The sequence below is a fragment of the Camellia sinensis genome, chromosome 2 (genome assembly GCF_055761805.1).
Source record: "Camellia sinensis isolate YWXY chromosome 2, ASM5576180v1, whole genome shotgun sequence".
In the NCBI taxonomy this organism is placed as follows: domain Eukaryota; kingdom Viridiplantae; phylum Streptophyta; class Magnoliopsida; order Ericales; family Theaceae; genus Camellia; species Camellia sinensis.
This window is the reverse complement of record NC_138962.1, coordinates 115071523-115215701: the sequence shown is the minus strand read 5'-3', so window position 1 is coordinate 115215701 and position 144179 is coordinate 115071523. Positions and strand designations below refer to the sequence as shown.

At 36.4% G+C, this 144179-nt stretch overlaps 2 protein-coding genes across 5 annotated transcripts; one reads left to right on the top strand and one right to left on the bottom strand.

Annotated features, from left to right (window-relative positions):
* The first annotated feature begins 30385 nt into the window (after positions 1 to 30385).
* On the top strand, positions 30386 to 34197 carry LOC114298247 (uncharacterized). Its single transcript, XM_028242779.2, has 4 exons — positions 30386 to 30844; positions 30973 to 31064; positions 31181 to 31296; positions 31540 to 34197. Exon 4 carries the CDS (start codon positions 31636 to 31638, stop codon positions 33886 to 33888), a length of 2253 nt encoding a protein of 750 aa, XP_028098580.2. The 5' UTR covers positions 30386 to 30844; positions 30973 to 31064; positions 31181 to 31296; positions 31540 to 31635; the 3' UTR covers positions 33889 to 34197.
* A 21925-nt stretch (positions 34198 to 56122) lies between these two features.
* On the bottom strand, positions 56123 to 92146 carry LOC114298258 (fanconi anemia group D2 protein). Of its 4 annotated transcripts, none has more exons than XM_028242785.2 (31): positions 91579 to 92146; positions 91089 to 91509; positions 90288 to 90542; positions 89983 to 90195; positions 89734 to 89865; positions 89497 to 89626; positions 89357 to 89403; positions 89173 to 89274; positions 88905 to 89009; positions 86458 to 86600; positions 86300 to 86394; positions 86125 to 86203; positions 85192 to 85243; positions 84529 to 84609; positions 82499 to 82594; positions 82311 to 82414; positions 67728 to 68208; positions 60559 to 60600; positions 60223 to 60427; positions 60006 to 60139; positions 59720 to 59900; positions 59395 to 59627; positions 59181 to 59273; positions 57927 to 58016; positions 57812 to 57844; positions 57585 to 57719; positions 57436 to 57496; positions 57302 to 57357; positions 57159 to 57215; positions 56940 to 57060; positions 56123 to 56567 (listed from the first exon to the last, which is right to left on the bottom strand). In XM_028242785.2, exons 1-31 carry the CDS (start codon positions 91920 to 91922, stop codon positions 56410 to 56412), a joined length of 4479 nt encoding a protein of 1492 aa, XP_028098586.2. In that variant the 5' UTR covers positions 91923 to 92146; the 3' UTR covers positions 56123 to 56409. The 4 variants fall into 4 exon arrangements, with proteins under 4 accessions (XP_028098586.2, XP_028098591.2, XP_028098597.2 ...); XM_028242790.2 differs by having other exon boundaries at positions 60559 to 60594; XM_028242796.2 differs by lacking the exon at positions 67728 to 68208 and having other exon boundaries at positions 60223 to 60314.
* Between the last annotated feature and the right edge of the window lie 52033 nt (positions 92147 to 144179).

Genomic DNA, 144179 nt, shown 5'->3' with positions numbered 1-144179 from the left:
CATCAAAGACCTAAAGACCTACTAACAAAACCCCCCATAGGGGGGCTCCAAGGAACTAATAAGTCCAATCAATGGCATTGAAAAGTTCTACCAAAGGAACTAAAGATTCAACTGAATAAATTAGAATCTCCACCAATTTATAGCCAAAGAATCCTTCTTGAAGAAAAATAGGTTTCCTTCCAATCCAATCCAAAACTAAGTAGGAAACACTAAATCCAAAATTGTAGAAAGTCCAAACCAAGTCAAATAAGTCTCTCATAAATCCAAACCAATATGGGAGTCAAAACCAAGTCAATATTTAACTACCCAAAAATCCTATTCCAATTAGGAAATAGATTACCAAATCTAAATCATTGGGAATGGACATAGCCAATAATCCAATAACTTGTTCATCTTCTAGCTTGCCTTGTGCTTCCTTTAGATTCGTTGACTCTTATGTTCCTATTCATTGTTATGTGTCACCTTCAAACTAGTTAGAATATGGCGCCAACATTGCCCTCACATGAATGTGACCAAGAATTGGTTACACTAGTGGATTCAATTCATGTTGTTTCTTCTTCTTGCACATTCTCTGTTGCTTGCTGTCTTTGATTCATCCACTAACTCCACTATTATGGCCATGACCATCCATCTTCCAAAGAATTGTTGTCCCTTTAAATGCATCTACTTTAGTATTCTAGATTAATTATCTTCAACCTTACTATCTTTAATAACCTTTTTCTTACTTCATTTCAATGGTTGGCCAACCCTCTTCCTTTACCACACATTCATATTGCTTTCTGAAAGAAATAAAACTTTGAATGAAATTATTTTGATTTAACCATGTGACAACTTGCTTGAGGTGACTGCTCGAATGGTGGAAAGACTGCTCGAGTGGAGATGAGATGCTCCCTGTAGTTTGTTTTGCAGGTCGAGGGACTACTCAAGCAAACAAGTGGTCATTCGAGTGAAAATAAGGGGTTCCCAATATCTCATTTTGCAGGTAGAGATACTGAGAGGTCTCGTACACCGTTCAAGCGATCTATACGAACTCAGCAACTTAAAAGTCACTTTTTAGATCATTTCCTTCACTTTTCCTTTTCACTCTCCTTTTCTATCCCTCAAATTCTGAAAACCCTTGATTTCTCTCTCTAGATATCTCTCATTTCACTAAGATTCAACCCTAAATCCCTTGCAAGAAGTGGAGGCTACATAAATATCTTACTTCCTACCTATTTGATTTCGATTCTACGAAGGATTCTTCCGAAAGCCTAGCTTTCTTACTCTTTTCTTGAGTTTCTAGTCATGCCTTTCAAGTTGACCAATGCGCCTGCTACATTTGTGGACTTGATGAAATGAATCTTCTGAGAGTTTCTAGATAAATTTGCAGTCGTCTTTGTAGACGACATTCTTATCTACTTGCCTTCCAAGGAGGAGCACGAGGGACACCTAAGCATTGTCCTACAACTACTTAAAGAACATCATTTGTATGCGAAGTTTGAAAAGTGTGAGCTTTGGCTCTCAGAAGTGAAGTTTAGTTTTTGGGCCATATAGTTTTCAGGGATGGGGTTACAATGGATTCTTCAAAAATTAAAGTTGTATCGAATTGGGATCAACCTAAAAATACTTTTGAAATTCGTAGTTTGCTGGGCTTAACTGGTTACTACTGCTGCTTTGTAAGGAATTTCTATTCTATAGCATCATCTTTGACTAAATTGACTCGTAAGGGAGTGAAATTCATTTGAAGTGAAATCTGTTCCTATTCTCATTATACCAGAATGTGGCTTGGGGTATACGGTGTATTGTGATGCTTCTAAAGAAGGATTGGGGTGTGTTTTGATGCAAGAGGGTAGGGTAGTAGCATAAGGTTCTCAAAAACTAAAAACTCGTGAGAGAAATTACCCGATCCATGACCCAAAGCTTGCCGCTGTTATTTTTGCCCTGAAACTTTGGAGACATTATTTATATGGTGAGAAATTTGAAGTATTTTTTGATCATAGAGTCTTAAGTACCTATTTTCTCAGAAAGATTTGAATTTGTGGCAACGGAGATGAATGGAATTTACAGATGATTACAACTTTGAATTACACTATTATCCTGGAAAGGCCAACGTTGTGGCTAATGCCTTGAGTAGAAAATCTGTAAGTGCCATAGCTAGTCTCGTAGTGACAAAATGGAAGATGATGGAGGGATATTAGTGAGCTTGACTTGCAACTTCGCGAGTCCACTGAGTAGGCTACCCTGTTCCCCGCTATCGCACAACCTACACTTGTCACACGAGTAGTCAAAGCACAACAAGGTGACCCAGAAGTGGAGATTATTCAGGAGAGAATCTCCAAGGGAAATAAAGAGAAGGGTTTTAATGTTTGTACCGATGCGAGTAACCTACTCTCTCCTTGTGGTGTATCCGGTAGGCACAAAAATGTACCATTACCTTAGTCGTCAGTTTTGGTGGAGAGGTATAAAGAATGATGTAGCCTCGTTTGTGTCTAAGTGCCTAACCTGTCAGCGGTTCAAGGCCGAACATCAAAAACCTGCAGGATTATTGTAACATTTACCAATTGCTGAGTAAAAGTGGGAACATGTCAACATGGACTTCGTTACAGGTCTTGCAAGAATGCAAAGGAGTAATAATGCGATATGGGTGATTGTAGATCGACTCAACAAGTCAGCCCATTTTCTTGCCATGAGCATGGGTGATTCTGTTGAATATTTAGCCGAACTTTATATCTGTGAAATTATTCGACTCCATGGAGTTCTAGTGAGCATAGTGTCTAATAGAGATCCTCATTTACAGCGATTCCAGTTTTGACATGACTCGTGTGGTATCCCAGACTCGGGTTTAATGCTTTCATACTGTTGTCTACCTCTTGTTCCCCTTGTATTTCTTTAGAATTGGTTTTCGGATTGTGGTTGTGCGTTTGGAACAGGTTGGTTGCTTGTTATTCCAAACTTGTGATGCCTAGATTTTGGTTCTTCCTCTCGAGCAGGCATTCTTGCGCTCTAGCGGGATTCACAAATTTGGCTCCTCCGCTCGAGCGGCCATTCTTGCACTCGAGTGGGATTTGTCAACTCTCAGTACTTTTTAGACCTACAAATACTAGAAGAGTGCATTGGACGCTCGAGTGTCCAATCTCACACTTAAGCAGGGCCCTTCGTCTGCAAAACTTCTGGAAATGTGTATTCCACGCTCGAGCGAAACTTTTCACGCTCGAGCCGAACTTTGTGTCTGACGCTCGAGCGTCACTTTCCACGCTCAAGCGGACTACGCGTATAACAATCCGTGAAGATGAAGTTTTGAATCACTTTTTCATTCCTCTCTCTCTCTCTCTAAAACTCCCCAAAACCCTAGATCTTGAGTTTCTCTCTCTAAAACTCACATTCTCTCTTAGATTTCATCTAGATCTGTTGATCTCTTCACCCTAGTGCCTTTGAGAAAAAGGTAGATTGTGTCAAGATCTTCATTTTGATCTGATTAGAAGTGGGTTTTGGTGTTCTCAGAGTTTCACTCTTACTTGGCTCGTCTTCTCTCTTTGAGGTAGGGATTCTTGAGCTTCTCTCCAATACCTCTCTATAGATAGACTTGTGGTATTTTCATTACATTTGAAACCATAGTTGGTGGTTGATTTTGTTAAAAGCATATGGGTGGATTTGGGTTTAAAATTGTGAGATGGGGGGTTCATGTATGATTGGTTGTGAGTTACAAATCATGTTCAGCATATAAATTGGGAAAGTTTTGATATATCATTTATTAAATTGGGATATCAAAGAGGAGTTTAATGTTGAATAGAAATGGGAATGTGATGTGGTTTATGAACAATTGGGGTTTTGAACTAACCTTGGTGGATGAGGCCATTGTGGCGTAAATTGGGTTTTGGGAGGAGTGAGACTCTGTTTTCAAAACAAGTTGAACTAAATACCCTTTTTATAAAATGTGTGGGTTTGCGTTACGCGGGAATGTAGAATTACCTAGAATGTGTTTATATTTCGGACTTTATGGCCGACGTCTAGAGTTTTGTCCTTGGCTATTGGTAAAGGATGGTATTGCTTGTTGCTAGAGATGGTTTATGAATATTATTGTAGGATGGGTTATGTGATGTAACACATTGTGTTGTTATTGATAAATGAACATTGTAAATAGACAATTCCATTATTGAGTTGTGGATTATGTTGTTAAAAAAGAAATTGGAATGTTGTAAAGGTTGTTACCATTGAGAAACGGTTGATGAATAGTTATGTCTTGATATTTAGTACCCATTGATGTGTTTTGGGATTGTTTGAAATAAAGGAAAACTCGTGTGGAACTGTGGTTCGCTGAGTATTTTTTAAAAGAGATGGGTTAATGTATTTAACTGTTAATAACCAGGATTGTGATGATTGGATTAGGTGTATGTATTACACCCGTGTATAATTGATGTTGGTTAGTTTGTATGCATTTAATGTGATGTTTGGGGGTCCGTTACCCGCCGTGTTGAGCCGGCAAAGCGTGGCGCCTTGACAGAGGTTTCCTTGTCCCTTCCGGTTTGCGCCTGGTAAAGTATGAAAAGGGGGTCCGTTTCCTGCCGTATCTTAGCTGGCAAAGCGTAGCGCATTATGATAGGTTCTTCGTTCTCTTCCGGTTCGCGCCCGGTAAAATATGACTTAAGGAGCACCTCTTTCCGGCTGAGGTCGGTAAAGTGTTATGTGTTATTGGTATTGTTGAATCTGCCAACCATGCTATAGGCCGATAGAGATGGAATTGATGGTATGTATTACTTTAGTTATCTTGTTTTGGATATATATATATATATATGTATGTATATGAGTGTTGTTGGTTTTCCTATTATGGGGTTGAGATTAGTAATATGTATTACTTAGTTATCTCGATTGAATGTATTCACGTGTTAACAGTTTCATACCAGTCACCTTTTAAAATCATTGGACCTATGGCCAGGGAAAGTTGTGCATGTATATATATGTTGGGTCATGAATGTTTATGGTGCATAAAGAGGTTGGATGGGGATTATGATTTGCATGCGGAGTTGCATGTCGAGAATGGTTGTTTAAGTGAGATTATTTATGTTGAAATGAGAAGTTTTATCAGAAAAAAGATAAGGTTTTTAAAACATTTTCTTTTGGAAGTAATGATGGGAATGAGAAAAAAATAAATCATTTTATATTGACTTGTGTCAAGAGGAACGTTTCAAGAAAAACGCAGTTATATGAGTATATTTTGTATAGTGAATGTCACACTACTTATATAGTATGTCCTGATGCATTCATGATCATTTTTATCTATATGCTGCGATTGGTTAAGATCTTCGGATCTCTACTGGGCTTATTGCTCATCCCACGTATTGATGACCTTTTTCAGGTACAAGGCTGGAGGAATCATGTATGACTCGAAGTCTCTTAATTGTTGGCCACGAGGCCCCTTTATTTGTAGGCCGAGTGCCATGTATTGTATAAGGATAAATCCCTTTGTTTTATTTGTTGTTATTCAATGTAAGCCTAAGGGCATTGTATCATGTCTTATTTATATCATCAGTGTTATCATGAAAGAACGTTATTATTTATTCTTGTTTATTCTCAACTAAATGAAATTGTTATAATGGATTTGGTAATGGGCTCGGATAATAAAAGTCGGGGCGTGACATCGTTTCACTGCTAGGTTGTAGCAGAGTCTTCAGAGTGCCTTGGGTACTCAAACTAAATTTTAGTACTGTCTGCCATCCTCAGACCGATGGACAATCTGAGCGTGCCATACAAATCTTATAAGACATGTTAGGAGCGTGCATGTTATGCTTCGAAGGGTCTTGGGAGAAACACCTACCTTTAGTTGAGTTCGCCTACAACAATAGTTACTAGACTAGCATTGAGATGGCACCTTTCGAAGCTCTTTATGGCCGTCCTTGCAAATCACTTATTTATTGGACCGAGGTAGGAGTTTCGCCTATGCTTGGGCCCTAGTTGGTTTGCAAGACCACCGAGAAGGTAGCTCTCATTCGAAAGAGGTTAGTCATGGCTCAAAGCCGTCAGAAAAGTTATGCAAATCGGAGGTAGAGACTGTTGTCCTTTGAAGTAAGAGACCATGTATTTTTAAAGATCTCACCTAGGAGGGGATTGATGAGGTATAGTAGAAGCAAAAAATTATCTCCCCAATTTATTGGCCCTTTTGACGTCATAGAGCAGATAGGAGAAGTTGCGTATCGTCTTGCTTTACCACCACAACTCTCCAGAGTGCACAACGTATTCCATGTGTCAATGCTTCGCAAATATGAGCTGAGGTTGATGAGGATGCGTCTTATGAGGAAAGATTGATTCAAGTTCTAGATACCTGGGAGCAAGTATTGAGAGGTAAGACTATTCCATTAGTCAAAGTGTTGTGGCATCATCACATCTTCGAGAAAGCGACTTAGGAGTGTAAAGCCAAGGTTCGCGAGAAATACCCAGACTTATTCCAAAATATGTGATGTATCCACTTGGATTGTTTTTCCTTTAATATGTGGTAAACCCAATGTAACCTATACCTTCTTCTTTTTTTCCTTTTTTTGCTACTAGAAATTGTTCGTTCACTATTTGGGGACTGTTAAGAATTGATGATTATTATTTCATTATTATATTGTTGATGTTGTGTTGAGGATTGAAGTTATTTCGGGGAAGAAATTCCTTAAGGGGGTGAGATTGTGACAACTCGCTTCAGGTGACCGCTCGAGCAGTGGAAAGACAGCTCGAGTGGAGATGAGGTGCTCCTTGTAATTTTTTTTGTAGGTCAAGGCTCAAGAGAAGATAAGGGGTTCCTAGTATCTCGTTTTGTAGGCAGAAATACAAAGAAGTCTCATCCACCGCTTAAGTGGTGAAAAGACCGCTCGAGCGGTCTGCGCGAATTTAGCAACTTAAAAGTCACTTTTTAGATCATTTCCTTTACTTTTTCTTTTCTCTCTTCTTTCAACTCTCAAATTCTTGAAACCCTAGATTTATCTCATTTCACTAAGATTTGAAATATTCGACAGATTTGAAATCCACTACTCAAACTTTTTAGAATAACTACGCATTTACCAATATGTACTACATTTCAAAGAAATTATTGAATTGATAAAATGGCCTTCACTCACGTAATGAATTTAAAAAATAAATAAATAAATAAAGGTATATCACCTAACAAAATGTGGCAACTCATTGAATATTGCATGCAATTATAATTGGTGATTATTAATACATTTCACATTATTGTCATAGGAGATAAGGTTGACATGGTACCTATGTGTTTAAAGTTATTCTGAACGCATTGTCACGTCAACCTTTATGACATGAAAAAACGTGCTTTCACTTTATAGGAATTCTCACTTCGACATGAAAGAAGTACGAAGGTTTGAAGAGGGTTTTAAGCGTATTTCAAATACACTACTCAAACTTTTTACAAGAACTCAGCATTTACCAATATGTAATAAATTTTAGACAAATGATTGAATTGACAACATAGGCTTCCCTTACCTAATTAATTTTTTAAAAACAAAACAATAGTTTACCGCCTAACAAAATGTGTCAAAGCATTGAATATTACATGCATTTATATTGGTGCTTATTAATTCATTTCACAATATTTGCATTTTTGTAATATCAAATCAAGTTATCAAATTGAAGTGGTAAATTAATTGACATACCTTAATTGAAGTGGTAAATACATTATCAAATTACTGAATACTACTTCATTGAATATTACATTAACTCCAATTCAAAGAATTAAGAAAGTAGTGTGGAACTAATATGTAAACAATACAAGAAACTACGGTGTCAAATTGATTGGATTCTCGCTGGACATTTTCTCTTGTCATGCCCTCTCTGCAAACACAAACTGCAATGGTGCATTCCACTTTGTCTAGAGGCATCCATTTCGTTGTGGATGCGGCTATGTTGAGGATGACCCAGTTTGACCTGACGTTGTCGGTCTGGAATAGCGAGCAAAGTTGGGTAATCATTGTTAGGCCAATATTGCTCATGTGGCATGGGCCTAAACTTCTGCGCGAAGATACGCTTGTGGACTTTTAACCTATACTTCGATGCAACCAAAGGAACATGGCAAGTGAGATAATGTGTACTTCCCACATGAACAACACGGTGCTCAGAGACTAACTATTTGACAAGCACCACCCCCCATTCCATGCAGTGTTGTCCTCACCTCATATCCCCTATTCCCCTGCAGATAAAGTGTATGTACATGGATTAATATGAAGGGTACATTTAAATATAGACTAACATCAATGACCGACGAGTGCGAAATGATAATGTGTTGTGAATTTGGTGCATCCAATCAAAATTTCCTATTAATCGGTACCAAAATATGGACATTCGCTTTAGCTTGGTGCTCGTCAATCCGCCGTTGAACATTAGTCGTGTACAAGTGACCCTGATTACTCATATTTTCAGCAATGGTCCTACCCTCATCAAAATATTTGACGAGCTGATAAAAATTTATCTCAACTGATGTTGCAATCGGGACACTACGTACACCTTTCAGTACACCATTGAAGCCCTCTATATGGTTTGTCGTCAATATGCCTCAACGACAACCACCATCATGGCACAATGTCCAACGAATAGGGTTCATCCTGCTAAACCACCGTTCAGCATTCTTCTCTAGCTTGTAGATACCCTCCATAATTTTGTTAAACTTTCGCACTTGCCGTTCAGAACCAGCTCTCCACACAAGATCCTTGGCTACTGTATTGCCGAATCTTTCATTGAAATTGCTACATACGTGTTACAAGCAATACCTATGGTAGCCACTTGGTTGCATTGTTGGATTGTCCCAAATTCTGGATACGACACTAAGCAAAGCCATGTATCGATTGGATATCAATGTCACCCCTCTCAGTCATGGTACACATGTCACCTAAGGAGAGTAATGAACCAACCCCAACTCTTGATCATCTCCTTATCAACAAAGGCAAAGGCAAGAGGTCTAATCTTGTCGGCAGCCGTCACTGCAGTGGCCGCAACAATCTTGCCTTCGTATTTCCCGTACAAATGTGTGCCATCAATGCATATCACTGAACGACAGTACTTGAAGCCTTCTAATGCTGGTTTAAATGCCCAGAACACATAGTTCATGTGCATTTTAGTTCCAATTGAGGTAGACTGCAATTTCGGAATCATGTCCCATATGACAACTGTGCCTAGATTGAATGCCTATAATGCAGCCATATATCTAGGCAACCTTTCGTATGACTCATCCCAGTCCCCAAACATCATTGCAATAGCTTTCGTCCTTGCCAGCCGTGCTTTCTTATATGATATCGTGAACTGAAACTTCCCCTTCACGACCTCAATTATGGTAGCAAAAGGCAATTCTGGTCATATCTGCAAATAGAAATTATATTTCAATATATTAAACTCATAATTAAATCCTTAAAAATTTATATAACATGTTACTTACCGCAATTTATGCCTTGATGAAATGAGCAATGAGGTCGGACTTGAGGTTGCAATTGTCCCTATTCATTCTTGGGTACACACACTAATGCGGCGCTTCAAACGTTCTAATTTGAAAGAAATCTTTATCTTTCAACTTCGTTGCCCAAACCCTCCTGTTGCAACCGTGCTTGTACTCGACCACCCAACTGCTTCCTTTGGATTCTACGACCTTGCATTCTCGATTATGCTTCAGGTTATACAACTGAACAACGTGCACTAAGCTTTTCTTATCACTAAAGATCATTCCTTTCTCTAAATTAGCAGTTTCGGAGTCCCACAATGGCCAACGTTCGACAACATCGCGGCTAGTGATGGAACCATCATTGTCGAATTGCACATTATGATATAAAGGGATATTTGGGTGTACATCCTGCATGTCATCATGCCCTCCAACTTCGTCATCACCGGAGTCATTGTCTTCACCTTCCCTTGCGCCATCGAAATCTTCCATAAAATCTTCATCACTTGCTCCAACGTCGTCATGAAATGGCACTGTATCATCGGAGGATACATAAATTTTGATAGCCGTCTCCATTGTACGTTGAACATTAAAAACCAGTGGACATTCTTCAGTCCACTAGGGAGATGGAGTTATACGAACCATCAGATTATACATTGTCAAGCACTTGGACCTGCTCCGCCACTATAATAACCATCTAGGTTCTCTGATGCATTGAATTGAATGTAACTCTGAGAATAATTGAATGGAGGGTAATCTCGAGGGAACATGTGTGTAGACTGTATAAGTGTATTGTCAGGGGATTACGTTTATGTCAACATTTGAGTGAATGTCCCTCCCACCAGAATTGGCATCTGTGTGCCACCAAAATTGCTCTCATTCTCCACATAAATTTCCAAAAAAGAAAATCAAGACCTAATTTTTACGGGAGATCTAAGACATTAGTTAAGGTCTCATTATTGTTGATGGGCAACAACCTATACTTCTCCTGACATGGGAGTCTACATTTAAACTTTATTTGCATTATTTCCTCATACGTACCAACCTTGGGGACCATCATAGCCTCTAACTTGCCCAATGTTATCCCCTTGTACACATTATACAACCCCTATGCTTCGGTGTCGTACGACACACCTTCCTTGGGATTTCACAAAATGTTCCCCCCTAATAGAACATAATGCTCACAACTTCCATACCTAAACTTTGCATTCAAACCAACTCAATTATTTGAAAATAATAAAGTAAGCACATTTGGGAAACTGATTTTCATGGTTGAACTGTTAGTATATGACATTTGATTATAATGCCTGATAGAAATCAGAAATTATAAAACTCTATATAATCTTCAACATACATATTCAAACCTATACATATGCAAACTCTATATAATAAATGCTCACAAGTTCGTTTTACAATTCCCTTGTAAAAATGTAAAAACATGTCATACGTTAAGAAAACCATACATATTGAGGAGATGAATCAATTTATGGATGAAACATACAATATGAAGACATCTATTTTTGGACTATTACTCTTAAAATGATTCAATATCACCTATTTGAGGTCCCTATGGACTGTGTTGGATCTTCTTACAATGTAACTTCAGAGCATGCTACAAGTATCTAACACTTGATAGGGTTAGCTAATCCTTGTCTGTGAATGTGTCACATATTCCAACAATTTAGTGATTCCATGCCTAGTTTGTTATTTCATATTTTAATCAGATTTCATATCATGATGTAACATGGATCCCACACCACTTAGAGGGTTAGCTAATCCTTGTCTCTATAGCCTTTTATCTTCGTAGAATTTTTTTACCATTACTACTTGCATGAGCAAGCTTACACCACACAACAAATTTTTTAACCACCCCATACATAAGAAATCTTACCACACATAACATTAGGCGTAACAGTACATACTATACTATGCACGCCATAATTCTTCATTTCATGTTCATGTATACAACCACCAATGGGTCCTAAAGCTTGTTCATATAACCTAATTCCATCTGTATATGACATTATAAGCAATAGGACTTTGATACAGTAAAATCTAATAACATAATTTGTCACACTATAAGAACTTAATTTTTACAAGCCCTAATTTCTCATACTATAAGAACCTAAGAACTCCCAACAGCAAAATCCTAAATTGTTCACAAGTTCAAATTCTAGACTAGCATGGCCACAATTGTTCAATTTGAAACAATAGTATCAAATATTCAAATTCCAACACCAATAAGTTTTTCCATGAACAATAAAAATTATTTTGCCTTCTGAAAACATAAACACAACAAATTTAATTTCACTTTTTACCTTGATTAGAATGAAAATGGAAATACAATCATTTGCAAACAAAATAAATTAATGCCCACATTGGAAATAAATTCATTTTGACAGAAAATAAGATAATGACAACCATTTAAAATAAAATACAAAATATGAACAAATAATTTGTAAAAAAAATTTGACAGAAAATTTTGTTGAACATTGATCAAACTAGATCTTACCTGCAAAACATATCTTATGAATAACAAAATTTGTACCTTTTCAAAACCCTAGTTTCAGCAATTCCTAATTTCGAAATTGAAAATCCCAAATCTGAAATGAAAACCCTCATTTATACAATACAAACCTAAATGTGGATGTCTGCTGAAGGTCTTCCTCGTTTTTCTGGTGGTCTCGCGTTGCCCGTTCTTCATTTGCTTGTTCTTCGTCGTCGGTCATCCTTGTGACTTCTGCTGAGTAAGAATGTGAACTATGTTGGAGTGTATAATAAAAACGGCTTTTCTAAAGACAAATGAAAAATGAAGTGAAAAATGTTTATTAGAAAAAGGCTTTTGTAAAGCCGTATTATAAAACGGATTTTGTAACACCATTTTATTTATTAAAAATATTTTTGGCAAACAATATTTATGTTCAAAATATAAATTAAAAAAAAAATTACTAAAAAATGGTTTTATGAAAACCGTTTTTAATTAAGTCAAATTTAATTACACGTTAAGTAAAAACGACTTTTGAAATGCTGGTTTTTTTGAGCTATTTTTTTTTATTTTTTTATCCACAAAAAACCGCTTTGGTAAAGTCATTTTACCCTATTATGGGAATAAAGAAAAAAACACACCCTAAAATGAGAATAAATTTGTGAGAATGGCATAGTCAGGGCGCTCTCACAACCCCAAAGGCGTCATGAACGCCCCAATCATTGGTATGAAAAGTATATTTATATATAAGTATTGGTTGTTGGAAAACAAAAAGTTTAATTTTGTGTTTGTTGTAAATTGTTGATGCTTTTGTATTTGGGTTGTGTTTGTGAAGATCCATTGCAGAGGGATTTTCCGGAAGTGATAGAGGAGTATTTGGAACATGGTGTCATGAAATGCATCGCTTTTAATCGCAGAGGAACCCTCCTTGCTTGTAATTTACTCCTCTTCAGTGATCAACTTGGTTTACCAAATTACATTTTCTCAGTTGGTTACTTCACTCCAAATTTTAACAAAATTTCTGTTTGGTTAGCTAACTTTCAAAATTAGATTTTGAGTTTTTGATTCGTACTTTTTTTAGTGAATTTTTTTAATATTTTAGTCATTTTTTTATTTTATTTTATTTTATGTTATTTTTTTGATGCATCTAATCTAGTTGTACTAAAAAAATAAAATATCTGTAAAAAAATCTACAAAAAAATTCGATAAATACAAAAAAGTATGAAAATGTAGTGAATATATATATATATTGTATTTTGTAGTATTTATTGAATTTTTTTAAAGATTCCTTCACAAATATTTTATTTTTTGAGTACATATAAATTAGATGCATCTAAAAAAATCAAAATATTAAAAAAATTCACTAAAAATAAAAAATATATATTTATAAATTGAAAACTTAAAATTTGATTTTGAAAACTAGATAACCAAACATATATTAGGCAAAGTTGAGCCAAGCAATAGATTGTTCAAATTTTGATTGAAAAACTTAATCAAATCAAACCAAATCAAAATAAGTGTTATGTTTCAATAAAATGGGTTTGGTTATGTGAATCTTTTTTCACCATTGTGCTTCTAATGGGCAGAAACTACTTTGTTATCTTACGATCCTTATTCGCCTTGGAGACAGACAAGCTTGATCATGGACTACATGCTTAGTTAAATAAAATAAATTCATATTCTTTTTAATTTTTGTATCTCATGCTCTATTATTAGAATATTACGATTCGCGATTCAATTCATAATTTTTGTAAAATCGATACGAATCTATGGGTGAATCTATTTTGGAAGTGAATCTCTAGTGAATCGCACAATTTACAATCAATTCATGATTCGATTCACTTTTTTAGATTCATGTAATTTTTGAAATTATTATGTCCGACATATTTTCAACTCTTTTTTCTCAATCATTTTAGTAAAGATGACATAATACAACTTCTAATAGCGTTTAATACCAAAATAACCAACATATATACATGATTTATTGTTGTTTTAGTGATCATAGAGTTTTTAATAGGATCTAATCAGATTCAGTCAGACCCAACATATTTTTTTAACCTTTATTCTCATTTTTTTTTCTCTTTGAAAAATCATAATATATTTTCTAAAGATATTTAAGATTAAAAGTTATGGGTAAACTACCAATAGGTCCTAATTGTTGGATTTAATTCCTATCAAGTCCTACTGAAAATAAGTCTTGATAAAATTGTCACTAAAAATAATTTTTTATATATGTCGCTAAAAATTGACAATTAGTGCCTTTTTTGTCATAATTTTTATAAAGTGTCGCTAAAACTTATAATTAGTGACCTTTTTATGACAAATTTTTCCCATTGAACTTATTAGATAATAAGTCCACTGATTAGGATCTACACGTAAATACCCCTAAAGTTATACTGTGAATTATCTATTACTATTTTATTAAATTGAATATATTGAATATTACATGTGTGAGATCAGTTATATCTTTTAAAATGCTTGAGGTTTTAAAATAAAATATTCTAAATAATTATTTCTTATTATTTGCTCATGGTTACTGTCACACCCCAAATCCGGGCATGACCGGCCGTGGCCCACAGGGACTCAGCCCAAGGCACACGTAAGCCTAAACATGAACCCAAAATCACAAAGAATAAATGTGATGATAGCCCATAAATAAATAAATCAAAACCCAATCCAATGACATGCCATAATTGAAAAACAAGTCATAACCAACTTCCTAAAAATATATATATACTAAATGGGACACAAACCGCCCACGACATAAAATAATTCTACATAAAACTCAACCACAATGTATGCACAAAACTCGACAAGCAACCTAAAACAAATTAAATAAATGCCCTAGAGGTCCATGAAATTGATTCCCTGCTACACCATGAGTCCTCTCTAAGTCCTTCTAACACCTGGAAATGGTAAACAACTAAGTCAGCTGATAGCTCAGTGAGTAGCAACATGGATAGTAAATACAGTTTTGAAAACAGGGTTCAATTCCAAAATAAGATATATATCACAGAAACTAGATTGGCATACAGTTTGGTAACACAATCTGTTTCAAAAAGAAGGTTCCACAATTCAACACTTAAAATACTCATGTCTCGCAAAAACATGATAAACGACATTTTCCACTTAAACATGAACACCAATAATTTTTTGGGTACCAATAAAAACAAATAATATGCCACACAGTTCTCAAGGCTATAAGCCCCGTTGGATCCAATACCGAACTAAGAGTCATCCTCAGGGTGGCACCTACGCCTTTTCTCAAAGACAATCCGATTGAAGGTCACCTAGTTATTTTTAAAGGTCTTTTCCTTACAATCGTTGAGCACTAGAGTCATCACGGCCCAACCCGGATCTGTTCCCTAGAGGCCAGAGTCACCACACACAGTGGAATAATTTCCCTGGACTAAATACACACATGGTATAGCGATCCCGGTTGTCCCTTTACTGTTCTGTTGTATTCCGAACTCGGTTCCGTGAAGTTGGTAGTTGAATCTATCTTGTTATCGTCCTTTAATTCCGCTTGATTGAGTTTTAAGATGTTTTGGGCAGGGTTGTTACAGGTTGGTTAGGCCTTGGTTTCAATTCCTTGTTGCCTAGTTTTTAGGCGGTCCGCTCGAGCAGGTATTATTGCGCTCGAGCGGGGATTACACACTCCCAGTATTTCGTGTCCCTGCAAAACTTCTGCAGGTGTGATTTCTACGCTCGAGCAGGTTTCTTTACACTCGAGCGGTGGCGCTCGAGCGGGTTTATTGGCGCTCAAGCGGGTAGTACCATTTTGGTGTAAGTCCTGGGAGGGGGAAATCTACGCTCGAGCGGACTGGTTTTCGCGCTCGAGCGGATGTGCTTTATTCTTGTGTCTTGGCGCTCGAGCGGGTCTTCTTGCGCTCGAGCGGACCTAGTTTTTGTTCTTGACGCTCGAGCGTTATGTTTTCCGCTCAAGCGGGAATGTCGTATATCAGTTGACTGTGGGGCAGTTTTAAATCACTTTTTCACTTTTCTTCTCTCTCTTACTTTCCCCAAAAACCCCATTGTTGAGCTTCTTACTCTAGAACTCTACCTTCTCTCTAGGTATTGATCTAGCTAGGGTGTTTTCCTCACCTTTGGCTTTTACAAAAAAGTTGTTGATCGTCGAGGGCTATCTTTTGATCCGAGAAACTCGTGGTTTGGAGCAAGTTCGTTTTCATCATCTTCTTCGTTGGTTGTCATCTTTTGAGGTAGGGATTCCTACTCACTCTTATGGTCTTTGACCTAGATTTTTAGTTGTTTTGATAGAGTGTTGGACTCGGGAAATTTTGGGACTTAGGGTTTCAAAATGTGTAAAAAGGGTTTTGTGATTTTGGGCTCATAACTTGTATTTTGGGTTTCAAAGTGATGATATAGTTGTTGGTTATTGATATTAGACCATTGGGTCAATATTGGGAAAGGGGGTAGAAAACCCTAATGTGTGGTATAAATTAATTGGCATAATTAATTTGGGAAAATTGTGAACTTATGAAATTGTGTTGGAAATAATGAAATTGGTTCATTATGTTGTGAAATGATGGAATTGGATTTACAAATCGCTCACTTTTGAAAGCATTGATATTTTATCTGTTGGAGTTTTTATTATCTGTTTAGAAATAATTGCTTAAGCTACCGGTGGAGAGTAGTTTTGATTGTTGTAGACAATGCATGATGATTAGGTAAACTAAAACTAATCAATTGGATATGTCATAGAGCATGACTGTTGATAGAATACATTAACGTTATGTATTGATTGATTGTGTATATGACCTATGTGTATATACATTGTGTGTGTAGGAGGAGATAGGGGATGTACTCCACGGTTTAGGGGAAGATAGGGGATGGACCTCTAAACCGGATGTTGTGTGGGAGGAGATAGGGGATAGACTCCACTGATACAGCTCATATGCTTGTCAGAAAATGTGTTGATACAGCTCATATTCTTGTCATTGGAAGTGTTGATATAGCTAATATGCATATCTGTTGAAATGTGAATACAACTTGTATGCTGATCTGTTGAGATATTGATATAACCGGTGTGTTTATCTATTGTAAAAATGAAAAAAATGTTTAATATGAGTCTTTGTCTCATATAAGTGGTTGGCCAGATTCTGAGCCATTGATGGAAATTGTGAAATTGATAAGAAATGGAAATGGATTATGAATTGGTTTATGAAAATTGAACATTTATCAATTGCTAATGTCTTAGTCATTGCTCATACTGTGTTTAGCATATCTCTACTGGGCTGTGGCTCACCCTATATGGGAATATCATTTTCAGGTACAGGTAGCATGCCACCTCCAAGGACGTAGCTTGGGAGGCTAGAGGCAGGCAGACTTTTGTTGTTTAGTTTCTTGATGTATTACATGTATATTCAAGCCAAGGGCTTAATGTGTAAATGAGATAGTACTCTTTTGTTGTAACCAAGTGTTAACTTGGAAAGCTGTAAGCCTTTAGGGCATTTGCTTTTGTCGTTAACATGTAATACTTTTGGTAATGGAACTCTGATGAATAGAAGAATGTGGAACTTTTATATATATCCATGCATGTCTATATTGATGGGTTTAATATTATTATTTTGAGGGCGTTACACATGGTCCCAATAATCAATACACATCAGTTTCGCAAAACATGGTAGTTCACCATTATAAACATGAGACCAAAACAAATAGTTTACAGTATGCCAAGTTCACACATATTTCAGAAATAATTTGATTCCATTGATAATATAATAATTTATCAAAACAGTTTAGTCTTGAAACAACAATTTAATTTTCCAATAGTTTAGGGTAGGGGAACATTTATAAAAATACGTAGCATGAAACTACTCACCTGGAAACGAAATAATATAATCCTCGAATAGAGTGTAAAAGTCCAACTAGTGCCCTGAACCAAGTATAAAAAACTACACGTCACAACTAATTTAAAAATACTAAAAAATAGGAACTAAGTAACCTCAACTAAAGCGCACTAACACGGCTCAACCCAACTCACCGTTACTCTTAAATATTACCTAAGTTCATGTTCTTCAAGGTGTAAAATCACCCAAGACATAGGTTCCGATCAAAACTTAACTAAAAATAACTTTAAGATAAAACAGTATTTTAAACAAGTTTTCGCAATCTATTCGCTAACTTTGAAAATTACAAAACCCATTCCACGCTATTCGAAAAATTCCAAAAGCCACCAGATATCAACTAATATATCATAAGTTTCAAACCCAATTGGTTTCACTTGATTTTCTTATCAAAATAATTATCTACAATTTATTATATCCAGCAGGTTGTTTTCTGTAGCACTTTAAAGAAATTGACGGTTCTCTTAATATACACAAGCAATCAATGCAAGGCCAAAAATGTACGAAACTAGACTCGTAACCGGTTCTAATGACACTAATTTGATAATTTTTGGATTTATACCCAAAGAGAACAACACTCCCGAATTTACTGTTTCGGACTGGTTTCCTGGACAGATTTGAATACCTCAATTTATATGGATTTTGACTCCCAAAAATTATGAAAAAATTCAGATATGCAATTCAATATGTAATTGATCTACTGTAAAACTTTCAGGTTAAAATTCATCCGTTTGATATGATTTCTTGATTTTTAAAGTTTGCGATTCTGTGCAGAATTTTTGAACTAAGAATTACACCAATTCTTTACACATAAATTTAGCTCCTCAGATTTCTTAACAGTGTATACATATATATACAAAATACATAAACCTACAACCTCTCCATTAATGAATAAAATAATTATAGAATAAGGATGAAGAACAAAGAAAGAAGAGAAGAAAACCTAGGAGGGCTAACCTTTCATGATCACACACAACACAACACACCCAAAAGTTCTTTGATTGCAACATCTTCTTCTTTTTTTCCTTCTCTCAAACCCTCTGCCGTGGCTGCTGTGTTGTTGCCCTATGTGGTGAACAAATAATAGAGTAGGGTTTGTGTTTATTTTATTTTATACTAGTGGTGGGCACACATAGATCAAATAAATAGATAAATATACAAAACATATATGTAAGTTATATGCAACTCAAATGGTAAGAGTCTTATATAGTCTAGAGTTCAAGTCACACCCTCCTCTCTCTATATATATTTTTTTATAATAAATCTTGCCTCTAAATTAAATACTTTCACCACAAATTTATTTTAGGTTTAAAAATTAATTAAAAGACCTTCCAAATATTTAATTTGCACTTTAGGATTCACCACCAAAATATTTGAGATTGTAATATTATTATTATTTAATTATTTATTTAATAAATCTTGCCTCTAAATTAAATGCTTTCACCACAAATTTATTTTAGGTTTAAAAATTAATTAAAAGACCTTCCAAATATTTAATTTGTACTTTAGAATTCACCACCAAAATATTTGAGATTGTAATATTATTATTATTTAATTATTTATTTTATTTGTATATTCGGGTTCTCATAGTTACTTAGAAAAGTATGTATGCTTATTATCCAAATATCAATATCGTTGTTAATTATTGTTATTTTGAAAATTGATAGTTTGTCTATTTGGTTGTTATTTTTTATTAAGAATGGTTGATAAGAAATATCTAAGAAAAAAGGTAAGATGGTAATCCTACATAGGAACATTTGTTAACTTCTGCCTATTAAACTACGTGATTATCATTCAAAATAATATTTTCGTTGATTTAAGTTTAAATATTTCATATTTATAAGATATATTTCATATCTAAATGTGCAGACATATTTTTTTAAGTAATTTAGAAAAAAGTGATCAAATCTTTACGATTTACGATTCGATTCACGATTCGGTACAAAACTATTTCGATTCACGATACGAATCTCGATTTGACAATTGTGATCTCGTGTTAGACTTAGCTCTTTTCCTCTCCCTAGCATTTCTATTTCTAATGATTATATATCTCTTTTTTTATTTTTATTTTCATCTACTTGTCTTTGTTGTATATGACTAAAAGCATCATAGCTTATTCTCTCTCAACTTATTTTCAATTGGTGCTACTACTCAGTGGTGGCTCTATAAATTTTGTTGGGAATTAACATTTGAACTTCTCCACCTTCAACTAAAATAATCTTTTAATAAAATACTATCGTCTTAACAAAAAGTAAATAAATAAATAAATAACTTTTTTCGCCGAGATGTCAATTTTTTTTTAAAAAAAATATTACATGATAACTTCATTGTCAATAATAGGGGTGTTCAAGGGTCGGTTTGGTTCGATTTTACACTAAATTTAAAATCAACTCAATCATAATCGGTTCTAAATTTTTGGAACCAGAACCAAACCAATTCTGTAGTAGAACCAAACCAACCCAACTCAACCCAAATGCAGCTTGGGTTGGTTCGGGTTGGAACCACCATTCCACTACATAAAAAATAAATGAATGAATCAATAATAAATAATTAAAATAAACATGTCTTTAATATTTAAACATAACACAAACAAAGAGCAAAATATTATTTAATGCACGCCAATATGAATTAAATCTAACGTAAACTTAAACACAACCAATACAAATTAAATCCATTAATACAACCAATATAAATTAAATCAACTGCAAAAACTCAAGTTTCTAGTACTTTGTTCATCCAATAATTCTTGTATGTGAAAAATTATTAGTCCATTGTAATAAACTAATTAGGTAAAAGACATGTCAATATAAATAAATATTAAAAAAAATATATATATATATAGGTTCGGGGCTCAGGTTGGTTCGGTTTAGGCTAAACCAAGAACCGATCCAATCATATCAATTATCAATTTGATGATTTGAAGACCCAATCAAACCAATGCACTCAAAAACCAAACCAATCCACCCAAGAGGTCAGTTTGGTTGGGTTCGTCGGTTCACTAGGTAATTTGAACACCCCTAGTCAATAGTGTCAAACACATCCTTTTTCATATACATGATCAAACAACCATTCAACCATTGATCTCTTATTTGGTTTGGTTTGAGTGTTGAGAAGAGAAATGTAATAGACGACTAGGTTCCTAATTGATTTTGGTTTCTAATGGATGATGTCCCTTACAAATGTTTATTATTGTTTACAAGCAACTTTTTTAATAGGCTTTTTTATTGTCTTTGTTGAATTTTTTTATTTTTCTGCAATTTTTTATGAAGCATAATTGAAAAGGTTAACTGAAGGTGTCAAAGCATGGTTTCGTTGACAATAGCTTTTTAAGATGTCTTTTTAGTTTTTAGTAGGCAATTTTTTCATTTTGTTTATTTTTTTAGTTCAAAAATTCCAAAAAATTAAAAAATGAGGAAAATTTAAAACATAATTACTATATACAGACAACAAATCGATCAGAAAACTACTTTTTTGAAGTAAAGCTTAAAATTTTAAATTTTACTAGTAATATAAAATAACTCTTATTAATATATAAATACTTTTTCTCCACTGGTCAAGCACTTTCCTAGCCATTAGAGTCTTGAAAGGATTTTGTTAACCAAGATACTCCATTTTTACCTAAGCATTTTCAAGCCTCAACAACAAGACTTTTCTAAGGCTAGAAACTTGATTATACATGATTCTGATTGGCCTCGAGTGAGCTCGGCTAGAAGCCATCCAATCTTTGATTTTTTTTTCCAATCCTTTTAAATTTATTTATTCGTGAACTCTATATGGTGGGTTTGCATCATCAGTTTTAACTCATATTTTGTTAGATGTTGCTTTTGTACTCACTCTACAAGTTAAAAGCTGTCTCTTTTGTTTTTGGTAGGCAGACCCTCCATAGGCCTATGAGGGGCAGCTGCTTAACCTATATTTATGAAATAATTTTCCAATTTGCCCCCTCTAAAAATTTTATATATGCTCTTATTCTTCGTTCTTTCTTTCAAAAAGTCCTTGTAATTTGCCTCCTTTAAATGTTTATTTTGACATGAGATTTACTTTATAAATTTATTTTTTATTATTATTATTGTGTTATTAGTGTCGGTCGAATACGCAACATATTTAGCAAAAATGTGCACTTGGTAAATTGGGAGATTTTCTCATGACCTAGAGATAGAGGGGGTTTAGCAATTGGTAATTGGTAACATTGTGGTTCGGAACATTGCCTTTCTTGATAAGTGGTTATGGAGATTTCCAATGCAGCGTGATTTATTATAGCATTCTATTATTAAAAGCAAGTATGGGATTCAAGAAAATGATAGGGATGCTCGAGTGGTCATTAGGAGGGGTAATAGTCAATCTCCTTGGATATCAATCTCTCATATTTTCCCTTTTTTTTATAGGTTTCTTTCTTTGAGGATGGAAAATGGGGGGAAAAAATCAATTTTGGGAGGATATTTGGGGTGGGGGATTCTTCTTTTGCCATGGACTTCCCGCATTTATATAGGGTGGAAAACTCTCATAATTCTTCCATTGCTACTTTGGCATGTTCTAGTTTGGCACCAATTGCTTGGAACTTTAGTTTACTGAGAAATCTCAATGATAGGGAGACCGGCAAACTAGTTTCCTTGTTGTCTCATATTGATCATTTTTCTTTCGATCCATATATTCTGATGTCTTTCATAAATTTTGATGTCTTTAACAATATAATCTTATCTTCAACAAGATAAGCAGATTTGCTTCGTTCATTCTTCAAGTGCCTTTTCTTGTAAATTTTTTTTGATAAGATAGTTGGAAATCCGAGTGTTCCACTATTTCCTTTTTACAAAAGAATCTGGAAATCATTCATGCCTCTCAAAGTAAAGCTTTTTATGTGGTCTTTGGTTCATGGAAGCATTTTGACCATTTTTTTAATTTTATTTTTAAAAGAAGGCCCGATTGCTCTTTTTGTCCTCAATGGCGCATCATGTATAAGGGCAACAGGGAGTCTTTGAATAATTTATTTTTACACTGTCCAGTGGCGAAGAGTCTGTGGCTAAGGTGTTGTGGCTTTGTGCAATGTTCGCAATTTTCTGAGTCATTTATGCTGTGTTTGGTTGGGGGATTTGGGGAGGAATTTGGAAAGGGAAAGGGAAAAGGTGTGTGAAACTATGTGAAATGTAGGTATATTTTTTTCACATTTCACCTACCTTTTCCATTTCCCTTTCCAAATCCCTCCTCAAATCCCTCAACCAAACACAGCATTAGTTGGAAAGAAATGGAAGAATCGTCAAAGATAAATTTGTGGATTTGAATACTTGTGGGATGAAGTTCATTTTCTGGCATCTTTTTGTGCTTAAGTGCCTCCCCTATTTAAAGGGATTCCGTTTTTCTTGATCTCTAGTGATTGGAAGTCAGTGTGTGACTCTTAGAAGGTCTGAGTTTTCGCTTCTTGTTTTCTGTTTTGAGGACTCCTTGTCCTCCTTGTATCTCCCTTTTTCTTTTTTAATAAAATTTCATTTTGTTGTTGATCAAAAAATATATATATTCTTCAGAACTCCTTTCTGCTTACATCATTCTAACCAATGTGTGTTGCTTCCCCCCCAATTCCATTTCTTCGATAATTCTTGAATTTAATTATTTCTACTAAAGAAATTTATGTGTATATCAAAGCAAGGCACCTTAGAATCCAGGTTGCTCACTGTTTGAAATTTCTTTTGTTGTCTGTCAGCCGGGCGCTCTGATGAAGTTGCATTATTTTGAAATTTATGTGTATATCAAAGCAAGGCACCTTAAAATCCAATTGCGTATTTACAGATAATGTTAGTGAAGAATATAAGGGCAACTGGCGAGACAATTGGGAGTCCTTCCTTTTCTGCCAAGAAATGTAAGATCAAAGCGCACAGCCCCAAAGTAGAGATGAGTGTAGCCTTTTTGTTTCCAATGCCGAGAAAGATCATTTGGAATTTATGAAGGGAAAAAGATTGAGAGAGCTCTAATGGAGAGCTCTGGGGCTTACTGTAATGTGATATTTTATATTAGAAGAAATGTTAGAGAGTTCTAAATTAGAACTTTAATTTGAACTCTAAGTGATGTGGCAAAGCAAAAAAAACACAAACACAAACATTACTTCATGGACGGGGGACAGCTCATTAGAGCTCCCAATCTTTTTTCTTGTGCTAGCCTTTTTTTTTTTTTTTTGGCATTGTTACATCACTAAAACTCAAATTAGAATTCTAAATTTAGAACTCTCAATCATTTTCCCTGTGTAAAATAATTAACTGCTCAGCCTCAATAGCTGGAATGAGACATTGATCAAATAAAATTCTCCTTGATTTAATTTGTACTTTGAAAATTTTTGATGTCCAGCTGGATAAGATAAGTTTTTGCCCAGTAGAAACATCTCTCTCCAGTTGTTCTTAAAAAAAGAAAAAAGAAAAAAAGAAAAAAAACAGCAACATACAACTTGTTTGATTTGAATTTTCAAAATTCACTTTTTAAAAAATTAAAATTTTTTATTTTCCAATTTTTTTTGTTTTTATTGAATTTTTTAATACTTTAAGTAATTTTTTTAATTTTTAGATACATCTAATATAAATATACTTAAAAAGTATAATATTTATGAAAAAATCTTTTAAAAATTTAGTAAATAAAAAAAATATAAAAAATATTAGAATTCAATATATTTTTTGTATTTTAGTGTATTTATTGATTTTTTATATATATTTTACTTTTCAGATACATCCAAATAAGATGCATATAAAAAAGTAAAATAAAAAAATTATTTAAAATTTAAAAAATATTCACTAAAAACGAAAAAATTAAAAAAATAAAAAAATTAATTTTTAAAAAATTAAATTTAAAAAATTGAAATCAAATACACTGATAATTATTTTTTGAAATACTTCTCTTGACACTGATATAGAGAATTACATAACAATGGGAACATATTTAAACAGTGTAGAGGTCTGCATTTGCAATTTGATTGGAGGGTTTTGAATTGTTGAATACAAGGTTCTTGCAACAAAAATACACAGGTGGCGCTCGCACACATACAAACAAGGCAAATTTTATAGTACACACATATCATATTATTATGTGTTTTTATGATATATGTTATGAATTTTTGTAATGAATGTTACTTATTTTTCTTGATATAGTTACGACAATCTATGACTCAAAAATGAAATTACGTATTTTGTAGTAATGTTACGCATTTTTAGGGCTGAGCAAGAAATCCGTAAAATCCGTAATCCGATTTGGTCCAGTCCAATCCAATAGGTTTGGATTGATTTTTTGAATCTGTGATTCGGTTTCGGGTTAAAAAATTAAAAATCCGTAGTCCACGGATTGGTTTCGGATTGGAACCGATCCGAACAGTATACAAATAGCCTATATTTATATTATATATCCTCCCGCATAATATCTTTTCTTATTCCATATAAAACCCAAACTCAAACCTAAACCAGCATAGTATATTTTTTTATTATTTTTGCTCGTTGGTTTTAGTTTTAATTTGTAAGGGTCTAAATACTTATGGTGGAACTAGTTTTCTTATGGTCGTTTAAATTTTAGAACAATATATCGCTATTGTAGAAAAACATATTGCTATTGTAAAACTAATATGATGCTATATTTATATTTTTATGAAATTAAAATGTTCTATATATATATATATATATTTTGTTATTTAATTATGTGAATCCGTAGTCCTAAACCGATCCAATCCGTGTTTAAATGGATTGGTTCGGATTGGTTCCATGATTTAAACGGATTGGATTGATTTCAATTTTTCAAGAACCGTCGATAACAGATTGATCCTGGTTTTACCCCAATCCGGACCATACTCACCCTTAATTTTTTTATCCAAACTTTTGTTAACCAAATGTGTAACATTACCAAAAAATACGTAATATTACCATAAAATGCGCAATTTCATTGTTAAGTCACAAATTATCGTAATCATACCAAGAAAATCTGTAACATTTGTCATAAAAATGCATAACATGTAATTTGAAGGTGTAAATGGTGCATATGATACATACCTTTTTTTTTCTTTTTTTTTGATAACTCAGGTATCCCCAACCCGTTGATTTTAAGGGAAGCCATGACTAATCCTGAAGGCCCTGAAGTTAACGACCGGGCAAACTTCCAGTGGCCCCAAGGAGGGCCCTCAGCCAGGACTAATCCTGAGGGCCCTGAAGTTAACGACCGGACAAACTTCCAGTGGCCCCAAGGAGGACTAATCCTGAGGGCCCTGAACTTCCAGTGGCCCCAAGGAGGGCCCTCAGCCAGGACTAATCCTGAGGGCCCTGAAGTTAACGACCGGACAAACTTCCAGTGGCCCCAAGGAGGACTAATCCTGAGGGCCCTGAAGTTAACGACCGGACAAACTTCCAGTGGCCCCAAGAGGTGACTCGAACTCGAGACCTGTAGATTTTATCCTCCAGACTTTACCATTCGGCCACTTGCCTTCGGGTTGATACATACCTTTTAACATTATCCAACAAACAAACACTTAAATAAATATAAATGTAAATAATAAATAGACTGATCTTAATGGAAGTAGCCAAAGTGCTTAAATAAATTATAAGTAATCAACGGATAGCTCGATAATTTATTAGTTCAAGCTATTATTTATAACCGGAGTTATCAAAGGCGGTTATTGGCATATCTGATTAAAATTACCTAAATATGCATATGTCAATGCAGCAGGCAGAATGAATGCGACAAAGCTTATATATAAATAGAAGATGTTGAGGACATTGCAGTCCAATGCATTGCATTGTGTTCTAAAAAGTTTGTTGTGAAGAGAAACAAACAAGAACATGTGTAAAATAAAAGATATCAAACTGTTAGTAGTAGTTTTCAGAATTGCTGTTGTTCAGTTGGGAGTGTATGGAAAAGAGTATGTAGTTGGAGATGAAGGGGGATGGAGTTATGATGTTGATTATTACGCATGGCTTTCTAATAAAACTTTCTACGTTGGAGATGTATTAGGTAGGTGTTTATATTTACACTATTTTTGTTGCAGTATTCACCTATACTGTATTTGATTGGGAGATTTGAAAAATGATTTGGAAATAGAAAGGAAAAACGTAGGTAAAATATAAATAAAATATACTTACATTTCATTTAATTTCACATACTTTTTCTTTTCTCTTTCTAAATACGTTCCCAAATCCCTCAACCAAATATAGTATTAGTTTCTTTGTTCTGTTTCATTTGCATTCTAATTAATTTTTATTTATTTTTTTAATTATCTAGTGCTCACTCTTACTTACCATACGGAGATTTCATGTGAGATAGGAAGGGTTGTGGTTTTGCAAATATCACTTTTTAGGTTAAAAGTCAAAGTCGTTAAAAGAGTCAGAAAGTAATAAATTATACAAAAAAATTAAATATTCTTTTTTTTATCTATTTTTTTCACATCTTTTCATAAAAAATCAAAAAGCCCTCTCAAATTTTTTTACTTCATAATTTAGTCAAAAAATAAAAAGATTTCTAAAGTAGCATGTGTCCAAACGAGTTAGTGCAGTTTATTAAAACGTTATAGCTTTTCTTTATTTTTAAATTTTTGCTAGAGTGTTTGATAATCACTTTTATGTTTATAACTTATAAAGTAGAAATAATTTAAATAATTTTTTTAAAAAAATGATTAATAAGATTTGTTTGGAGAAAAAAATAGTAATAATAATCCTTCAAGCCTTTGGGAGAAAATAAAATAAAATAACCAAAACAACAAAACAAAAAATACAAATAAAGCAAATGTACACTTCTGAACGTTCTGTATGATATAATATATGCATAAATAATGACGCACTTTTGGTATACAAATGCTTTAACAAAGACTATTATAACAGAAAAAACATATTTGGTTTGGGTAGAAAATATTTAGGACAGAGAAAACATCAAACTAACACATCTAATAATAGGATCAAAATTTTATTCTCCACAAACAAATAAATAAATAAAGGAAAATAACTCTGCTATTTAGCAGAACATTTTTGTTTTTTTGTTTTTTTTCCATATATATACAGGGAAATTCTATTAGACACATCTCATACTCTATGCACTCTTAAGTTTTGTCATTTTCTTCTTTAGCTATGATAAATTTTTTTCTTTGGCTGTGACCTTATTTTAATTATGACTCATAAGATCTTTGGTTATGTCTCATGTGTTATTCGGTTATGACCTTCTTCTTTTTTTATTTTAGTTATCATTCAAAAAGTATAAAATTATGTCATTTTCTTCTTTAGTTATAAAATGCATACCGTACACACCCTTTGAAGAGTGTGCACCTTAGTGTTTCCCATATATATATATATAATATTTTGTGTGTGTTTTTCCAGTATTTAATTACAGCAAGGATGAGCACAATGTGATCAAAGTGAACAGCACAGGATATGATCAGTGCATTGCATCACCGAATTTAGGGGAGCTACATAGCGGACACGACAGGGTGACTTTAGAAAGTCCTCCTGGTAACAAATACTACATATGCCAATGGCATTGCGATTATTCCGATCAAAAGCTCAATGTCACTGTCTTTCCATCGCCATTGCCTACCAAGAACATGATGAAGAAGAAGAAGAAGACGAAAATGTTAGGGGTGCTGCCTTTTTCCAATTAATTTTCTTGTGGTGGCATTGTTCCCTTTAATTGTTTCTACTTCGTATAATAAGATTTATAATTTTTTTTTTCTTTTTTTGTCGTGTAAGTTATTAATTCAATCACTTTGGATATGTGTGATCTAATATAAGCTTTCTTTCTCTATGCTTATATCTTTGTTATCCTCCACCAACTAACTAATTAACCAACTATGAATGTGATTGCAATTAACTAATTGTGTGATCATCAGTATACACACCAATTGAACCTTAAAAACCATAAGGCCGAAAAACCCAAAAAAGACCAAAAACAAAAAACAATGTCACAAAACAATCGTTGAGAAATGAAATGTAAATTGATATGAGAACATCACAAGATCAAGAGGAATGTAGTGCACCTCAGTGGTGTGAAGGTCTACAAAATCAAAGCCCCATAATTGCCTTACATGCCATACAAAAAGCTTGTGCACAAGGCTGAAGATATCATTCTCAGCTCCCGCTATAACAAACCCGTATGCAACTCATGCTTACATCAACTTCGATATAATTCTAGAACATTCCTTCTTTGTATATGATTTATGAATAAATAGAGTTATGTAATGCCTTGTGATAATTGAATAAAATTTATTCGACAAAGTTTTTATGGTACCAGAGCAACAGAGCCCATGCTCATTGACTGATCCTTTCTCTTCTTCTTCTTCTATTATTTGGTTTGTTTCCTATGCAACAATGACCACCACCACAACTCTAGGTCTTTCCTCTTCTAGCCTTTATTCAATCTTCTCTTCCCATCTTACCCACAATCCTCTCTCTTGCCTATATCAAATTTGAACTCATTGGTCACTTAAAGTTTAATTCATCTAATTTCATCATTTGGAGGATCCAAATCTAGAACATTCTGAGAGCAACAAAGTTATTGTAGTATATTGATGGCACATACCTTTGTCCAAGTCCAACTATAATCCAACAGTGTTTCAAGATTTTCGGAATGCCTATAATTGAATGCAATGTTAGTCAATTTGTGGACCAAATCAAACTGTTATTTCCGACCTACATATTTTCTCTTTTCTCTTTTATCTTCTCTCTCGCTCTATCTCTTTTCATCCCCAACCCAACCTTCACTACCCACTGGAGCCATCACACAGTTCTCCTCTCTACAAATCACATTTGACCCTACAGACTTCGTCACATTTCTCTATCTACAGTAGACCACAACCATTCATTCTCTTAAAACATCAACAACAAACCCAACATCAAACTCCTTCACACCCAACAATCTCAACCCACTTTATGGATGAATCAATAGTTGATCTAACTAGTTCTGGTGTATATCACTTCAATTAAATTGCTATTTCAGTAACTTAATTTTTGTTGCTTCGATTATGTGCATCACTCTCTGATTCATTGATTGATAACATGGTTATTGAGAGGGTTTTTACTATCCGAGGTGGAGAGTATAAAAATACATGATTGAGTTTTGTAGTGAAAAAATTGAAGAATTCCTTACGTGGCACTTGATAATTAGTCATCCGGAAACCCACCAAATTATGAAAAAGTCATAAAAAAGATAATCTCATAGAAAAATCTGTAATTAGAAGAGGCACGAAACGGATTAGATATTTATTATGTACTTCTAGGTGTCTAAAAAAGAAATTACTTTAACTTTCACGTGATATGTTATAATTAGAAGTTGAAAGACATTTAAAGAAACCTAAAACATGTTTGTGTCGCTTTGTATTGTTATTCATGCAAACAAGTGAAAGTGTGAGAAAACTAGGCAGATAACAATAAGGAAAAATGGCCTTTCTTATTATAATACGATCATATTGATTTCGAATACCAAATCTCCTGAGACTTTGTTAATCCGTTGGGACTATCACTCCGGTAACCATATTTTGTAAACAAACATGATATTTATAGATAACAAAGAGGGACCTGTGTATGGAACTTAACAAGCAAAAAAAGAGAAAAATGGGAATGAGGGTTAGAAAAGAAATTCCATTAGAAGCAAATGAGAAGAGTATAGGGGTGTTTTTATAAATATAATAATAATTATGAAAATCCCCAAAGTGGAGGGAGGGGGCCAGGGTCAATTTAGTACTCCAAGCACGAGGGGAAGAGGAGTGGCATAATTTTGACCTAAATACCCATCTTTATCTGAATACCAATCTCCCTGTATTTCCCATCTCAACCCTCCCAACACCCTCTCCTGCCCCTCTTTTTCTCAATCTCCCCTCTCTTACCCTTCCGTCATCCCCCCCAACCCCCTCTCTCTCTCTCCTAACAAACTTACCCGCCAATTCTCTGTCTTCTTGTTCTTTTTTTTCTTTTTTGGGTTTTTTTCAAATTCTCGTTTACTTCAATTCAATCCCCCACAACACCAGTACAAACCCTAATCCTCACCTTGGTTTGATTCTGCACCAGATCGTCCTCTGTTTTCCGACTTCTTCAACTTTTGCTCCAAATCCAACTCGTTGCCTCCACTTGAATGTGAAACAAAGAATTCACTTTTCGGTTTCATCCATTTCAGGTAATCGTTTTTGACGGGTTGTGATTATTTTTTGCATTTGCCGATTGGTTTAGCTAAATGGGTTTTTAGTGATCCTTTATGGATTTGGTTTTTTTTTTTTTTTCTTCTTCTTGAATATGTTGGTGTAGTTCCAAATAATCTATGTATGGATGTGGAATTTGGAGTGGTTTTGGCTTCGATGTCCTGATAACAGAAGCTGAAGTTGGTTTCGTTTGGCTTGGTATGTGCTTCACTGTGTGCTCAGTAACAGTTTATGATGTGTTAAGTTAACTACCTTTCGTATTAATTTGGTTTTGATTTTTCTTGAATTTTGTTGTCTTCTATTTGTTGTTGTAGTTTGGAAAATTCCATGTATGGGTGCCAAATCTTGTTGGATTTTGGTTTCATCACGGATTTATGAAATCAAGAAGCCATGATGAAGTAATAGGAGCAGCTAAATCTGGTTTTGTTTGGTATGCTCGTCACCAAGTCTCCTGTAATAGTTTCAAATTATTATGTTCAGTAATGGGTATTTTTCAAACTTTTCATTATTACCAAAAAAACCATCGAAAATGAAACAGATACAAACCATTCCTGAAAATAATTGGATGGTTCAATTTGATATTTTTTGACTTTGAATGCTTCTTCTTAATTATTATGTTGATAAATGGTAGTTTTAAGGCTTTTCAATTGAAGGTACCTATTTTTTGAGACAGGTGTGTACCGGTACTGTTAGAAAGGTGGAATTTTGATCTGTCAATTGTTGGGGCTGAGGAACAATTGCAGTTTGTATTTGTTGTTTCATTTCTTCAATGGCTAACCGTGATTTGATACTTGAGCAAAATCACAATTTAGCGCTTGGGAAAAGCCAGCAGTTAGTGCTAGGCCATAACCACAATCTGGTTCATGGCCAGAACCATGACTTGGAATTGGGGCAGACCCGGGAGCATGATTTGGGTTTGGGAGAGACCCATGACCATGAGTTGGGTTTGGGACATGATCATGCTCGTGAAATGGGTTTAGGAGAGACCCATGACCACGAAGGTGATGATGATCATAGCTATGATCATGAAAATGGATTAACTACAGATGAGAAGCCTGAACATGAAGGCCATGAATTGGCTCTTCCAGCACAGAACAATGAGTTAGCTATAGCTGAGAACGATGAATTGGATGTTTCTGAGAGCCAAGAACTTGATGACAATTTGGAATTAGTTGTGGATCAGAACCAAGAAATGGGGATTGAACCTGCCGACGACAACATGAATGTTCAGGAATCCCAGCTTGTAGTCACCCCCATGCCTTTTCTTCAGCAACGTATCCTTGATACAAACCCTAGTTATGAACTGCATGTTGGCCAAGAATTCCCTGATGCCAAGAGTTGCCGAAGGGCACTGAGGGACACGGCCATTGCCCTTCACTTCGAAATGCAGACCATAAAATCTGATAAAACTCGTTTTACTGCAAAATGTGCCAGTGAGGGATGCCCCTGGCGCATACACGCTGCGAAGCTTCCTGGTGTTCCAACTTTTACAATCAGGACCGTCCATGAAGCTCATACATGTGGAGGAATTGCCCATCTTGGCCATCAACAAGCCTCGGTTCAGTGGGTTGCAAACTCTGTAGAGCAACGCCTTAGAGAAAACCCCAATTGCAAGCCAAAGGAGATACTGGAAGAGATTCACCGTGTTCATGGCATCACTTTGTCATACAAGCAAGCATGGCGGGGTAAGGAGCGGATTATGGCTGCCATGCGTGGATCCTTTGAAGAAGGGTATCGGCTCCTTCCACAGTACTGTGAACAAGTTAAAAGGACAAACCCAGGAAGCATTGCATCTGTTTATGAGAATCCGACAGATAATTGCTTCCAGCGTCTCTTTATTTCGTTTCAGGCTTCGATTTATGGGTTTCTGAATGGTTGTCGGCCGCTCCTTGGGCTTGATAGGACATTTTTGAAAAGCAAGTACCTTGGTACTTTACTTCTAGCTACTGGATTTGATGGGGATGGTGCTCTGTTTCCTTTGGCATTTGGTGTAGTTGATGAGGAAAATGATGATAATTGGATGTGGTTTCTCTCCGAACTTCGTAACCTGCTTGAGGTCAACACAGAGAACATGCCAAGGCTTACAATTTTGTCAGATAGGCAGAAGGGTATTGTAGACGGAGTGGAAACAAATTTTCCAACTGCATTTCATGGATTTTGCATGCGACACTTGAGTGATAACTTTCGTAAAGAGTTCAATAATACAATTCTTGTTAACCTTTTATGGGAAGCCGCTCAAGCTCTCACAGTAATTGAATTTGAAGCTAAAATTCTAGAGATTGAAGAGATATCACAAGATGCTGCCTATTGGATTAGACGAATTCCGCCTCGTCTGTGGGCAACTGCATATTTTGAAGGAACTCGGTTTGGTCATTTGACAGCGAACATAGTTGAATCATTAAATACTTGGCTTTTGGAAGCCTCTGGGCTACCAATCGTACAGATGATGGAATGTATTAGAAGGCAGCTTATGACTTGGTTCAATGAACGCCGAGAGACAAGTATGCAGTGGTCATCAATTCTTGTGCCTTGTGCCGAGAGGCTTGTAGCAGAGGCCCTTGAGCGTGCACGCACTTACCAAGTTCTTCGTGCGAACGAAGCTGAATTTGAAGTCATATCTCATGAAGGTACCAATATTGTTGATATTCGGAATCGTTGCTGTCTCTGTCGGGGTTGGCAGCTGTTTGGTCTGCCTTGTTCACATGCTGTAGCTGCACTTCTTTCTTGCAGACAGAATGTGCATAGATTTACTGAGAGCTGTTTCACTGTTGCAACTTATCGAAAGACGTATTCGCAAACTATACATCCAATTCCTGATAAAACTTTGTGGAAGGAGTTATCTGAGGGCGATCCAAATGCAATCGAAGTTATTATTAATCCACCTAAATCGCTTAGGCCACCTGGCCGACCAAGGAAGAAGCGAACACGGACAGACGATCGTGGCCGCGCAAAGCGGGTTGTGCATTGTAGCCGGTGCAACCAGACAGGTCATTTTAGGACTACTTGTGCAGCACCCATTTAGGTAATTTGAGTTTTAAACCCTTTTGCTGTCCATGGATTTGTATTAGTTGTGTCTATATTATATTATTATTTATGGAGGGAGTTCCATTACGTTATTAGGTTAGATTTGCCACGCAGCGATGTATGTCATTTGGCATTAGTTAAGTTCACTATTAGCTATTTCTATGTGAAGATGACCTCAATAATGCATTGTTAGGGAGGTTTGAACTCAATTGTTTTATATTTGAGATTCTTGGAACAGTGGTTTGCTGTAGTTCTACAGATTTTTGATTTTTTTTTTTTTTTAATAAATAGAATTTCTTTCTTTGCATGTTGAAGGATTTGGGGACTAGAATCTTGAATGTGTTGGTTTACTGAAACATGACAAAATAAAACATAAAAAATTTTTGTAACTAATGTGAGTTGTGTTACACCCAAGCAAATGCTTTGTCTTGCTGAGTGATTTGGTTGAAGGTATGATTGTTATTCTTAACCCCTTTAACATGTGTCAAAAAATAAATAAATATATTAATTAAGGTAGATTCTTCTCTCTTCATATGAAATTATAGAAGGATTGGTCTTAACATGAATTCTTTAATCCCTAAGGTTCCATGCTAAAAATTGTTTTGGATTTTATGTCTTTTTTTAAAGGGAAATTCTATTTGCACTCCATTAGTCCCAATACACACCATCAACTAATTGTTTGCTCAATTCACACAACTCAAAAATTAAACCTTTGGATTTTGTTTCAATACACACCACTAATTTTCAAATAATACCAAATTACCCTCATTTTCTTCAACAAAGCCTAACCCTAGCCCCTTTGGTCAGCACCCCTCAACCCGATGCCGCACTACCATCGTAGCCTTTACCACTGCTGCCCCACCATCATCGCATCCTTCCATTGCCACGACGCACAACAGTCGCAACCCTTAGTCGTTGCAATCCTGTCGTTCCCTCCCAACGCCACTGCAATCCCCTTCTTCAAACACACATCTCTATGTCTCTTCAAACATAGATCTATCTCTCTCTACAAACTGCACATGGTAGGTCGCCAACCAGAGGTGTGTTGCGATGGTTGTGGTCTTCCAGTGATGAGAGGCATGATGGTGATGGAGTTGTTGGGGGTTTGGAAGCACGATGGCAGTGGTCGCGAGTTAATGGGTTGTTGGGATGGTCGCTGTAATGATGATGGTTGCAGGGTGGTGAAGGCAGTGATGGGGTTGAGAAGGTGGTGGCAGCGGCGACGGGGTTGAGGAGGAGGATAGAGGTTCACGGTGGCTGGTGTTGATAGTGGTGGTGGCGTATTGAGGGATTTAGGATTTTGGCCTAAAAGGTTTGAGAGGCATAATGGTAATAAAAAAAAATATGTAAGGAAATGGTGTGAACGAGAGCTTTTATTGTTACACACCATTTTCACTATGTGCACACTTAATAAAAAAATATTTTTATTATAATTTTAACCTTAAATAAAATTACTAATATAGACATTAGTGTACATATTCTGCTTGAACATCTTCTAAAAAATATCTCAATTCACATCCATTTTGAGAAAAATACTAAACCCTACTTCTATTGTTACCTTATAAAATATTTTTTCTTACTCAACCCATTATCATCTTTCAAAGGTTCTCATCTTTCTCAATCATCACCCTATTTTAGTTTACATTGACACCTTTCAAAGGTACTCATCTTTTCCAATCCATTATCAAATTCTCTTGATACTTTAGATTGAGTTCTTCCTCATCATTTAAACCCCACCATCATTATTTAGTTGTTATGGAAGATTTGTATGATGAAATTTCTGATTTTGATAAGGATATCGTCGTTTATGATAAAGATATCAATGAAAATGTAAGTTCGAATATTAAAATCGCCTTTTTTTTTTTAGCATCATTCTATAAACCAGGGTAAGAAATTACTAATTTTTTAAGCAACCAAGTTCCAAATATATATATAATTTTTTTTTTTTGGGCAAACAAAAGCTACAAACAATTTTTTTTTTTTTTTTTTGACTACCAAGTTTCAAATAGGAACAAAACTTTTTGTCAGCTATGAATAGGGATGGTCATTTTCTTCCGCCTCAATCTGTACGGATTTTTTCCGTCCTGATTAAGTAGGGCAAGGACGGGTTTTGCTTCCCCCGCCCTAATTATATTTATTAAATATATTTATATGTATATAATATATATGTATAATTTATTTATTTTTCATTATAAAAAAGATAAAACACTAAAATATTATACTTAATTTTTATTCATTTATTTTCTATCTTATATAATATAATTCTCATTAAATATAAATTATTATTCATAATATACTAAATTATCTATAATTTTTATTAATATTTTCATTTTTCAAATTACAAAATTAATCCGCCTCCCACCCCGCGCCCCTTCCTCACCCGCCCTGTTTCCGCCATCTTCCGATTTGTCCCGCCTCTGATATGATATGGCGTGAGAGTGGATTTCTATAAACCCGCACCCAAATCCGACCCGTAACCATCCCTAGCTATGAAGTTCCAAACAATTTTGGGTACTGTAGTTTTGAATTCTTCCTATAATTTTGACTACGAATTTTCTAGCCCATCTGTTGTTGTTTTGGGCATTTGTCACCATGTTTTAACATTAATTCAATTAAATTATAATTAATTTTTAATTTTTAATAATTTATTATAATTCTTAATTTTTTATTTTAATTATAATTTAGATCACAATTAATTCTAAATATTTAATTATTTATTAGTACAATTATAAACACCGTTAGCTATAGATGTGAAATGACTATAATACTCTCAAATTATATACTTTTTTGTATTTTCTTTCTCTTTCCTCTCTCATACACATAATTTATAGTGTCTTAACATTAATTTAATTAAATCACAATTAATTTTAAATTCTTAATTATTTATTATAATTCTTAATTTTTTATTCTAATTACAATTAATTTTAATTTAAATCACAATTAATTGGGATATTTACCAATAAATTTCATCTCACAAACAATACTCCAATTAGTCCCAAATTTTTTCTATGGATCTATTAAGTCGTATTAGTGAAGGATTTCATTCCATGTGATCTTATTTTCAATTTTGGTAGTGTTTTGATGGATAATTATACCCTTTTATTAATGTAACAGATATGATGTGACACTCAAATATGGCAGATATGATGTGACACTCCAAAAAAATAAAAACTCCATTATCAATTTTTTCTAGTTTTAAAACTCAAAACATTATCAATTTTTTCATTTTTAAAGTTTTTTTTTTTCAATTTTGCACATCAATGTTATATCATCATAATCTTTTATAAACAAAAAATTTTCAGTTTTACAAAAAAAAATAATTCAGTTTTTTCAATTTTTTCAAAAAAAAAAAAAAAAAATTTCACATAATTTTTTTTAGTTTTTTCAATTTGAAAGTTGATATTTTAAAGTTTTAAAAATCAAAATAAATGTCAAATTATCATGTTCCTTTATAGATAATCATAAATGATGAACAATCATTATTTGAAGAACAATTCCGACTATAAAAAATTTAATAGAACTTGAAAGTCCAAAAAATCTTAGTTAAGACTTAATGGAATATAAGTTCATAAATTAAAACTTAGGTGTAAATACCCCAAAATATAATAATAAAATATAATTTTTATCAATTAAGAAAACAAAATCAAGTTGAAATCAAATATTTATATAAATAATTTCATTTAATAGAGATTAGTTTCATTAAATATAACTTGTGAACAATTTTTTAAATTTTTTTCATACATTTGATATTTTTAGTTAATAGTGATTTTTTTTTACATGACACGTTAATACGACACGAACCAGACATGGACCTAAGATAACACGAAATAATAAACGGGTCAAGTTAGTGTTGACATAATTCCTGACATGAACCCGAAATGACACGACACAAACACTGTCACGACCCAAACCCGCCCTATAGGTTTAGCGTCGTAACCTGTCAGTGATCACCTTCTTAATAGTAAATAGTAATAGGGCTAGCGGCAAGCCAATACTAATAAAATAAAATTATCCAATGAGTTGTGGGACTTACAAGGGACAAAATAACTTTATATACTATATACAGATATTCACATGGTCCACCTCAAACATATGACCAAAACATTTACATAACTTTGAGAATTGAGCCCATTAGCAAAATTAAACAAAACAAAAGATTTTATACCAAGACTTCATAACATTAGATCACAAATGCAAAAGCGCAAATTCGAAACCACCCAAAAAGCATGAACGCATGACAGTTTGGAACTTCAAATTTAGGCACAGAAGTTGGCTTGACAAAACAAAGTTCGGGTTAACACTGTTAAGTCCTGTCTTGTGCTTGATCACCTACATGCATACATAACTGTGAGCCAGAACCCAGTGAATAATCTCAATATAAAGAAGTTAAATAATATAGAACCAAAACAGTGTCCGAATACTAGTGATAATAAATACAGTTCCTCAAACCTTCGGAGAACCTTACATAGTTTAACTCATAGCTCATAGCGCAGTACATTTTCAAAAGCATCATTACAACTTTGACAGAAGATCATATAGAAAAGCATCATTACAACTTTGACAGAAGATCATATAGAACGTCTACGATGAAACGAATCATTTATCATATCTATGGACATATGTAGAATTCATAGGGTTCATCAAAGCATTCCGAGTTACGTACGTTGCGTGGTATACCGCAATAGTACTAAACAGAATATTAGCAAAACGACCACAATGGATCGAGGATATAAGCATAACGACCACTACGGGTCGACATATACATACATAATGATCGCAATGGATCAACATTTACATAACGATCGCAATGGATCGACATATACATAACGATTCCAATGAATCAACGTTTACATAACAATCGCAATAGATTGACATGACCATAACGGGGATTTCCAAATATGCAAGCATGTGTTCATGGGTGTCACATTCGATAATCAAAAAGGGAATCTCATTTAGTCTTATCAAAATCTCACCATTTTCGAAACATATCGTATTGTACACAATTCAGAGTTTCAAAGCGTAACTTGACAAAGATCTTAAGCAATAATTATCAGCAATGACTTATCGTATCAAAGATTTCATAATAGAACATAGGTTTCACAAATTGTTGGATAACATAGTCATTTTCAAAAGTAATTCACAGATGAAACCATCTTTATAAAGACATTGCTCACAGTGCTTGGCCGAATGATACTCCTCGTGCAAGCGACCTTAGATGAGTAATATGGTGAAGATTTGCTTAATTTCCTTTCTTTCTCTCTTCTTCCTCTTGCTTTCCTTGAGTCTCTAGAACTCTCTCTTGTTCTTTCTTCCTCTCTCTCTCTCTCTCTCTCTCTCTCTCCAGATTTTTTTCTTTTACTTGTTGAGTCTAAGGCTCATCCATATATATATACAATATAGAATTAATTCCAATTAAGTCATTCTGAATCAGATTTTTATAAAACTTCATATTAGGCTCCAAAAATCATGTTGAACACAAATATGTCTTCAGCTTGGGTTTTTGGCTTCTCTAAGACCTTCAATTTTCAGTTTAAAGTTGTAATTTCAACACGTTTTTCTAAAATCAACAAATAGACTTCAAATCTTTCTAATTCACACCATTAGACATGCAATTTCACAATAAATACATAATCAAGTAGCACATAACAATGCAATCCGATAACTAATTAATCAGATGCATGCCTGAGTCATTACAAACACAACCTAACACGACACAACGCCCACCCTTAATGTACTAGCTTTAACACCATGATTTCCATGTCACTAATCCCAATAAAATATGACTTTTGCGTTATTTCATTTTATTTCAAGAAATAAAGTCACTAAAGTTAAATTGGTGGGCTAGTGGGTATCAATATGAAGAAAATAATACGTGTCTAGCTATACATTTGGATTTCATAATGATTAGTATACTAATTTCTATAAAAGTTTGCTTATTAGTTTAATATCAATGATTGGAGATTATCTTCATTGAATTTGAATGAGTTTTGGTATTTTGTTAATTTAGATGATGGGTAACTTATTTATTATGATTATTAGTTATATGTTCTTGAATATTTTATATATGTTATATCATGGGTTTTGGATATGCATGCATGATAAATGATAATAATAGATGAGTATTTGACCAAAGTAATTAATTTTTGAAAACTTTGTAATTTGACAATGAAACTTTTCAATTAAAAGCAAAAACAAAACTTATATTAAAGTTAAAATCGTATTTTACATACTTTTTAATAAAATGGATATAATTACATAAGAGATTAAAAAATGTCATGATACTATTTAGTGGAAATAATATTAAAATGTGTAATTAATTTTTCATTATATGGGTCATCTATGTCAATTTCATATTATACAGATTTAACACTAACCTGACCTGTTTAATATTTATGTTATCACTTCGTGTCATATACATTTTCATGTTAGGAAATAGTCAATCCTAATCCTCTAATTTTTTATATAGTTGGAGTCATATTATTGTATCGTGTCACAAATTCCCACTCTACATAGATGAATATCTTCAAGGACACCAAATCAAGTATAATGTACTCATAAATAACAAACTAACACAATGGATCATAACAAAAATATGAATTTAGTATACTAATCAATTAAATAATATAATAATAGTAATTCTAACATATTTTCTATACATTTCAAATAAAAGAGATGAAATCCCTACCCTATTTTGCCAATGAGAACAAGAGAGCTGATTTAGAGAGTATTGTCACCAACAAGAAGCTTTAAACCCAAATTTCCAATCTTTCAAGAGGGCTATGAGCACCAAAAACTTTGGAAAAAGTCTTCAAAATGCACAAGGAAGCTAGATGGGTTGGTGGGTATTTGTGTGAGGAACATTTACAACATTTTCCATGGAAGAAATAAAAATCAAAAAGTGAGGGAGAAAAGCTCACAGCAGACAAGGGACGAGAATGGGCAAAGGATTTGTGTTTTGTTTTCTCTACAAATATACAGTGCCCGTTTGGGAAGTTAGTTATTTTAGTTTTTGATTGTTTTAGTAAGTTTAAATAGTTATATTTGATAAGAGGGTTGAATTTTTTTGTAATTAAATATGATATTTGTAAGAAAGAAAGTGAAATTATTATGAATTTAGGCTTGGTTTGGGATGTTAAGAAAAATTCAAAAAGTTCACAAGTTGCAAAAAAAACAAAAAAGTCATCACTATTTACAAATTAAAAATATAAAAAAATTTAATATACATAATATTTTAATACAAACCAACTTGTAAGTCAAAGGTACTAAATTGATGCTAATTTGTACCATGAAAGGAAAAAAAAAAATTACATATATATATTTACTAAGTTGAACGATAATATTGGGCCCGTGGAGGCCCACCACAGGTCCCTTTTTTATAATTCGAACCATTCAATGTGTAGAACTCGTCGAGTACTATATGCTTATAACAAATCACGTTGATCGGATATCGCTAACTATATGATCAAATCAGTTTTGTATAAAAAATAGATGGTGTTATAGTTAACGGTTGACAAAAAAATTAATCCGATCAGATAGCTATAGATATCTGATCAACGTGATTTTTTACAAGTATATAATACTCAACGAGTTGTACACATTAAATGGTTCCGATTAGCAAAACGGGACCCGTTGTGAGCCCCCACTGGCCAAAAAGCACCGTCCAAATGATTGTCCGAAAAAGAGGCAACCATTTCCTATTAAACCAATCTGGAAACTTGCTTCTACCGTACAGCCTACACTATCAAAACTTTTTCTACAAAGTAATTTATACAATTTTTTAATATTTATTTTTTTGTAAAAAATTGAAAAATTAACCTAAACATCCATCTTTTTTTTCTTAATTTTTTAGTCTAAAAAAACAAAATATATTTATTTAAAATATCTCAAACAATCCTTTAATGTAAAATTTCATCTTATTTATTATTTTAACATATTTTACTTTTTAATACTATTTTAGTCGAAAAATCCAAAAACACTTCTTCCCAAATGTGTCAAAAGTCTAGACAAGCTGTCACTTACCATTCAATTCTCTTTCTAATATATTTAATCAAGTAATACATACAAAACAAAGACAAAAGGAATGGGCGGGGTGATGTGTCGGCAGCCAAGGGGGAAATGGGGGAAACTCCCTTCAAAAGTTAAAATGGAATTGACTAGTTAAAGACCCAATTTCATTTGGATAGATCATGAGTATTGAATTAAATATTTATTTATAAACTTGCAGACAGTCTAAATAAATTTTATAAGCACTAATGAATTTAAATAAGAGTAATTTTACTTACACAATTAGTTTATTTTTTTACATCTTCCATATAAGATTTTTTTTTTTTTTTCAATTTTACCCATATGTGAAATTACTTTTAAAGACAAAAGACTAAAAATTAAATATATTTTATTATATCTTTACACCCATTGCTCTTCAATCCCCTACTGCTCTTCTTGCCTTCTCAATTTTTCTTCTCTACTACATATTTCTTTTCAAAAAGTGAGAATAATGTTTTGATCATAGAATAAGAAAGTAATAGATGAAGAGACAATGGTGAAGAACTATCAAAAAAGTAAAATTGTGAGTTTTTTTTAATTTGATTGGTAAGTTTTCATTTCATTTTTTTAGAGAGTTATTTGACTTTTGTTCGGTGTGTCAAAATCAAACAAAATAAAATAGTCCGGAATCATATTGCCGAACAAAAAATATATCTCCAGTAACCCACTGCCGAATAGAAGATACATTTCCCGTAACCCAAGGCCGAATGTTTTTAATTTGTTCAGTTACTCAGTACCGTGCATTTTCAATTTCATTTTTTAATATATTTTTTGTTTTTTTACTTGGAAGGATTATGCTTCTATTTATCACAACAATGCAAGTACAATCATTCGGCTGCTGAACATCTTGAATGGCACTCATTTGCTAGTAGATTATCTGAGGAAGAAACATCCTTGTTAGTTGACATGTCAAAGAGTATGTTGGAATCAAAAGAGATATTGATCACATTGAAACAACGGGATGTCTTTAATGCGACAACAATGAAAACAATTTACAACGCACCTAAAGCGACAGGTGATTGAACAAATTTATCTTAGTTCGGCAACATGACACTGGAGTAATCTAATTTGTGTAGCGATGTATCACCGAACAGGCACCTCACAAATTGGCTCCAACTAATTTCTTATTAAAGTAAAATCATCTAATCGAACAACAACAAATGGCTACACATTAATTTGTCTGGTAACACGGCATTGGAATAATTTAAATTCTTTAGCATTGTATTACCTACAGCTATTGGTATAAAGAGACAAAACTAAAAGGGTTTTGAAGAGTTTTTATTTTAGGGTTAGTTTTGATAGTATAATAGGTGTAATGAAAATCACATTTTTTTGAAATAGTATAATGAGATGAAGGGTGTAAAGAGGTAAACTAGTAATGTAAATAGAATTACTCTTTAAATAAATATTTTTTAGTGATGGGTTTGACACTCCAAGCCCAAAGAAATAAAGCATGCACAAATTTGAAGTGGACCCATCAAACTGAATTAATTGATTCATGCAATTAGGTTCAATTTGATTTAAAATAAACATGAGCAAAACCATACTAAATTAATTGAGTCAAGTACTATTGCTAATTAATTTTAAGGGAGAACTACATGAAGGTAGGAGAAGAGAAGAAAATAAGATAAATTATCAATAGGTACTAATAATTGGACTTATTCCCATGAAGTCCTATTAAAAATAAATCCTAATAAAATCATCGTCAAAAATATTTTTTTGTGACGATTTTTTGGATATGTCGCTAAAAATTAATAATTAGTGACTTTTTTGTCATAATTTTTATAAATTGTTGCTAAAATTTACAATTAGTGACGCTTTGTTGTGATGAATTTTTCAAACTGTCACTGAAAGTTAAAAATTAAGGACTTTTTTTGTGATGATTTTTTTTAAACTGTCGCTAAAACTTATAATTAGCGACGTTTTTATGACAATTTTCAAACTAATCGAAAATTAACAATTAGTGACTTTTTTAATAGTGTTGATGAAAAACACCATTAATTATCATAGGACCTATTGGACAATAAGTCCACCTATTAGGGTCTACACGTAACTCCTCAAAAAAATAATCAACACACGTAACAAGTGGCACTTGCACCCCTCATTGTGTTGGTAATTTTTTTTTTTTCCCTTCTTTCACCTGCATGTAGTTGTCCCTAATTTTAATTGGTGGGATACAATGACAATTAATAAAAATTAATCACTTAATTAAGAAAATAAATTCACTGGACATTACACCTTGTTTCCCTGTGGATTTAGCCGAGCATAATCCAGTGTTGGAGAGGATAGCCAAGCTAGAAAAGATCTTCAAGAAGTCCTAGAGGATAAACTCAATCCTAAACACGGATGGCGGGTATACTAAGACAACAGTGAGGCTGCCAGAGTGATTCAACAGTGAGGCTGCCAGAGCGATTCAACAGTGAGGTTGCCAAAGCGATTCAAGATGACATACGTTGATCGATTTGACGAATGCAGAAAATAGATGCAGAAATTATGTAAAGGGGGCTAAAGTAAAATTATTTAGATTTTTGAGAAACTGAAGTAAGATTACATAGATTTTGAAAACAAAGCTATAAATTTATCTTACAAAAACTTAAAATGACATGAAAGTAATGACATTTTTCAAAGATTTGGGGTGACTAAAATGCTCATTTATTTTGTAATAACTAAAAATTGCATGAAAATAATGAAAATTTTCAAAATTTAGGATAGCAAAAGTAAAATTCTTTAGATTTTAGAGGAGTGGGAGTAAAATTATATATATTTTGAAGGGGCCAAAATGCAAACTTGTTTTTGTAAATATTTAAAATTACACGGTAAAAGTGCAAATTTTTCAAAAGTTTGGGGGGCATTTGTGTCTGCCACTGGCTTTGATGGAACTGAGGATCCGATAGTCCACATCTAGCTCTACTCCAACATTCTGAAACCTATGGGCCTTACTTGGGCCCAAAAGCTCTCTCTGTTTGACTACCACCTAGTATGCCAAGTTGGAAGATTTTGGGAAGAAAAATTGAGAAGAGTTGGCCGAGGCTTTTGTGGCTCAATACTCCTACTACACCCATATCAAAGTTACTACTTAGGAATTACAATCCACTAAACAAGAGCCCAAAGAGAGTTTCAACACCTTTATCACAAAGCAAAGCAACTAGGATGACTACCAGACCATAAGAGAGACTAAGTTCGGATAGTAGTGCGTGCAACCCAAACTCTTGCAATATATGATAGTCTTACCTAGGGATGGTCATTTTCTCCCGCCTTGCTCCGCACCTGCATTTCCCGCCCTGCTCTGCACCTACATTCCCCGTCCTACCCCACACGAATTTTCCATGCCCCGATTAAGAAATGGAGGCGAAGAAGGGTTTTGCGTCCCCCACTCCGATTATATTTGTTAAATATATTTATATGTATATAATATATAAGTTATTTATTTTTTCATTATAATAAAGTTAAAACACTAAAATATTATACTTAATATTAATTTTTATTCATTTATTTTCCATCTTATATAATATAATTTTCATTAAGTATATATTATTCATAATACACTATATTATCTATAATTTTTATTAATATTTTTATTTTTTAACTTAAAAAATTAACCTAACTCCCGCCTCGCATCCACCCCGCTTTCGTCACCCCCCGATTTGCCCTACCCCTAGATGATACGAGGTGGGGCAGATTTCTATAAACCCGCCCCAAACCCGACCCGTGACCATTCCTAGTCTTCCCCATGTTCAATTTCAAGGACTTGTATGATACCGGGATCCAAATCAAAAGCCCAAGGCCTGATTGGGAGCATTGAGCCAACCAAGAGATCCTTTGTCAAGAATGTCAATGCCACCAGCATCGTCACCAATGCCATGACAGTCGAAGTCAACTCAGTCACAACCCACAGTAGCCCAACTGATCCCTTTGCTGATGTCAACCCTCAAATAACTAATATCCCTTATCCCGCAAATAGAACCGTCCACCCTCTACATATGAGCCCAACCTAAAAATCCTAATTAACAAGGGGTACCTAAAACCTCTTCATTCTTGACCTCTTTCCAACCCACTCCCAGCAAAACATTACTCCACCAAGTATTGTGCTTTTTATCACCAACACGGCCATGACACCGACCATTGTTACTGCTACCTTCATGAGATTCAGGACCTCATTGATAATAAAACCATCACCCTTCCCAAAGAGCCAAATGTCACCAACCCTCTCTCTAGCCATGCTTAAATCTCTCCACCCCAAAACATCAACCTAATCCAAACATCACTTACCTGTTCAACCTTAGCCTATACATCATCTCATCCAACCTACCCAAACCTGCAGTCCTATCCCAGAAAACACCAAACTTTGCATCTTGGAAAGGCCTGAACCACAGATGAACGATCCAAACTCGATTGTGGCATTGGCAGCACAAATCAGAGTCTTAGCTAGTTACAAGGCAACATTAGACCAATTAGCAAAGGAAGAATGGTAAATCGATGAAGAAAATTAGAAAAATGGGGAGAAAGAAGTTGAAGACCAGATAAAAGAGCCAGTAGTACCTATAGTTGAGAAGGAGAAACTGCAGGAAAAGGAGTTTGACACAAGAAAATATATAGTACCAACCAGTCAGTCGAGACCAGAGGTTCTGTTGCCAAAATCCATGAGCACCAATTTGATTAGGATAGCTGAGAACGGAGAAATTTTGGGCCACCTAGAGGGTCTAGCAGCTATGTTCCACCAAGACATGCAGGATTTACTTCTTCAAGCATGATCTTGGAGATGTTCAATTCCACTGATGGGATCCTAATGCATTCATGGATGACGATGGTTGGAATACCGACCCAAAAGAATAATAGAACAATGAGGAAAAATATACCAATAACAATGAAAAAGACAGTAAAAAAAGGAAAGACAATAAAAAAAACAAGAGAAAAGACAAGAAAGACCGAGATAGTGAAGGAAACAATGAAAGTTGAAAATTTCTTCCCTTTCGATGATACTTATGATGTTCCTTTGGCGCTCTCCCAAGGTGCTCCTCAAAATAAATATTCCAAGCTTTTGTGGAATGCTGTTCCACACCCTAACCAAAAGCCAAAATATCAACCCCCTCCATCAATTAACCAGACTGGCTAGGATGGCCATATCTCTTTTGGTAGTGGTTATGACACATTTGCAACGGGCTGGGAAAAATGGCCAAAGTTCTTTCCAATCCATCATTTGCCATTGCATCTTGAAGCATGAAATCCCAAATCCTACTCCCGTCCAAAGCCAAGTAACTTATCTATATCTCCTATTCAACCAATCTTGCAGCATTAGCCAAAAAACATTTCCTGGCACACATCTTTTCCTCTCAAATTCATTTGACCCAATGTAGACACCCCATTTTTGACCGTCCTCAAGACTTGGACGTCACCGTTTGAACACTCGGTGATTATCCATGTTTGTGTTCGTTTGGAGTTCCCGGAGGTCTCGGCTCGCGCGCCCCGCCTCAGGATCTCCGAACTTGACCGTTTAGTGTCCGGTTTTGCACCGAACACTTGTGTTTTGCCTTGGAAGGGCAGGGTAGGGCTTGTAGACCATCCCCACCCATCACCGGCAGTGGCTAGAGGCCACCGGCTGGTTTTTGCTGCCACCGGCAAAATAGTTTGCCGGTCGGCACTATTTGTTGCCGGTCAGCACTTTTTTGTGCCGGTCGGCACTTTGTTTGGCCAAGATGGCATTTTTTGCCGGCCGATTGCTGTTCATCTGCTTTTGCAGATATTTTAGGACAGCTGTATAACTTTTTCTCCCCTCCATACACGTGTATGGAGGGATCTCCCTCTTGCAAAGCTTGTTGAATAAGCTTTACAAGAGGCTTATAGAGAGAGCTCTCTCTAAGGGCTTAAAAGGGGGGCTTAGACATTTTTGAGAGAGAAAAGACAGAGGAGAGCTCTGGTTTTTTAGGGTTAGGGTTAGACATACACAATCTATCTCTCTTTCCCTCCCATTTTGCACACTAGGTGTTTTGTGCCTTACTATTGCACACAAACACCTAGTGTTTCACCTTCCTCTTGGAGCTGAGGTTCTAAGTAGTGTGTTTTGAAGTTTTGGTGTTGGTTTGGAGCTCAAGGAGGCCATTGGAGCATCCTTGTTGAAGAGGACTACAAGGGTAAGAAACTTACACCTTTGTTCCCCATTCTTGCATCAATTTTATACCTATCTTAGAGCTGTTTTTGTGATTATTGTATAACATAAAAAAGTTCTATTTTTAAGCCCTCTTTATTGTTTATTAAGAGTGTTTTGTTGTTTGAGGGGTGTTGACCACCCTTAGGCCTCAAAAGGCCTCATTTTGAGCCATTTTGTGCTAGCTCCGGGATTTTGGTTTTGAGGTCTCTTCACCACTGAAATCTTGAGGGATTTCAGTGGTGAAGATGATGCTTTGAAGTCCCAAGAAGGAGAGGGCCACCCCCTCTCCTTGTTGTCCTTGAAAAGGGCACATTTTGGCCTTCCTAAGGAAGCCTATGCTTGAGTGTGTGTTGAGCATGTTTGGTTTGTTTTTCATGCTTATATATCCATGATATAACATGATTTAAAGTTGGTTTTGGAACCTTATGCATGTTTAGCATAGTTGCCTTGTAATGCCATGTTTGTGCCTTAACATGATCTAGGTTGTTAGCCTTTGTTGGAGCATGTTTTAGGTTCGCATTTGTGAAGATTATATGCTTATTTTGCCATGTTTTAGATCTGTCCATAGTCGTTTGGGTCGATTTTAGCATGCATTATATGGCTCCTTTGCATTTAGGCTTGTTGGCCTTGAGTATGTGCATGTGTAGCATGCAATCTTTGCATTGTTTTGGTGATTTGGGATCATTCTACATGTCATTTCAGTCCCATTTCCATGCTTGTTTGATTGCCTCGCATGCCTCTTTAATGCTTTGAAAGCATGTTTTGCAATGTTCCATGTTTTGGTGCCTTAGCATGCCTTTGAATTTGGGCCACTTAGATGCCATCTGAGGAGTCCTTTGGCCTTGTTTTAACATGCTAAAAATCTATTTTTAGTTGTTTAATGCATGCCATGTTTGGTCATGATAAGTGTAGTTCAATGCCTTATCAACTTGCCTTGAACACTTGGACTTTTTGTTGCATGCTTGACTTGATTTATAATTTGATTTGGCATCATTTTATAACATGATTTTAAGGCTCATGTTGCATGCTAATTTGTCCATGTTTCCTTCTTTCAAGTGTGCTTGAATGTTGTTTGATTCATGCTTAAGTGTTGGTCCTTATGAGCATGTGTGTGTGCATGTCATTTAGCTCTCACTCTTTAGCACTTTTGGCTACTGTTTTAGGCCTATTTTAGAGTCGCCTAATTCATGTTTAAGTCCATCTTTGCATCCATTTGCATTGCCATATGCATGCTTGTATGCTTGCATAAGTGTTTTGCCATGCCATGTTGCATTCCTAGCTTGTGTGCCTAGGTTGCATTGCATTTTGCATGCATGCCTTGTTCCTTGAATTGGTGATAGGAATTGGGCCTAATTTGTTTGATTGGTGTGCATTGCATTTGAAACCAAAGTTGCATACTTGGTTCTTTGGGCCATCATGCATGGAAATGCGTGATTGGTGGTCCGAGAACCGAGGCACATGTCCCTTTGAGTCATCACAATGATAAGAGACATGGTTGATGCATACATGCCTTGAAATATGCTACCATGCCTTGTTTTGCCCTTTGTTGCTGTGAGTTGCAGGTTCTGCAGGAATACTCTGCCGACCGGCAGTGTAGTGTGCCGACCGGCACATTCTTCTCTGCCGACAGACCCTATTTTGTGCCGATGGCCATACCACACTGCCGGTGGAAGTTTCACTCAGCCGGTGATGATCCCCTCTGTCCAAGGATGTAGTCCTGAGGCTTTGACAGCCTCCAGAGGAGGAAAGGAAGGAAAACAGAGGCAGCTTGCGCATGGTGGCGCGTCTCCCGAGACGCTTTCCTGCTTTAATTAATTTAATTCAATTTGTTAATTAAATTAGTTAATTTGTAATATTAATTAGCTTGCGTAGTTAGTTAATTTTGTAATATTTATTCGGTCCCTCCGAGCGAGGGCAAATCTGTAATAAGTGTGTGTGGGTGTGTGAATGTCTTCCAATCCCCACTTCTTTCTTCCCTTTTACTTACCTGCTTTGATGGTTAGTATTAGGGCACGTCTAATTTAGCATACCTTATGCTACGCATGTGTGCATCCATGCATTTGTATTGCATGCATTAGGCTCGGTACATCACGCTAATTGCATCAATACTTCAATTCCCAAACTGAATACGTGATAATTGTGCATTTTCACATGACATGTTTAGGATAGCCGAGCCTATTCTAGCAACATTTTGTATGCGATGCATTAGGCACTTCACATGGACTTGGATCATGCATGATTGCTAACAAGTTCTTTGTTTTGGCATGGCGTACTATGTAAGTATTTCCGCTTTAGCATATCGCACGAGTGTGAATGTTGCCATGACAGCATGCTTGACATGTGGCTAGATGCTTATGTGTTAAACTGTTTTGAATGCCTGTGGGTGAAGGCCGGATTGTTTGAGTTGGAAAAACTCGTTGAAATCCGTATTTTAGCCTACTTGCGAGTAGCAAATTCCAAAGCATTTTTCAAACCAAACGGATATGCAATGTTTATTTCCAAATTAGGCAATCTAGTCTATACTTGTTTGCCGTGCGCATAACATAGTAATTCTAGGCTAATAAATGGAATAAGAACACGTAACGTTTTCAAAAACGGATATCACGGTTAGTAGAGGCCGGTCTTCGGACCGGGCGAAAGGGGGTGCTCATAGCTGACCTTCCCCGATCGTACCCAAGCTCCCGAGCCGAGACAACTCCGGTGATGACGGACATGTGGCCTTCGGCACCGAGTCAGGGTTTCCTAAATTCCCCCATTTTAAAATATTTAGGTGGCGACTCTGTATCTGGCAAAGCAGTCCATGTTTGGCACTACTTTTCAAAAAATCTGTTTTCTCAAACGATTTGCCAGATTTGGACTCTTTGGTTCAGATTAAGAACCGTGACACAAATCGAGTCCGAACTGTAGCACGAGGCCCCTCCCACGCGGGCGCTGTTACACCCAATCTTCAACAATATGAAGAGTCTTTTGGGTTGGAGACCAATGTTTTCTAGTACAAGACCAAATTCAATACATCTAACTAGCTAGAAATATGTAAATGAAATATACTTTCAACTAACTTTCAAGAAGATGTTCCACTACTTCCTCTTTCTTCCAATTTGGATTGGATCTTTGAACTAAGATTTGCAATTCAAAAGGACTGTTTTTATCCCCCTTATTAGCAAATGTCCATCCCCTCTGCTTATTAAAAACAATGGGGTCAAACTATTCTTTGTGCCATTTCCTATCTCCCATTCGAGACACTCCATGAAGCCATCCCTTACAAAAAATTCCTATGGGCATGTGACAAGAGGCCATGAATTTAACGACATAGCTCAAGCCAAGGTTCATGTGTTTTTGGACCAACTTCCATTGGTACCATATCCACAAACAAGACTACAAGGCCTTGGATGATGCTTTGGCTGATTTTGAAGGTGTCAAATATGAGGCTTCTAACCTTATAGATGACTTTGATGATCTTAAAGGCAGTTCCCTGAGAGCACCCCAAGGTCAAAAATCTGGGCGTGACCACTATTAAGATAAAAACTAACTAAATTATGCAAATACAATGTGTGAATTTTTACTTTTCAAATAAAGTCTATTTGCCTAGAGTCTTCATCTTCAATCTTCAAGTATAGGTTTAACTAAGCTAAACAAATATATACTCAATCTTTCAAATGAAATTTCTAGCACAGAAAAGATATGGAAGTACATTTTGTTGGGGTCCACTAACATCGCTTGGTCAAAAAGGCAATGGAAGATGTTAAATTAAAGTCACTTTTATTGACAGTTTTTTTTTTTTTTTTTTTGTCCTTCACATGGAAAATAAGAAGAAATATCTAGTCAAGAAAATGCATGAAGGATGGTTATGGCAATGCAATTTTTTTTCCTCTTCCATCAATTGCTTTGAGTGCCTATAAATATGCCACTGGAAAGAGCCTTAAGAAATGTGAAGTGAGTGAGAGAAAGAACATATAAAGAGCTTCTAAGGGATGTGATTGAAAGATGTAAGCGGTGTGAGATGTAAAATTACCAATGAACAAGAAGCTTGTGGGGCTTGGGGATCATGGACAATTGTGGTTACTAGAAAATTGTGTACAACATCATAGCTTAGTTACTCTTGATCAAGGAACTCAAGTATTAGTATCGGATTTCTAGTTGTTTTACTTCCATCTTTGTGTTTTCTATTATTTGTAGTGGATTTACCTATCTCATTCATGGATGTAGGGCAATATGGACCGAATCACATGAAATATTGATGCTTCTTATTTGTGTGTACATGTCTATTTTCTTTTGACATGCTCACTAGTACATTTTGGGCAAATAATTTCTTTTGCAAGCATCACGGTCGGGGGTGGGTGGCAAGCTTTGGTAGCTTAAGCTCACTAGTACATGGGAAACTTTTTCCCAATAAATGGTATCAAAGCTAATGGTTGGCGATCTTGAGACAGGTTGGTAGACTCGAGCTAGGTCAACAATCTCAAGGGTGGTGATTCAAAGCCATGGTGATTCAAAGCCATGGTAGCAAATCAAAGTCATGATAGGTGGTTCCACTACAAAGACATACGAGAAAACAGAAAAAGTTAGTGTTGTGATTTCATTGATGGGAGTGGATTTTGGAGGTTCCACACGATTTGGTAAGATTAGACATATAGATAGATGATTGGAAACATGTACAAGATCATGGACCTATGGTGACAAGTATAGTGGTTGTCAAACATGAGTCAACTAGTTGGGTCAAAGGTGAACAAGGAAAGCACATGCAAAAGCAAAAGCATAGTGTATGGCAAGCACATCCAAGGTACACAGGAGTGTTGCACAAAGGTTTAGGCATACAAAAATATAAGTGCATATGCGAGAGTGTCATATGGGGGCATTGGTATAGTGTGCAGGATACTAGGAAGGAGGGACGACAATTGGTTGTTAGAAGTTCACAAAGGATACTTCAAACAACGAAATTGAGATAGGTAAAGACATGACAGTGCACACTAATGAAAAAGCAAGTCCATTTTTCTATGGTTGTGAACCTAGTTTGTGTCAATAGAGACATCTAATGATAAAGGTGTATATCTCTCAATACAATCTCTAGCAAGAAAAGAGATGGAGCCACGATGGGCACACAGAGAGTGTAGTGCAAACAACTTGGCGTGGATATGTGAATGGTGGAGCATCCCATGCAAGGGGGTGCAATTACACCTCATGGTAAAGGTGCAACCTAAAAAAGGCAATCCAAGTAGGTGTACGACACTCGATGGAGAAGGTGTAAGCATCTCGATTAAGGGGTGCGAGAATGGGCCATGCAGGTTGTGGTAGCAAAATTTTGGTTGTCAATATGGCAAAACAACCCATATGGCCAGAGGAGGTGATTATTGGGGCCCGCAAATGTGCTTTAGTAGAAAAAAGGGTGCAAGATGTTAAATTAGAAGGCCACTTTTGTTGACCTTGTTTTTCTTGCACATGAAGTCTAACAAGAATGCAAATAAAAAACTAAAAAATAAAAATAAATGGGGGATAGTCATGGCAATGGATGGTTTTTTCCACTTCCATCAATCCCGTTGAGAGAGAGAGAGAGAGAGAGAGAGAGAACAAAAACAGCTAAAGAGCTGCTAAGGGGAGTAATAAAAAGATGTAAAGGGTGTGATGTTGAAACACAAATTAGAGGGAAGCCTATAGAGCTTCGGCTCAAGGACACCAGGAATGAGTAAGTGTATACAACTTCAAGGCTGAGTGACTCTTGTGTAGAAGACTCAAGAAATGGGGTCAAATATTTTTGGTATTTTTGTTCTCGCCATTGCAGTCTATTGTTTATAGTGAATTTACCTCTCATCCATGGAAGCAAACCGCTATGGGCTGAACCACCAAATATTGATGTTTCTCATGTTAGTGCATATGTATTTATTTTTGGTATATTTTCACCCGTATGCAAGATTTTTTTTTTTTTTCCCCGCAACAAATGGTATAAGAGCTTTGATTGCTCTTTTCCAAACACATTTATCCTCACAATCTACACCTAGATAATTTTATGATAAAACATAAGTCAAAATTACATTAATCAATCCCCCACTATATTTTTCCTAATAGACTCACAGGAGTTGCTTTAGAAGGGAGCACCATTGCTTACAACCAAACAATATTCACAATTTTAGACAAATGAAATTGTCACAAAACAAAACTATCTGTAGGCTCAAATAATATATTACAAGTAATTCACCCAAAAAAAAATATATTACAAGTAAAACAAAACATGGAACCTCATAAGCGGCCCAACTAGCTCAGATGGCTAGGTGTCATGGGCCGACTCCTTTAGAGGCGAAGCGGAATAATTTTTTGCCCTTGTGGCGGTCAAACTCCGCCAAGTTTAAGCCCGCCATAGCTCATTGACAAATCGAGTGTTGATGATCTCACCCATTTTGAACATTAGGGCCCAATGCTATGTCAAGCAGAACAACTCCCATAGGAAGCTCCGTCTTCACTTGGATACCACAAGCATGCCTGACGCCTCAAGTGCACCAAGCACAGCACAAGTCGCTTCATAGCGTCAAGCTTATCTCAAGCAAGGTGTTCGCCCAACTTAAGTTCATGTCATCAAGGTGCCCAGCCACATAACAATACGTAACGAAGGCCCTCGACTTAGCTGACAAGCCAACATAGCATGTTGGGTCTTTGATAGCATCTCGAAGTGTCACAGGATCAAGCATGCCTCAATCAATGAGTATCGGGTAGCCACATGGTCATGCATAGCCCACAAGACACTGAGGTCAATAACATGCCCACGGCATAGTCCTCGTGCCAACATATGTGTTAGATTCTACCTAAGGACATTGCGCACCTTAGCGTTGCACTGTGTCGCTCGAGTAAGGCAACATCTCAATCCGTAGCTTACTTGTAGCATAATGCCATCCCCCAATGGATTTAGTGAATGCATAGTTTGATACCTTCATTCGATAGCCCACATATGCGGCATTGCCTTCCAACCGCTTAGCTTAAGCCACGGGATCCCCACATGCAAAGTTGAACCCAAACCACACACTTGAGTTGGCACGCGAGGCCTTTGGTGGTGCCTCGATTGCCCATTGGGTCTAAAACGAATCCCAAGATGCCATAACATGTGGCATAATGAAAACGTTTTAAACCTCACGCCGGAGAGGCACACGCAATGCTTACATTTTTGCACCGTCCACGAGGCTCCCAAACCCCCCATGGAGACTCTAGAGACACCCTTTTGGATGCCTAAAACCCACCCTTGAGTTGCCCAAAGGTTGCTCACTTCAAGCTCAATTTGGGCAAGGAGGTAGGTAGGTAGCACACCATGCCCCCTTATATATGCTTTTTAAGCCTTTGACTAACTGGCAAAAGGAAACATGCATTGTGCTTGAGGAATCATAACGATTTTTTAAAAATTCCACAAATTGAGAAAAATCACCAAACTAGGTCGGGAAAACACTCACCCCAAGACCTAAGTCTAGTAAAAGTTTCAGCCCAACACTCCATTTGGATGCACAAACAATGCGCCAAAAATCTGTAATGTTGGCTACAACTGCTCAGGCCGCAGCCTGGGCTGCGGGCGGGTGGCTGGCATGTGCGCATGGGCTACGGCCTTGGTTGCTTGGGCATGCTACTGGCTTGTTGGTGGCATGTTCACCATAGGCTGCATGGGGCCAACCTTGGGGCCACGTTGAGGCACCGAACCACCAACTTCGAATTTCAATGCCCATCACCCAGGCACTTCCAAGGGCCACTCTTGAGCACTAAAATGGTCGCACCACCACGTGCAAAACGTCACAAAGCTGACCTTGGAAGGCAACCCATGACACTAGGGCAAGAGCTTCAACAGTTTGATGTGTTCAGCAGCTCATCTAGTTAACCAATTACTTATGGAACAACACAGGTGAGCAATCTCTCCATAATAGATTGACAAAATCTACTGATCAAAAAAATAAATATATAAAAACAAAAGAAAAAAGAAAAAAATAAGAGAACCCCCCACCCCAAGGACACAGCTCTTAGACAACATTTCTCCGCTAGAACCTCCTGCATGTGTTCAGCAATTCTCAAGTAAGAACAATAATGTCAATAATGTTGTTGAATAGCAAATTAATTACAAAAGGATAAATGAATTCTTTTCTCTTTAACCCCTTTTTGCTTTCTTCGATTTGACAATACAGGAACTTGAGAGTTGGTAAAAGCAACAATTACCATTTCAGTTATATGACATGAAGCGCATATTTACACTGCATTCAAACAACAAAAGCACTGCTCATTTACTAAATTAAAGCAAGTCAGAACTCTACGGACTCACTTCAGTTTGTCTTAGGTTAATCTACTTAAGCCTTTTGCAAAACAAGACACTTGTCATTCTGTTTCCCTTTCCTCTTCACTAGCAACACTGTTTTGTTGATCCTTCTCAACCACAGTTTCCTCGAAATCTTCAACAGCATTTTCATTTTGTTCATCTATATATGCTTGAGAGCTCACCACCTGACCCATCAAGTCTTTATGCTTCAGATTGCCTGCCAGAATAAGATATATATATGTGTGTGTTAAGCCAACATTCAAAATCAATTTGATGGGTATATGATAATTTAGCATAAAATAAATTAACCAACATTCAAAAACTAACCAGAAATATTCGATGAAAAAAAATAAAATAAAATAAATTTGATTAAAGGAAAACAATGCATATTAAGTAAATTTCATCAGTTAGGAATACACAGAATGACGCGGAATTTTGCAAATGAAAAAAAGTTATTGATGCTGTCAAATAGGAAGCTGTGAATAATTAAAAATTTGTCGAATCATGCTACATTTAACATAAATCAAGTATAATTTAGGGTATATCGAGATATGATCAGAAGCTTTCTTGCAGAAAAATTATCATATACCCATCCAAAAAGTGCATCCACTTGATGAAGTATAAAGGAGAGCCTTGACATGGAATAAGAAACGTTCCAAAGATCTCTTTGTAGCAGGAATTTTGCTGGTTACAGCTGTTTGTTTCATGCCCTTCCATATAAACAAAAAGCAATAAAAACATAAGTGTTATAGATGTGATAAAGCAGAACATATAGTGCCAGAAGTAGATTTGAACATGTAGAACTAACCTTTGCTTCAGAACACACAGTCTGTAATGTTCTTGTTGCCTTCTGAAGCTCTTTCACCTTCACCAATTTTTAGAGAGGAATAAATGGATTCAGCACAAATTTGGATGGTACATAATGCCAACCATAGAGTTCATCGATCTTACCAGTTGAATAATAAGCTCATTGTGGATCTGAAATTGGGTCTGCAGGAAATCAAAAACTGAAGGACTTCCCAAATTTAGTACCCTAACCATCAATGTCATATTACCATAGCAAGCCAAAAGTTTAAACCAGATACCTTTGAGGAAGGAATCAACGAACTTCCCACCATACTTGACAGCCATGGCATGCACACTAATCTGCAATAGTTTTTCTCCCTTATCATTTCACATAGACTAAATTGATAAAACAAATCAGAAGAATATTATGCATTTAGAGTTAAGACACCTTGTCATGCGTCCGGCACATGTTAATTAATGATACCACCACATTCACAGTTTTCTGTAAGTTTTTCAGCAGAACTTCTACAGCTTCTAATTGAAATCCAGCTCTAGGCTTCCCTAAAAGAATAACTTCCTTAACCTAATCAGAAAAGAAGAAAGAATAAGTAATCTATGACTTCAGGCCATCCATCTTTGATCTTAAATGGACTCAAAAAAGAATCTACTGCTCACCAACTTGTTCAGAATACGAAGATTTTCTTCATGCTGCCCATCAAATCACCTTCTGTAAATTATTCACAGATGAAAGTATAGTAATTAACCCTAAATGAAACAGAAGACACCTTACCATAACACGGTACCACACATCAAATGTTGCAGAACAAAGAGTTGGGAAACCATGAAAATCATCTTCTGCTGTTGTTTTGCTCAAAGTGGCCTAGAATACAAATAGGGGGGAAAAAAAATTAAAAATAATTTCATGGTTTATCATCAACAAACAAATTAATCTAGCTGTTTAAAGTCTCTTAGGACTGTCAATCCAAGAATGAATGTAAAGCCAATTTATTTTATCCTTGTTATTCTCATGATGTAACTATTAGTCTATGTTTGGTTCGTAGATTGGGAGAGGGATTTGGAAAGGGAAAGGAAAAAGGTAGGTGAAATGTATTTATATTTCTTTCACAATTCACCCACCTTTTTCCTATCCCTTCCCAAGTCCATGAACCAAACACAACCTTAAGTTACCAATTTTTCCAAAAGCTTAAGCTATTAGGAAATGGACCCAACAATGTATATCAAACAATCCAACACCTTCCCTCATGCGTAACCCCATCTTGCATGTGAAGAGCCAACAAAGAACTAAACAGTGACAAGAAACCAAATGGGGATAGAATACCAAATACCAACAGAGAGACAGCTCTAATACCATGTTAAGTTACCAATTTTCTCAAAAGCTTAAGCTGTCAGGAAATGGGTCCAACAATGTATATCAAGCTATTCAACTCCAACAATAACAAACTAGAAATTTTAGGATATTCTTTCCACATGCACACTCTTCCATGTTCATTTCGCTGTGTTTGGTTGGGAGATTTGAAAAGAGATTTGAAAAAGAAAAAGGAAATGGAAAAAATAGGTGAAATGTAAATAAAATATACCTACATTTTACATAGTTTCACACACCTTTTCCCTTTCCCTTTTCAAATCTCTGCCCAAATTCCCCAACCAAGCACAACGTTAGGGGTCATTTGGCAACCCACCAAAAAAGCCTAAAAGCCAAAAAGTCGCTAAAAAGGCCAAAAAACCACTAAATACCAAAAAGTCAAAAATTCTTTTCCGTTCACTCACTTTTTGCACATCTTTTCGTAAGAAACCAAAAATCATTTTAAACATATTAGTTTTTTTCATCTCATAATTTAGCCAAAAAACCAAAAAAGTCACTAAAAAAGCATGTTCCCAAACGACCCCTTAACATCAATTGTATGTTGGGGAGAGGTGTTACATGACCATCATTATTAATCCCAGAAAATAGACAAGGTTGAGATGCAAGTGCAACATAAAAGAAATATTAGCCCAACAAAACTTGGTGATAACATTTATGCACCTGAGGCAAGATAGAGCAGACAAGCTCACACAGCAAATCAGAAGTGGAATCACTATTTACCAAGTAAATTTGCAGTATCTTCTGAACAACTCCCTGCAATAATTAGGATGAAATAACACAATAATAAAGGTAAAAAATAAAAACAAAAAAAATTGTGATTCACATCCACTATCAGCCAGAATTAGATATTTGAAGAATATGGAGACAGACTAACTTTGCTCTTCCAACCATTCTCAAGATTGTGATTATCCCAATTATGCCTTAATAATTTATAAGCAGAAGTTCCCAGTCTGTTCTGCAAGATAGGAAGGATTTCCCGGAAGAGTCCACTGTGAATATCCTCACTTTTTCCTTCCACCGACTTCTCCAGGAATTGTTGGACAGAAGTAATTACTGAATCCAAAGTAAGTAGTACTTCTGAAGCCAATGTGAATGATAAAGTAATTGCTGCAACAAAAAGGTCATAAATACAGTAAAATTGAATTAATCTGCCATAAAAAATCAAGGATAAGTACAAGGGAAAAAATGGAGTAATATACCTTCTTCAAGAACTCCTTCCAGGAATGAATAAGCACCACAATACAAATAATCTATGTTCCCAGGGGAAGGGATTACTTGCATTCCTGAAAAAATGCTATCTGCTATCTTGGTGGGCTGGAAGGCCTCAAGAAGATCTGACAATACTGATTTTTCTGCCTGAATATCCGGAAGATTTAACATCTGCACTCGGGACAAAGTAACAATGAGTAAATCTGAAATATAAAGCTTATTCCTTGATTTAAATAAATAAATAATAGAAGAGTTTTTCAGAGACAGAGAATTCACCTTGCGAAAGCATGTAAGTATTTCTTTAAGTAGTGAATTGCAAACTGATGACTTTGAAACAACCATGTTGGTCAAATCTGGGTTCTTGGCTGAAGCAGACTGGACACTCCAATGTTCTTGACAAAACTCAGTACCTACAGGAATATGTTGTAAGACACCGAAAATTTTGAAGCACTGTTCTGAAGTTTATCCATCCAAATAAACACTATATGGTTACCTTCTTTAAGAATATGAACTGCACAATTAAGATGTTTCTGAAGGCTTGAAAATAGTGGTAGGATCTTTCTTAAGAACTCATTTGCTGTCATCCTGCTAAAACCAGGTGGATTGCTTAAGCATCTGGCTGAAAATTGCTTTCTTGGAGGACTAAAGTAATCCAACTTGCAATGAAGATCACGAAGAAGGTACAGATGCAGGGGTAACTAGAAAAACGACAAATCATAAGTCATACTAAATAGACCATGCTTAGGGAATTAATCAGCATGTAGAAAATTGGATGGGTTTCTTCATAAAGTTGAACGCATCAACTTCAACATGCAGGAAAAAGTGATACCTCTGCCACAGGATCTGGGCAACAAGAATCTTGATTCTGCATCTGGAAAGAAGAGACATCAGACAACTTGTATAGTTCTTACGTTCCAATAAATAACTAAAAACACCTTTAGTTCAATCCAAATAGTTTGCAAAAATTTGATCTTTTGGGCTAACATGTAATGTCATGTAGAAATTGTTGGGTACACACAATGGCACTCCCCACAGAAGCTTGTGGGCACCATATTGAATGTCACGAGAGACATAGTGAAGCCCTTCCCAACCTATGTTACCCAGAACGTGGATTGTTCCAATACGTGGAACGGAAACAGGAACGTGGTACGCCATATGCTCTAAAATGTGGTACGATAGCGGTAGACTTGAATATATTATACTTAAGAATTTAAGATACTTCTAAAGTAATTTTTTTTTAACTATTAGATATCCAATAAAATGAAATATTTTCTATGAGTATTATGACCTATTTTTTGATATTTTTGTCTTGTCAAAACTTAACTCACCTTAAATTTTAGTTCATTATATTTGAATTTTTTCCTCCCAAGGTAGCATTTAAGGACATTGAAAAATGCTTTTAGGATCGCTTTGGATCACTAAATTTACCATTTTGAAACGAAAGTGTACCATGTTTCGGAACGTGCGTACCAATACGTAATTCGTTAGGGTATTAGCGTTTTCTGGTAACATAGTTCCCAACGCCAATTGGTTTTAGCAGAGATGGTGGAACACAGTTCAACAAGTGGTATCAAAGAATTAATTAGATCCACTCTTCATAGACAAACTTGGGATTTTCTTTTTTCTTTCATTTAATGCCTATTGGTGTTCCAAAAGTGGCTTTTCATAGTCCTGGAGAGGAAGACGCATCTTGGGTTTTGATCCCAAAGAGAAGGAAGAGATCTTCGGAAAGTTGGTATGAACTGCCTAAACAAGAAGATGGACTCTATGAGAGAAGGGGGCGGCGTGCCTAGACCACCACTGTTTGATGTTAATCTATATATCTATTAACACAAAATGACATTTCGACCCACCATTATAAACTTTTCAATTTTATTCTACTAAGTTCTTTTCTGCCCATTTTGATAAACTTACCAATTTTCTCATATGCGGAACCCTAACCAATTGTCTCATTAGGGAATCCAAACAATAATACAATTTTACAATTGTTATGATATTATCCCAAAATTTTTTATATCTATTGGCCAGCTCTTCTGCTAGATTATCCGTATATGTCACAACAAAATGTAAAATTGCTATGATTTTATCTCATAATTTATGATTTTAAAAAGAAAACACTTGCTATGAAATTATTCCATGATTTATAGTTTTAAAAAGGAAATAATTCATCTCCCTCCTAAAAATAAATAATAATAAAAAATAAAAATAAAAAAATCTTTACTCTGAAAATCTAAATACCACAATGCAAGCCATAACGTACATGCTACCGCTCTTCCTCTCATGACAGCATCAATACCAGCTGTACTCCTTGCGCTTCTCTCTGTACCATAATAGATTAGTTAATTTTCTTCCTCTCTCGAATGTTGTGGTTATATCTGCCTAGTAATAAGGTTTAGAAAAGCTTGAATCTTATGGTGATTGATTGGTTATTAGTTTTTGAGATTATATGTGCTAGAACACAGCAACTAATTATAGAATTTGAACGTCAAGATGAAGCGTTATAATTTAGGGAATGAATTGTTAGGGAAGCAGGCACCTTTTTTTTAGAAGGCAAAAGAAAATAGAAGCAGGTTGGGATCACATTAAAATGGTTCTTGTAAAGAATTTTAAATAATAACCACATTCTTCTAGGCCCAATAACGTCCAATGCTTCAAGAAAATCCTATAACCCAACCTCATATTGAATTATATGATCTCATAGCTATTTATATGTTGTCATCATCTAGTTCTATTAGGACAAAGATTCCAGAGTCAAAAACTTTGGAATGTTGGCAAGGTTTAAATAGATGAATTCCTAAGGGGTCGTTTATTAAGATACCTGTGATTCAATAAAAAATAAGAGGACAAATAAGAACTTCACTTGCATCATAGCCTAAATAATTTTTAAAAAAAAAAACGAAAACAAAAAAAAAACACAATTCATGCAAAAACTTGAATAGTTGAGGTCGGCAGTTGGTCCTATACCTGGGAAGATTTCATTCTTTCAATCAGATTTTTCACGAGCCTCTTACAAAATGCATAAGAACCATTGAGTCATTTACAAAAAAGCTTTTACATTTAAATATTGTTCCACAAGTTCTAAACTTAATCCTTTACCGAGACAATAATCAGACTCATTCATAATGTTGTAGTAAGTTGTTGAAGATAAGACTATATTGTTAAAGATTCAGAATATATAGAAATCCCATAATTTGTGAGTATAATGATTTTTTGTATCTTTGATTTATTTCAATCTCTTAACTGAAAGGATTTGATTGTATCTCCCACTCTATATATATGGTATATCATGAAAATAATAGTATTAAGTTGAGGGAATGAAAGATGTAGCCCATAGGGCTTTATGCGTGTGGGTGTAGGCCAATATTGGTTAAATCACGTTAAACCTTTGTGTTCTTTTTTTTCCCTTTGCTGTCTCTATTATCTCTCCATATTCAACTTTATTGTCATATTGAAAAATTCAACTTGATATCAAAGCCTAACAAACCCTATGTTAGAATTTACCATAAACCTACCACCACTACCACCTCACCTACTCCACTAAACCTAACCCACTACACCACTACCACCTCCACTTCACCTACTCTCCACCTACTCCCAAACACACTCCTATATAATAGGAATCCTTGTAATTGTAATATAAACACAATATCAATCTTGTAATATATCTACATCAATCAATAATACAATATTATTTAACATGGTATCAGAGCAGGTTTAGAATTGAATAATTCTGCTTCACCGGCGGGCGGCAGCCTCGCCTTGGCCGCCCGCCGGACCTCTACACATACCTTCAGTTTCCTGCTTCTTCCAACTCCCTTCTTCTTTCCCTTCGCTCCAGCTGCTGCTCCTCGACTTATCTTCGTGACTCATCTTCAGCCCGCCTCAACCACTGACCCTCCAGAAGATGTCCATTTGGTAGCCAGTCCAAGCAGTGGGAAGCTACGACTGCTACTTCAGATTGTTTCTTTACCGAACCCCTTTCCAGAGTCCTCGAAACTTGTGATCTCTTCAGATCTCACAATTTTCGGATTCGTCTTCTTGAACCACCACGAATCCATGATCTTCGCGATGTTGATTCGAGTGTTCGGATTCGGATCCAACAGTTTCGTAATCAATCTCCTCGATTCAGGCGAAAACCATGGCGGACACTTGAAATCTCCCCTGTAGATCTTTCTCGCCTGAAGCAGAGGATCCGAGGGACTCATAAACCCATCTTCATCGTTGATGTCCCTACCACGGCTTCGCCGCCTCTCTCGCTTCACACCACTCGAACCCCTCAGTTTCTTGGTGTGGAGGGTGTCTCTGACGGACCTTCGAGTCGACGACTTCACCAAACTGAGAGAATGCCCTTTCTAGGGACTGGCCGTCGGTGGCCCAGGCGAGACCTCCGACGAAACATCTGTACTCTACCTCCGCAGCCATATATGAGAGAGAAAGAGATTGAGAGAAAAAAAAAAAAAAAAAAAAAACCCTAAAAGAGAATTGATACAGAAGAGGCCTAGAGAGCACAGGCGAGAAACGCAGAGAGGAGAGGGCGGTTCCGCGGCCCAACAGACGGCTCTGATGAGTACGATCGAAGACTCAACGACGCATCAGCGGCCGTCATCACCTCATCCATTGAAGAGAGAGAGAGAGATCTTCGTGTCTTGCTCGGCTGGACCAGCTAGACATCTCTCTCAGATTCTTCTCTCTCTCCGCGGCCCCTCTCACTCCCTCAGTGCTCACCATTGTTTTTATTATCACTACTCACCCACCAACAACAAATAACATAAATAACTACATCAGCACATGCGAACCTCCTCTGGCCACCCATTCACAATTCTTATTTTAACATATTTTCCTTTTTAACATATTTTAACATCTTTTCCACCCAACACCATCATCACCTTTTCCACTTTTTTTAATATATATATATATATATATTTTTTCTTTTTCTTCTTTCCACATAAAAAAAAAAAAAAATTTAAAAAAAAAAAAAAAAAAAAAAAAAAAAATTACCAATTTGCACACCAATTCATATTTTATTCATCTCCGGGATCACCCCCGATCACAATTTTACACATAAAAAAAAAAAAAAAAAAAAAAAAAAAAAAAAAAAAACAAACACAAACAAAAACAACGGCTTTGTTTTCTTTTCTGCAGACGGCCACACACCGACATCCCTTCTCTACTCTGCCGCCGGTCTCTTCTTCTTGCCTCCGTCTTGGACAGTTCTTGACGGTGTTGCCTCCGTGTTTCCCATGCCGCCGAGCACGTTCACTCCCCCATACTCCTCCACTGCAGCATATGGAGGACCTCCAAATCGGAACATCATGATGGCCTTCCGCTTCAGCTCCTTGCTTTCCGCTTTCAGCACGCTTATCTCTGCTCGCGCATCCTTATACATGCGTTGGAGCAGAGCCAGTTGGGCGTTTAACTGTTGCACCTCATTTGTCCTGCTCTGCAGCCGGTGCGACAAATTTGTGACCGCCGTCATGCTTTCCACACATGCCTTCAAAGTATACTGATTGGCCTCCACATCCGACAGCACTGCCATTCTTTGCTCCACAGACCGCATCGGAAAGTTCAACGGAGTAAACTCCGGGGCGCTTGGTTGAGTTTCCAGTGCCACCGCACCAGTTCTCTCTCTTGTTGACTCGTTGAGGTCGGGAAAGAGGGTGAGCAGTCCACGGGAAGACGAAGACGAAGCCATTTTTCTGGGCAACAGAGTGTTACACAGTATCTCTCTCAGCAAACTCTCTCAGAAAACAGAGTGTTACAAAATCTCTCTCAGAACTCTCTCTCAGAATATCTCTCGCAGGTGTTTTTGCCTCCGCCTCAGCCTCCGTCTTATAGCCGAGGCAGCCACGCGCATCGCGCGCCTCTTGACGCCAGACAAACGGGCACGCCAACCAAGGCACTCACGTGCCTCGCCATGATGGATCCGGCACACCTTTTGATGAATTGGGCACGCCTTTTGATGGCACGCCTTTTGAGACATTGGGCACACCTTTTGAGGGTGCAACTTTTATAACGGTCCGACATGACCCCATAAACTGTCCCGACATAGATTCCGGTTAGTTTCTACAAGGGTCCGACAAGACTCTGTAAACTGTCCTGACATTGATTCCGGTTAGCTCCCTTATGGGTCCGACAAGACTCTGTAAACTGTCCCGACATAGATTCCGGTTAGTTTCTACAAGGGTCCGACAAGACTCTGTAAACTGTCCCGACTTAGATTCCGGTTAGTTTCTACAAGGGTCCGACAAGACTCTGTAAACTGTCCCGACATTGATTCCGGTTAGTTTCTACAAGGGTCCGACAAGACTCTGTAAACTGTCCCGACATTGATTCCGGTTAGTTTCTACAAGGGTCCAGCAAGACTCCGTAAACTGTCACAACAACTGTCACAACATTGTCTGCTACAACGGTCCGACATGACCCCATAAACTGTCTTCTACATCGGTCTGACACCACCATACAGTGTCCTCTACCACGTTATGACACCCCCATACAGTGTCCTCTACAACGTTATGACACCACCATACAATGTCCTCTACAACGTTATGACACCACCATACAGTGTCTTCACCAACGGTCTGACACGACCATACAGTGTCTCCTATCTTTTTTTTTATTATTATTTTTATGTATTTTCTTGTTTTGTAAACTCTCTCCAAACTCAAGTTGGTTAGTTCCTATCCTCCTTGAGTTTGCGGGGGGCTGTTAGAATTTACCATAAACCTACCACCACTACCACCTCACCTACTCCACTAAACCTAACCCACTACACCACTACCACCTCCACTTCACCTACTCTCCACCTACTCCCAAACACACTCCTATATAATAGGAATCCTTGTAATTGTAATATAAACACAATATCAATCTTGTAATATATCTACATCAATCAATAATACAATATTATTTAACACCCTAGGCATGTTTCTCCCTGGAGTACTTTCTCACTCCACATTTTTTTGTTATCAAGGTGTTTTTCCCTCTTCCTTGAGTCAAACCCTAGTTTGCTGGTGCAGTAAGCAAACACTATGATTTTTACTTATTACAGAGCTGTTGGTGTTTTCAGTAGCATTATTTTGTGATATGCCGAATTTTCAGCCCGTTTATTTTCATTATTCTCGTTCACCTTGGTTAACCATTTAGGTCAATGTTGTTGATGTTTTAAGCAAAGGTGTTGCCTTTTTTCGTGTATTTGGATCTGCCGGTGTGTTTGGTAACATTATTTGTGGGACGCCGCTCCTCCGACGGTCTTGTTTGTTTTGTGATACACCATTCTTCCGGCATTTCTATTTGTGGTGATTTGTCATTGTTTTGGCCTTGTTACTTTCTCTCTCTCGATTGGTTTCTCTTGCTGCCATAATGAATGATTCCATGCACATTTCTCTGTTGCAAGATGTTGATTCTTTGCCTATGTTACCCAAAGCTGTCATTGAGAGGAGCTATTACAATTATTGTCGGTTTTCGACAACGTAATTGTAGTTGTTTGTGATGATCTTCCTATTTTCGAGTTCAAGTTGGACACTTCACTTCAACTGTTCCCTGTTCTAACTTGAGGGAAAGTGTTGAAGATAAGATTATATTGTTAGAGATATCAGAATATATGGAAGATATGAAAATATATAGAGATCCCATAATTTGGGCATATCATGATTTTTTGTATCTTTAATTTATTTCAATCCCTTAACTGAAAGGATTTGATTGTATCTCCCACTCTATATATATGGTATATCATGTAAACAAGAGTATTAAGTTGAGTGAATGAAAGTTGTAGCCCATAGGGATTTATGTATGTGGATGTTGGCCAAGATTGGCTAAACCACATTAAACCTGTGTTCTTTCTTTTCTCTTTTCTGTCTATATTATCTCTCTCTCTCTCTCTCCATATTCAACTTTATTTACAAAATTCAACTGTTGTAACTTTGTGTCTAGAACAATAATTTCCATGGCATGGCCAAATGCATGCAGTTAGAATAGAATGAATAGACCGTGCATATATACCTTTGAAAATGCCAAAATAGAAAAGCAGTCAACAAGAAGAGGTCTGAATTTGTATCTCTGTGCCTCTAGAACCTCAGAAGCTGCAGAAACTTCGACATTTACAACTTCACTAGAGTCACTGGCATGAGGGGATGCTGGCTCAGCTATGCTATCCCTAGAGTGCAGGCAAGAAGAATCCTCATTTGGCACTTCTTGGCTTGTCGTGCCACATGCTTTCCTCAAAGAATCCACAATTGTGGGCTGCCTGAATTTTCCATTTACATCTGAACTTGTTGATGCTTTTGATGTCCTTCCATTTTTGCCCTTTTTGTTGGGAGATGAACTCTCGTTTGCTTTCATTCGCTCACTCTTCTTTTCAGAATTCTCGATATAACTAGGCTGGTTTGACAATGAGGATGCAGAGTACTCCATGTGAGGGTAGAGGTCAGGCAGAAATAGAGAATACTGTTTGAGACAATTGTTCAACAGGCTCTCCAGAAATCTGTATGGTCACATGTCATAAAGTCTTGACAGATGCTATATTGAAACTTGACTGAATAGGAAGTCATGTTTAACCTCAAATGCTATTCATAGGCCTTAACGAAATACTGAAGCATACAGTTTGAAGCCTGAACAAAAATAAACATAATAATTCTAGAATAACACATCCACATCCCAACTCCAGGCATTCAGTTTTCTTTTGATTTTCCAGATCTATATTGTCTGAGCTTAAGGCAACCTAGTCATGATAGGCAATATTTTGACACTAAGATACTACTAAAGCGTAGTGTTTTCATAAACAAAATATTTGACATGGTTCAGGTTTCATACTTCTCTGGACAACAAGAAACTCTTAATTTAGAGAGAGAAAAAGAGTAATAATCTCAGCATCTGCACAATTTAATGAGTTGCTTCCTATATGTGCTTGCAAAATGCCATCTTCCATGGCTCTGTCAGTTATTAAACGGTCCTTAGATATGTTATTCACTTTCCTTTCTCTCCACATTTTCTGACAGCCAAACAAGAGAAACGAATATATTTATCTTATCCTTTATCCCTTTTGAGATTGCTTCTTTTCTCTTCTCTTTCTTTTCTACCAAGCATACCATTAATGATTAAAAAACATGATAACCTTAGCACACAAGTACTAAATCGAAAAATCATGGACAAGACATAAACTGAAAGCATAAATGCACACTACGTAATAAAAAATAAATTCAATCAAGCTAAAAACTTCAGCTAAAATGATTTTTCTGTTTGTCAATGTACATAAAAATAAAAAGTAGTGAAACAGCGTATAAAGGCAATCAATCAAGCAGAACACAACAAGAGCTTTCATGGTGCCAAATGGATTCTCTGAAACACCAAATTTAGTTTCATGACTGTAAAATAAGAACGCAAACTTGGCTAACCATAATGAAAGGATGAATTCAGACTGAGAATGGATAGCAACCTAAGGCAAGTAAATAGAACATAAAAGTGCCTTTAAGTGTTTCTTTTCTTAAACACAAAGAAAGACAATCGGAAGCACGAGTGAGAGAAAGTTTATTATGCACCTTGATGAGATGGCATACTCCAATATTCCAATTGGAGAACTCATATAAGGTACACGAGAATTCACGTGGGCAGTGCCAACTATAACCTGGTAAAATCTACATATCTGGTGATTTAGACAAGAAAATCAAAAACTTTGGATACTGTAAAAATTCTGTCCAATTCCCTTCTGTAGAATACTCCCCTACAAGCAGTGAGCTTAAAATTGATAAGGGGCAGCGGTAAAGTAACTGATTTTAATTGTTTATTGCAGTTGAAAGACAGGGGAAAATGTAGGGTTTTAACAAGAATTTGTATGAAACAACAAAATGGTAGACTTCTGGGGTTTAAGAGAGAATATAATAAGTTTTGATGCTGTCTATAATAATACCCAGGAATAGTAACTAGGCTAGTTTTAGGTTACTTTTATGTGCTCTAGTTATTTGGTTGAGTGGAGAATAGGTTAGGCTTCACATGGATTTAAGAAGTGAAACAAAGGTTGGGCAAATTTGGTTAAAATTGCAAGATAATTTCACCCCCAACACCCCCAAGGTATTAAAAAAATTGTATCAGACAATCCAAAGAAAGCTCCAAAAGATTCTCTAAAACATGTTTACCATTAAATTAGAGATCTTCCAACTCTTACCCAACTCCGACTTGGAACATTACATAGGACTCCAGAGTTTTTAGAAACTAAACTTTTGACTTTAAGAACCCATCCAAATAAGAACCATAAATTCTGAAAAAAAGATAAATGAGAGCGCCTCACTCTTGAAATTCTCTCTAGAATTTCTTGAGTGATTCTCCTTTATTTCACTCTCTTGCTAATTGCTATGACAAATCAAGATTTTGTATCTCGATTTGGCGAAGATTGTCTAGATTTGGTAGCTCAAAACTATGTTTCGATGGTTCGAGAAGTTGAGCAAAGGCAATCTAATGATGGAATGGTGGTTGTTAGAATATGTGTCTATGTGTTAGTTTTTATGTTGAGTAAGGATAGTATGGTCATTGTATCTCATATATATATATATATATATATGTTGATGATTTAGGTTTATTTCACAAGCCTAAAAACATACGTTCAATAATACTCTCGTCGTCTTCTTATTCTTTCTCTCCTTCTCTTTAACCCTACTCTACATTTTCCATATGTTTGTACTTCAACTTGGTATCAGAGCATCGATTCAACCTTGCCAGGAGTTGATCAGACTCTCGAGATTTTTCTGAGGTGAAAACGACGTGTTGATGTCATCTTCCCTACGATGACATAAGTGTGACATTAGAGTCCGTATGAACAAGGTTGGCCCTAAATGCTCGCCTCTTTCTCTTGATGTTCATGGTGATTTTTGTGGAAAAATTTTGGAACCATCTGATGTGAGTTTCTTATTTTTGAATCTTTTTCATATTTTTGCTGGTCATACTTCAATTTGTGCCTAATTTTCTTACCCAGAGTTGTTTGACTGTTGGAAATCAATCCTTGGGAGCCAAAAATGCCCTAGGAGATGTGTCCCTAAGTTTGTTTTGTGTTTTTGTTGCTGATGTGTTGGAATTTTCCATTTTAGGAGCCGAAAATGCCCTAGCTCTCCTGTTTTGCTGTTGTGTTGAACCTATGTTGAACCTTGGTGTTTGGGTCTGTTTTCTTGGGTGTTTCATCACTCTCTAGACTTGTTGCTTGATGTTCTTTCTTTTTTTTTCTTTTTTTTTTTTTTTTTTGGGTGTTTCCTCTGCTGTTTTCAGCTTGTTTCCTGTGTTTCTTTCTTCCTTTGGTGTTATGGCTGAAGACAAACCTGCTCCTAAATCTTCTGTGATTAAGGATGATGATATACCCAAGTCAATTACCACTAAGAAATTAAATAGTTTGAATTATCTGGCTTAGGCCCATACCCGTTAAGATTTTCTTGCGTGGCAAGAAGTCGCATTTTCTTACTGAACTTCCACCTGATGAGGATGATAAAGGCTATGATGATTGGTTGAGTGAGGATTCTTGTGTTATGGGTTGGCTTTGGCACAGTTTGGAACCTAATTTTACTTCTACAGTGGAATTTTGTGACATTTCTAAGGAAATTTGGGACTCGCTGATTCGTTTTCTACTTAGAGTAATGTCTCTCATGGTTATGAGTTGTATGAGCAGATCTTTGCTACCTAACAGTCTGGCAGTCCTCTTCCTGAATATTACAGTGGCCTTAAGACCTTATGGGATCAATTATTGCAACGACCTTTTACTACTGATTTGGCTCAACAGAAGAAATATTGGGAGGAGTTTATGATGGTATCCTTACGTTTGGGCTTAGATTGTGATCTAAAGGGTTTCAAAGATCAAATTCTCGCCAATGAGAATTTACCTTTTGCTGCTAATACCTATTCTCGACTGTTAAGTTCTCTGGAACAGGTTCTTCCACGTCTGCTTCCTCTCAGCACTTGTCCTCTTCGGCTTTGATATCTAGCAGTGGTGACCGTGGGCCTAATCGGGGTAGTTTTCATGGCAACTCTAGTCACTATGGATCTCATACTGGTTCATGTGGTTCTGATGGTGGTGGTAGTCGTGGTACTAGTTCTATGTCTCGTAGTGATCGGAAGTGTACTCATTGTGGTTCTGTGTGTCATTCTGAACCTTGGTGTTGGCATAAGTATGATAAACCTGATCATGTGAATCAGGTTACGGATGCTCAGTCCTCTCAGTCAACTTCCTTTCCCTCTGGTCCTGGTGGTTACTCAGTTGAGTCTCATAATGCACTCACCACTCAGATCAGCGAGCTTACTAAGATAATTAATTCTCTTCATACTGCACTTCCTTTATCCTCTACTGCTACATCGGCTAACTCAGGTAATATTGCATGTATCGCTCAATCCCCCCCACCTTGGCTTCTAGACTCTGACACTAGCTCTCATATCTCTGGTCATTCCTCTCTTTTTCATCCCTTCGGCTAGTCACCCATAATATTATACTCATTGATGGCTCCTCTTGACCTGTTAGTGGCCAAGGCACTCTTTAGCCCACTTCATCTCTCTCTTTACCCTCTCATCTTTATGTTACCTTTTTTCCCTTTAATTTGCTTTTTTTAAGTCGATTAACTAAAGCTCTAAACTGCTCTGTAACCTTTTTTCCCTCTAGTGTTTTACAGGACCTCCAGACCAAGAAAATGATCGGTTTGGGGCATAAGAAGGATGGCTTATTTTTTTTTTTTTTTTTTTTTTTGATCAACAACAAAAGCTTTATTGATAAATCAAAAAAAGGAAGAGAGGATGAGGCATCCTCTTACAACAAGACAATGAAAATACAAACACAAAAAAACCCCTAACAAACTAAAAACAAGCAAAAGCTTACATAGCACACACCGCTAACCAATCTCTAGCGAACAAAAAGAGTGGGACTCCCTTAAATAAAGAGTTTCCCGACGCCCAAAAAGAAGATAAATGACAAACATGATCCCACAAACAGCCCACCTCCCGGAACTTATCTTCAAACAACCTTTGATTTCGCTCCATCCATATAACCCAAAAAGTTGCAAAGACAGCACAAGTCCATAGAATTTTGGCTCTCTTCGATCCTCCAAATGTGCGAAAATCAACTAAGAGCATATGTGCACTCCTTTTTGGGCCACCCACATAACATTTCCAAAACAAAACAATCTATGCCATAAATTCAAAGCTATTGGACAATGCAAGAATAAATGATCCACGAATTCCCCGCTCTTACAACACAGAATGCACCACTGAGGATGGCTTATATTTCTTGGACACTGCTAGCTCTCCTCCTTCTAGTTTTGTTGTTTTGAGTACTAATCAGCTTGTTTGGTTTGAGTTTTCTGAATTCACTTTTCAGAAAATTAAATTTTTTTGTTTTCCTTATTTTTTTGTTTTCACAGAATTTTTTTTAATATTTTAAGCAATTTTTTTAATTTTTAGATACACTTAACATAAATATACTTAAAAAATATAATATTTGTGAAAAAAATCTTTAAAAAGTTCACTAAATACCAAAAATCCAAAAAAATATGAAAATTCAGTACATTTTTCGTATTCTTATGTATTTATCGATTTTTTAAAATATTTTTTTACAAATATTTTACTTTTTAGATACATCTAAGTAAGGTGCATCAAAAAAAGTAAAAAAATTGTTTAAAATTTTAAAAATATTCACTAAAAATAAAAAAATATGAAAAACAAAAAACTCAATTTTCAAAAAATTAAATCTAGAAAGTTGAATCCAAAAAAACACGTCTGCTTGGGTCATCCATCCTTGGCCAAGCTCAAGTTAGCTATCCCTAGTTTAAGTAGGGATGTAATCGGTTCGGTACGATCGGTATTTAGGTAAAAAATTACACCGAATTGATAATGTCGATTTTATTATTTTGACCACTGATATAGGCCACTTTTCCCATCAACCGCACTGAACCAAACCAATTGAAACGGTTTAGTTTGATGCGGTTTAATCGGTTTAGGATTTTTCAAACTTGAGCCACTTTTAAATATAATTATTAATCTATATAAAAATTAGTTATTTGTCTACCATTTCAAACATATCCAATCCATCCATTTAATACATACTTTTCAATTCCTAAATTAACAAAAACAAAAACAAAAAAAAGTTTAAAAATACTAAGGTTTCAAGAATAAAAAGTTAGAGTTAAGATTATATATAATAAGAGTTTACAAACTTAGGTTATAAAGATGATAAGGTTAATTAATTAAAGTTAATAATTTACAATACTTATTAATATCTATTGAATGGATAGATGAGAAGGAAAAGGAGAAGTTGCAGAACTGTGAGAGAGAGAGAGAGAGAGAGAGAGAGAGAGAGAGAGAGAGAACCAGCAGCTGTATATATTATTCAAAAACGTAGGGTTTTCCTCTTAACACAACTATTTATACTAATAAGAATAAGACACAAAGACCAAAATACCCCTAACACTTAACATTGCCCCTCAAGTTGATGCAAAGATATCTCTCATGCCCAACTTGTAACAAATAGGGTGAAAGACTTTACTACTAAGACCCTTAGTAAAAACATCCGCCAGCTGATCTTCAGACTTAACAAAAGGCATACATATCACACTCATATTCAACTTCTCCTTAATGAAATGTTTGTCAATCTCAACATGCTTAGTCCAGTCATGTTGAACAGGATTGTGTGCAATACTAATAGCAGCCTTCTCGTCACAATACAAAGTCATGGGATCACTGCAATCAAGCCCTATATCACTCAACAAAGATTGAAGCCACATTAGTTCCCATGTCTCATGTGTCATAGCCCTGTATTCAGCTTCAACACTAGATCTGGATACTACCGCCTGCTTCTTGCTACGCCATGTGACTAGATTTCCCCCTACAAAAGCACAGTAACCAGAGGTAGAACGTTTGTCATCTATAGAGCCTGCCCAGTCTGCATCTGTGAACGCTTCCAACCTCAAGTGACCATGATTAGAGAACAAAATTCCTTTTCCATGAGCAAATTTAAGATACCTCAAAAGGCGATAGACTGCATCCAAATGAGTTGCACGAGGATCATGCATAAACTGACTCACTATCCCAACTGCATAGGTAATATATGGACGAGTATGAGATAGATATATCAGCCTTCCCACAAGTCTTTGGTACATTTCCTTTTCAACAAGCTCACCAACCCCACTACAAAGACGATGATTAGTCTCAATCGGTGACTCAGCTGGTCTGCAGCCTAACATGCCCGTTTCCGCAAGAAGATCTAGAATGTACTTCATTTGAGAAATGAAGATGCCTTTATCAGATCTAGCAACTTCAATCCCAAGAAAGTATCTCAATGGACCAAGGTCTTTTATCTCAAACTCCTTAGCTAACAGCATCTTGAGATAGGTCACCTCCTTCTCATCATTACCTGTCACAACTATGTCATCCACATATACAATAAGCACTGTTACCTTATGTACATTGTGTTTGACAAACAAGGTGTGATCGGCATTGCTTTGCTAATACCCAAATCCCAGCATTGCTTTTAGGAATCTACCAAACCAGGCTCTAGGAGATTGTTTCAAACTGTATATAGCCTTCTTCAATTTACAAACCTTTCCAACTGTAGACTGTGATGAGAATCCTGAAGGTACATCCATATATACCTCCTCCTCCAAATCCCCATGAAGAAAAGCATTCTTCACATCTAGTTGTTGTAGAGGCCATCCCAAATTCGCAATACACGACAAAATAGCTCGAATGGAATTCATCTTTGCTACCGGGGCAAAAGTTTCTTGATAGTCTATTCCATATGTCCGAGTAAATCCCTTGGCCACTAGTCTTGCTTTGTACCGTTCAATCGTCCCATCTGCATTGTGCTTGATAGTGAACACCCACGTACATCCAGCTAGTTTTTTTCCATTAGGTAAAGACACCAAGTCCCATGTGTTATTTTTACTCAAAACTTGCATCTCTTCTACCATAGCTACCTTCCACTTAGGATCATTGATGGCCTCTTTCCAACCCTGCAGAATACACATAGAAAAAAGAGACGAAACAAAAGCACGATATGGAGAAGACAATGAATCATATGACACGAATTTAGAAATGGGGTGTTGAGTACAGGCTCTAACCCCCTTTCTAAGAGCAATAGGAAGACTCAGATCATCAACAACAGGACTATCAACAACAGGTAAAGAAATGGGCTGAGGATCATTACCTGTAGAGTCAGTGAAAACTGGTTGTGGAACTGGCATAGGAGATGATGATTGACTCGGTGGCACAAGAGAAGCCCGCTCTTTCTAACGCCGTGAATAAGTCTTAAGATCAACTCTGTCCAAACGACCACCAACATCAGTCTCATCAACAGAACTCGTAGGCTCCCCCTTACCACAAATAACAGCCCACTGATTAGGAAGGAAAAAAGACAACTCATGTTGATAGGATGTCGTCTCCATCTCATCCGTAATCTCATCTATACTACTCTCCCCCTGAGGAGATAGCGGGTGACAAGGAAAAAAGGATTCAAATTCACGGAATGTGACATCCATACTAACATACAGCTTATGAGTCTGAGGGTCATAGCATTTGTAACCCTTCTAAGTAGCAGAATAACCAAGAAAGACACACCGGACAGCCTTAGGATCAAGCTTCCCACGAGTACGAGGGTGAAGATGAACAAAACAAACACTACCAAAAACCCAAGGCGGAAGGGAAGTAGTGGGATGACTGACAGAGAGGAGCTCAAGAGGAATTTAGAAGTAGAGGACACTAGAGGGCATACGGTTGATAAGGTAAGCCGCGGTAAGAACAGCATCCCCCCAAAAAGACTTAGGAACGTTCATGGTAAACAAGAGAGAGCGAGCACCCTCAAGGAGGTGGCCATTCTTGCATTCAACAACTTCATTCTGTTCAGGAGTGCCAACACAACTAGTTTGATAAAGAATACCATGCTCCTCGAGATATGCCCTGAAAGCTCCATCAACATATTCAATCCCATTATCACTCCTAAGAATTTTGATAATAGCATTGAAGAGATTGGAAACCATTTTATGAAAATTTTTGAAGCACGAAAAAACCTCATTTTCAGTGCGAAGTAAATAAATGCAAGTCACACGGGAATAACAATCAATAAACGTGACAAACCACTGATAACCAGAGGTAGAAATCACAAGGGAAGGACCACACACATCGGTATGAATAAGCATAAAAGGAAAAGTACTTTTATTAATGGAAGGATAACAAGTACGTTTATGCTTAGCAAGCTCACAAGCATCACAAACAAAGTTATTCCTAGGACAATCTCAAACTAAAGAAGGAAATTTCTCTAAAATACTAAAGGAAAGATGCCTCAAACGGCGATGCCACTGATGAAGAAGGCGAAAGGAGGAGCTAGAAGTGCATTGAAGAGCCTGAGTGGACAAAGTTGATGCAAAAGCGACATCCAAAAAGTACAGTCCACTATGTGTGCTACCACTGCTAATCATTTTTCCCGTAGCTAGTTCCTGAAAGACACAATGAGTCAGAAAAAAGGTTACAAAGCAATTGAGAGCAGTAGTAAGGCTACTAACAGAAAGTGAGTTAGTGGAAAAATTAAGAACATGAAGAACAGAGGAAAGCAAAAGTAAAGAGGTACAATGAACAGAACCCTTGCCGGAGACAAAAGATAAAGTGCCATCAGCCACTCTAACTTTATCTCACCCAGAACTAGGTGAATAAAAATGGAAAAAACTAGAAGTACCCGCCATGTGATCGGTAGCGCCGGAATCAATGATCAAAGAAGACGAAGAGGCACTAAGTGCACTAGCAGAAATACCTGTGTGGGCAAAGTTGGAAGAGGCGGAAGAGGAAGGAGCTAGGTAGAGGAAGAATCAAGTCGAGCCATCAAACGTCTGAGAGTGTGAAGCTCATCCTGGGAAATAGAACCAACATCATCCGAGGCACAAACAGCAGTCTTAGACACATGGGCTTGAGGACGAACACTACCACCACGACCACGGCCTCGAGTAGACCGACCATGCAACTTCCAACAGTGTTCTTTATCATGTCTATCTTTCCCACAATAATCACACTTCAACCAGTCCTGATCAACCAATGGACCCTTACCACCACCCGGAGACGGACAAGGTGGAGTATCACGAGACTTGGGGCCGACAACCATCGCTGACCAATCTTGAACAGAGGCATGCACCATAGCACTGCGACAACTCTCCTCCTGTTGAACCAGTGCATAAGCCTCACGCAATGTGGGAAACGGAGAGCGACCCAACACCTGAACCCGGATCTAATCATACTCCAAATTCAAGCCAACAAGAAAATCATACACCCACTCCTTCTCCACAGCCTGCTAAAACATAGTGGCATCCGTGGAGCAAACGAGTTGGAAACTCTGGTAATAATCTAGCTTCTGCCATAAACCACTCAACTCAGCATAGTAGACTGCCAAAGAGCGATCCTTCTGATCCAAGCCCTTAATCTTCTTTCGCAATTCATAAGCCTGTGCATCATTACCCTGTTGAGAATCCATCTGAGATGTCACTAGCCAGATCTTGTGAGCGGTATCCATCAAGAGAAAAGTCCTACTAATGGTAGGTTCCATAGAATTGATCAGCCAAGTCATCACTAAAGCATTCTCCGAAATCCATTGAGCAGATAAAGCACTGTCCTCAATAGGTTGCTTGGTACTACCAGTAATATAACCAGTCAAACGTCAGGCGGTAATGGCAAGACTGCAGGTGCGGGACCAAATCAAGTAATTGGTGCCATTAAGCTTGACCGGACTAATCTAGAGAGGACTATCACCTAGAGTCATACCACGACTTAGTCCACTGTCCTCCTTGCCCTTAGAGTACGGACCCTCACGTTCAGCGATGAGATAAGAGAAAGATGGGGCAAAAACACAAACAGCATATCAAAGAAGTCCTGACAAAACCTAACCAGCACAGCAAAGTACTTTTTAAGGCTGAAACAGTCAAAATAATCCCAGAATAGCATAACCAGATCACATAGGAGCCTAAACACTGAAGCAGATCATCCAAAACTCAAGAAAAAACCAAAGGAGAGCCAAAATACAGCAAAACAAGGATAGCACAGCCCTCTATAAGCCCAGTCGGCTCCCTAGTAGGATGTAAGGGAGAGGGAAAAAATCAAGCAAAAAAAGGGTGCAACCAGTGACTTTCAAAAAATCACCCATTTTTTACGAAAATCCAAAAAAATTGGAAAACACAATCAATAATAACCAAAAAATCAAAAGGAGATTATAGGATGAATGCCCATCAATTTTCGAGCATACTGCAAAAAAAAATATTTTTTTTTTTTTTTTTGGGAAACGTACCAGATACAAGAACGAGGAAAGGAGAGGAACAATCTTCAAGGAGAAGGATATTGCTCTGATACCATGTTGAATGGATAGATGAGAAGGAGAAGGCGAAGGAGAAGAAGTTGCAGAATTGTGAGAAAGAGAGAGAGAGAGAGAGAACCAACAGCTGTATATATTATTCAAAAACGTAGGGTTTCCCCCTTAACACACAACTATTTATACTAATAAGAATAAGACACAAAGACCAAAATACCCCTAACACTTAACAATATCATTATATTACTACATTATATATATATATATATTATAAATACAATATATGTTGAAGCGGTCGGTTTCGGTTTAGATCAATGCACAAGGTGCTTAAACCAATACTGAACTGAAAATCGAAAAAAATCAAATTTAAAAATCGCACTGACTGATTCTTGTTAAAAAACAGACCAAATATAGCCGGTTTGGTCGGTTTTTTCAATTTTTCTTACATCCCTAGGTTTAAGTCATAAGTCTCAGCTTCAATGTGAAGTGTGTCAGCTTGGCAAGCATCACCCATAGTTCCTTTTCTAGTCGTTATATTAGTCGTGTGTCCGCATGCTTTGATGTAATCCATACAGACATATAGGGTCCTTTTCGCACTCCCACTGTTAATTTTTTTTTTATTATTTTGTTATTTTTGTAGATAATTATTCTCAGATGACTTGGTTATTTTTACTACGGCAACAGCCTGACATGCCCTAAATTATTTCCAAGTTTTATAATGAGATTTTTACTCAATTTGGGAAATGTGTAAAGATATTTCGGTTTAATAATGCTTTAGAATATGTACTATTTGTTGTGAATACTTTCTGTGATGATCTTTGTATTATACATCAAACTAGTTGTGCTCATACGTCCCAGCAAAATGGTGTTGCTAAGCAGAAACACCGCCATTTGTTAAATGTTAGCCGAACCGTGATATTTAACATGCATGTTCCCAAATAGTTTTGGGGCAATGTAGTGCTTACTACCTGTTCTCTTATTAACTGCATGCCCTCTGCTGTTTTACAAAACCAATCTCAAGTCTCTCAGTTATACCCAAATTGTTCCCTGTTTCCCCTTCCTCGTGTTTTTGATTGTGTGGTCTTCATCCATGTCTTTGATGCTCTATTATCATAATCTTACGATTCACAATTCGATTCACGATTTTTGCAAAATCAATACAAATCTATGAGTGAATCTATTTTGGAAATGAATCTCTAATGAATCGCACAATTCAATCGATTCATGATTCGATTCACTTTTTACGATTCATGTAATTTTTAAAACTATCATGTCCAACATATTTTCAACTCTTTTTTTCTCCATATTTTTAGTGAAAATGACATAATACAACTTCTAATAGCATTTAGTTACAAAATAATTAATAAATATACATGATTTGTTGTTATTTTAGTGATTGTGGAGTTTTTAATAGAATTTAATCAAATTCAGTTAGACCCAACATGTTTTTAACCTTCTTCTCATTTTTTTTTCTTTTAAAAAATCATAATATAGCTTCTAAAGATGTTTAAGATTAAAATAACTTACACCATGGATTATTTATTCCTATTTTATTAAATAAAATATGGGTGAAGTCAGTTATACCTTTAAAAATGTTTTAGGCTTTAAAATAAAAAAATCCTAAATAATTTTTTTCTTATTATTTAGTTATTGTTAATTGGAAAAGTATGTATCTTTATTGTCTAAATATCAATATCGTTATTAAATTATTATTACTTTGGAAATTGAGAGGTTTGTTTTCTTTAGTGTTTTTATTAACAATGGTTGATAAAAAATAACTAAAAAAAAGTAAAAAGATAAGATGGTGATTTTACATAGGAACTTTTGTTAACTTCTTACCTATTAAACTACATGATCATCACTCAAAACAACATTTTCATTAATTTAAGTCTAAATATTTCATATTCATAAGATATATTTAACATCCAAGTGTGTAGATATATCTTTCTATGTAATTTAGAAAAAGTAACCGAATCTTTACGATTCACGATTCAATTTGATTCGCTATTTGGCACAAGGCCATTTCGAATCCCGATTTGACAACTATGCCTTGATGATGGTTTAGGTTTATTTCACAAGCCTAAAAACATACGTTCAATAATATTCTCTTCTTCTCCTTATTTCTTCTCTCCTGTTCTCTAACCATACTCTACATTTTCCATATTTTTGTACTTAAATTGTGGTAACGTTACATTATGTCGTACTCCGATTGAGAAGAAGAAAACAATCTTATTCAATCATATATGACATAGCAAAACCCTAATCAAAAAAGGCAACACTAAAAATTAGGAAAACTACAAACAAATGAAACTAAGGAAACTACTAAAAATACATTATATAATACAATGCTTTCACATATAAACACACACACCTCAAACTCATGATGTGAGCTCAATAAACATTGAGAGTTTGTCAAGTAAGAATTGAAATCGAGCAGACAAGAGTCTTAGTGAAAAATTTTGCAAGCTGTAAAGAGGAACAAAAGGCAAACCAATGTTTGGGATGGTGTTTTGATCTATAAGCTGTAAAAAGGAACAAAAGCCAAATCTACACGGAGTTGGGTGGTGTTCTGGTCTCCATATGATGAGGTGGGTTATGGTTCCTAGAGGAAGTTGGAACAAGGAAAATGGTGGCTGTTGACCAATGGTGTTGTGTCAACTGGTGGTGTTGGGTGATGGTTGGTCTGCCACTTTAGTGCAAGAGAGAGGGAGCCGAAGAGATGTTATATTAAGGACATCATTAAACTTTTGACTGAAAATAATTATGCATATTAAGAATATGGCTGTAGATAAGAGAGTTGTCAGCATTGCATAATGGTATTTCTTGGGCTAGCATGCATGTTACCTGTTTAGCTGCAGCATTTTTGGCTGGGTTATGGTGTTGTTCATTTGTTGTTGCCTAGTATTTAATGGCCTTCGGACATGTTGTTCACTTGCATAGCCCCTCAGGCTGTAAGAGAATATTGTTTTGGGCTAGGTTTGTCTTTCTTGTTTGTCCATCTCTAGAGAAATGTGTTACCGACAGGCTGTGTATTGAGCTTCCCTGTGTTACTCTGTTTTGTGGTGATAAAATACTTACTTACCAAGACTCAAAACAAGGAAAGGTAAAAGGCATTTTGACACTCACCTTTAACACCACTTTCCTACATACTATAACAAGGATACTTGGTTTAACTTCTGATACCATTGGGGCTAAGTGTAATATGACCAAACCTCAGGGGTGGCCGCTGTAATTTACCCAGAGACAGAGACACAGAGAGGGGGGGAGAGAGAGAGTGCATGAAAACATACACAAGATTCCTCAAGCGCTTCAATAACTTGACAATTATTTCCTCCTTTGTTGCTTGACTTACACAGTCAAATCTTCCAGAAACTTGTGTACAGAAAGCATTAAGCTACACAAGGCATCAAAAGTATTAGATATTGTGAAATAACCCACCTCAACCATAATTGTGACAACTTCCAACCTCAATACTTACCAACTCCCGTATCCAGTTAGCTGCATAATAGAGAGAAATGCAAACAATTTTTTTCTGTTTGTCAGTCGAAGTCTGCCATGCCTGTTCAGAGAAGATCTGACATTACACAAGCCAAACACAAGTTAGCAAACTAATGGTGGGTAGCAGGTTTGACCTGACAAGTTAATACCACACGAAAAGCTGTGATTTGTAAGTAACCAAGTATTAGGTATATAGGGGCTTATTAAGTATAGATGTGCAGACACACATACACAAATTAGTATAACACTATATACATAAATAGTTGGGGTGGCATGGCCTTCCCCAAAGTCAAAATTGTCATCTTGTTGGCATATTAGGGAGATGAGGAAGGGAAAGTAAAGCAAGGATTAGGCCCCAGTTTGCCTCTTTTATTAGCTCATGGGGTAAAAAGAGCAGATGTTATATGAAAGACCTTCATAAGCATAACATGAAGAAAGCAGTAGATAAGCAAAGGCTCAAAAAGCTTTAGTTTTGTCAACTTGCTCGACCACGGTAAGGTCCAGAGTCCAGGGAAAGTTCACCCAACAGTATGATCGACTATCCTAATGGATGTGCTCAACCATGGTAGAAGCCCATAGAGCCCAGATGACCAAACAACAGTGTGGTAGACCATCTTGATAGATGTGGTCGACCATGATGGCCATTGTGGTCTACCACAACCTCAAGATGGCAACCAAACTACGGAATTTTCAAAAAAAATTAGTCATTTATAGTCATTGCAGAGGCTAGGCTAAATATATCAAATGCCCCTATTTTGTATTTCACAATGAGAAAAATCTATGAGTACACGTACACTCCTTCCACTCTCCAAATCACATCTCAAAGTGGTTTATACACATGTGAGTGAGTTAGGTTGAGATACCTTCTAGCACCTTGGGTGGAGAGTTTACTCCTTTGGAGCCTTGGAGTTCTCATCTTTGGAGTTATAATTCCTCATCCTAGTGTTGTAATTTGTTATATACACTATTGTCGTCACATAACCCTACACTTTGGTCTCATATAGAGACCCTAGGAGTCGTAGTTTAAGTAACAGGAATTTGTGTTGTTAGTTTTGGTTAGAGCCAAGAAAACACTATTTCTTGTATTTTTTGTGTGTTGTAAAGGTTGGTGGATGACCCTAGAGAAAACCCTTAGCTGTGGAGTTGTAAAGGTTTTGGGTGACTCTAGCGAGATCCCATTTGGATTAGTAGAGTTACATCAGTGCAGGAACGTGAGTGGATGTAGGCATAAAGGGTGTGCTTACCATTATAAATCCTTGTGTTCATTATCTTTACATTATTTGCACAATTTATTTATCTTAAATGTATGAGACGAATACTTGATTGTTTAGCACTTATTATACAATTGCACTACTTACTTTAAGTGATTATAAATTATATTTGAAAGCGTTTAATTTGAGAATTGCATAAGACAAATTAAACTTGGTTGAAACCTTAAGTGAATACCTCAAGGGAACTTTATTCATAACCAACATCATGAAGGTAGTTGTTTAAGATTCAAAATACTTAGGAGTCTTGGACCTTCATTGGGAAACAAACTGAATTACATCATAATTAAACAATTCACCCAAAAACAAGTTGGGTAGTAGGACAATTACCACCAAACCAAACCAAGTCTTAAGTCCCATTAAATGGGGTCGGCTACATGAATCTTTCTTCTCCACGCGGCTCTATCAAAAGCCATTTCACTGGTCAAATTAAGTAGATCCATATTTCTATTTACAATGCTAGCCAACGTTAATCTAGGCCTATCCGGTCCCCTAACACTTCCATCTACTGAACAAAAAAACAAAAAAACCGAACACTTCCATCAACGTTAAACAAGTTGGGTAGTAGGACAATTAAGAACAAAAAAATCTAAATGAAACTCAAGATCAGACAATTGAAAAGGAAAAACAGTTGGATTGTTTTCTGAATTTTGTTCAAATGTTAATGCATCATTAGATCATGGATCATAAAGGTAAAAAACCAAATTGATGAAGTTTATAAGAGCACACGATTTAGTTTCACCTGAAAGGAAGGAAGGTGCAAAGGGCAGCCAAGTAGTGCATCAATTCCTCCAAGAGATCCCTGGTTCACCAACCTTTCAATCTGACAAGAATTGACAGCAAATTCCAAAGTTTAATTCCATCACGAAAAAAAATTCTCTGTCCAAGCTATGAAGCACATACACTTCAAAACAAGTGCGTCAGAAATGTCGGGCATGGGGACATGGCAGGGACACGAGGACACAGGGGGACACATACAGTACAGTACACCATGTGGCGTGGCATGTCCCTTTAGTTAATTAATTTGTTTTAAGGGGACATGTAAGGGACACGCCAACTAGTTTTTTTTCCCCTCCCTTCTTTAGTGCTTTTGATGGATGTTGGATACTGGATGTTCAATGTTTATTACTTTTTGCTTAGATTTAAATGATTAATAGATCATCCATAAATAAGACAGACAGTAAGAGTTAGTTTAAGAGTGAGGGTTTTTTTTTAAATATTAAATTAGTATTAGTTTTTGTTAATTTTGATTGTTTATGAATGTAATACTAATTTACATTGCAAAAAAAAATATAAATTATAAAAGAAAAAAACAATTTATTGTTTTGTCCCTGCTATATAATACTAACAATTCACCGTGTCCCGTGTCCGTACTTCTTAGTTTCCAAGTGAAAAATGCACTTACCGTAGAGAGTAACAGAAATTTAGCAGGAAGAATTTGTAATAATGATCCAGACCTGCATTACATAAAGTCTAAAGCTGCAGTCACTGGCACTGACAGTTAATAGTACATAAGTAAACAAGTAAATGATGTGTTTGGTTCAAGGATTTGGTAAAGGAAATCAGAAAATTTTGTGCTGACTTTCCACTTAAGATCCCCTTTTTCTTCTTCGGTTGGTGACCTTTTCATAGAGCATCAAAGGAAAATGATCTTTACCCATGTTTAAACCCTATTATAAGATACAAGTCACACATCTATTTCCAATAGTGTTAATTAATTTAATTCGTCGTAAAGGAAGATTAATTGGGTATTGATTTTCATGTTGCTGCTGGTACAAAACACTATCTATTAGTTTTCATTCCATAAGACATTATCAATTGCAAATATGATAATCAGTGAAGTATTTAATTAAGTAAAATTGACAATTTAACATATTCAATTGATAACATGGTGACTGACTAGTTATGTACTCTCACACCAAATTGTATGCATACATTTGTTTTCTAACAAAATTGTTTCCATACATGTGGCAATAAAAATTTAAAAAATCAAAGTAAACCCTTAAAAAATAGGGAGTTCATATATGCTGAAACTATAATGTAAATAATAAAGTTGTCCCTCTCCCTAACAGCTTAAGCTTTTAAATGAGTTGGTGGTCAACAATCTAATAATCATTACTTTCTGAGCACATTTAAAATAATAATAATAATTAAATAAAATAAAATAAAATAAAACTTGACCAAACAAATGAACTTCATTCCAAAATCAATAAAACTCAAAAAAGGAGACAAAGTGACCCCACCCCCACCCAAAAACAAAATAAAGAATAAAATTAAATAATAGAAAGAAAAAAAATACAGCCACATCACTGCTTAAGAAAGAGTGGAGCAACATTACTGCATCGATGCCGAAACCAATGGCAATATGTTAAGACAAACTGGAGATATATCACCATCCAAGTTCATCCATAGTTCCCCTACATCAAAGATAAGAATAGGAACTTTAAGTTGTTATGAAACCTGACAGGAAACTGTTTACTTTTAAAAGCTTCGATTGTATCACTTCAGCTTACCTTCTAGACCACAATTTGAGTCCTTAATAGGCAATTGCCCACCTTCAAGATCAGACAAAAATAATGATTCAAACTCACTGGCATGTTTGCCAATCCTGCAAGACAAACAAGATTAATCCTACATGCAACAGTTTTGTAGCTTTTATCATATAACATACCATTCCATGATAGCTGGGTGAAGAGTTCTGCAATCCAGTACAGAAATGAGTTCATCATAAAACAGGATCAATGGTAAAGGCAACTGCTTGCAAGACTCCATAGATAATTTCAAGAGTTCAAGAGCCTCCTCATAATTTGACTTCTGCAGAAAATATTTCCACAAACTGTGAATGTAATTTTAGAAACCAGAACCATGAAATGAATCTTGGCACAGAGAGCATATAAAAAACAAATAATAAAATAAGAAGGTTAGCATGAAAGATGTGATAGCCAGAAGCCTAACAATTCCATGCTTAACCATGTACTAAAAATTAATTACCATCAGTACATCAGATTCTGAAGCAGTTTTTGCACTACATACAGCAGACAAATTTCCAAAACAGCCAACTAAAGTTCATTGTAATTTGAAACATTTAGGCAAAGTCCAACCACAGATAGCTTCCTAAACATTGAAGGGCAGTGCAGGAATCTTTTAATTCACTAAATAATTATTCATTTCATATGCTTCATACTAGTACGAGGAACGGGAATGGGAACATGATACACCACATGCTCTGTGTGGATAAGTGAGGTTAGAGGTGGTCAGTTGTTGACCTCTAGGAAGATGGCGGGCACTTCAATAGCTTGAGATCACCAGAGGTGAAGGAGGAGAAGACCAAGGCAGGTTTAGAGACAGGGGCAATAAGAGACATTGAACACCTACGGTTTGCATAGTGATAGACGTGTTGTGTGTTGATGATGGCCACTGCATGTATGATACATTATATAGGCTCCTTTAGTATTAGAGCCCAAGCAACCTGTGGGACAGGTGGCGGGCAATCCTTATCTCAAGGAGTTGATATCAGCCCTGCTGTCATCTGGGGTGACAGGTCTAATATCTTCGAGGGTGACGGATCATGCATGCAGAGGCATGGGTGTAAGGTCCACATCGCCTCTCTCTAAACCTGATCAAGGTGGAGCTCTCTTGACAGCCAAGCAAAACCTTGATGGTCCCATGATCTTAGCCTCCAGTCCACAGTCCTCCGATGGTCCCAAGCGGGGTGCCTAGGCCCTACTCCCAGCCTAAGCAGCCAAGTGGTTGAGTAGAATGAGTGGGCATTAAGGCAAGCCAAGGCCCAACCTTAGGCTGCCATGCAAGCATATGTGGCCTAACAGGCTGGCATATGTGCCAGCCAAGGGATCATCTTTAGGCTGCCAAGAGAGTGTGGCAGAGCCAAGAACCCACCTTGGTGTGGGAGAGCCAAGAAGCCAAATGGCAATCTAAGTGAGCCTAGGGCCTTGGTGAGCCAATTTTTCACAGATTTTAGCGAATTCTTCCAATTCAATGATGTTGAATATAGAACTTTTTTTAGAGATTTTGAAGCTTCCTCAGGATTGCATGATGCAATTCTATAAATAGGTGTGACGCCTAAATGTGATGCCTAGATTCTTTTTTCTTATCAATTTATGTCCTTTCGATTTCGATGCTTTGTAACCCTAGAAACACTTATGATCACAATCTTTTCCAATCCTTTCACACTAATTTACAAGCTTAAACCATTCTTGCTTCAATTATTCAGCCACAGAACACAGAAGTAATTCAAACTAGCCCTTTGTTACTATTCTATGGGCACAGTTCACACAGTATAAGAACAGTCCAGAAATGTCCCTCCTCTTCCAAAATTAAACCTTTAAAATCTTATCCCCTTTGTTACACCTTTCAAACCCCAAGATGTTCACGGTCTTACCACCCCTCCAAACACAGAAGCCAACTACTATCAGCCCCCAAGAAAGCCTTTTACTGCTGCCCCACATCAATTTTTGGCTCACAGCTTGTAGGAAAGCGTTCATCACACTCATCCTGCATCATAGGATGGGCAGGGGCAGAAATTATAAGTAGAAGAGCTAGGCCTAGGCCCCATAGTTCACTTCTGAGTAAATTGTAACCAAATGGAACTCTGGAAGTTACATGTTGACAATAACAAAAATCCTATTTCATTACTCTACATCCAAGATATCACTCACTGAATAATAAACCTTCTTCGTATGGAAGTATTCTATTTCCATTAGGTGGCACCAAGATAAGCATTTACATCTTCACTTCAGCTTTGAAAAACAACCCCCCCAGCTTCCTAGGGATTCAACTTCTGTTCATCCAAATTTAGTTCCTCCACTTTCTTCCTTTGGTGAGCTTTTTCAATGTCTTGGAAAGCTCGCAATTAATTGTATGCACATCCCATCATAGTTATATGATACAGGCATATCTACACGCACTAACAGATGTAGTTATTAGTTATATCCTCACTATTTTAGGAAAATCATCTCTAGTAGGTCAAAAACATGAAGGTAGAGAGGTAAAACACTTGCAACATCTGATCAAGGAGAGCATAAGTAAACAACAATAATTACTCCAGACTGCCAGTCATGACCTATTTTAAAATTTTAGGATTCAATGATATTGTGCTACCTGAGATGAGGAACAGGCCGCATTATTTGCATCCCCATGACAGGAAACTATCTTCAGGGTTCCAATTAGGCCCATCTTTTTATACTTCAAATCTGGATTACTGACCTGCCAGTTGGAAGGGTAGTATAAACAGGCAATTTAGCATCACACAAACATGTGGTATAACAAAGTAGAATCCAAATAAAGAACCCCATTGCATGTAAACTAAATTCTGAATCAAATGTTAGAAAAGCTCCAAACTACAATCACAATTTTTCTTTTTCTTTACCTGCTTCCGTACGATCATCAAGAGTTCATTTGCAATGGAAGATCCAAATGACTCTTTACTAGACCGTGCAGACAGTGCTAGGAGGCTAAAAACTTCATAGACCTGCACCATGAGAAAGTCTGGTGAAAGAGTAGGCAGAACTGCTTGAGTTATAATAGTAGGATTAAATGACAATAACAGTAACCTTGTGCAGATTTTCAACACTAAATCCCTCCAGGTAATCCAAGATACCTGAACAACATAAACTGTAATGTGTCAAGAAAACATGAAGCTGCAATGAATTTTACTTAGAATCAGTACATATAGATTGATAAGTGGACATACCACTTATGTGAGAAGAAAGTGGAATTAATTCCTCTGAATACTTGGATGCAAGCAAAACCATGGCCTCCAAGGCAGAACTCACTTCAAAACTAATGCCAGAACCCATATGAGTTACTAATGTGCCCAGAACCTGCACAATAACCATAGATTACCATTCTGGGACTGCAGGTTCTTATTTTCCCCAAAAAAATGAAAGTTGAATAAGTATCTAAGAAATATGTTCTACAGGTTGCTTACTTCTTGTCTTGAAGAAGTATCAACAAATTCTTCAAACAGAGATCTATAGATATGAATGCCAAATTCCCTTGGTTTTTGTTCCTTGCATGCCAGTAAACACTCGGACAATGATAGAAAGGATGGGAAATAATCCTAAATCGGACCAACCAAACACTTGAGATGAGTTTTAAACCAATCAATTAAATGCATGTCATGATTCATGAATGTGGACGGATTCCTTATTGCAAATGAATGTAACAGACACCATACCTGTACCAATTCCTTATTCCCACGAATGCACTGGTCAAACAAAACATCCTGAATACAACCTTCGATAATTTTCTTTTTGAAAATATTTTCAACACTCTTTTGCAAAGATTCTCCATTCATGTATATGAGCATAAGCAACCATATGTCAACGACCTTATGGTCCCGAGCTGTCTCAAGGCATTTCAGTTCTTTCAATATCTCCTGACAGAGTATCTACAAACAGTGGCATACACAATTGACCTTTTTTAGTTTGTAAACCAAGCAAACTGGAACAAACAATGCATGATAGCACATACAAACCATACATTTTTAAACCGAAGACAAGATCTCAGGGCATCGAGAATTGAAACCTCTGCAGTATCCACAGGTGATTTTCCTTTAAGTTTACTGTTCTGTATTATACGAGTATTTGATGCTCCAACAAATTTTAACTGTTGCCGAATATGTGAGATTATTCTTCGAGCATTTGCTGGTGTCGCAGAAAGCAGTAAGAATCTAAGCAGATATGGCATGTGCTCTGCATCAATTGTTCTAATGCACGATAATGCTATCGTAATCACCTTCAAAATTCAGAGACATATAATTGATGAATAACTGAAATCCATAACAGCACACGCATAATACCAAAACAACTACATTTTGACACATATAGAGATAGATGTATAACATATTTATAGTTTTAAGAATCTTACAATTCACAATTTAATACGAGTTTCAAGTAAAATGATTCAATTTGTACAGTTGAATCTTAAATTGAGTGAATCTTATGGTTCTATTACGATTCATTATGACTGATTCAGATTTAATTGCATAATGCTTGAAACAATGTTGTTTTCACAAAATAATAAGTAAAAGAGATCAACAAATTATATTGATATATGTGATTTTATATATACATACATATATACCATTTAGTTGTGTTCATATTTATTTCATTTTAAAAACACTAATGTGTATTCTTATATGTATATATATACACAATTATATATTATGCTAAATAAAGTGAATCTTACTATTTGCAATTCACTATTTTAGCAAAACCATTCACAATTCTGTTTGTGATTTGACAACAATGTGTGTGTATATATATATAAGGAAAAAAAAACCTGCTCTTGCAGCTGATCATCCAAGTTGAGATTGGAGAAAGAATCAAGAACAGGCACAATGACAGCAGAGTCCTCTTGAAGCATTTGTTCAAGCGAATCAACCACGAACTTATTGTTCTGATCACCAATAATCTCCGGCAAGGATCCAATAATCTCTTTCTTCAAGTGAAGAGGGCAAATGGAGAGCACTTGCAACAACTTCTCCGCGAACGCATCAGAATCCACAAGGAAGTCAAGCCACCTGAATTGGTTCAAGATTAACCTCGACACATCATCATCAAGCCCCAAACCATTGCCAACATCAAAGTACTCAGGAAGCTTCTCGAGCAACATGATTAGAAGGTCTAACTGGATCGAAGGCACGAGTAATAGAACTCGAACAAGGCTTTCGTTTCTTACCGAATCAGAAGAGACTAAAACCCTACAAAAACGAAACAAATGTTAGTAGCATTATTTGTTTTTATTGTTTGGGGAGAGAGAAGGGACTGACATGCGGAGATTGAGGGGGGAGAGGATGTAGGAGGAGAAGCCGGAGAGGAAGGAGGAGCGGAGGGAAGCGTCGGAGGAGAAAAGGCGGTGGAGATGGCGGCGGAGCTTGTGGGGGTCGGAAGGGAGGGAGGGTGGGCCGGAGGGGTTGATCAGAGTGCAGCCGGCGTCGGCTAGGACTGAAACCATCTTGTCGATTTGAGAGAGAGTTTCCGTCTGATGATTGGCGGAGGAGGAGGGGGTGGTGGTCGATTTGGGGATTTTGGGAGGGGGTTGGGGAAAGGGGGAAACGAAGGTATTGGAGGGGGGTCTTTTACGGGAAAGGGTTTGGTGGTGGAGGAGAACCATTTTGTTTGATTTTGCAAGGCTCTCTGCTCTTGTTTTCTTACTATTGTTGCCAATGCAATGCAATGCAATGAACAGTGTGATACTTTGATGGGAAGACAGAAGAGCTTCGCAAAGAGGGAGAGAGAAGGGAAGAGGGGTAGGGAAGGGAGTGGAATGGCGCCAAAATTCAGTAGTGTGTTTGTATTTTCTTTGACCTTCGACTCAAATGTATTTAAATTTGGATAAAAAAAACAGCAATGATTCATCTCACTAAAAATATCACCACTAATAGCACTAATGCATTAAAAAAGTAAAAAAAAAAAAAAAATACAACTCCAAGATCAAAACATCACATCATTAATGACGGGACCCACTGCCACCTAATTAGTGGGAGCACTAATTAGTGCTCCCAAGCATTTTTCTAAAAAAAAATATTTAAAAACTTCTTCATTTTTTAAATCAAAGCTTATAAAGGAAAATTTTCAAATCAGTGTATAAGGTGACAAATAATTACAAATTAATGGTGAATTTTATCACTATTAATTATTTAATTTATAAAGTTTTTCATATATGTGTGATAATTTTTTCAACTTATTACCTCTGATGGGTAATTTTCCCCATATTAAATTATGTTTTTTTTTTTTCAAATTAAAGAAGACTCAAATGGTTATTTAAATTTTTCAAAATTATTTTATAACTTTCAAATTTAAATTGTACCATTATTTTTTTTAAAATTAGAAAAAATTATAACCAATAAAAACAAAGGTAGTGTTTGGCTAATTTTCAAATCGCAATTTGATGGCCAAAAACTCTTTCAAAACTAATAACAAAACAAAGTTTGAAAACTCTTTTAAAAAAATTATCTAAAAAAAATCATAACTAAACAAGTTTTCAAAACTATATTTTTTTTTTATTAAATTCAAACAAAAAATTTATTTTGTTCTTTGAAATTTTTTTATTTTTTATTCTTTTAAAAAAAAAGTGTTCTTTTTTTAAGTATTTGTCAAATAATTTATTATGATTTAGATATATATGGGTGATTCAAAAATTTTAAAAATTAAAAAAATAAGTATTTAAAAAAAATTATCTAAAAAAAATTTAAAATATTTTTTAAAAATTAAAAAAAAATAAAAAATAAAATAAAATAATATTTTAAAAAATTAAAATAACTTTTTTCTAAATTTTTTTAAATAATTTTTAAAAAATAATTATTTTTTTCAATAGATAAATATATATATTTTTACAAAAATCAAAAAATAAATTAAATAAAAAAATTAGTTTCAATTTTTTTTTTCAAAATTTACAACTCAAAAACTAGTTTCAAAACTCTTTTTCAAAATTCATAATCAAGCAAGTTTTCTTTTTTTAAACTCATTTTAAAAATTTATCTTTCAAAATAAACTTAAAACTCATTTCAAAAATTAAACCAAATGGAGTCAGAGAATTTGACACTTGTAACAAAATAAATATTAAAATTTTATTTTATCAATTGAAACTCTAAATTTTTTATTTGATTTCAATATGAATCATTTGCGTATTTTTGTTAAGTAAAATTAATAGAAAAATAGTATTCTAATTATTAAACTCAACAAAAAAATTAATATTTTAAACATTTTATATATACTTACATTGAGATTAATAATTAAAATATAATTTTTTGTCAATTTTACTTAACAAAACTAGACTCATAGTCTATATCGAAAATAAATAAAAAATAATAATTTTAATTAATAAAATTAAAAACTGATTATTTGTATTATTGTAAGGGTCGAATTCTAATTTTTTTATAACTTTTTTACATTTTTACTTAAACTCGTGCTAAAAGGTGGGACTGGTGTTCATTTGGATCCATTCATTTTTATGATTGAATAATTTATTTTTCAAGATAATTGTTACGTGGGAAAAAGTTATTAATATTGTGGACAGTGATTTTAGGGGACTTTTTTCAAATTAAGTCAAATTAGCAACTTAATTTTTAAATTAGGCTTAATTTGGACAGAATTTTTAAACTAGGCTAAAGTGCTATTACAAATCACGCTTTCGCTGTTCCTAAGCCTCTTCCGCGGGAAATTTGTGAAATAGTAAAAACGCGGTTACAAACCACGCTTTTAATTAAGAAAGCGTAGTTACAAATCACGTTTTTAAAAAAAAAAATCTTCATAAAACGTGATTTTAAATCACACTTCATAAATTTTTTTGAGAAAACGTGATTTGGAATCACGCTTTCAACTCACTCTACGCACTCACTCTTCTCTTTCTCCCTCTCTCCCTCCTTGTGACACACACCAAACTAATATAATTTTTAATATATATAAATTTTATTTTATAAAATTAAGACTAATATTAAATATATATATATATATATATAATAATTTATAATAGCAAATAATAATCAACTATATGACATTAAGACCAATATTTTCAAATAAAATTTTTTTCAATTTTTTTTTCTATTAATTTTTTTTTCAATTAATCTTTTATTTCAATTAAATTTTTTTCAAATTTTTTTTTCCCAATTAAATTTTTTTTCAATTTTTTTTTTCCCAATTATTTTTTTCGATTAATTTTTTTCAATTATAATATGTGTGATCCCATTGTTATAAATAATAAATATAAATATAAATATTTTAAGCCTGAACAAACATTTTTTTTTATGTTTTTAAACATTTTGTTCAAACCAAACGCGTTTGTAATTTATGTTTTTCTAAAAATAAACAAAAATCAGTTTATAAAATTTTTGTAAACATAAACCAAAAACGTAAACGTTACCAAACGCTAGTGTTTAGGATAAAATTTATTATTTTTATTTTAGGGTTTAGGGTTTAATTCTTAAAATTTATTTATTTTTATTTTATGATTTAGGATTTATAGTTTAATTCTTAAAATTTATTTTCACTTCAATTTTATAAAAAAAATAAATTTTAAGAATTAAACTATAAATCCTAAACCCTAAAATAAATAAATTTTATCCCTAAACACTAAGGTAGCGTTTGGTAACGTTTATGTTTTTTGTTTATATTTACAAAAATTTTATGAACTGGTTTTTGTTTATTTTTAGAAAAAACATAAATTACAAACGCGTTTGCTTTAAACAAAATGTTTAAAAAAAATTAAAAACATAAAATAAAAAATATGTTTGTTCAGGCCTAAAATATTTATATTTATTTTTATTATTTATGACAATGGAATCACACATATTATAATTGGGAAAAAAAATAATTAAAAAAATAATTTTAAAAAATTTAATTTAAAAAAAATTAATTGAAAAAAATATTTGAAAAAAAATTTAATTGGGAAAAAAATATTTGAAAAAAATTTAATTGAAATAAAAGATTAATTGAAAAAAAATTATTGGAAAAAAAATTATTTGAAAAAAAATTATTTGAAAATATTGGTCTTAATTTCATATAGTTGATTATTATTTGCTATTATAAATTATTATTATTATATATATATATATTAATATTGGTCTTAATTTTATAAAATAAAATTTATATGTATTAAAAATTATATTAGTTTGGTGTGTGTGTGGGGTTTGGTGTGTGTGTGTGTGTGTGTTGAGTGTTTGTGTGTCAGAGAGAGAGAGAGAGAGAAGAGAAGAGTAAGTACGTAGAGTGAGTTGAAAGCGTGATTCCAAATCACATTTTTTCAAAAAAATTTATAAAGCGTGGTTTGAAACCACGTTTATAAAGGAAAAAAAAATTATTTAAAAGCGTGGTTTGTAATCACGCTTTCTTAATTAAAAGTGTGGTTTGTAACTACGCTTTTACTATTTCACAAATTTTTCGCGAGAGAGTCCTAGGAACAGTAAAAGTGTGGTTTGTAATAGCGCTTTAGCCTGGTTTGGGAATTCTGTTCAAACTAGGCCTAGTTTGAGAATTAAGTTGCTAATTTGGCTTAATTTGGGAAAAGCCCTTGATTTTAGAATACCCCTTCAATCCCAATAAGTTATTGAAGGATCATTGAACTACTATCTGAAACAGAAGAAAAACTTTGGTTGGTGGTGCCAGAATTAGCACTCTGACAAGCAAGTTAGTTTTTTTCAAAAGAATGATATTGGTTTCTTAGAGTGCAAGTTTTTTAGAACATATATCTTCCTTCAACCTGTTATACCCACAAAGAGGTGTGCATGTAAATTAAATGTGTAAATTAAATAAACAATAAAATAAAATAATTCAAAAAAATAATTATATAAATTATTTTTCGAATTAAAAGTTTACAGAAAATAATGTCGAGACTTGTGTTGGACACAATCTCCTTAAAGTAGATTTCGTCATCGCTTCGGTGTTTCGAGTTGTAACGATGTCTACTTTCCAGGATGCAACGACTAACACTTGAATTTTGCAGTACTACAAAACCAATCCTTGCGAACCAAAATATGTTGTAATACTTTCTCTTTCTTTTCCTAAAAAACAAATGCATAAAAGATGCAGAGAAACACAGAGAAGAATGACGAAATTTTGATGGAAAAATGAATGAAATAAATTGCTGGAAGTAGGCTTTATATAGGCAAAATGGTGGTTGTTCGAACAAGTGCCAACAGATAGGCAACTGTTCGGACAAATTTCAACAGATAAAAAATCTGTTTGAACCGTTTGGACAGTTCCAGATCTGTTCAAGAAAGGATTCAAAAGGTTCAAACTTGTTCGGGTGGAAACCAACAAGTATGAAACCTATTCGGACCTGTTTGGGTGAGAAAAAATCTAGACCAGAATTAATTTAATTTTTTGAAACTGAAATTAAAAAATAAAAATTGTTTTGGCCCAAAAAGATAAGTATTGGGCCGGACAAGCCGAACCCAACCTCACACCACGCACTCGCACCCAAGCCTAGCCCAGTCTGCCCAACGAACGGCGGCGCGCACGCGCAGATTTAATTTTGGGTCCAATGGGTCTAGCCCACTACAGCCATAACCTCACCCTTCCACAAACTTGGGTGCCCCTTGGGGCCCATCCCAAGTATCCCAAGTTAAGGTATATAAACTCATTCAAAACCTCAAGACTTTCCAATGCAGAACAAGCACATTTTCACAAATGTGTAGGAAACCCACCAAACAAACTAGTTTCACGAACCCAAAAACGCGCGTTGAATTCTCATTCATCCGAAAATGATTTTGAGCAACCAAATACACAGTTTTATTCACTACGCGACATTAAACATTGTTAGCCCCAAAGTTATTCAAACTTGAATTTCTATTGATTTTGATTAGTGACGAATATTTTATTCTTCTGATTATTTGATGTTTTCAAATTAATATCTGTGCTTCATGATTCTAAATGTTTTGTGACTCTAGGATATTATGTTTCAATAACTTTTGGGATATCAAAAATATGAGCATTAGCTCTTGGTTGCAAAACTCTATCTTTGTCTAACACAGGTCTAAGGGTCGACACTAGAATAATTCTCAAGAGTGATAAGTGTTCCAGAACAAAGGGTCGACACCAGAAAAGCAAAGGTCAACACCAGAGAGAAGCTGGAAAAATGACTAAGTGTTCCAGATGCAAGGGTCAACACCGACAGCAGCAAGGGTCAACACCAAAAAGCAATATACACTTCAGCCGCAAGGGTCGACACCAAATAAGTTAAGGGTCGACACCAGGAACACTTATAAAATAACAAAGGAAAGAAAAGACAGAGCAAAGGGTCGACACCCCAATCTGCAGGGGTCGACACCTTTATGTTTGGGTTGCAAAAAACCTAGCTGCCATGTTCTAACTCAAAGAGGGTCTCTGTGACATCACTATCAGACAAATGCTATTCTAATCAAAAGGGACTTTGGGACATCAACCTCTGACTCAGTGGAGGAAACATTCTCCATCCACACCACTCCCAAAATCAGAGAAAGCAAAAAGCTTTAGGACAACATCATCTCCTCCACTAAAGGTTTGAATCTCAAGTATGAACACTACATCTTTTGAGAAATCTCCACCTCCCACAATAAAAAGACAGACTGTACCACCCAAGCTCCACTTGCAACAGCTGGAAACTTTCTCCTTGCCCAGCTCCAACGGCTAGAAGACCCATGTGTAGGGCTATGCAAAATACCGCCCAATCCACTAAAACCGCATCGATCCGCATCTATCCGCACTGTTCTAACCGCGGTTTAAACATTCAAATTTATAATCCGCCAACCGAACCGAACCAAACCATTCTGCTCCTTTATAGTTAATACATATATATTTTTTAACCTCTAATGAAATATCAATGTAAAAATGAGTGTGATAGAGATTTAAAATATGAAATTTATTACAAATTAGTGATTATATATATGAAACATATTATGTAAAATTCCTTTGTGTTATGTATCTAAAAATATTATACAAGTTAGTATTATATATTATGCAAATGTATGATAATTAGTTAGAATATTCTTCAATCCGCCAATCCCCCAAAAATCGCAATTTCTCAAACCGCCCGAACCACACCGCGCACACCCCTACCCATGTGGGTGTGTTTTTACTTCAAGAGATAAGTCGGATGGAAGCTATAAAACTGGATCTTTCCCAGATATAAAAAGACTAGAAACTCACTGCAATACACTAAGGCCTCGTTTGGAAACAGGCTAATTTAGTAACTTTTTGGCTATTTGGCTAAAATATGAGCTAAAAAAAACTTGTATGTTTGGGATGACTTTTTGATTTTTTACGAAAATATGTGCAAAAAATAGAGAGAAGAGAGAATCTTTAACTTTTTGGTATGGGTTGTTGGCTTTTTGGCTTTTTAGCTAAATGGGCTGGTTCCCAAACGAGGCCTAAGTATATAGAGCATCATTTTTAACCTCTGAGATTCCATTTTTTGTTCTCCCATTTTCAGATCTAAGTTAGTCCAAAATTTACTTGTGAGCTTATACTTTCATAATTTGTCTTTTGAGAGATAGTAATTGTCAAAGAGGACAGTTGAACCTCTTATTCTAGTTTCTTAGTTTCTGAGTGAAACACTTGTAAAGTAAAGCATTTTGTTGAGTGAGATCCTCAACGGATTAAAGTAAGTCCTTTTGTAAAAAACCACAAGTTGGGAAAAACTTAGTGGTGCATCGATTCATAGCGAAGAAATTCTCAAGGAGGACCCTTGAGGAGTGGACGTAGGCCGATAAGCCGAACCACTATAAATCCTTGTGTTAAGTTCTTCTTTCCTTTCCTTTTATTTTCTGTTAATCTATTTATTATCTGCTGTATTTGATTACTTAAGATCTTTGAACCTTATTTTTGGACCAAATTTTTTAATAACCCAATTCACCGCCCCTCTTGGGTTGTTTTCCTATTTAACAAACATGAATCCAATAAAAAACGTTAAAAATAACGCACGGGTCCCACCTTAATTAGTGCTCCAAGTTAGCAAAAATAAAAAAAAAATTCAAAGCCATTTTCCAACACAACTTACCCTTCCTTTTATATGATCATTCTCTGTGATATTTTCTAATATACCTTAGCTCTTCATCATCATAATGTCAAGGTCCATCTCCCTACTATATTCTTTAGAAAAGGACCGTCCAAACTCATCTAATAAGATCATGCCGACTTACCGAATATACTCGGCTCAGATGCTTAGTCTAGGTATCCTTAACTCGGCACGCTCTTTAGCGTACTTGTATTTATTTGGCAATGACTTGTTTAAGTCTAGTGGGCTTTGACTCAATTTGGCCTATGGAATGTCTTGTTTACCGATTAAAGGTTAATTTTACTCAACTCTCACAAATACTAATATCTATTGTTATTATTATTACTAGAGGTGTGCGTGGTGCGGTTCGGGCAGTTTGAGAGTACAATTACAAACCGAATGGTGGGTTAGCGGATTAGCGGATTGAAAAATTGCGGTTTGGGCGGTTTTTTGCGGATTGACAAATTGAATAATATTTTAGTTAATTATTATACATTTGTATAATGTATAACACTAATTTGTATAATATTTTTTAGATATATAGCACAAAGTAATTTTACATAATATGTTTCATATATATAACCACTAATTTGTAATAAATTTTATATCATAAATCTCTTTCAAACTCATTTTTACATTGATATTTCATTAGAAATTAAAAAATATATATGTATCAACTATAGCGAAGCGAAGCAGTTCGATTAGCAGATTATAAATTTTAAAGTTTAAATCGCAGTTAGCGGTTAGAGCAATACAGATTGCTATGGATCGATACGATTTTAACGAATTTGATGGTATTTTGCACAGTCCTAATTATCACAACATAAAGAAGACACCTTAATTTGAAACTTTTGATCTGTTTGCTTTTATTTATTCAAAATTAGAAACCTACAATACAATTCAACTTATTTGTGAAATTATCATAAACGCGCTTACTAACTACCCTTTTATGAAAGCGTGTTGTAAAACCCACTTTTAATGTTTTATTTTAAGGTTATGTTTGTTTGGTTCTATAAATATTATTAATATAGGGTATTAAGTTAGAGAAATATGATAGAAAATATTTGTTTGTAAATCACTGGATTAATAATATTATAGATAGTATTAAAAAAAATATTTTATTTTTAGTATTTTTTAAATATTTTTTTATACTTTTTAAATGAGATATTTTGTCTAACGTCCTTCTCAAACCATTTATAATAGAAAAAATCCACAATATATATATATATATATTTTTTAATTTAAGGTCCCTTACCAATTTTTGTACCATTAACCCACTCAACTCTCTCTCTACCTTCCAACTCTCTCTCTCTCTCTCTCTCTCTCTCTCTCTTCATACCCAGAAACTTTTTCTCTCTGTTCAATTTGTGATCGAATTCGATTCGTTTTCAAGTATCGTGTCCGATTGAGACAGTCTCTCTGGTCCCTCATTGATGGTCCGATCACTTAGCTTTTCTCCAACGAAGTAAGGTTTCAATTTCTTTAGGGGGTTGATTAGAGCTATTGATTGATATGGAAGAGGAGGGTGAGATATGTTGAAAGTTTGGTGAAGAAGAATAATTATTTGTTTCAGAAGTTACCTACCTCACTTTTTTCTCTTCTGTATTTTCCCAGCAACCAAATAGTTAAAATTGGAAGTAAAAGAAAAAAAATTGCTTTGAATCACAAAATTTTGAATATTAAAAACAAACTATAAGATTATATGTTGAAAGAGGTGTTAGAGATTATTGACATCGAATCTCTTTTCAAAGAAATTTTCGAAATATGTAGAATCCATGAGAAAAGGTAAAAGTACAAAGATTAAGGGCTTTGATCACAAAAAAGAAATGCCTTATGTTAGCTTTTTTATCAATTTTCTCTGGTTGAGTCAAAACACAATTTTCTCTAGTTTAGTCAAAACATAGAGAAAATTGTGAGCAAACCAAATAAAATTGGTTAAAACACAAAGAAAATTGTGGGTAAACCACAGAGAAATTTCAAACCAAAGAAATTTGAAAACACAGAAAACATTTGAAAACACAAAGAAAATAAGAAAAATTGAGCAAATTAGAGAAATCTCAACATAGAGAAATTTCAAAACATAGAGAAATTTTTAGACAAATTTTCCTGTGTTTTAAAATTTTTGTACTTTGAAATTTCTCTAATTTGCTCAATTCATCTAATTTTGAATTTTTTTTTGATTTTTTCGATTTCTTCAATTTTCTCTATGTTTTGAAAGTTTTGAAATTTTTCTGGATTGAAATATCACTTAATCAAAATTTCCTTGAAAAAATATTGATGGATTCCAACCACTATAAAAATATTGCATGTCATTTATCCTATAAAATCTTAATATTAGAACTCTTAAAAAAATTCTCCGTTTTAAATCCACTTAATTTAGAGTCACTTAAAAAATATAAATTTTGAGTAAAAATCATTTAAAAAGTCGCTAAATATAAAAAAATATACTTTTTTAGTATTTATTAAAAAAATTAAATATTTTTTTCACAAATAAATTATTTGGAAAAAGATAATATTATAAATATTTTAATCCACCAATGCACCTTTTGAAAAAAAAATTATATGAAATTCTAATAGTACCCTTCTTATATATATATAAATATATTATGTTGAACAAGGGGTATTATGGTCTTTCAACTATTAATCCCCTCACTCAATTTCTAATCACAATTTCTCCATGGCCTTGTTAGTTCTACCAATGGGAGATTACTAGTCGAAGGGAATAGTTAATTCCCTCACGCATATTCCCAATCAAACACTCTTTACATAGGTCTCACGAGCCATTAGTCCAATTCTCCTCCCTAAAGAGTCATACAAACATGGCCTAACACTTTAATAAAATAATAATAAATGCCTAACAAAATTTATATAATATGGGTATTTGGGAAGTTGTTATTTTAGTTTTTGGCTATTTTAGTAGGTTAAAATTTTTGTGTTTAAAAAAATGATTAGATTTTTCTTTTTAGTTTGATATAATGTTTGTGAGGGACAAAAATAAAATGATTATGAGTTTGATGTGACATTTTGTCTTATTAATTATTTTAGCCTATTTTGTCTTTCTGTGAATTTTAACCTAAAAAAGGTTAAAATTTCAGTTCCCAAACAGGACCAATAAAGTAGAACGGTTTTTGAATTTATCTTAGAGACATTTGTCCTACTAGGACATTTGAACGGCTGAAATGGCTCTCAATGATAATATCAAATGCTAAAAAATTTATGAACTAATATAAGGATTTTATATTCCCGCCCATAAACATCTTCCCCAACATGCTTCATTTTGCCCAAAGCAAAGCAATTTCTCAAACCAACATCCACGCTCTCTCTCTTTCTCTCAAACGGTGCTCTATCTATTTTTTTTCACACCATCCCCGATCTTTGATTACACTTTTCTCTCCTCTAACTATAACGTCCCCAAAATAATTACAATAATCCATCCACAATATCCAATATATGACAACCACAATAATAAGGTTATCTTCCATTAATTCAATATGATATACAAAAGAAAAACACATGTATCATACATTCATAAAGCCTAGCTTTGAATCTATAGCATATGTTGCCAGTTTAAGGAGAGGAAGGAAGATAAATAGACAAAAATGCCCTGAGGGTTTACATATTTCCAAGATTGTGCTTGGTTACAACAAAATGAGTTATCAGCTCAATAAAAGTAAAGCCCTAGGCTTGAAAAGAAAATAAATACGAAATAAACAAAAATTGAGCCTTCAACTCCACAGTCCTTCCAAGCTAAGTCCTTGGCAGAGGCATATCACCAGCACCTGAAAATAGTTTTTCCCAAATAAGGTGAGTCAAAGTCCAATAGAAACAATCTAACACAATATATGAATTTTAATAAAGGTATGAATGTGAAGTGCATATACAATGCCTATGACAAAATCATTTGTATTGTTACAAGATCATAATATGCCAAGTCTTATATCCTAAGCCATTTTAGTCTTACTTCATTTCATGACAATTTATTTCATCTCAATCCATAAGTTAAATTCATTGTTACCTAGACAACCCAACTGAGGTTACAACCCAGTGGTTCTCTAACCAATTCAATCATCACATAAACATTTCAATTTGCCATTTTACGAAAATTTTGTTTGCAGGAATCGGCACCCATATATATACGCAGGGTTTTCAGGACTTTCACCCTGGACACACAGGTCAACTTAATTTAATGGAGTCCATCCCCTTTCTCCTCCCAGACATAGAGTACATTCTCCTCCTAAACATCATACATATACAATGTATTAAAACACAGTCATATTCAATGACAATCGATAAGAGATTAGTTTCAATTCACCTAATCTTCATACAATTTTTACAACAATCATAATTATCCTCCACCGATAGCCCGAAACAAATATTTATAAACAGATATACAATCTCCAAAATAGATAAACTATCCATATTTCCATAGTCGAGAGATGACAATTATCCAACTCTACCATTTACATACATCTCTATTCAATTTCACACTTCTAATACCAATTCCATTACTTATACAAAATAAACATTTGAAACATTTTAGGGCAAAACCCTATTTTCTCCCAAATCCAACTCATGTGTCAAAATCAATAAGTTTAACACAACACAACCTCATATCTATATCCATAACCATTTTCAACACCTTCATTCAAAAACTCCTCTTTTGATTTTAAACCAAAACCCTAGGTTCGTCTAAAATCTTCCAAATCCCAACATTTATTTACACAATTAACAAATAACTAAGTTAAGAATCATAGGAAGGTGTAGAAAGTCCCTACCTCAAGCTTAAAAGGTGGAAGGGAAGAACTTGGAGAATTTCCCACGTCAACGATATCGCAAGCTATTTAGATCAAAAGAAAGCTCTTGCCACGATCTACACTTTATCTCAAAGGATCAAGGTGAGAAGATACCTTTATATTGTGTTTGGTTGGGGGATTTAGGAAGGGATTTGGAAAGGGAAAGAGAAAAGGTGTGTGAAACTAGGTGAAATATAGGAATGTTTTATTCACATTTCACCTATTTTTTCCATTTCCTTTTCCAAATCCCCCAACCAAACACAGCATTAGGTGAGTAGATCTAAGGATTTGGCTGAGAAAAAGTAAAAGTTGAGAGAAAGAGTGAGAGTTACGGGTGAAAGAAAGAAAAGAGAAGACAACTCGTGAGAAAAAGGGACTTTGGGTCTATTTATAGTGACTATGTATTATTAGCATAGTAACTCCAAGGTTAAATGAAAGAAACAAGTCAAAAATCCCCCAAAAAATAGGGACCAATTGAATAAAATCTGGAAAAAGAGTCACAAGGATCGACCCTTGCAACAGTGTTGTCGACCCTTATGAAGAAAAGTTGGAACACTTGTGTTTGACAGCATGCAAGGTGTTGATATCTCCCAGCCTAGTGTTGACACTAAATTTCGGTAAACAAACTCAGATTGTGTTGCATACAAGGGTCGACCCTTCCCAGACTAGTGTTGACCCTTCAGGCCAACAACAAAAGATAAGTGTCGACACCTCCAAGGCTGGTGTCGACACTAAATTTCAATACCCATTTCCAGAACACCGCAGCATGATAGTGTCGACCCTTCAAACACTGGTGTCGACACCTGGAGCAGAAAAATAGGCAAGGAATAGAAGGTAGTGTCAACACTAACAAGGAGGGTGTGGACTCCTAAAGTCAAAACCAACCATGAAGAGGAAGGAACGACCACCATGAGTATGATTTTTCGGATTCAAAAGTAATAAATGGATCGAGTCGAAGCCCAGATTGCTATAACCTCCCCCCTTAAAGGAATTTCGTCGCCGAAATTAGAAATCAACTTTAAAACCATGATTAAACCAATTTCAACAATGATAATCAATCAATTCCATTATCATGACCCATTCTCCGGTCATCCATTTTCATCAACTTGATACACAAGTTCCAACATTGAAAGTACAATTCACATTTTCCAAAACATATTCAATGTTAATATAAAATCCATGTTTCCAAAACTTACACAACATATACAATGTTTCCATATTTCATTAACATAACACAATTTCAATACATGTCTAAACATCAACGAATAAATCCAGATACTTCTCGCGGACTTCCAACTCACGTTCCCAAGTAGCTTCCTCAACCCCATGATGTTTCCACAAGACTTTAACCAAGGGAATCGTCTTGCCTCACAAGACTTGGTCCCGGGTATCCAAGACTCTCACCGGTCTCTCTTCATATGAAGCATCCTCATCTATCTCTAAGTTGGTCCAATCCAACACGTGCGATGGATCCGGCTCATACTTCCAAAGCATACTAATATGAAACACATCATGAATCTCGGAAAGTTGTGGCGACAAAGCCAAATGATAAACTACTTCTCCAACCCGCTTAAGGATCTCAAAAGGCCCAATGAATCGAGGGGACAATTTCTCACTCTTTCTAAACCTCATCAAAACTCTCTTAGGTGATATTTTCAAGAAGACATGATCTCCCACCCACCTCAAAAGACAATGGTCTCCTCATACGGTCGGCATAATTTTTTTCTGGCGACTCTGGGCTGTAACTAACCTCTTACGATTAAGTGCAACTTTCTCCGTCGTTTTCGAGACTAACTCTAAACCCAACATAGGTGCATCACCCACCCCGGCCCAACACACAGGAGATCTACAAGTGCAATGGAAATCGGTGCCTTGCCAGGCACTAAATCAATAGGAAACTCAATCTCTTGATAAGGTGGTAAACTAGTAAGATCCTCCGAAAAAACATCCAGGTATTCACAAACCACCATTGGCAACTCAACTCGGATTTTATCATAGTACTCAAGAAGTTGACAATAGGCAGAAGAAAATAAACAAATAGAATAAAACAAAAAAGAAACAGTTTGTTGATATCTTTCTTATTGTGAGTTTTCTTTTCATGGAGAGAAAATGTGGGTTTGATGATGATTATGGTAAGGCAATCTCATTTTGGTGAGAGAAAAATAAAAAACTTGTGTTTTTATTTATTTATTGAGAAGTGATTTAGAGCTCTACTGATGTAGCAACAAAAAAATCAAAAAATAAAAATAGACCAAAACATCACATCAGACAATGGGATCCACAATTTAGAGTTCTCAATCACTTTGCCTTTTTTTTTTTTTTTTTTTTTTTTTTTGCAAAGTAGCAGCTTGCAAGGCACTCTCATTTTGGAGAGAGAAGAATTATGGACTGTTATAGGAAAGGTAAATAGAAGTTTAAAAAAAATAAAATATTTGGGTTTTGAAAAAGGAATGCGAAATTGTGGGCCATTTCCCTAAATAAGCCAAATTATCAATTCAATTCCCAAACTAAGCCTAGTTTTGAAAGAATTCCCAAAATAGGCTAAAACGTGGTTCACAACCACGCTTTCAACGTCTGTGTACCTATCCCGCGTGAAAATTGGGAAGTCTTAAAAGCATGGTTACAAAATGCGCCTTTAATTAATAAAGCACGGTTACAAAAAGCACTTTTAATTAATTTTTTTTTCTTCTGAAATCGCTGTTCTGAACCACGTTTTTAACTTAAATTTTTTTTCTTCTAAAAGCGCGGTTGTGAACCACGCTTTTAACCAAAAAAAAATTTCTTCTGAAATCGTTGTTATGAACCACGCTTTTAGCATAAATTTTTTTTCTCCTGAAAACGTGGTTATGAACCGCACTTTTTGGCAAAAAAAATTTTCTTGTGAAAGCGTGTCTGTGAACCACGCTTTTTACATAAATACACCAATTATTTAGTTTCAGTTTAACTGAACTCTGAAGAATAAATTTTTTTTTTTGGTTTTTTTTTTGTTTTGTTTCTGTTGTCATTGTTTTGGTGATAATGTATTACAGAATAATTTTTTGGGTTAAAATTGTTTTACTAAAACCGTTCTCATGTTAATTTTTTTTTCTTTTCTTTTGTCTTTATTTTGGATTAGAAGGTGTAATTCAGAATTTTTTTTTGGCTTTACTAAAGTAAATTTATTTTGTTTTTTCTTGTGTTTCTTTTGGATTAGAAGGTGATAATGTAATTCATAAATTTTTTGAGCTTTAGTAAAGTCGTTTTGATGTAAATTTTTTTTATTTTATTTTCTCTTTATTTTGGATTAGAATGTGTTATTCAGTAATTTGTTTGGGCTTTAATAAAGCCGTTTTCATTTAAATATATATATTTTTTCTTTTGTCATTGTTTTAGGTTTGAAGGTGATAATGTAATTCAGAAATTTATTTTCACTTTACTAAAGTCGTTTTCATGTAAAGTTTTTTATTTTTTATTTTTTTCTCTTGTCTTTGTTTTGGATTAGAATGTGTTATTCAGAAATTTGTTTTGGCTTTACTAAAGCCGTTTTCATTTAAATAAATTTTTTTTTCTGTTGTCTTTGTTTTGGGTTAGAAGGTGATAATGTAATTCAGAAAACCTTGAGGAAAAAACACATAAGTCTCCCACAAAAATACATAGGTAGTATAGACATAAGTCTTCGACAACAATACATTCTGGACACCATGAACTGAACACACAATACATACATAAACATAACAGTTAGACAGACAAATATTAGCCAGACAATCTAACAAACTCATTACGAAAGCACTTAGTCTAACACAGACATTACATATTAATGCATGACCTAATATTGCCGAAGTGTAGACATTAACACCTAATTCGCGCTTAAATCGGTAGGTGGCTCAGAGTCTAAATAATCTGAAAACTCAGCGTCAGAGACAAGCTCAGGATCCTCAATGATACCCTTGATAGCCGCAACATTTGGTTATGTTCTGTTCTTCTGGGCATCCTTCTTAACTATGTATAGCTGCGTAGACACCCCATTTTTGACAGTCCTCGAGACTTGGTTGTACTTGCAAGTACACCCAACAACTAGTTCAATTGCTCGCTGAGTACTTGACTGTCGCGGCGGAACGTCACCGGTTCGAGCTTCTCGGACCCTGTATCCTTTCTGTCTTTTTTTTTTTACCTTGACTAGGTCCTTTCAAAGTGACCTTCTTGGTGCACTGCCGGCCATTTCCTTGTGCCTGCCGGCCACTGATGAAGCCCTGCCGGCCATCAGTGAGCCACTGCCGGCCATTACTGATGGCCAGCACCCCCCCTGTCTCAGCTGGTTTTCCTCCAGATCTTTTGAGCTAGTTGGTTTTTTGTTTTCTGCCCTCCATACACGTATATGGAGGGATGGAGCTCTTAAAAAGCTTCTTGAAGAAGCTTCTTCTTGCTCTCTTCTATATAAGCAAGAGGGCTCCCTCTATATCAGAGGTTGAGCATTTTTTACAAGAGATACAGCTCCCTCTCTCTATATTTCTTGCTCTCTCTCTATATTGTTCTAGTTTAGTTTATTTTCCTTGCACTTTTACACTACAACACCTAGAGGTACACCACCACCATTGGACAAAGCTTCTTGGGACGTCTTCTTGATGTCTGAAAGTGAGTTTTTACCCCCTGAAGTTGCTGGTTTCGAAGAGGGACTTCAAGGGTAAGTATTTTCCTCATTTTTGCACTTTCTTGCACCTTGCTTTAGCCCTCTTTGCATATTGATTTAGGATTTTCTTATAACTGAAAAAAGTCTTGTATTTAAGTCCTTTTTAAGTTTGTTTAAGGTCATTTTGCTGTTAGGGGTGTGTAACCCTCTTGCATGCTTTGTTTGGCTTTGTTTTAAGCCATGCCTTAAGGCCTCCGAGCTAGCCTTGGTTTGGCCTTCCTACAACTGAAATCTAATAGATTTTCAGTGGTAAAAGTGTGGTTTTGAGGTCCTTAATCAGAGGGGTTGGCCCCCTCTCTTTTGGTTCCTCTTTGCTTGCATTTTTGGCCTTCCAAAGGACCATCCCTCCATGCATTTTTGAGGCTTGGTTCAGGCCTATTTTTGTGACTTTTAGGACCTGCCTTGGCCCTATCCACGGCAAGTTTGCTCATATTTTGCATGCGTCTAGTATGTGTTGTGTAACTCCATTCATAGCTCATCAAAGTAGCATGTGTGCTTAGCTTGTGTTGCATCCATTTCAGTGGGTTTTTGGTGATGTTTTACTATACCATGAATCTATTTTGCATTGGTTTTGTCACTCCATGCTTGCATGATACACTTGTACTATAAATCCCCTAAACTAGCTTCATATGCTCCATGCTTTGTCATGTCATGTTAGCTTGTTTGGTTTACATTTCAGCATGTATTTGGCCATCATTTGGCATGCCATGACCCTATCCATAGTTGGTTTGACCATCCTTTGCATGCTCCATATAGGTGTAGAACAAATCTTGTTTACTAGCCTTTGTACATGATGTTTTGACTCATCATCCTAGCATATTTTGGCTTTGCTCTAACATGATTTTATGCTTATTTTGGGCTGTTCTTGGACTGTTTTAGCCTGCCATGGCCATATCACTCATGCTTTGTATAGCTATAGTGTGAATGCGTAGGCTACTCTTGCGTTTGGAGGCCCCTACCATGCCATACATGTGATGTTTGCATGCTTTGCCCTCATTCCATATGCTATTTCAGTCTATGAAATGTCATCATACACTTGCATTTGACATGCCTTGAATGCTTTAATAGAGCTTGTGCTTTATGCCTCAAGAATTGACTTTTGTACATGCCATTAAGCCTAAGCCTTTGGCTCATTATTTCAGTGCATTTTGGGTCCTATTATACCATGATGTAACTCCGTTTTATGTTGTCCAAGTCTTGTCACGATTGGTTTCAATGGGTGTAGTGCATTGCCTCTTTAAAGCCTTGTATGCTCCATGTTTTTGGCTTTGTGTTCTAGCCTTTGTTGGCTAGCTTTGAGCTTAGTTTTGGTTTTGTTTGGACCTACCCTAGGATTGTTTTAGGTCCCCTCGGCCCCTTGGGATTTGCCTTGTATGGCCATGGCTTAAGTCCCTTTGCTCACTTTGAGCTTTGAGCATCATAATATGCTATGCTTGCATTGTTGATTTGATTTGGCATCACTTTACATGAGATTTCAAAGCTTACCTCATTGTCATACATCCGTGTTTGTTGCTTCTTAAATGTGCTTAAGAGTTGTCCTCTTTGTGCCTTAATACTTGAGCCACTTGGCATACATGTTTGCCTTGCCATTTCATGCTTTTCATGCCATCAATCCATCACTTATGGCAACTGATTTGAGTGTGGCTGAGGTCCGCTCATATTGGTGTAAGCCCATCGTGCATTGTGTATGCCATTTTAGTCCATTGCATTACGTATGCTAGGTTGTTAGTCGCATTGTGTATGCTAGTAGCACGTTGCGTATCATCCTTGCATGTTTGCATGATTAGGTCGCATTGCATTAGGATTGCATGCTAGCTGCATTTGTGCATGTCATGCATATTGCATTGTGTTTGGATTTAGGGTTAGTCCAAACACGGGAAACGAGGGACGTTTCATACTCCGAGTGATGGAACGTGTCTCAATTCTCGGTCGCCGAAGCTCTTGATGATTCATGATAGAGTTCTAGGCTTTACTTGTTGTATTTGTGCATTCATTTTCATATTGATTTGCACAAATCGGATCTTTGGCCATCATGCATTGGGATACGTGATTGATGATCGTGGATCCGACAATACCTCTCCCTTGATGTTTTGAGGTGATTTGGGGTGGCATAGTGCATATACACCCTTGGGAGACCCTCCAATTTCTCTATTTTGTGCTTTGTTGTAGCTTGGTGTTACAGCACACCAGTGGCTGACAGTGCACCAATGATGGCCGGCAGGCTCTCATCCTTGGCCGGCAGTGCCCTATTGTTGGCCGGCAGTGCCTCTTTCATGGCCGGCAGGCCACTGGTGAACCCTCCAGCAGTGTTTTGGTAAGTTTCAGCAACAAACACTGGAAGACACCCTGCAAACAGAGCCTCTAAAGAGCAATCGGAAGGCGTTTCGAGGCGAGGAACCAAAGCAAGCATGCATACCTTCCTTCTTCGAACAGAGCTGGAGCATCTTCATTTGTTGCTCTTCATTTGTTGTTTATTAGTTAATTTGTTAATTAATTAAAGTTGTGTAAATAATTAGTTGTAGCTAGTTATTCATTTGGTTTTGTAATTAATTAGCTTGTTAGTTAGTTAATTAGGCGGCCTGTATTACTTATTCGGACCCTTCGAGACAGGGCCGATTTTGTAATAAGTGTGCGTGCGTGTGTTGTATGTCTTCCAACCTCCACGTCTTTCTCCCTTTTATTTACCAGCTTATGGTGGTTAGATTAGGGCATGTTTCAATTAGCATCTTTATGCTATGCGTGTTTGCATCATTCATATGTCTTGCATGCGCCAGGCTCGGCACATCATACTAACTACATTGTATTTCAATTTCAAATTGAATACGTATCAATTGTTACATCTCATATGTCATCTTAGAATAGCCGAGCCTATTTTTAGTTGCATTTTGCCTGTGTTACATTAGCCATCTTAACATGAACTAGGATCATGCATGATTACTAACTAGTTCTTTGTTTTGTCTTGGAGTACTCGGTAAGTGTTTATGCTTTAGAATCCTTGCATGTGTGTGAGTGACTGTCATGATAGCATGCTTACCATGAGGCTAATTGCTTATGTGATATACCTGCCTGAATGCCTGTGGGTGAAGGTTGGATTATTTGAGTTGGAATAATGCATTGACTGTGAGTTTTAAGCCCACTTGAGAGTGGCAAATCATCTTGTTTTCTAAGCCCACCCGAGGGTGGCAAATCCATGTCTTAGCCTACTTACGAGTAGCACCATCAAACCATTTTCAAATAAAACATGAGATGTTTTGTTCCAATTCAGGCAATCCAGTCTATACTTGTATGCTGTGCGCATCACATAGTAAATCTAAGCTAATAATCGGAATAAGAATGCATAATGTTTTCAAAACTCGATATCATGGTTAGTAGAGGCCGATCTTTAATCGGGCGAGCGGGGGTGCTCACGAAGTGACCTTCCCCAATCGTACCCTAGTTCCCGAGCTGAGGCAACTTTGGTGATGATGGACATGTGGCCTTAGGCACGAGTCAGGGTTTCCTAAATTTCACCCAAAATAAAATATTTAGGTGGCGACTCTGTATCTGGCAAAGCAGTCTATATTTGGCACTTCTTTCAAAAAAATCTATTTTCAAAAACGATTTGCCAGATTTGGACTCTTTGACGATTCATTGGTCTTGCATTGTACTCTGCGAGATTAGATACAAGACCGTGACTTTGAGTCCTGAACTGTAGTAAGCCTCAAATGAATAAAACGGGATTTTCCTCCCGGGACGTTCGGGGAAGTCTATAGTTTCTGGCAACTCTGCTGGGGATTTAGAGAACTTGACTCAAACTCATGATATCTTGTTTTGACTACACTTATGTGTTTCTTTGCATTACATGTGCATTGGTGCGCCTAGTACACCGTTTTTGCCGTATGTTATTCCTGAACAATTTGCCGGAGGCTCGCTTCGAGAAGCGTGCCATAAGGCTGACCGGTTGCGGGCTCTGCCACGATGGGAACACAAACCCCGGTTTTACCGGGGCACCCTTTTTGACCATTCGACTTAGTGCATATTCGGAACCCATAGCGACCATTCCAAACTAGGACAGGCTGCTTACCTGATTATAGGTTGTTTGAAACCGCTGCGTGCGTAGTGAAACCCTAGCTCCTGACAAAATAGGACAGGGAAACCCTACCCCCAACATAGTGGTGTTTTGGCTCTCACTTGCTTGTTATGTGCTTTTAGGGTGTAACTCTATAGGAATGCATGTATCAGTTTGCAGGTTTGGGTATCAGGCCCACGGGCATCCGCATTAGTATTTGGGGGATCAGTTTTACCCGAGGGTATCAGATTTGAGGCAGAACTTTGGGGCAAAATTTAGTAAAGAGTCAAATCTGTTTTGATGAAATCAGGCTGAGATGCTGTCTATTTTCTCTTTTGCTAAGTAGTCTTGGAACCATAGCTTCAGAAGGGTCTGATATCCCCCGGGTACTCCGGACCTGTGTTGTTATGTGATCGGGGGATGAACCACTTGTTGTCGGCGCTCAGTTTACTCCAGATATGATGGATGACATGTACTATTTTGAGCATTTGCGAATGCTGTTCATCCTACTTCCTGAGTTGGGTATTGAGTCTGTCTTGTTGTATCGAGTCAGTCCTGTCGAGTCAGTCCTATTGAGTCTGTCTTGTTGTATCGAGTCAGTCCTGTCGAGTCTGTCTTGTTGTATCGAGTCAGTCCTGTTGAGTTTGTCTCGTTGTTTCGAGTCAATCCTGTTGAGTCTGTCTTGTCGTATCGAGTCAGTCTTGTTGTGTTGGAGTCGGGTGATTTTTGAGGTGTTACCTCGGACATCACTCTCTTATTTTGTGTTTGTATTTTGCACCATTTCTTTTGCGTCTGTTTCTGCCTGAGGGCTAGTTGTTCCAACAGATCTGAATGAAACAGCAGTGATTTTCACACGCTTGTGTTTGCTTCTGCCTTGTGCCAGTTGTGCCGGAAGTTCGAATGAAATGGCGAAGCATCTCACCTGCTCTTCTGCACCTTTAAATCATTGTATTGACCCAAGTTTTTCAAAACTTTCCGAACGCTGCGGTGAAAATGAAGAGAAAGGAATTCCTCGGGATTTGTAAAATTTAATCAAATTGAGAGAAAGAGAGGCATGCTAAGCCCTTAATAAATAGAATCATGTTTGTTGGTATGAGTATTGAGAAGGACCCTGGTTTGATCTAGAATGGTTCTGCACTGTCTTCAGCGCGAGCGATTCGTCGTTTTCTTAAAAGTTTTCAAAAAGTGTTTTGCGCGGTCCCGCGAAGACCTATGTGGAATTGCTCTTGAGATTGTGCAGCCTAGGATCGCTCTCAGCCTCGAGACTTGACCCCTTGCTTTCGAACCTTGAACTTAGATTCAGAATGTTCAACGATCAACCACCATGTAAGGCCTGTGTGGTCGGATCAGAAGTAGCCCTCGAACAAGAGGCAAGAACGTCAGATCAAGAAGGTCAGACGTCGTCAACAGAAGCTTGTGAAGCTAAGTCAGAAATACCCCTCGAACTAGGGGCAAACAAAATGTCAGATGCACTCGAAGAGTCAAATATGAGTCTTTTCTGCAAACCAGGGAAGACTGGCAAGAATGTCAAATCCCAGAAGGGGGAAAGAAGAAAGTATTGCTGAAGGACAACCAAGTTCCTATCCATAACACTAGGGGCAAATTCACCCTCCATTGGATGGACTTCTACATCATCAGCGAACAGCAGCCATTCTCTTGGATTCAGATGGCTCCGAGATCTCAAACCATTCGACATGGACAAAGTTACACTTTTACCTTTGAGAGGCTCGCTGGGCCGAAAACCTAGAAGGGCAACCCAGACAAAAGTTAGAGCAAAGAAAAAAAAATGAAAAATGAAAAATGCAAAGAAAAAAAAAAATCTTGAAAAGCAAAAAAAAAATAAGAAAAGAAAAAATGAAAAGAATTGAAAAGAACAGAAAAACAGAACTCGCAAGGTTGAAAACCCGGAAGGACGGCCTTGGCAAAAGCTAGAGCGCAAAAGGAGAGGTTAATACCTGAGTATACCTTAACCCCGAACTACGTAAGGCTTGATTCCCATCTTCGGGATACGTAGGCAACTTCATTTTGAAGTCCAACCACAAACACTTCCAAATCAATTGTGTCCATGTAATGGTTTTGACCATCTTTGCCTTCTCTGTATCCGAGAATTTGGTTGTGTTCGTCACTCTGAGGACTGACTACAATGCGCTGCAGTGCCATTCAAACCATGGACAACTTTTCGTTGCCATGCAGTGTCCTTCAAACCAAGGGCAATTTTCCTTCTGATCCGAGGTTGTGCATCTCAAGAGTAGGTTCCGTGCTCGTTGAGCAGTGGCCGTTTGCAAAAATAGTCTTTGAGAATTTTTATTGAGGTTGACTAATTTTCTCGGAAAATTATTCCATTTTTCCAAAACCGAACCATTCCTTGGACCCAAAAAAGGAAAATTTTCAGTGCTCATAGCCTAACTTGCATGATTTCAAATCAAAAAGTTGAACAAGCATGTTAATCTAACTCTCATATTGGTCAAAATTGTTTTAGTGGAAAACTAAAACAAAAAATGGTCAAAATGATGAACTAGGGGCACAGTTGAGTCAGGCTTCCTGTCTGTTGTCATTACATTTGCCAGGAAGGGCACCATACTTGCCAAGAAAGGGCACTCTACCTGCCAGAAAGGGCACAGCTGAAGCTGTCAGTAAAGGGCAGAAAGCTCTCACATCCTTCAAGCAACGAAGTATCAAGCCAAGTGCGAAGCACGAACTAGAATGGGGCAAGATATTCCACTCTATCATCTGGACAGATCTGATCACGTCCAAACTCCCCAGCAAAGTATCATCAACCGATGTCAGTTGCAGATTTGCTACACACCCAGTCTTAGTGTAACCCCTCTGTGGGAGGAACTCATTGGCTGTGAGCGGAACAAAAAGAATCTAGCAGCAAGCTAGGGACAAGAGCTCGTTTTTTTTTGTTTATCCATCAACCACTCAGGGGAGGGATAAAAAATGAGAGATTAAAGAATAGAGAGATGTGCGCTGAGAGAAAAAGTGAGGAAAAGGGCTTTTTCAGAGAAAAAAAAAAGAACCTGAGGGCCGAGTGATGTGAGAATCACAAATGAGAAAGGATGGGAAACAATATCCAGAGAAACAGGCTCCCTGTGCACGTCTGGGTGTCGTGTCTTTTTGTTTTATCTCGATTCTTGTTTTGAGTCGTTTCGAGTGTTACTCGATGTGTTTAGGTTGTTTGCCTTTTGTTTTCCATTGTTGAGTCGTAGTGCGCTGTGTTCAGTCGTAGGCTCAATACCCAGTTGAGAACTTATTCTCACTCTCAATTTCAAAAAATTGTTTTGTGCTCAGAGTGCCCTGCCATTCTCCACATCTGTGCAAAACAAGATTCGTTCTTTCGTAAAACCGCAGGGTTCAACCCAGGTCATGCGGGAGTAGTAAAACCAGGACCTATCTGAAGCTATATGGGTTCCAGACTGCAAAGCAAGAGAAAAAAGGAAATGTCGAGCATCTGAGTTTGTTTTAACTTCAGTAAGTTCCTAGATTGCATTCTGGATGTACCTTTTCAGGTCTTGCCAATGCTCCGAAGTATGAGTGTGCCTCTACCTCAAGCTCAAGATCAAGATCAAGTCTACTTCAACCCAGAATGGTGATCAGAAGTGCTCTCCTTGAGTACCAATCTCTGCCAGAGGCATCTCGGCTGTGTTCACAATGAGTTCCTAGGAGACCAACTACGACGGTGGAAACTAGGGTTCGAATGGCTGTTGCCTAGAACGCAAAGGTTCGGGATTTCCGAGACTAAAGTCTGGTTTAAATACCCAGAGGCGTGTCCTCGGCTTGAAATCTGTATGGAAGCCCCATAGGTTGAGATAGCGTGCATGCACCTCAATTCTGTATGTTGAACCAACCTAGTCTGTCACCCCGTTGGAGAATAGGGAAAGTTGTGAATATGATCACGAAGAAAGGCAGCATCCAAAGTGTTCTATGTGAAGAACCCTAATGTCAGCATTTCAGAGCCTTTGTACTGTCAGTTGAAGGTAAGTGTTCGAAGAGCACAAGGGGAGATCCCCATCGGAGAAGAGCGGTTCACCGCTGCTCACCTCATGAGATGCTTTCTAAAGCGCCGCTACGATTGTTTATTGCATTCTTCAAACATCATGCATTGTATTGCATTGTACCTATCAAGTTTATTTCTCATTCATGCACAATATTGTATGTACGGTTCATTCAAAGAAGTTCGTTTAAAATCATTCACTTAGTGTATCAATCACACTTCATTTATTTAGTGTATCAATCACACTCTCTTCACTTAGTGTATCAATCACACATTCTCACTTTGTGTATCTATCACACACATTCTCATTTTCTGTATCTATCACACATATTCTCATTTTCTGTATCTATCACACACATCCTCATTTTGTGTATCTATCATGCACATATTCACTTCATTATCTTTTGTGTATCCATCACACTTGTTCACTTAGTGCATCTATCACACTTTGTGTTCACCTTTTGTGTATCCATCACACTTTATTCACTTAGTGCATCTATCACACTTTGTGTTCATCGTTTTGTGTATCCATCACACCTTGTTCACTTAGTGCATCTATCACACTTTGTGTTCATATTTAGTATATCAATCATACTTTATTCACTTAGTGCATCTATCACACTTTGTGTTCATATTTAGTATATCAATCATACTTTATTCACTAAGTGCATCTATCACACTTCGTGTTCACATTTAGTATATTAATCACACTTTGTTCCCTAAGTACATCTATCACACTTTGTGTTCACATTTAGTATATCAATCATACTTTGTTCACTAAGTGCATCTATCACACTTCGTGTTCACATTTAGTATATCAATCATACTTTGTTCACTAAGTGCATCTATCACACTTTGTGTTCACCTTTAGTGTATCCATCACACTTATTCACTAAGTGCATCTATCACACTTCGTGTTCACCTATTATGTATCCATCACACTTGTTCACTTAGTGCATCTATCACACTTTGAGTTTGCCTTTTGTGTATCCATCACACTTTGCTCACTTCACCCTTTGTGTATCAATCACACTTTGTTCATATAGTGTATCGATCACACACGCTCGCTTTGTGTATCAATCGCATACGCTCGCTTTGTGTATCAATCGCACACGCTCGCTTTGTGTATCTATCATACCTTGTTCACTTAGTGCATCTATCACATTTTGTGTTCACCTTTTTGTGTATCCATCACACTACGTTCGCTTTGTGTATCTATCGCACATTCACTTTGTGTATCCATCACACACGTTCGCTTCGTGTATCTATCACACATGCACACTGTATTCGAAGTGAGAATTGCAATAATTCTCTTACATCCTTTCTGCATTGTAATGTAGCTTGGTTTCTACTTGCTTAAAACTGTGGCATTGTTATGCTTCGTTACAATTTTCTGTGCATGATCATAAGTTATGTTCGGCATTGTGCATATCATTTGCATTATGCCCCAGCCTCCGAGCACATCTTCGCATGCCTATATTGATTGATTGTCTGAGTCTTCGGCCTTGTCAAAAATGGGTCGTCTCTAGGCTTTGACATTCACTCCTGTCACTTTGTGACTTCTGAGTTCTGTCAAAGAGAGGCAATTGTAGATACCCCATTTTTGACCGTCCTCGAGACTTGGTTGTGCTTGCAGGTACACCCAACAACTAGTTCGATTGCTCGCTGAGTACTTGACTGTCGCGGCGGAACGTCACCGATTCGAGCTTCCCGGACACTGTATCCTTTCTACCCTTTTTTTTTTAACCTTGACTAGGTCCTTTCAAAGTGACCTTCTTGGTGCACTGCCGGCCATGGCATGGCACTGCCGGCCATTTCCTTGTGCCTGCCGGCCACTGATGAAGCCCTGCCGGCCATCAGTGAGCCACTGCCAGCCATTACTGATGGCCGGCATCCCCCCTGTCTCAGCTGGTTTTCCTCCAAATCTTTTGAGCCAGCTGGTTTTTTGTTTTCTGCCCTCCATACACGTGTATGGAGGGATGGAGCTCTTAAAAAGCTTCTTGAAGAAGCTTCTTCTTGCTCTCTTCTATATAAGCAAGAGGGCTCCCTCTATATCAGAGGTTGAGCATTTTTTACAAGAGATACAGCTCCCTCTCTCTATATTTCTTGCTCTCTCTCTATATTGTTCTAGTTTTGTCCATTTTCCTTGCGCTTTTACACTACAACACCTAGAGGTACACCACCACCATTGGACAAAGCTTCTTGGGAGGTCTTCTTGAGGTCTGAAAGTGAGTTTCTACCCCCTGAAGTTGCTGGTTTTGAACAAGGTCTTCAAGGGTAAGTATTTTTCTCATTTTTGCACTTTCTTGCACCTTGCTTTAGCCCTCTTTGCATATTGATTTAGGCTTTTCTTATAACTGAAAAAAGTCTTGTGTTTAAGTCCTTTTTAAGTTTGTTTAAGGTCATTTTGCTGTTAGGGATGTGTAACCCACTTGCATACTTTGTTTGGCTTTGTTTTAAGCCATGCCTTAAGGCCTCCGAGCTAGCCTTGGTTTGGCCTTCCTCCCACTGAAATCCAGTGGATTTTCAGTGGTAAAGGTGTGGTTTTGAGGTCCTTAATCAGAGGGGGTGGCCCCCTCTCTTTTGGTACCTTTTTGCTTGCATTTTTGGCCTTCCAAAGGACCATCCCTCCATGCATTTTTTAGGCTTGGTTCAGGCCTATTTTTGTGACTTTTAGGACCTGCCTTGGCCCTGTCCATGGCTGGTTTGGTCATATTTTCCATGCGTCTAGTATGTGTTGTGTAACTCCATTCATAGCTCATCAAAGTAACATGTGTGCTTAGCTTGTGTTGTGTCCATTTCAGTGGGTTTTTGGTGATATTTTACCATGCCATGAATCTGTTTTGGGTTGGTTTTGTCACTCCATGCTTGCATGATACACTTGTACTGTAAATCTCCTAAACTAGCTTTATATGCTCCATGCTTTGCCATGTCATGTTAGCTTGTTTGGTTTACATTTCAGCATGTATTTGGTCATCATTTGGCATGCCATGACCCTATCCATAGTTGGTTTGACCATCCTTTGCATGATCCATATAGGTGTAGAACAAATCTTGTTTACTAGCCTTTTGTGCATGATGTTTTGACTCATCATCCTAGCATATTTTGGCTTTGCTTTAACATGATTTTATGCTTATTTTGGGCTGTTCTTGGACTGTTTTAGGCTGCCATGGCCATATCACTCATGCTTTGTATAGCTATAGTGTGAATGTTTAGGCTAGTCTTGGGTTTGGAGGCCCCTACCATGCCATACATGTGATGTTTGCATGCTTTGCCCTCATTCCATATGCTATTTCAGTCCATGAAATGTCATCATACACTTGCATTTGACATGCCTTAAATGCTTTAATAGAGCTTGTGCTTTATGCCTTAAGAATTGACTTTTGTACATGCCATTAAGCCTAAGCCTTTGGCTCATCATTTCAGTGCATTTTGGGTCCTATTATACCATGATGTAACTTTTTTTTATGTTGTCCAAGTCTTGTCACGATTGGTTTCAATAGGTGTAGTGCATTGCCTCTTTAAAGCCTTGCATGCTCCATGTTTTTGGCTTTGTGTTCTAGCCTTTGTTGGCTAGCTTTGAGCTTAGTTTTGGTCTTGTTTGGACCTACCCTAGGACTATTTTAGGTCCCCTCGGCCCCTTGGGGTTTGCCTTGTATGGCCATGGCTTAAGTCCCTTTGCTCACTTTGAGCTTTGAGCATCATAATATGCTATGCTTCCATTGTTGATTTGATTTGGCATCACTTTACATGAGATTTCAAAGCTTACCTCATTGTCATACATCCGTGTTTGTTACTCCTTAAATATGCTTAAGAGTTGTCCTCTTTGTGCCTTAATACTTGAGCCACTTGGCATACATGCTTGCCTTGCCATTTCATGCTTTTCATGCCATCAATCCATCACTTATGGCAACTGATTTGAGTGTGGCTGAGGTCCGCTCATATTGGTGTAAGCCCATCGTGCATTGTGTATGCCATTTTAGTCCATTGCATTGCGTATGCTAGGTTGTTAGTCGCATTGTGTATGCTAGTAGCACGTTGCGTCTCATCCTTGTATGTTTGCATGGTTAGGTCGCATTGCATTAGGATTGCATGCTAGTTGCATTTGTGCGTGTCATGCATATTACATTGTGTTTGGATTTAGGGTTAGTCCAAACACGGGAAACGAGGGACGTTTCATACTCTGAGTGATGGAACGTGTCTCAATTCTCGGTCGCCGAAGCTCTTGATGATTCATGATAGAGTTCTAGGCTTTACTTGTTGTATTTGTGCATTCATTTTCATATTGATTTGCACAAGTCGGATCTTTGGCCATCATGCATCGGGATGCGTGATTGATGGTCGTGGATTCGACTATACCTCTCCCTTGATGTTTTGAGGTGATTTGGGGTGGCATAGTGCATATACACCCTTGGGAAACCCTCCCATTTCTCTATTTTGTGCTTTTGTTGCAGCTTGGTGTCACAGCACACCAGTGGCCGACAGTGCACCACTGATGGCCAGCAGGCTCTCATCCTTGGCCGGCAGTGCGCTATTGTTGGCCGGCAATGCCTCTTTCATGGCCAGCAGGCCACTGGTGAACCCTCCAGCAGTGTTTTGGTAAGTTTCAGCAACAAACACTGGAAGACACCCTGCAAACAGAGCCTCTAAAGAGCAACCGGAAGGCGTTCCGAGGCGAAGAACCAAAGCAAGCATGCATACCTTCCTTCTTCGAACAGAGCTGGAGCATCTTCATTTGTTGCTCTTCATTTGTTGTTTATTAGTTAATTTGTTAATTAATTAAAGTTGTGTAAATAATTAGTTGTGGCTAGTTATTCATTTGGTTTTGTAATTAATTAGCTTGTTAGTTAGTTAATTAGGCGGCCTGTATTACTTATTCGGACCCTCCGAGAGAGGGCCAATTTTGTAATAAGTGTGCGTGCGTGTGTTGTATGTCTTCCAACCTCCACGTCTTTCTCTCTTTTATTTACCAGCTTACGATGGTTAGATTAGGGCATGTTTCCATTAGCATCCTTATGCTATGCGTGTTTGCATCATTCATATATCTTGTATGCACCAGGCTCGGCGCATCATACTAACTGCATTGTATTTCAATTTCAAGTTGAATATGTATCAATTGTTACATCTCATATGTCATCTTAGAATAGCCGAGCCTATTTTTAGTTGCATTTTGCCTGTGTTGCATTAGCCATCTTAACATGAACGAGGATCATGCATGATTACTAACTAGTTCTTTGTTTTGGCTCGGAGTACTCAGTAAGTGTTTATGCTTTTGCATCCTTGCATGTGTGTGAGTGACTGCCATGATAGCATGCTTACCGTGAGGCTAATTGCTTATGTGATATACTTGCCTGAATGCCTGTGGGTGAAGGTTGGATTATTTGAGTTGGAATAATGCATTGACTGTGAGTTTTAAGCCCACTTGAGAGTGGCAAATCATCTTGTTTTCTAAGCCCACCCGAGTGTGGCAAATCCACGTCTTAGTCTACTTACGAGTAGCACCATCAAACCATTTTCAAATAAACAAACATGAGATGTTTTGTTCCAATTCAGGCGATCCAGTCTATACTTGTATGCTGTGCGCATCACATAGTAAATCTAGGCTAATTACCGGAATAAGAACACATAATGTTTTCAAAACTCGATATCATGGTTAGTAGAGGCCGATCTTTGATCGGGCGAGCGGGGGTGCTCACGAAGTGACCTTTCCCAATCGTACCCAAGTTCCCGAGCCGAGGCAACTTTGGTGATGACGGACACGTGGCCTTAGGCACGAGTCAGGGTTTCCTAAATTTCCCTCAAAATAAAATATTTAGGTGGCGACTCTGTATCTGGCAAAGCAGTCCATGTTTGGCACTTCTTTCAAAAAAAATCTGTTTTCAAAAATAATTTGCCAGATTTGGACTCTTTGACGATTCATCAATCTTGCATTGTACTCTGTGAGATTAGATACAAGACCATGACTTTGAGTCTTGAACTGTAGTGAGCCTCAAATGAACAAAACGGGATTTCCCTCCCGGGACGTTCGGGGACGTCTACAAGCTGCATATCGTGGGTTAACCTACGGCGCATTTGAGAAATCTCACGTTATAGTCTTTCACATAGTTGATCAACATTATCAGGATCTTCCTTTTAGATCTCAACAGAACGTGCTTTTGGCACCTTCAGTCGATTTTCCCGACATAATCTTTCCATTTGCACTCGCTCTATAAATAGTGCGGGCCACTTCAGAAGTCTGGCGTTTGATTATCTGATGAATCAATACATGAACCTCCTTGAACTGGATAATACTTGGGCATAAAAAATTGTCGCTTCCCAAACCTATCACGATAGCCACAAGCATAATCTAAAATAGGTATTCCCACTCGCTTCCATGAGTGCTGGTTTTGAATTTTTTGTTGAATTTTTACATTTTCCTTAAAAGTGGTTATTATCCACGGGTCAACAGTAAAACCGTGGTTTGCAACCATGTTTTCTGCAGATAAAAAGAATTACTTAACAAAAGCATAGTTATGTATAAATCAAATTTCCTTAATCAGATTTACTTTTAAAAAATAATTACTTAAAAATTTATGTATAAATAAAATTTTCTTAAAAGCGTGATTTGTAACCACGTTTTGTTAATTAAAAGCGTGGATTGTACCACGCTTTTAAGATTTTACAAATTGTTTGCGGGAGGGCCACAAAAACGGTGAAAGCGTGGTTTGTATCCGTGTTTTAGCTTAGTTTAGGAATTCTGTCCAAACTAAGCCTACTTTGGGAAATAAATTACTATTTCGCCTTAATTTGGGAAAAGCCCCTAATTTGGGCAATGATTTAATCGTACACATGTAAATGGAAACAATTTAAAAAACACTTATTTTGAGGATATTTTGATAAATCTTGATCTATTTTTTTAGTATTTCGATAAACTAGACAGATATATCAATAATTTTGAATGTGAAGACATTATGAAGATTCTTCTTTTATTTTTCTGTTCATATAATTTTATAGTATAATTTGTATCAAGTATTGTATTTATTCAATGCGATTGGACAAAATTGGACAAGTCAGACAAAAATCTTAAATCATAGTGTAACTTTTTCTATGAAATTATTATTTTTTTCATTGAGTTGAAATAACTCGACTGATTTTGTATGACTTGTTCTTAATTTTTATTTCAAATATTGTTCACGTAATTTTTTAAAACTGGTGGTCCAATTATTGAGATTTAAGGACAATTAAAGAGAAGTTACTTTTATTTGCTCAAGCTTCTGCCATTAGGGACCTTAATGATAAAGTTATTTGGTAGGTTATTTCCTATGAGATTATTCCCTTAGGGAAATAACCTCACACGAAATAACGTAGGAAATAACTTAGGGAAATAACGTAAGAAATAACCTAAATAAAAAATTAATGAGCTCTCATAAATTTAAGCAATATAAATAACATAACAAAAAAATTATCGACCTGAACCGAGTCAAACTTGAGTTTCATTAATATTAATGAGCTCTCATTATGTGTTAAAAATTAGGTATGCTCCTTTCAGGTCTCAAGTTGAACTCTCAGTATGTGTTATGTTTATAGGTATTAATTGAGATTTGTCGGATCTACGTGGAAGGGACGTTTGGTGTGGATTGTAAGATTAGTCCATAAATACGTAAACTGATTCAGACATCCGACTATCATAAAAAGTTAAAACTTAATTGAATAAACATAATGCAGGTGCATAGACAATAAGTCAATTGGATAATTCAAGTGGGTAAAAATTATCGAAAATAAGTCATTTTATAAATCAAATATTTTAATTTTTTGAAACATAATTTTTAAACAAACTTTTTTTATTTATATTAAATGTTTTGATAATAGCATTTTCCAGGACAACTTCAAAGGCCTCTTTTGGCAAAGAGGTAAAAAGTCATTTTTTGACTTCTAATTTTTTGTGGATCACCTCTAATGTTTATATCAAATTTTTTGTGGATCAAATCTTTTGACCTTTAATGTTTATATCAAATTTTTTGACTTCTAATGTTTTGGTAATTTTTTGGCAAAGAGGTAAAAAGGCATTTTCAGTATTTTTTTTACACGTTTTTCCAAAAAAAAAAAAATTTAAAATACAAAAAATTAGCTTTTAACTTATTTCCTAAAACAACCCAAAAAATTGTTTGTACTAGTTATAGTGACCTAATGATGAAGCTGAAGAGATAAGCGAAAGAATAACAAGATTTAACCATATCGACAGGACTAAGAAGCAATCAGAAATTAAATTTTCAATTCAAAAAATATAGACAAGATTCACAATTCAAAATTCAAAAACCTAATTTGTAAAAAAATAGATAGGATTCACAGTTCACAATGCAATAAATATATACAAGATTCACAATTCAAAACCCAAATTCCTGAAACCTTAACCCTAATTTCTGATTTCACAATTGAAAACCCTATAAAATATATTTGTAATTCACAATCAGAAGAACGTTGTCGACGACCATCTTGGGTTTCACTCAGACTATTCGTGGCGAAGGACACGACTACCCTCTCACAACTGAAAATTTTCTCCCTCTTTCCCTTAAATTTTCTCCTCATTTTCTTTTAGCTGAACTTGCTTTTCTTTTATGCCAAACATCCCCTTATACTTTCCATGACAGAGAAAGAAAAAATGATATAATGATCAGTTGGATCTATGGACTCGGGATAATTAGTAATAGACTAACCAGGACAACTTTAAACATAGTTCCTTGTAATTCAATTTTGTATGACACTGATATATATTATACGATTCTATTTTTATTTTTTTTTAATATATCGTAAATATTGTTAGGCTGTGCTTAATTTATTGGAATGAAAATAAAAGGGAATGGCATGATTATTCCTTAAATATGTTTTGATTAAAAAGAAAAATTTGTGGAAAGTGAAAGTGAAAGAAAAAAAAAATAATTTGGAAATTTTGAAAGAAAGGGATAGAAAATTTTGAAATTTTAATTATAGATAATTTTTATATAGATAAAATTAAATTTTCTTGTGTTTTACCATGTTTTTTTCCAAGAAATTATAAAGTTAGTTACGATAATAATATACAAGAAAATTATTATTATTATAGATAATTATTTGTTCCTAAAAATTATTTGTTCCTAAAAAAAATCATATAACATTATTAAAAAAATTTAACTTATCATAAATTTCTTAAACCCTAATTTCTGAAAGGAAAATGATTGGTGGCCCTAAAAAAGTTGCCCCTAATATTCCTAATTTCCAATTTTGGAAACTGTTTTCTTTTTTTCTTTCTTTTTTCCTTTTTTTTTTTTTTTTTTACCTAAAATGGAATTTCGGGGCATTCGAGCCCCGAAATTACGGGCCCTCAATCAGCACCGTTTTTGAAACCATAACCCTCATTTCTAATTTCACAATTTAAAACCCTAACCCTAATTGAAAAATGATTTCACATTCATCAATTCAAAACCCTAATTCAAAACCAAAACCCTCATTTCTGATTTCACATTCAATAGAAAACCATAACCCTCATTTTCTCATTTCAAACATAATATTTAAATTTTTCTAAACAGATTCAACATTCAACAGATTTCACATTCAACAGATGTCACATTGAACAGAAATCTGATTTCACATTCAATAGAAATCTGATTACACATTCAACAGATTTCACAATTATAAACAGATTTCACATTTCTAAACAGATTTCACAATTCAAAACCCTAATTTCTCAAACCGTAATCGTAATTTCTGATTTCACAATTATAAACCCTAACCCTAATTTATTATTTTTGATTTCACAACATTTTCACATTCATGAACCCTATTCTACCAACATTATACCCACATTCATGAACCCTATTCTACCAATATTATACCCAAATTCACATTTTCACAACACACAAAAAACGCATTAAAGTAGATCAACAGAGAGAGACAAGTGACCTCGGGGTCAATGCCAGGCATTTCGTAAGGTGTCCAGGCAAACACCTCAATGTTGGCTCTTAAAAAAGTCTCCAATTCTTTTTTCTCTTCTTGGGCTAAGCCCAAGCCGAGAAGAAAGAAGCGTTCTTCGTCTCCATCCTGGACGAGGATTTTCTTCAGCACTTCTTCGCTATTCTCGGCTGGTTCTTTGCCGACGTCTTCTAGGACTTTCATGTCCTCATCTTCAATTTCTACCTTTTCTGGTTCTCGAATGTTGCAGGTGGATTTCATTGCCGCCATGAAGCAATTCTTTGCCTGCAGTTGATCTCTTCTGACTTTTTCAATCCCATGCTCTGTTGGGAACCGCAGTAGTTGTTGCAATGTTGAGGGAACTGCCCCCATTGCATGCAAGCATGGCCTTCCCAAGATGATGTTATATGGCGAATGTATGTCAATCATCATGAATTCTGTCCTGATCTTCTTAGTGCCAGCCTGTACTTCCAAGCTTGTTGCGCCCAATGGCCATGTCGGCGTTCCATTGAAGCCGACCATCGGGCCATTTGATTGCTCCAAGTCATCAGGATGAAGGCCCAGCTCTTTGTAACATCTAACGTACATGATGTCGCAAAAGCTGCCTTGATCAATCATGATGCGTTTCACTTGGCACTCCCCAACCTGGAGGGATACTACCAAGGCATCATTATGGGGATGCTAGACCATCTCTAGGTGGGCTTCAGTAAAAGCTATCGTCGGTCCTTAGCATTCTTCAGGCCGAGGTCGTTTATGTCCAACCTGGTTCAAGTGCTGCAGGTGTTTTACCTTCTGGGTCTCCCCTCGTATGTCGTTTTCGTTCACCTTTGAGTGAATTACGTTAACCACCCATGGTCCTCCTGCGGGTGGTTTTTGTGCTGGGGGAGGCGGAGCTGCTGGTGCTTGAGGCAATCTTACCTGTTCTTCTCTAGTCCTAGCCTCATCAACAAGGTCCCTAAGATGTCCTTGCCTTACCAAGTCTTCTAAGTGTGCTTTTAGGGCTCCGCAGTCCTGAGTTGGGTGCCCTTCTTCATTGTGGTAAGCACAACGCCTTCCGACGTTTCTTCCCATGAATTCCCCTGGTGTTCTTGTCGGTTCTCTAAAATAGGGTTGGTTTCGTATTTGATCCAAGACTTTGTGGATCAGGACTCGGAATATAGTCGTTACTGCCTGTTTAGCCCTCAGTTCCGTTTCTTGTTTGGTTGGTCCATTGTTACCTCGGCTTCGCTTCGGCGAGCCGTTTCCTTTCTCCTGCTTTGTTTCTTTATTTCCCGACGCATCTTCCTCGACTCAGGCGTACTTTTCGATTCTCGCCATGAATTTTTCCATACTTTTTGGCAATGTCTTTGCCAAAGACTTTCGTAGTGGGCAGTCATTTTTTAGGCCGTTCTTGAAAGACACGACTACTACCTCTTGGTTGCATTCGAGTATTCGATTAAACACCTCGTAGTACCTTTTTGCGTAGGCCCTAAAGCCTTCATCCTTGGTGATTTTTAAGGCCATCAGTGCGTCGACCCTCAAGGGCTGTAGGTTATTTGTCACAAATCTGGCCACAAACATCTCGGCCAGGCCTTCCCAAGTCTTTGCACTTCCCTTCGGTAGTTTATGGAACCAATCTGATGCAATTTTCCCGAAGGATGAGGGGAATACTTTGCAGAGCAACGGCTCGTTCCCACTATATAACGCCATTGAATTCAGGTATAGTCCAACGTAAAAGTTGGGATCTGACTTACCATCATATATTTGGAACCTCGGCATACTGAATCTCTTTGGTGCTTGAAATTTATCCCGTTCCACCGAGAATGGTGTCTTTGGCTTAACCGGGGAAGTTACCTCGGCTTCAGCATTCTGTTGTTTCCTCTTGAGGTAATCTCTCAAGTCTTCTTTACTCCTTCCTGGAGCTCGGCTATCTTTGGACTTCAATCTTTTCGGCACACTACTTTCAGCCTCGTGGTGGGCTCGTTTTGATCTCTCTCCATGTGTTGTATCAAAGCAGAGCACCTGCCCTTGAATATGCCGATGTTCTTTGGGCTCTGGGTCCTTCGTGTGATACGTTCTTCGGGACTCCTCTCGTTTCGGCTCCTCTCGTCTGACTTCCCTAGAAGGTCGGTGAGAGTGCCGTCCGCTCCTGGTGTGCTGAGGGACTTCGGGGATTGTTCTTCTTCCTTTCTTCTGGGTATTGGTTGCTGGTATCGGCATATCCTGCAGCGGGTATGGTGGCTGGATGACATTGTTTTGCATCATGAAGTTGACGACCGACTGTAGGTTTGCCAACTTGTTTGCCAATTCTTTTACTTCCTCATCCCTCCGTAGGCGCCTATCCCTCCATACCTGAAGGTTATCTTCGTTATAGTACCTGCCTTGGTCTGTCCTTCTCGAAGTGTCGCCCTCCTGACTGACGTCTTTCTCTCCGTGGCCCTGATCATGAGTTTCTATATTGTGGTTGTCTCCTTCAATGTCAAGGTCAATTGGTTTGCCACTCCCAGCAGGAGTGTTGCCCCCAATGTTTTCCTTCAGTCCGTTACTGGCCATCTATTCCTCTAAGATTCCTACAGACGGCGCCAAATTGTGTGAGAGATTTTCTGACCACACTGCCCGCCTAGTAATCAGCTGGAGAGCACCGGCAGAATAGATGGTTTCAGCGAACCTGCAACAGAAAGAAAAGGCTCTGGCGGTGGCTCTTCCACCCGGGGGCACTCCGACGATCAAGTCAGTATATCTCTTAAAGATAATCAATAGTGTTTAACTCACTAGATAGAATATCAAAAGCATAAAACTGCGTACCTTAGACCCACGGGGGTGCCTCTCTTTTATAGTTTACTTAATCCTAGTCCCACAAGAAGCCTGACTTCTATGGACTCCAATTCAGTACTTACTTTGGACTCTTCAAGAGATAAAGATGAACTCCCTAATAGCTTTATCCTTATCTTGGCTAAGTCTCCTCTTCACTCTAGGACTCTTGTCCCTTATCATTTATCCATTTATCTCGGATTCCGATATCTTCAGAGATAACCTCGGCGTAAACAACCAGGACACGTGGCACGTCGGCTGACACGTCGGCGTCACCTTGCCACGTGTTGGTATTTAAAAAATATATCCCCACAGTTCACAACTGCCCCCTAGGTTCTATTACCTCGGCATTTTGAGGTGATGGAACCTATATCTGTATTTTCTTCCAGTAAATTGTCTTAAAGTTTGATGACGCCCTCGTTCTTCTAGGCATATTGATTGCTTTTGCCGCCGTTTCTGTTTAATCAAAAACTTTTTCCCTTTTTTTATCTCTTCACTTTTGCATCTGATTTCTCTTGCTTTTTCTCTCTCTAAACTCTTTCTTTCAAATCCGCCATTACTCAAGCTCCAAGCTCTGTAATTACCTTTCGTTCCTCCTGTGAAGTTTTCGTTGTCTTCGTTACATCTGTAGCTGTCGTCTGACTTCGGCAATCTTCATACCGGCTTCATATTTTCTGGTAAGCATTTGTTTCTTTCTATTCCAGTTCTTGATCTTTTCTGAAATTTCTTGTTTATTACTGCTTTGCTTAAATAATCAATTTGTAAATCATACATCTGAATGCGTTGATTTTTCTCTTTGCTTATGCCCTGAATACATGTACTGTTCTTAATTCTTCTTGCACGTCTTGCTACTGTTCCTGGCCTTCAACCCTTTATATTTTTCATGTTCTTGATAGTCCATCTCTGTTCTTGACTCTGAAACTTCGTATTTGTTTTCTGTTTTTTGTATCTTTTCCAGATCTATGCCTTTGATCTTCATCTTCATAGCTTTAGGTTTGGGATTTGTTTGTAGAACCCACGATTTAGGGCAAAACTGAAACATTCCTTACAAATTTCTGTACCAGCACAAACCTAGGTTTTTGCCGAGGTCCCATCAATAAGAAACATCTTCTTTCTGAATTTCAACCCTTCTAATTCAGGCCGATATCATGGGTATGTGGAGACATAGGGTAGATACCCTGACCAAACTTGAGTACTTCAGGTGAGAGTTCTCCATTCCCGTCGATGTCCATCTGAGACTGGCTGGGGATGATGACTCCATCATGCCTACAGAAAACGCCATGCCCCTTCCCATTGTAGCTTTTACTGAGTGCGGACTTCGGCTCCCACTCAACATCCTTTTTCGCGAGATTCTTTATTATTATAAGTTGAACCCCATGCAACTGGCAATCAATTCTTATCGAGTAATTTTTGGTATTATTGCCTTAGCTAAACAGGAAAACGTTAGGATCACCCTAGCCGATATACAGTATTGTTACACCATGTGTGCCCTTAACTTGAAAGAAAAAGGCTTCATTTATTATCTTAAGTTGAGGTCTACAGAATTCAAAATCATAGCCAACCTCCCAAACTCCAACAAGGGGGCTGGAGATGACTATCTCATTACCTCGGGAAATTGGGAGTTTGCTCCAGACGAGGACATCCATCTCTTCCCTCTTCCCCGATCAGTTTTAGAGGGCAAGGATAAGAGCCCAGTATTCAACTTTACCTGTTTTCTTTCGAAGTCTTAAATACTTTTTTTGTTTCTGGCGTCTGTTCTTTTTGCAGCTGTTAGTCAGCCACCAAAAGATTTTCGCCAATCTTTTGTCCCCAACAAAAACTTGAAGAGACTTCCGATTTACCAATTCACAAAAGAAAGGCGCCTCTACTCCTTAATTTCATCCCAACTTATAAGTCAACCTTGCTCGACGTCCCTAAGAGGAAGAAAAAAAGCCTCTCTACACCTTCCACTACAACTCCATTGACTGTATCCATATCACAAACAGATCAAGGATCAACATCTGATCCAGTAGATCAGCCATCTTCTTCAGCTCCATACTTGATTCCAATTGCAGAACGAAAATGTTGGCGACGACTTGTCCTTACTGCCGAGATGGGTCGCCCTAAGCCTGTCACAAAAGATCTTCTGGCCAGCATTCCATCATCTGTTGATGAGCAGCCAACCCAAACCCTTCCTCCATCGAAACCAAAGAGAACAAAAAAGGCTCAACCAAAGCCTAAGGTAACTCAGGTCGAGTTCGAAGATAGCCTGCCTATCTCAAAGTTGGCGGAGAGCGCCAAGCCTCAACCCTCTGCTGGGAAGAGGCGTTCTAAAACTCAACCATCAGAGTCCCCAAAATCCAAAAAGTCGAGGTCTTCTTCCGCGACGACCTCGGGGTCCAAGCAGAGCGGTGCCCCTTGGACCCCAAAAATTACTCTGGAGGACAAGCCAGTATGAGAATTACGCCCTGATACTGTAGCACTCCGTTTAGGTAGATGTCTTCTATTTGGTAATCGTCCTTTTTCATACTTTGAATATTCTCTAACACTTCTGTTTTCTTTCAAGCCATCCAGCATGCCCACTCATTTTCAATGCAGTCTTTCGAAAATCGAGAAAGGCTTGTTGAGATGAAGAGGGAGGTCTCTTCCCTCCAAAAGACCAACAAAGGTCTTTAATCGAAGATGAAAAAACTAGAGGACCAAGCCGAGGCTGTAATAAAAGCCCAGACCAATGCCGAAGAGAAGGCTGAAGCCGTTGAAGCCATCAGGAAAATGGCTGAGTCTCAAAAGAGAGAAGTAGAAGAAAAAACGGCCCAGGCTGAAAAAGAGCTTCAGGAGGCTCTGGCCACTAAAGACGCCGAAATCAAGGAAGCTTATGAAAAGGCCTATAATCAAGGCATGGCCGACATTACTGAGGCCTATGAGCTTCCAGTGAAGCAGGCATACAACAAGGGTTTCACCCTTGGTTGGATGTCTCTTCTGAAAAAACTAAATGTTCCTGATGATTCGCCTCTGAGAAATGCCGACAATATTCCTCTTCCATTCCCTCCAGCCCAATCCTCAAATCAAGACGTCAGCGAATCTGAGTCTAAGGATGCCGATGAAGAAGAGGATGAGGCTTTGGTCAGAAAATTCAAAGATGCTGATGGGGCCAAGTCCCCTCCTCAGAATGAGCAAGTTCTAGACTTGACTCAAGATGAGGAAGGTGATGAGGTTGTCCAAGAAACTGTTCCCGACATCGCACCAGCCGACATCCCTTCTGAGGTCAAGACTGTTGAAGAAACTCTTCAAGAAATTGACGCCGAGATAGCGGCAGAGAAGGAGGCCGAGGTGGTATCTGATCTTCAAACTCAACCAACTGTTGGGGAGGAGTCTTAGCTGTTTATCTTTTTCTTACTTGTATTTTCTGGCTTCTTTGTCTTGGGGAACAATGTATGCTTTTTGTATGACCGATGTGCCCTTTGGTGAATGAATATAACTTTTCTTTTCTAAGTGCTTGCACTCTTGTCTTTTCTTTTTTGTCTTTGCATGATTCTATACTTAGTATATTCTGCACATGTACACTCTTCCTCCTTTGTGTAACTTTCTTGGGGTGACACACCTCGGTTATGCCTTCCGATGATATACCTCGGCAAGTTTCTTGTCTTTGATTTATCTTTAACTTGTAAATTGCTACAAATTTTAACAAGTGAAGATAAACAATTATCTCGGTTTAACTTCAAATTGTAAATTGCTACAAATTTTAACAAGTGAAGATAAACAATTATCTCGGTTTAACTTCAACTTGTAAATTGCTACAAATTTCAACAAGTGAAGATAAACAATTATTTCGGCTTAACTTCAACTTGTAAATTGCTACAAATTTCAACAAGTGAAGATAACAATTATCTCAGCTTAAATTCAACTTGTAAATTGCTACAAATTTCAACAAGTGAAGATAAACAATTATCTCGGTTTAACTTCAACTTGTAAATTGCTATAAATTTCAACAAGTGAAGATAAACAATTATCTCGGCTTAACTTCAACTTGTAAATTGCTACAAATTTCAACAAGTGAAGATAACAATTATCTCGGCTTAACTTCAACTTGTAAATTGCTACAAATTTCAACAAGTGAAGATAAACAATTATCTCGGTTTAACTTTAACTTGTAAATTGCTACAAATTTCAACAAGTGAAGATAAACAATTATCTCGGCTTAACTTCAACTTGTAAATTGCTACAAATTTCAACAAGCGTTAAGCATTATTTCGGTTTAACTTCAACTTGTAAATTGTAACAAATTTCAACAAGTGAAGATAAACAATTATCTCGGCTTAACTTCAACTTGTAAATTGCTACAAATTTTAACAAGCGTTAAGCATTATTTCGGTTTAACTTCAACTTGTAAATTGCTACAAATTTCAACAAGTGAAGATAAACAATTATCTCGGCTTAACTTCAACTTGTAAATTGCTACAAATTTCAACAAGCGTTAAGCATTACTGTCTTCTCTTTGCCCCCAATGTGAACCTGAGTTCCATTTGGGTTCTCATTATTTTAGAAACAATCATTATGCATCTTTTATCAATTTAGAAGTCTTTGGAGAACTCTACTAAAATTTTATTATTGATGATGTTGGTAAGAAATAACAAGGAACATTTAATGATAGAAAAATTTCAAATTACAAGTGTTCCAGGGTCTAGGCAATGCTTTGCCCTCATTGTCTTCAAGTCGGTATGCTCTATTGCCCAATACCGAAGTGATTCTGTAGGGCCCTTCCCAGTTTGGGCCAAGCTTGCCCTCTCTGGGATCCTTCTTGTTGCCAACAACTTTTCTTAGAACTAGGTCGCCGACCTGAAAATCCCTTGGATTGACCTTCTTATTGTAAGCTCTAGCAAGTTGCTGCGGGTATGCTGCGAGCTGAATTGCAGCTTTCTCCCTTCTTTCTTCTAAGAGATCCAGATCTCGGGCTAGAAGTATATCATTTGTGCCATTCTCTACTCCTTGGGTTCTGATCCCTGGGATGCCGATCTCCAGTGGGATGACTGCTTCTGTGCCGTAAGCCATGGCAAAGGGGGTTTCCCCGGTTGATCTTGTCGGCGTAGTCCAATATGTCCAGAGTACATTGAGCAACTCGTCTACCCGCTTTCCTTTTGCTGCCTGTAGCCTCTTTTTTATCCCATCCAAAATTACTTTGTTGGATGCTTCTGCTTGCCCATTACTTTGGGAAAAACTTGGTGTTGAAAAGTAATTTTTTATCTTGAATTTCGTACAGAAGTTCTTGATGAGTTTGCTGTCAAACTGCGTTCCGTTGTCGGCAACTATTGCTCTTGGAATGCCAAATCTAGTGATGATGTTTCTCCATATGAAATTCTTGACGTCCATATCTCGGATTTTGGCAAGAGGTTCTGCTTCTATCCACTTTGTGAAGTAATCTGTTGCTACCAGCAAGTACTTCCTTTGCCCAGTTGCTTAGGGCAACTGTCCAATGAGATCCGTGCCCCATTGCGCAAATGGCCATGGACTGGATACAGGGTTCAGGTTAGCAACTGGCTGGTGTATCAAAGGTGCAAACCTTTGACATTGTTCACACTTCTTCATGTAGGCTTCTGCATCTTTTTGCATGTAGGGCCACCAATATCCCTGGGTAATGGCCCTGTGAGCTAATGATCTGCCCCCAGCGTGGCTTCTACAAATCCCTTCATGAATTTCATATAGAAAATCTTCAACCTGCAAAGGGTGTACGCACCTTAAAAGGGGTCCTGTGAAGGACCTTCTGTAGAGATGTCCATCTGCTGTCAGGCTGAATCTTGCCGATTTCAATCTGATCTTGTGTGCCTCCTTATGGTCTTCTGGTAGCTTTCCCTCTTTCAGGAATGCCACAATTGCATCCATCCAGCTTGGACCCAAGTTTACACACATTGCTTCTTGCTCTGTGATTGGCTGTTCTATGCTCGGGCTTGACAGATAGTCAATCATTATTGTTCTTGTTTTTCCAGTTTGCATTGAGCTTACCAAGTTGGCCAACGCGTCGGCGTGGTTGTTATCATCTTGGCTGACTTAAAGAAGTCGGCAATTACGAAACAAGCTTGCCAGTCTGATGACCTCCTTTGCGTATGCCGACATCCTCTCATCTCGGGTTGCAAACTCTCCTGTTGTTTGATTTACTATAAGTTGTTAATTACAAAAAATTATTACCTCATCTGCTTCTGCTACCACTGCTAGCTTCAGTCCTGCAATCAGTGCTTTGTATTCTGCCTCATTGTTTGAGGCCTTGAATCCCAATCGAATAGACTGTTCCAATATCTCCCCATCAGGAGATATTAACACTACTCCTGCCCCCGCTCCTTGCCGATTTGAACTCCCATCGACAAACAGGTGAAAGGAGTCGCCGATGTAAATGTTGCAGGGTCTTAGTTTTTCATTTCCTTGTTCTTTTGTCTTTGGCTGGGCTTCTCCTTGTTTGCTTGGACATCGTTCATCTCAGCTCAACGGAGCCTGATGTTCGATGGATTCCGATGTGAATTCAGCCACGAAGTCGGCCAAAACTTAGCCCTTAATTGCTGTTCTCGGCCTGAACTCCAGGTCGTATTTGCCCAAGGCCACTGCCCATCTTGCTATTCTTCCAGTTAAGTCTCCTTGTTGTAACATGGACTTCAGTGGGTGTTTTGTCAGCACTATAATCTTGTGCGCTTGAAAATAATGGCTCAGCTTCTTTGAAGCCATTACTAAAGCTAGCGCCAATTTTTCCAAGGGTAGATACCTTGTTTCTGCATCGGCTAAGGTTTTGCTTACATAGTAAACAACCCTTTGCTCCCCTTTTTCTTCACGAATTAATACCGCACTTATTGCATGTTCTGAAACGGCTAAGTACAAAAACAGTTCTTCACCAGGTTCAGGTGTTGAGAGGACTAGAGCCGTGGTTAGATACTTCTTTAGGTCGGCCAAGGCGGCCTCACATTCCTCAGTCCATAGGAAGTCTGTGGCCTTCTTTACCAGGTTGAAAAAAGGTTTACATTTGTCTGAGCTTCGACTTATGAACCTGTTTAGGGCTGCGGCCCTTCCAGTAAGCATCTGAACCTGTTTTGCCGACGTCGGCTTTTTAGCTCTAGGATGGCCTTGATTTGATCTGGGCTGGCCTCAATGCCCTTTTTTGTTACCAGGTACCCCAAAAATTTACCTGATCCAACTCCAAATGCGCACTTTGATGCGTTGAGTCAGAGCCGGTATTTTTTTAGTATCTCAAAGACCTCTTTTAGGTCGGCAAGATGACCCCTTGGTTCCTTGGTCTTCACAACCATGTCGTCAATGTAGACTTCCACTGTTTGGCCAATTAGATTTTTGAACATCTTGGTTACCAACCTTTGGTAAGTTGCTCATGCGCTTTTCAACCCAAAAGGCATTACCTTGTAACAATACAGTCCTTTCGGGGTGATAAACGCTGTCTTCTTTTCGTCTAGGGGGTACATGGCTATCTGGTGGTATCCTCTGTAAGCGTTTAGGAAGCTCATCCTTCCATGTCCAGATGTGGCGTTTACCAACTGGTCAATCTTGGGTAGAGGAAAGCAGTCTTTGGGACAAGCTTTGTTCAGGCTTGTAAAATCTACGCAGACTCTCCATTTACCGTTCTTTTTCTTTACCACTACTGTGTTGGATAGCCATGTCGGGTAGTGAACTTCTCGGATGGCCCTGGCCTCCAGAAGTCTGTCCACTTCTTCTTCTACTGCTTTGACGTGTATCAACGTCGGTCTTCTAGCTCGTTGAATCACTGGTTTTGCCGACCTGTCGAAATTCAGTCTGTGGCAAGTGACCTCGGGGTCAATGCCAGGCATTTCGTAAGGTGTCCAGGCAAACACCTCAATGTTGGCTCTTAAAAAAGTCTCAAATTCTTTTTCCTCTTCTTCGGCTAAGCCCGAGCCGAGAAGAAAGAAGTGTTCTTCGTCTCCATCCTGGACGAGGATTTTCTTCAGCGCTTCTTCGCTATTCTCGGCTGGTTCTTTGCCAACGTCTTCTAGGACTTTCATGTCCTCATCTTTAATTTCTGCCTTTTCTAGTTCTCGAATGTTGCAGGTGGATTTCATTGCCGCCATGGAGCAATTCTTTGCCTGCAGTTCATCTCCTCTGACTTCTTCAATCCCATGCTCTGTTGGGAACCGCAGTAGTTGATGCAATGTTGAGGGAATTGCCCCCATTGCATGCAACCATGGCCTTCCCAAGATGATGTTATATGGCGAAGGTATGTCAATCATCATGAATTCTGTCCTGATCTTCTTAGTGCCAGCCTGTACTTCCAAGCTTGTTACACCCAATGGCCATGTCGGCGTTTCATTGAAGCCGACCATCGAGCCATTTGATTGCTCCAAGTCATCAGGATGAAGGCCCAGCTCTTTGTAACATCTAACGTACATGATGTCGCAAGAGCTGCCTTGATTAATCAGGATACGTTTCACTTGGCACTCCCCAACCTGGAGGGATACTACGAAGGCATCATTATGGGGATGCTAGACCATCTCTAGGTCGGCTTCAGTAAAGGCTATCGTCGGTCCCTGGCATTCTTCAGGCCGAGGTCGTTTATGTCCAACCTGGTTCACGTGCTGCAGGTGTTTTACCTTCTGCGTCTCCCCTCGTATGTCGTTTTCGTTCACCTTTGAGTGAATTATGTTAACCACCCGTGGTCCTCCTGTGGGTGGTTGTTGTGCTGGGGGAGGCGGAGCTGCTGGTACTTGAGGCAATCTTGCCTGTTCTTCTCTAGTCCTGGCCTCATCAACAAGGTCCCTTAGATGTCCTTGCCTTACCAAGTCTTCTAAGTGTGCTTTTAGGGCTCTGCAGTCCTGAGTTGGGTGCGCTTCTTCATTGTGGTAAGCACAACGCCTTCCGACGTTTCTTTCCCTGAATTCCCCTGGTGTTCTTGTCGGTTCTCTAAAATAGGGTTGGTTTCGTATTTGATCCAAGACTTTGTGGATCGGGACTCGGAATATAGTCGTTACTGCTTGTTTAGCCCTCAGTTCCGTTTCTTGTTTGGTCGGTCCATTGTTACCTCGGCTTCGCTTCGGCGAGTCGTTTCCTTTCTCCTGCTTTGTTTCTTTATTTCCCGACGCATCTTCCTCGGCTCAGGCGTACTTCTCGATTCTCGCCATGAGTTCTTCCATGTTTTTTGACAATGTCTTTGTCAAAGACTTTCGTAGTGGGCAGTCATCTTTCAGGCCGTTCTTGAAAGGCACGACTGCTACCTCTTGGTTGCATTCGGGTATTCGATTAAACACCTCGTAGTACCTTTTTGCGTAGGCCCTAAAGCCTTTATCCTTGGTGATTTTTAAGGCCATCAGTGCGTCAACCCTCGAGGGCTGTAGTTTATTTGTCACAAATCTGGCCACAAACATCTCGGCCAGGCCTTCTCAAGTCTTTACGCTTCCCTTTGGTTGTTTATGGAACCAATCTAATGCAATTTCCCCGAAGGATGAGGGGAATACTTTGCAAAGCAACGGCTCGTTCCCACTATATAACGCCATTGAATTCAGGTATAGTCCAACATGAAAGTTGGGACCTGACTTACCATCATATATTTGGAACCTCGGCATACTGAATCTCTTTGGTGCTTGAAATTTGTCCCGTTCCACCGAGAATGGTGTCTTTGGCTTAACCGGGGAAGTTACCTCGGCTTCAGCATTCTGTTGTTTCCTCTTGAGGTAATCTCTCAAGTCTTCTTTACTCCTCCCTGGAGCTCAGCTATCTTTGGACTTCAATCTTTTCGGCACACTACTTTCAGCCTCGTGGTGGGCTCGTTTTGATCTCTCTCCATGTGTTGTATCAAAGCAGAGCACCTGCCCTTGAATATGCCGATGTTCTTTGGGCTCTAGGTCCTTCGTGTGATACGTTCTTCGGGACTCCTCTCGTCTCGACTCCTCTCGTCTGACTTCCTTGGAAGGTTGGTGAGAGTGCCGTTCGTTCCTGGTGTGCTGAAGGACTTCGGGGATTGTTCTTCTTCCTTTCTTCTAGGTATTGGTTGCTGGCATCGGCATATCCTACAGCGGGTATGGTGGCTGCATGACATTGTTTTGCATCATGAAGTTGACAACCGACTGTAAGTCTGCCAACTTGTTTGCCAATTCTTTTACTTCCTCATCCCTTCGTAGGCACCTATCCCTCCATACCTAAAGGTTATCTTCGTTATAGTACCTGCCTTGGTCTGTCCTTTTCGAAGTGTCGCCCTCCTGGCCGACGTCTTTCTCTCCGTGGCCCTGATCATGAGTTTCTGTATTGTGGTTGTCTCCTTCAATGTCAAGGTCAATTGGTCTGCCACTTCCAGCAGGAGTGTTGCCTCCAATGTTTTCCTTTAGTCTGTTACTGGCCATCTATTCCTCTAAGATTCCCACAGACGGCGCCAAATTGCGTGAGTGATTTTCTGACCACACTGCCCGCCTAGTAATCAGCTGGAGAGCACCGGCAGAATAGATGGTTTCAGCGAACCTGCAATAGAAAGAAAAGGCTCCGGCGGTGGCTCTTCCACCCGGGGGCACTCCGATGATCAAGTCAGTATATCTCTAAAAGATAATCAATAGTGTTTAACTCACTAGATAGAATATCAAAAGCATAAAACTGCGTACCTTAGACCTACGGGGGTGCCTCTCTTTTATAGTTTACTTAATCCTAGTCCCACAAGAAGCCTGATTTCTATGGACTCCAATTCAGTACTTACTTTGGACTCTTCAAGAGATAAAGATAAACTTCCTAAGAGTTTTATCCTTATCTTGGCTAAGTCTTCTCTTCACTCTAGGACTCTTGCCCCTTATCTTTTATCCATTTATCTCAGATTCCGATATCTTCGGAGATAACCTCGGCCTTGCCGAGATAACCTCGGCGTAAACAACCAGGACACGTGACACGTCGACTGATACGTCGGCGTCACCTTGCCACGTGTTGGTATTCAAAAAATACATCCCCACAGTTCACAACCGCGCTTTCAGAACAAAAAAAATGTAAGTTAAAAGTGTGGTTTAGAACAGCGATTTCAGATGAAATTTTTTTTAATTAAAAGCGCCTTTTATAACCGCGCTTTCTTAATTAAAAATGCGTTTTTTAACCATTTTTTTAAGACTTCCCAATCCTCACGCGGGACAGCGCACAGACGTGAAAGCGTGGTTCTAAACCACGTTTTAGCCTATTTTGAGAAATCTTTCAAAACTAGACCTAATTTAAAAATTAAATTGATAATTTGACTTATGTGAGGGAAATGGCCCCGAAATTGGTCCTGCTCTTTAATTTGCTGTGTATTGGGTTGGGGTGCTGGTGGGTTTTACGATGATTCGCGCCGACAGCTTCTAACTCTCATATTTGTTTAAAATTTTACAAGTATTTGAAATTATTTGTATTTTTAAATATTTTGTGTAAATGTAAATGACTCAATTCAACAACATTTTAAAATTTAGAAAGAGTGTTTGACACATTTGTTCAATGCCATATCAGCCACTATTCTAAATTCTATAATTTTTTTTGGATGGTAAAATTCTATAATTTTTAAGTATATTTAGATTGGATTAAATTGAAATATTTTAAAAAATTCAATAAAAAATTGCAAATATGAATTAAATTTTTTTGTAAATTATTTTCAAAATATATAATCAAACAATATTTTTAGTTTTGTGAGACCCTTTTCAAAAATTGTCTTATGAAGTTCTTTTGAAAATCCAAACCATCTATTTATATTTTGACCTTAATTTTTTAAGCAACAAATTTGACCTTAATTTTCTAAATTGGAAAAATTGGACAATGTTTTTTACTCAAAATACGTGAAAACACATAAATCATGCAAAAAAATAAAATTTTATTTTAAATTCGTAAAAAATATTTTTAAAGTTTTTAGCTGTAAATTTTATAACATAAATTTTTAAGCGTATTCAGATTAATTGAATTGATCTGAAAAGTAAAAAAATATTGATTAAAATATTTAAAAAGTTTACTAAAAATAATAAAATACAATTTGAAAATTTAAAAAAGGGTGAATTACACTGACACCCCCTAAAGTTTTTATTTAATACAGATTTCCTCTTACATTTAAAAAATTACACTTCTCCCCTGTCAGATTAAAATGACATATTTGTCCATTAGCCTTTATATATATAAAATAATAAAATAATGTAAATATTTTGTATATGTCATTTCAAGGAAATAACAGGTTTAATTTATACAAAAAATATTATTTTTTATTTTTCGTATTTTTTTTATTTTTACTATTTTTTAAAAATATTTTAAGCAATTTTGTTATTTTTTAAATACACCTAATCTACATATAATATTTTGTGACTTTTTTTTTAATATATTCACCAAATACAAAAAAATACAAAAATACAAAAAAATTAATACATTATCTTATTTTGTTGTATTCAATGAATTTTTTTACAAATTTTATACTTTTTAAATATATCTAGATTAGATATATCTAGATATAATGGTGGAGATAAAAATGAAAAATTATATTTATATATAAAAATGTAGGGTCAATTACATTGGCATCCTCCTGAGATTTTTGTTTAATACAGATCCCTTCTCACGTTTGAAAAATTACCCTTACCCGCTATCAAATTAAAATGACAAATGCTGATATTTTGTTTATGTCATTTTAAGAGAAATAATAATAATCATCTTCTTTAGGTTAACTCACACAAAAAATTGATTTTTTTTAAAAAAAAAATTTGTTTTTTTTTTTATTTTTACTGAATTTTTTTAATATTTTTAATTTTTATTTTTTTATTTTTTAGATACACCTAATCTTGATATACTTAAGAAGTATGTGATTTTTTTAAAAAAAAAAATCACCAAATACAAAAAAATAAAAATAAATAAAAAAGTACAAAAAATCAGTAATATTGTAATAAATGTGAATGGCGGTGTTTGGTAATACTGTAATAAATATTGGTGAATAGACGAGAAATAAAAATGATGGTGGAAATAAAAATGAAAAATTCTATTCATATACAAAAAATATCATAAAAATGTTGTGATAGTGATATTGTTGAAAATATAAATCATGTTTATGGGTCTTTTTTTTAAAAAATGAAAGGTTACCATCAAGCTATATTATTGTGTTTGAAAATTTTATATAAAATTTATGTTTGTATATCATTACTCAATAAAAATATATTAATGTATAATTTGATGATAGAAAGTTATAGAATGTAATCATAATGATAGGAAAAATAAAGAGGCTTTTCCCAATATAAGCCTTTTTTACATTATATTTCCAAAACTAGGCTAACTTCTGACGGAATTCCAAAACTAAGCTAAAGCGCCATTACTATTCGCGCTTTTACTGTTAGGAGGCCAAAAGTTGATGAATAGTGAAATCGCTATTTTAAATCGCGATTTTAATTAAGAAAACGCTGTTCCAAATCGCGCTTTTAACATAAAAAAAATTTCTGAAGAAAACGCTATTTAAAATAGCGCTTTTACTGTGCATATAATAATTTTTTTTTTTTTTTTTTTTTAAAAACGCCATTTGAAATGGCGTTTCTAGTGTTCATTCACCAACCAAAGCCAACACACACTGACACACACACCAATGAAATAATATAATTTTTATATATAATAATAATTTATAATAATTAATTATATAATTTTTATAATTTATGTAAATATAAATCATTTTTAGGTTATGAATGGTTTGATTTATAATACGTATCTAAGGATAAAAATTTTTATAATCAAAAATAATTTTTTCAATTTTTATAATAAAAAATAATTTATAAATTATCAAAAATAATTTATAATACGTATGTATTATTTAAATCTTTACATTTTTTATTTAAAATTTTTTACAGTAAACCGATCTTCACATTTTATAATACGTATGTATTATTCAAAAATAATTTATAAAAATTTATAATTAATACGTATGTAAATAATTTAATACGTATCTTCACATTTATATTTACAGTAAACCCATCTTCACATTTACATACGTATGGTTTAAGGGTAAATTTTTTTATAAATGACTTAAATGATAAATCAAACCATTCATAACCTAAAATTTTTTACCCTTACATACGTATGGTTTAAATAATTTATAAAAATTATTGCCATACGTATGTAAAAATCGATTATAAAAATTGCAAAAATTGATTATAAATTTTTTTATATATAATAATAATTTATAATAATCAATTATATAATTTTTATAATTTTTAAATTTTTTTTAATTTTTACAATTTTTACAATTTTTACAATTTTTTTACCCTTTATTTTATAAATAAAGGGTAAAAAATGATTTATATTTACGAAAATTATATTTTGCAATTTTAAAAATTACAAATAATCTAAATGTGAAGATGGATTTACTGTAATAATTTTTGAATAATTTTTGCAATTTTTATAATCGATTTTTAGGTTATGGATGGTTTGATTTATCATTTAAGTCATTTATCAAAAAATTTACCCTTAAACCATACATATGTAAATGTGAAGATGGGTTTACTGTAAATGTAAATGTGAAGATACGTATTAAATTATTTACATACGTATTAATTATAAATTTTTATAAATTATTTTTGAATAATACATACGTATTATAAAATGTGAAGATGGGTTTACTGTGAAAAATTTTAAATAAAAAATGCAAAGATTCAAATAATACATACGTATTATAAATTATTATAAATTTTTTTATAATACATACGTATTATAAATTGTTTTTGATTATAAAAATTATAAAAATTATTTTTGATTATAAAAA

Excerpts from the sequence above, each read along its gene's own strand:
- LOC114298258 (XM_028242785.2), bottom strand. The coding sequence starts at position 91,922 with ATGGTTCTCCTCCACCACCAAACCCTTTCCCGTAAAAGACCCCCCTCC. Across the intron at positions 89,866-89,982 it reads GGAATAAGGAATTGGTACAG|GATTATTTCCCATCCTTTCT; the intron begins GTATGGTGTCTG and ends GGTCCGATTTAG. Across the intron at positions 89,404-89,496 it reads ACTTTCTTCTCACATAAGTG|GTATCTTGGATTACCTGGAG; the intron begins GTATGTCCACTT and ends TATGTTGTTCAG.
- LOC114298247 (XM_028242779.2), top strand. The coding sequence starts at position 31,636 with ATGGCTAACCGTGATTTGATACTTGAGCAAAATCACAATTTAGCGCTT.